This window comes from Acipenser ruthenus, chromosome 14 (genome assembly GCF_902713425.1).
Source record: "Acipenser ruthenus chromosome 14, fAciRut3.2 maternal haplotype, whole genome shotgun sequence".
In the NCBI taxonomy this organism is placed as follows: domain Eukaryota; kingdom Metazoa; phylum Chordata; class Actinopteri; order Acipenseriformes; family Acipenseridae; genus Acipenser; species Acipenser ruthenus.
Window position 1 is genome coordinate 6,537,214 of NC_081202.1, and position 124,177 is coordinate 6,661,390.

A 124,177-nucleotide genomic window follows, 5' to 3' on the forward strand; every position below is an offset into this window, starting at 1 on the left:
TCATACAGAACTTCCACTTTTAGTTTGTAAGGCTGCAATACAAATATTTCATTTCAAGTCAGTTGTGCCACAAACTATTATTTGAATTTAGCAATGAAATTGTATATACCAAAGTTATTTGGTATTATTTGTCTCCATATTAAATATCTAATACCCCTGACACAACGTCTGTAAAAGGTAATTCTGTGGCGCAAACTGTAAAATCATTTTCTGCAAGGGATAACTAGCTTTCCTAAGCTTTCCTTGCTATAATAATTTTGGGAACTCAGTCACTTTTTTAAAAATAAATTATGCATTTCCCCAATAAGCTATTGTTATCCCCCCAGTCCTCGAGGGCCGCAGGGTCTTCTGGTTTTCATTTCAACTTAAGCTCTCAATTAACATAATTGATCTAACTATTTGTTCAATTGGACATATTTCATATTTTTCAAAGTCGATGATTTAAAAAATGCACTTGATTCAAGCTACGCAACCTATGAAACATTTTGAGACCTGGAGACAAGTGTTAAATGTGTCCAATTAATCAAATCATTAGACCAATTAAGTAATTGAAAGCTCGGGAGGAACGAAAACCAGAAGACACTGCGGCCCTCCATGACCTGAGTTTGAGACCCCTGTCGTACACAGTGTTTGTTAATGTAACTTAAGCTAAGTGTTAGTTTGAAGCAGGGCTTCCCAACCCTGTCCAGGGGACTCCCTGTGTCGTCTGGTTTTCATTCCAACCAAGCTCTCAATTACTTAACTAGACCCTTAATTGAACTAATAATTTGCTTAATTAGACCTTTTTACTTGTTTTCAGCTCTTAAACAGTTGCAGATGCCAAGCTAACTACAACATTTTATAAGTAACTTGACCTCTGCAACTTTTTAGGAGCTGAGAACAATTAAAAAGGTCTAATTAAGCAAATTATTAGTTCAATTAAGGGTCCAGTTAAGTAATTGAGAGCTCAGTTGGAATGAAAACCAGAAGACACATGGGGTCCCCAGGACCAGGGTTGGAAAGGCTTGGATCTTTCACTCCCTGTGATGTCAATGAAGACCATCAAATTGACAAGCTATCTACTGACATCATGAAACCACAGCTTTTGGGATTAATTTAGAAAACTACAGACACAAACCTATGTTTACTATTGCATGCCCTGGGGGTTTAATATAAGCTCTCACTGTTTTTGTATACACATGCACCGTCCCTGGACGGCTCAATGTCTCAAGAGAACTAAACAACGATTGCAAACCCATATCAGCATTACAACAAGATTTTAAGTATGAAGCAATGTCCTGCTTCAAGTTAAGTGCTCCCGTTTCACACACAGTTCCTGGGAAGCTTCTTAATAAAGTCTTTAACCGTTAATTTAACATGAGGAACTGTCTACAGATACTGTATCACATGGAAAGAACTCATTAGAAAGGACTATTTTAACACCTCAGAGGGCCAGTTTAACACACGATTTCCACCATGTGGCTTCCTGTTTCTTTGTATATATTGTTTTTCCTCTGTTGATTTCATGAATAATGTTCAACTTCAATGCCCGTCGATGTGCCCAAAGTCTTTAGCCCTTGTTTTTCCATGATGTTCCACAGTTTGCGAAGGTTGGACTGAGTGATCGTGTCGTCTAGTTTGAGTTGAAGAGCTTGCAGGTAATGCACTTCTGCCTCTTCCAGTTTTCCATTGAGATGGAGGATGGCCCCAAGGTTCATCAAGGCAGCTGGATTCTGAAAGAAAATAAATCATGTATTGTAATTATTATTATTATTATTATTATTATTATTATTAGACAATATCTACAAAGCGATTTAAAGGTACGTATTGGCCATTTCTTGGGTCACCTAGTGTGGCGCTGTCTACATTTTGTCATGACTTAAAATAAATAAATAAATAAAATAAATCTTATTAGTTTATGGTTTTAAATCCTATATGAAGATAGCATATCAGCGCTTTTCCTGTTCTTTGACACAAAATGTTTTTTTAATTTCTTCATAAAGAAAGGACATTCATTTGCAATCCAATGGATTCTACATTTTAACAAAACAACCCACACAAGTTTCTTTATTCAGAGCTTTGAGTAAAGAGATAGATATACAGCCTCTGGTTTCCATGGATACCCTGCAGACCACAACACCGCAGCAACAGCACACTCATGGGAGTCAATTCATACAAAATAGTATGCAACTGACTACAATATTTGTGACACAGTATTCACTTTAAGATTTTGCACTTTGCTATTTGTACCTCCAGGTTGCTGGTAACAGTATCTAGCCCAAAAGAGACTTGGCCACATGATTCAGCAAACAAATTCCTCATCAAGAAGCAATTAAAAAAAAATTAAGACTTAAGGCAGAAACACAAGACTTCCACCACCAACACAACGATTTCGGTTTTGTAAACAAATGTGCAACTGAAAGATCTAATGCTAGTTCCGGATGTTAATTCAATCTAATAAAAGTTCCAGATGTTAATTCAAATAAACAAGACAGGCTCTGATGATACACTTTTAAACTTCCGGTTTGGGGATACTTAAAGGGCAACCAGCTATTCATAATTGTAATAAATCATTCAATCAACACAATACGGTGGACGTTTTCTTTGGATAACAGAAGGCAGACAAGTATACCATATATAGTAAGCAATGTTGGAGAAAATATTTTTTGTCCAAATAGTCATTCTTTCCATTTTTTGTTTAATGGGCCTCCCTGTCATAAAGGCCTCGCCATTGTGAGGTAATTTATTTTGAATTCCTTAATAAATGTTTCCTTTTCACAAAAAAGTTTCTTTTTGGCTACTCAACTATGATGGTCAGCAACCAACATGACTGAATACAAAAATAACCCTACACTTTGCACATATGCATTTTGCTGATCTTTCAAAATACGCATACTACATTTGTAAAATTTGAATGTTGATGAACTATAGTATAGTGCAGCAGTTTATGGTGTTTGATGTCAAAAGCATTCTTCAGATCATCCGAATCTCTTTGTAACTTCAGATTTCCCTTTGAAGTGAGCAGTCCACCTTGATGTCTTTTCCTGCAAAAGCCATTAGGAAAAAATGGTGTGCAACCTTTAAAGTGAATTCCATTTTTACGATGTGTAAAACCAGAATAAATGCATCTGCACCCTTCCCCTCTAAATTTGAGATATTTGCTGCTTAATTTTCAGGTTAGCAGCAATGAATGAAATGATAATGATCCGCAGTCACTGGACTTGCTCAGGCTAGACATACAGACGTGCTCAAATTTGTTGGTACCCCTCCACAAAAAACGAAGAATGCACAATTTTCTCTGAAATAACTTGAAACTGACAAAAGTAATTGGCATCCACCATTGTTTATTCCATATTTAATAGAAATCAGACTTTGCTTTTGATTTTTTATTCAACATAATATTGTAAATAATAAAACAAATGAAAATGGCATGGACAAAAATGATGGGACCGCTAACCTAATATTTTGTTGCACAACCTTTAGAGGCAATCACTGCAATCAAACGTTTTCTGTAGCTCTCAGTGAGACTTCTGCACCTGTTAACAGGTAGTTTGGCCCACTCTTCCTGAGCAAACTGCTCCAGTTGTCTCAGGTTTGATGGGTGCCTTCTCCAGACTGCAAGTTTCAGCTCTTTCCATAGATGTTCGATAGGATTCAGATCAGGACTCATAGAAGGCCACTTCAGAATAGTCCAATTTTTTGTTCTTATCCATTCTTGGGTGCTTTTAGCTGTGTGTTTTGGGTCATTATCCTGTTGGAGGACCCATGACCTGCAACTGAGACAGAGCTTTCTGACACTGGGCAGTACATTTCGCTCCAGAATGCCTTGATAGTCTTGAGATTTCATTCTGCCCTGCACAGATTTAAGGCACCCTGTGCCAGGCGCAGCAAAGCAGCCCCAAAACATAACCGAGCCTCCTCCATGTTTCACTGTAGGTATGGTGTTCTTTTCTTTGAAAGCTTCATTTTTTCGTCTGTGAACATAGAGCTGATGTGACTTGCCAAAAAGCTCCAGTTTTGACTAATCTGTCCAAAGGACATTCTCCCAGAAGGATTGTGGCTTGTCAATATGCATTTTAGCAAATTCCAGTCTGGCTTTTTAATGTTTTTCTTTCAAAAGTGGAGTCCTCCTGGGTCTTCTTCCATGGAGACTACTTTCGCTCAAAAAGCGACGGATGGTGCGATCAGAAACTGACGTACCTTCACCTTGGAGTTCAGCTTGTATCTCTTTGGCAGTTATCCTTGGTTCTTTTTCTACCATTCGCACTATCCTTCTGTTCAATCTGGGGTCGATTTTCCTCTTGCGGCCGCACCCAGGGAGGTTGGCTGCAGTTCCATGGACCTTAAACTTCTTAATTATATTTGCAACTGTTGTCACAGGAACATCAAGCTGCTTGGAGATGGTCTTGTAGCCTTTACCTTTACCATGCTTGTCTATTATTTTCTTTCTGATCTCCTCAGACAACTCTCTCCTTTGGTTTCTCTGGTCCATGTTCAGTGTGGTGCACACAATGATACCAAACAGCACAGTGACTACTTTTCTCCATTTAAATAGGCTGAATGACTGATTACAAGATTGGAGACATGTGTGATACTAATTAAAGAAACTAATTAGTTTGAAATATCACTATAATCCAATTATTTATTATCTTTTCTAAGGGGTACCAACAAATGTGTCCAGGCCATTTTAGAATATCTTTGTAGAATAAGCAATAATTCATCTCTTTTCCCAGCTTCTTTGCTTTATTCTATGACATACCAAAGGCATGCAAGTATACATGATAAAATAGCTTTTAATTTCACCACTTTTCAGGAGGAATGAAGCATTATTTCAATGAGCTGTAAGGGTACCAACAAATTTGAGCACGTCTGTAAATGTAATACAAGCTGTTTTGTCAAACAGGAATTATTGAACAGAGGACTGCACTGACAGCAGAGTAAGCACAAGAAAAAGCAACAACAGAAAATATTCTAAGGCCACATGCTGCTTAGTAGAACGAGGTAAACAGACACAAACTTTTACACAGAAGAAGCTACCAAAATCTAGATGAAACGGCTGCTTTGGCATTGCTCACAGCGATAGATTCAATCAAGAAATACTTTGCCACTTTGTGACCCACGACACTTTCTGTTATTCAATCAAGCTTCCAAAAACAGGATGCCAATCCCTGAAAAGTTTTTAGTTTGTCTACTTTACATACACACAACTAGATTCAATCACGCCAGGACAGCATAAAGAATCCACATATTGGTGTCACTGTCAAAAAATATGGTGTCATTCATGTTTGCTTTATCAGTATTTTTCTACCATGTTTGTGATCTTCATAGGTCACCCCCTAGTCTTTGTAAGTCGCTTTGGATAAAAGCGTCTGCTAAATGACTAATTAATAATATAAGCATGATTGAAGTACGGTAAGCTACTGGCAATCAAAACTATACAGGAAGGTTAATACATAGATTCCCAATGGTACCATATAATGTACCAATGGCAAATAGTGAGTCTTGTGTAGCCAGCCTAAAGCATTGATTGAAAAAGTAGCTTGAGTTTTAGTAACAATGCTATAAAGGGTGATGTTTGTTCATAATTTGCATCGGCAAAAACGTGTTTGCCCATAACTGCAAAATGTCAGAACACAGGTGGTATATGGCCATGTGTGTTCTTATGCATTAATTAAGAATGCATAATTAAAATGTGCCTGAGTTATCCATAGAAAACACCCATCCTCAAGATCAAAGTGAAATCATCAGAGAGCAGAAAATGATCATCGCCACGTTCAGCAGCAATCTTCTCCCTAAAGTAACACTGAAGGTAATGATCTGTACAGCAGTGTCTCAAAACAGCAAGTACAGTCTATTAGCATGCGTATTACATCAAAGAATAATAAGGATATTTTGTATTAGTTTTCAACGCAGTTAGGAAGCATACCAAATGGGTGCACTTAAAATATTTACTAAAATAACCGGTGCAATAGTTCCATGCAGTACAGTGCTTTAGTGTGTTGACAGTCAGCTCACGCACTTCAAGGACCTTAAATGTGGGAGTGAGAGGAGAATACTGAGCTAGGTTGCACTGGCACGACTTCTTTGGCAGTGGGGAAAGTGGATGCCCCTAAAGGCAGGAAATCTGGGACAACATCCAGCATATGGTGCTGAATTAAGAGGAAGTACTTGCCGGTTCTGGCTGTGTCTGACTGTCCCTAGAATGCTTAAGGAGTTGCATGATTGGTGTAAGTAATACAGTACTTTCTTACTCTTTGCCAAATGCAACATTTCCATTGGGGTTAATAGTATGGGGTTACAAAAAAACAAAGCATTACTGTTTGTGCAAAACGAATGTGTGCCTTCTACGACTCTAAACGCTTGTTCAAGTGTAGTGTAATTTGCCACATATACACAGCTGTATTCTTTGATTATCTTGGTGACACAGGATGAAGCTTCATTTTATTTTAGGGTTTGCCACAGTTCTCATCTGAACGTGTCTCCCTGGAGCCTGCATGGGCAGATAAGTTACAAGTGTGAGTATTACAAATGACACAACCTACAGCTTCACCGAGGACAAGCAGAAAGCACATGACTTCATTTCCTTCCCAGGACTGAGGTTTATATCATACGCATGATAAAATGTAACTCAATATTGACCACTCACTTCATTGAGGACCTGATATTTGAAATCTTTTCAGCAAAGTTACGAATGTGTGTTTTCAGGCAAATAAATAAATAAATAAATAAATAAATAAATAAATAATTATGTTGCTGCCATAATGTGTGATGAGGTAGCAGCAAAGGTGATATATTAAACCTGAATTAATGGGAATGTAATTGCTAGTAAATACGTCATGCAGTTTAGCATAATAAACATAGCAGTGTTTGGTAATGTATCATTAATGTAATGAATGTGCCCCCAGTTATTTTCAGTCATCATTTTGCAGTGCTTGAGTTACACCTTCAGCTCAAGACTCTCAGTACTTTATTTTACTAATCTGACCAAGTGTGTTATCAGACTTGCAACGCCTAATCCTTAACCTCCTAAATGCACATATGGTCAGTCTTAATACAAATGAAGCACTCCAATTAGGTAGAGGCAGTCCAGACATGCTTTTCTACAGTGCATGCTGTTCTGCTGCCACCAAACTCTTCTGCAGCAACTGCCCTGCTGATTATCTACTTAGCTCGCAGTTCAGACACAAGCTTGAATCCATCCATCATGGTTCAGTTTGACTGGGGCTCATTTGTTTGGCCTTTGGCAAGCTTTTTTGAAGTGCCAAAATGAAAAGACCTGGGGCTGACAATGTTTGATAGAGATCTTTAACCAATGAAAATGGTCTCCAGAAAGAACACAAACCCCCATGCAAACACGTCCGCTGTATAGTATAAATCCCTGAGGCAGAGATGGCTGACCCGGGAAATGAAACCACAACACAGGTGCTACGGGGAAAATCTGAGGCTCTACGGTGCTCAGTACTTTTATTAATAAACAAACAGGGACTGGAACCAACTCCCCAGTAATGTTGTTGAAGCTGACACCCTGGGATCCTTCAAGAAGCTGCTTGATGAGATTCTGGGATCAATAAGCTACTAACAACCAAACGAGCAAGATGGGCTGAATGGCCTCCTCTCGTTTGTAAACTTTCTTATGTTCTTATAAAGATTTAAACAAAACACAAAAGAAAAGGGCACACAGATCAAAGTAAAACAAACACAAACTATACTTGATGGTTTGCAAAAACGAGTACGTTTTGATCTTGTAATTGCTCTCTCTTTCTCTATAGTTCTCTTTCTCCTAAGCTCTTCCAAACAATGAGCCCAGAGTGAGTCTTTTATATTTTGTGCAAGCCACATTCCCACAGGCTTTATCGGAATGGGGATTTAACCCCATCCACGCCAGCTACTTTATAAGACCAGCTTTTCGCCGGTCTCACATAATACATAACAATGACGGACGCTTTCGTCCGCCCACACACAAACACAATATAATAATAATAATAATAATAATAATAATAATAATAATAATAATAATAATAATAATAATAATAATAATAATACAAAAGAAAACATAATCATACATAAAATAAATATACCCAAGGGTGGGCACCCTGTCACAATCCCTCACTGGGAGAACCCAAAAGAGAATGAAGCAGGAATGCCTGGCAATAAAATGATTCGATGCCACAGTAAATAAAAATGAGTTTAATTGCTTGCCAATTGTATGCACTACAAAAGCCATTCATAAATGGCAAGCCAGGAAAGACAAGTACTGCAAGTTATTTAAAAGGGGGGTTTTAGGTATAAGTTTCAAACAGAATTGTAGCTCCTGAGAATATGATAGCGTGGGCTGAGTGCTACTTGAAAGACTTGCTCTTAGGCAAACACTTTGCTAAAACGCTGAAATGTTGATGTCTCCATGTCTCCAGTGGCTTGTGTAAAAAATATACATGTTTTATTTAATTGGACATATTTAGATCTTAAGATACCAGTATCTTAAATTATTGCTAAACCTAAATTAAATTTGATGTTTTAAAATGTTACTCATATACAGTGCTCTCTCGTTATAAGGCTCTCGATTATAACGCACCTCTGATATAACGCTCCTACAGCATGTCCCCCAATTCCCTATACTAGTGATTCATGCAATATTTCTACAGTAAATACAGTACCAGTGTTCAAACTATAAACAACTTCTCAGTCTAAGTTCCGTTTCTGTCTCTCTCTTTTGATACAGTATCTGAACTGAAGAAAAGCCGCACTGGCACTTTATAACACATACATCTTATTCAGCATTCGTTTTATAACTAAATAAATATTAGGCCTATCACGTGGTTATGTATTTACTTTTTTTGCTGCGAGAGGAGCTGCAGCTTTCTCTGGGAGACGAGACGCTTCAGCCCCGCTCCGGCAGCCGAACCTGGGGCGAGCCCATTCCCACTTCCTCTTGTCTGACCAGCTCTCCTCCTCGTACTTGGTTTGCTTGTCTGTTGCTTCGAACTGAACTCCTGACCACCATTTAGCCCAGCTATTTATAGTTTAAAAACTGCTAATTAATATGATCCGGGATTGGGAACGTTACCTTTTTGTTTAGTTTTTTTTTTTTGTTGATTACATGGTGCTTTATGCATGGTTAATCCACGGAAAGTTACATTTTTGCCTCACTGTATATGCATTATAGAGAGGTAGTTATTTTATTTTGTATTTTAGTCAGATGTGTGTTGTTATGTACCCCGCGGCGCCCCCCACCCTCTCCCCCGTTTATAACGCTCTTCGGTTATAACGCTCATATTGTGTGCCCCCCGAGACCCACGTTATAGCGAGGGAGCGTTGTACATCCATAAAACATAAACAATCAACAATTCTACATTTAGAAATGCTTACAGAAACTTACATTTTATTAAATTGAACACATTGAGAACAACTTCTAATCAAAATGTTTGTCATTGAAATTTGTTTTAGTTCATTTAAAGATATTTATATAGAGTAAAAGCAGATCATTGAGTGAAATGCATTTTCTGGACAAGCCCGGAACACAGCAGAGAGCATGTGCATGGTTTATGTTCTATGTCACAGTTGTGAATAAATAAACAATCATTATAGTTAACAGCAAAAGTAATCTAACAAATGACTGGTTATACCCCAGTATATAAAGATGAAAGGACCTGGTAAGAAGACTGAGAAAAACAAACAAAGCATTTCTAAATAATACATTATCTTATTTTCTTTTCTTTGGTGTGGGCAAATCTAAAATTAGCCCTCCTTCAAAAAGTAAGCAGCAGGGTTCTGAAATATATAGTGTGATACATCCCCACGTGTTGCTACAACTGTTTAAATAACATACCTGTAAATTTACTGTTCATTGTTAACATCCTGACAACTTTTTACACTTATAACTTTAAAGTCTGTTTCAAAGCTCTTTTAAAAAATGGCCACTCTAGTGCCCTGGGGTTTGAGAGCTGTCCTCTAAATCACTGCAGGAAAAGTGATTAAAAAAAAAAACATAACAAGTGCTCTGGCTTTTCTCTTTTGTACCACATCATGGATAATTATTGCTGTGTTACCTGTTTGACAATGTGGGCAATAATCCTTGAAAAGAGCTTTGAAACAGACTTTAAAGTTATAAGTAATAAAAGTTGTCAGGATGTTAACAATGAAAAGAAAAATTACAGGTATGTTATTTAAACAGTTGAAGCAACACGTGGGATGTTTAACACTATCTCTTTCAGAACCCCGCTAATTAGTCATTAATGTTTGGATATTGCCCTTTGAAAGATTTGCGACTGGCAGTGCTTAACACTTAATGCGGCCCTGTGTATACACAGAACTGGTACAGCCTGGCTCATCCCAAAACAAACGTCCACTTGGCCTCAGCTGTGGCCTTTCTAATTATTCAGACGTCTCTTCAGATAATTTGACTGGTAAGAAAAGCCAATACTGACCTTTAGACTGAAAGGTTAAAGAGTCAGTCCCCTACAGTATATTTTATCAACTTAATGTCATTCCCGCTGCTTCCCTTGTCATTATGCACTTATTTATTTGCAATTCATTCTTTCTATAATCTCTGAAGATACAGCAGAATACCTGAGAACGGACCTCTTGTTCATGTAGACAGAATTCAGAACTGGGCAGACACATGGCAAATTACATTTAATAGAGAAAAGTGTAAGGTACTGCACGCAGGCAATAAAAATGTGCATTATAAATATCATATGGGAAATACTGAAATTGAAGAAGGAATCTATGAAAAAGACCTAGGAGTTTATGTTGACTCAGAAATGTCTTCATCTAGACAATGTGGGGAAGCTATAAAAAAGGCCAACAAGATGCTCGGATATATTGTGAAAAGTGTTGAATTTAAATCAAGGGAAGTAATGTTAAAACTTTGCAATGCATTAGTAAGACCTCATCTAGAATATTGTGTTCAGTTCTGGTCACCTTGTTACAAAAAGGATATTGCTGCTCTAGAAAGAGTGCAAAGAAGAGCGACCAGAATTATCCCGGGTTTAAAAGGCATGTTGTATGCAGACAGGCTAAAATAATTGAATCTATTCAGTCTTGAACAAAGAAGACTACGTAGTGATCTGATTCAAGCATTCAAAATTCTAAAAGGTATTGACAATGTCGACTCATGGGACCTTCTCCTGAAAAAAGAAACAAGGACCAGGGGTCACAAATGGAGATTAGATAAAGGGGCATTCAGAACAGAAAGTAGGAGGCACTTTTTTACACAGAGAATTATGAGGATCTGGAACCAACTCCCCAGTAATGTTGTTGAAGCTGACATCCTGGGATCCTTCAAGAAGCTGCTTGATGAGATTCTGGGATCAATAAGCTACTAACAACCAAATGAGCAAGATGGGTCGAATGGCCTCCTCTCGTTTGTAAACTGTCTTATGTTGTAAACTTTTTTATGTTGTTCCACAACTTAAAGTCCCCCATGCTTTCTTTGACAGACATAGACACAGAGAGAACTCCACTGAACCATTCTGCTTTACTGTAACTATGGGACAGGTGAATGGCACACAGTTCTATATATATGCACTTGTATATATCCTTGGTGTGCACTGGGAGATGAATACATGCAGACCAGCATGGAAAAGTGGGCTGTGTCATTTCTTCAGACGTGTCATAAATCGAAGGTTGAACTAAACACAAGGGAGGCAGTAAAGGATTCTCAGTCTTATCAGAGGAAGACAAACCTGAAATAGAGAGTGATAAACATCATTGCAGCTAACCACCAAGTGATGTTATGATGCAGCGTACGCATCACAAACATAATGTAAGGGATCTTTATTGTATTAACTACTGATTTGCAGTTCTTTAACATAATGGTCCATTATTATGCTAAGCCCATTTCAACCATAAGATCTGGTTTTACTTGGATCACAGTCTTCTTAAAATGGTATTTACATACTGACTCTGATAATTTGCACTTACATTCATTCAAATATACAGTGCATGAGTTTACATTTGTGCAACATATGCCTTAAGTGTATAGTAATTAAGCCAGTTTTAAAGCAGTGATAGAAACCAGTTTTCAATTACATTTAAAATGTAAGCCTAATGGCTAGTTTCACAGACTAGTCTTGGACTAACTAATGTTATTTTAGGTAAAGTACTACAATACTAGTGAAACCAGCTGTTTGAGTATTTAACAAACCTGTCATTTAAAAGGTGTTGAATCATTTCAGCACTCCCTGTGAATGTTAGCAACATGTTTTCACAGTTTAACTCCTTTTTAACCTTATCACCATGGCAAACAAAAGACTGAGGAGGTTTTAAATTCCATAGCTCCACTCATGGCAATGCACACAGTAGCCCCCCACTAACACTGCTTTTTGATGTCTCTCTACTGGTTGGCAACCATTTCTTTAAGTGGTATCATGTTTTATTGTGTTTAAAAGAGAGAAAATGATTCAGATATAAAAAGTTAAAACATTTACTTTAAAAGAGAGTTGCTTGAAATTTCTTCAATTACTAAAAGGACAATCATTCTTTTCACACATTTAGATTGCCTTACAAGGCTACACATTTCATGTTTTGACATCCTTTTTAATTAGCTGGATATTGTTTAAATGTATAATCACACCACCTAAGAGGCCCTGCTGTCATTTTTCTTAACGAAGAAATCATTGATGTACTGTACTAGCCCCATGAAAATATTTTCAAAAGAAATTCATGGATACCCAGGGAACTGAATTTCGAACACCTCACACAGTGCATGCTGAGCTCACCCTTGGATTAAATGTTAATTATGACAACCGCTATCCTTACAGCAGCTTTTAAAATACCACACTGCAAAAACAAACAACAACTGGGACAAACATAACTCAAGTTGGCACTTTTTGGTTTTTTTTAGCATTTTTGTAGTATAATATTTCAACGAGTTACACTCTTACACTCTAGTCTTAATGTCCTTCCTTGGCTTAAATGGCCCACATGCTTGCATACAATAATGACAGTTTCATGCCTGTGAAGTGTGGTTGGCCTTCATAGAAGTACTGGACCATGTAAACACAGATAGTTTAAAAGGCTATGCTAGAAATGCTAGACATTCACAGTATGGACAAAATAAGAACATTGACAGTGTTCCTTTTGGCATTTTGGGCAGCAGTGTGGAGTAGTGGTTAGGGCTCTGGACTCTTGACCGGAGGGTTGTGGGTTCAATCCCCAGTGGGGGACACTGCTGTTGTACCCTTGAGCAAGGTACTTTACCTAGATTGCTTCAGTAAAAACCCAACTGTATAAATGGGTAATTGTATGTAAAAATAATGTGATATCTTGTAACAATTGTAAGTCGCCCTGGATAAGGGCGTCTGCTAAGAAATAAATAATAATAATAATAATAATAATAATAATAATAATAATAATAATAATAATAATAATAATAATAATAATAATAATTTTGACATCTGGGCCTCCTTAGCCTGTGCACTTGATGTGCTGTGGCAGTGAACCACTAGAGTACAGAACTATTTAGTCAGCAGTAACATGAGCATTCTATGGTAGGAATAGACTGTTTAATAAATGTGAATACAGAGATCAACAGTATACTGTAGATTCATTTTGACTGCAATAAATTAAAGTAGCTTTGTCAAAATCACAAGAACAAAATTGCAGTGTAACAAGTTTTAAAGGAAAAGCAGACGTCCAGGTTTAGTTTCCTATCTATGCTATACTTTATACAGCATATATTTATTATTTCAAAGTCTTGGCAGGGCAACACTTCATACCACATATAGTTCACATACACATTTCTAAAGGTTAAATCTAACCCAATTTGACCAAAGGGTTTATAAAACTTCAAGGATATTTGTTTTTGTTTTATTGAAATGTTCTGGAGGACAAGAGCACAGTCCAAGCAGTACTTAACATAAGGAGAGGGTTCTAGTAGCCAGGGCTTGCCTGAGCTTCAATAATTCGTTGAAAAGAAAAGTTTATAGTAACAGACACTCAAGTAACTATTTCTATGGGAAAAGTTGGATTCTGAACTTTGATAACCTGAATCCCTCAGATAAATGCAATAGTGCATTATTTAATATATTGCACAGGTTTGGTTTTATTATCAAGTGGTTATCAGCCCTGACAGTCACAGTCTGTGTTGAGATACAAGACTCAGTTAGCTAGGCTGCAAGGTGACAAATAGAATCAACTATTCTAAATGGTAAAGTACATGGAAGATAACATCTCTGGCTTAGTGATGGTTTAGAGACGTGTTGACAGTTTGATTTCTTTAACATCTCAAGGGAAATACATCAGCACCCGTCTCAAAACTATTTGTCATTATCTGAACTTTTTCAAATATTGTACTCATTAAAATTGATAGCACCCGCATAGAAGCCTTTTGATTGATGACCTGCAAACAAAACTGGAATCTTTTAAGGGTCAGTCATTTTTTTATCTGATCCACAACTTATCTAGCAGTCAGGTGACCTCTTACAATGGAGCCCCTTGATCTACATTGTTGGCAATACGGTTACAATGGGTAATGATTGTACCACCCAGTCTGTAATGGCTGGGAATCCATCAGTTTGATTAATAGGTGATATTAGCCTGGTACTTACATCGGGTCGTAGGCCAGCTGCAAGTCGATAATATTTCTCAGCTGCTTCATTGAGACTGGCTTGTCTGGAAAAGCACAAACACAACACAAATTAATTTCCATGGCACCTTTGGAAACACACTTAAAAAAAAGCATCACATCACTTTTGAGGGCATGGGATAAGCTGTCAAGATCCTGTTTGATTAATAGGCACCTAGCTCTGCCTGGTTATTTTCACATTTCCTGGGATATGACTGTTGACCTGAAGTCGCTACTTAATATCCCCTAAAGAGGTAATATCTTTATGAATAACATTCCATGTCACATTTCCAAGTGGGGTAGTCTATTGAAAGAGGGTTTATAAACTTTTTTTTTTTTGAAAGGTGTGATAAGTAATAAATAAAACATAGATAAAATCCTCCTTTATAATCCTGTCTGCTTGAAGGCTTACTAAAAAATAAACTGCTGTAATCTGAAGCGTTTTTTTAGAACGAACATCCCTTTCCTGTTGTGTAGAGTTCTGTTTTATTTATTTAATTGTGTGAGGCAGCAACATGAGATGTCTCCCCTGGATCTTACCCAGGATCCCGGGGGTTAGCACACTCAGATAATAACAAGTTTTCAGCAACAAGTATGGTCTTTTCCTTAAACTAGAACTCCAGCTTGGTGAGAAAGTGCTTTCCCACATTGCATCAAAAGATATAGACATATAGACCCCTCTGGATTTAAAGGTTTAATGCCCCAAAATAGTTTTTACATTTTTTAAGAATGTTCAACTTAAAATGAGCTCTATTGGCGATTCTTTTGAAATGTTTTTAGTAAAACTAATGCATTCTGTAATTTCCTTTGGTTACATTATTATCTTGCTTCCCCGAATGACAGCGTAGTTTGCAGGTAACACACTGCAAATAACCAGCAGCTGTTGCAGTGGAGAGCAGGCCACTTTATCTAGAGTACAGTTTCCAAAGGGCAAATACAATATTGGAGGGGATCTGTCATATCTATCATTGTACAGATCTATTGTATTAAAACAGCCAATTTATAAACTACAGAAGACTGTAGTTTTAAAAAAAAGCCATTAAGGAACCATATTATTTTCTATATATACACAAGATGATCTTTCAAAAATACAATGTTTCTTTTTACTGCTTCTCACAGACTGGAAGGAACATGTCTATGTCTTTATTCATAGCAAAATCATGACACATTTTTTTTTTTTTTGTAAACGCTGTAATCCAATCTCCAACACCAAATAATGAACATACTGAGGATGTGGCTACCTGGAAATTGTCTTTATATTGTAAAATAAAATAATTGAAGAATTTATAAAACACTGGAGAGTAAAAGAAAGCATTGCACAATCGTTGCAAAAAAGGTTAATGGCAGACTTAACATTTCCAACTAAAGTCATTACAGCAGTGCACTACCTCATCGTAATCATGTAGTTTATGCATCCATTATTGCCAGAATATCAACAACCCATGTCACCATCACATATTTTGAGTGTTTAACTTTTTTCTTGGTATTCCAAATTTCACCTCTTCCTTAACAAATAGGATGTTGCACTACACAGAAGGAGGGACAAGATAATAGGAGTGTCGTGGATATGCTGGAATACTGCCTGTAATCAGAAGTGACTGGAGATTTTTACCCAATGAGGTAAGTTTCCTCTTGTTGTATGTTTTTGATTATACAGTACAATGGACATTAAAGGATGCCATACATTGATCTATTGTAGATGTTTTCGGGGGAGCTGTCAGGGCAGATCATATTCGAATGCAGCATTACTCCTGGGGATCCTGGGATTATCTGGTTTGACTATTAAATAACTGTAGCACATTAAGTGGTAACTAGCTGAATTGCATAAGTGTAACTTTCTGGTTCCCATCAGGGGTAAAGGAGAATACATGACAAAATTCCATGTGCAGACTTCACTGATCACAAATTAATGATAGACATTGCTGGTCCATGCTCATTGACCAGAGACAACCTTTGGAAATTATACACTTTTAAAATGAAAGCTGAAACACCTTCTTAGTTTTGAAGCCTTGCCAAAAAAAGCCTTTTTAGTTACAATCTGCACTGCAAACAATGAGATCTTGGTTCAGCTTTTAAAACTACAGCCAAATGTACTCCAGAATGTGCTTTTCAAAGACTAATGAACCAATATTGGTCAAAATGGAGGACACTCGGGTGAACATTGGAGTGCACTGAGACACATATATTCAACACTGCTGACGTGGAAGAATGGGTCTGTTACCATAATAAAAGCTTGTAAAGGGTGAAGCACAGAAGAAATCTGTAGGATACAAGCTTTCTTTATATTGTCTATTTGCCAATTTAAATAGTTTTCATGTCATCTCAAAATGCAGCAACTGTGTGTGAGAAAGGTATTTTAACCATTACAGTACAGAAGCTGGCTCTTCATAAATGTGTTTAAAAAAAAAAAAAAAAAACAGGGCAAAGAAATGTTTTTGGGTGCAACATCTTCAATGCAATACTGGAAATATGCAAAAAATATTTTTTTATTGTACATCACCATGACCTGGTTTCCCATAAAATATATATAAAACATCTGGAATGGAAAAGGGTCAGATCTACCTGCTAGTCATTTTCACCCCTCCCCCTGGTCTTTGAGCAGTTTAAGTTTTCATTACTGACTGATTTTAGAATATATTTAACATCACTTATTCAGGTCCAACCATTTAAGTAAGTGTGACAGGGCGACTGAGTGATGACATCCCCAGACCAGACAGCCGACAGAGACACACAGGTAGTTGTGGGTGAAAAAGTGCTGGTGAGCTGTTTTTATCTAAACAAAAATAAATAAAAAGTGTTGACAAAACACTGCACACAGAGCAAAATAAAAGTGTAAACAAATCTCGAACACAAAACTGACACCCAAACAAATACTGTGCTGTTCTGCCCAGCACGAGTAGCAATTGCTTACTTTTCTATTTACTTTAATTTCGATTTTCTTCCATCTCACTCTCGTTCCTCCTCTCAAACACCCATATGACCAGCAAAAGCTGCTGGTTTTTATACAGGTGCACAAGTTTTTAATATCTGCGTGGTCGACAGCAACTCTGTTAACTAATTTGCTGCCGACCACACAGTGTCACGAGCTGCCTGACAGAGACAAGCTGCTTTGTAACTAATTACCACATTCAGAGCAAGTGGGGTATATACAGTACTGTATTTATAAATGAATGGAAAACAAAATGGCCGTGATTCACAGTTGCTGCTACGCTGCTATGAACAAGGACCAGGGGATGCTCTTAGTTTTGACAGCACCCTGCTGTTTGGTGTTCTGCCATGGGTTGAAGTTGTGCAATAAGAAAAAATGGAGCTTGGAGAGTTCAACTCCATTGTTATGCTTTGGGGGAGGGCCTTGAAGGTTCAGGGTGTTGCAGCTTGCCCTAAAAAAACAGAAATTGTAGGCTTGGCAGCTCGTCATCCTAAATCAAAACTGCTCCAAAGCCGTAAGGTGGCCTTTAATGGTGATGGGAAAGAAATAAATTGGACAATGAAGAGAAGAAAATGAAAAAGGTGTTCCAGACTGAGGGATGTGCTGCAATATGACCTCTGTTAGGAGCTCAAGCCTTTTTTTGGTTAATGTAAACATTCCATATATTGTCTATATTTGTCAATTAATGTAATGTTTGTGCTGAGTACACATTTTCAACATTGGCTTGGTTTACACACAAAACAATTAAATAAGTCATGTTATTTTAGTAGTGCCTTTTGGGCAATGTATGGTATGGCTTTTTTGCATTAGAAGGAAATTTACCCACACTTTTTACTGTACCCAGACAATGTTTTGGTCACACATTTCCTATAGCATGAGAAATGTGCATGGTCCAGTATGTGTGTGCTACGTCGTATTCTCATGACAATGGAGAGAGAATTTGAAGTTTCTAAAACGCATGTTAATCTAAGCCATTGACAACTTTTCCCATCTGTATATCTCATGTGCATATCATTGAATTTTATGTTAGGAAATTTCCTATTACCACTTTTGAAGGGTCCATCATATAACTTACCAGTGGTTTCAAGAAGATGATAATAATTGCCCAGGAAACTATTGCCCAGAAGTGTTATCAGGTTATAAATCAATAGAGCACCAAATCTGTTAACCACAGCTATTGCATGCCTCACACTTGATGGGGTAGACATAACAAGATAAAGGTGGGTTGGGAAGCTGGGAAGAGCTGCATACATTATCTGTGGCTTCACTAACCATGATAGAATGATAAAGCTGGTCAATTTAATGGATTGGGGCTTGAACAGAGAAAATGAAAGTTTTCACAATAGAAAAGAAAAAAAAAATCACTCAGTCCAGCAGACAAAAGTGCAGACACCTGCCACCTTGCAGAATAAAAAAAAATAAACTTTAAATTAAAATCTCTCACCTCCTGCACAGATCTGAAAAAACCTCAGACTGCGGAAAACAAAACATTAGAGAATATCAGAAATTGGATTGCCAGTAGAGACCATTGATTAGAGTGGATGACTGAAAGGCCTGAGGGTATCTGTACTAATCATAGCTCAGCCACTGACTCTGTGTGGTCTTGGGAATGTCACTTAGCATTGCTGGGCCTCAGTACCACCCAGCATTGAAAACGACTACAAACAGGAGCACATAGCAAAATTATACTTTGCATCACTTGTGTTTTCCTGTGGACCAAATTAAGCAAAACTTGCACATTTTTTTATTTTTAATTCAAATCAATTTGATTGCTAATTTGCAATTATTATCGAAAACATTTATAGAGGATATAGCCTCTGAGATTAATATCACTTTTTCAGGGGTGTCATGTTTATACATATGGAGAGTTTGTGAAGTAAATCCTTTATGAATTAAATTAGTCAGGACACAGAATAATTTAGCCATGTTTGAAATGTAACCTGTATGGAGTGTGGCTGGGAACAGGGGTAACAACCATCAACACTCTCTCTTCTACAAAACACTGCCATGGTATTCAAACTTAACTGTTAAATATTTTAATCATCTGAGCAGTTATACACAAGTTTCAACAATATTGTGGCCTGTTTAGACTTTCACCTGACCAGCCAGAACACTACTTTGTGTCATCACTAACTAACATAGAGAAATATAGGGTGCAATTTCACTTTGAATAATACATGTTTTCAGAGAATGAGAGGTTTAATATGGCTTTATATTCCTTTAAAAAATATTCTACATAAATGCATTCTTATGTGAAGTACCTAGAAATCAATATGCAATGCATCATGCATCTCAATTGCACTGGAGTTAAATATAATTGCTTCTGAAATACAGATGGAATAAAAATATACATAGATACATGCATATCATCGGTGTCATGGCAAAAACCTCATTTTTTGGCACTTTTTTTTTTACATGAATAGAATGCTCTCATCTATTTCTATGTCCTGTTAATGTCTAATAACTCAACAAGTAATAAAGTTGATTCAAACACCATGTGACTTAACCTTGTATTTCAATTGGATAGTACACCGTCATGAATAAAGCTTGTATGTCAACATTGGATTTAAACTACCTAGCTGGATTCCAAATGTTCTCTGCAAGTTTATATTGAGATAAGAGGCTTTTCTTAAACAGTTTTTTGCCGTTCCTGAAAAATGTATTAATTTGACATACAAGATTTGTCACAACACAGATGATTTAATACATACATCATTTGCATAATTCATTCGTAATTACATCTACATTTTCTCGAGACTCCTTATAATAAAATTGTGATTGCCTGTAATAGCCAACTGCATTCAGTTCTGTTTATTCCAGACAGGAATGCTGTAGTAATATTGTAAACCAACCTGAGCATATGGGCTGCATTAAAGACCACATCAAACTCTGTGCTGTCAAGCTCTGCGGCTTTCCCTGCCATCTCAGCTGCTTCGAGTAAACGGGATTCTTCCAACAAAAACTGGCCTGTGGGGTCACAGGGAGAAAGAGAGATGTTTCAGGGCTCGGAAGGTAGTGTTCAGAGATAGATACCAGGGAAATTTTGGCACTGTGTGACAGAGACCTGCTTTAAGTCTGGGAACCGCAAGACAATTTTCTGAACCATTAGAAACAAAGCTTGCTTTTATTTTGGCTATCAGACTGATGTTTTATTTAAGTAAGAGATAAAGGCAAATGCAGTTTACCCCGAATGTGCCTTGATATGTTTTTTATTTTTTCTAACTCACATCTCTTACCTGACCACCCTAATTGTGCCTCCTATTGCAACCTCTGCATTAATCTGATACAGGGTTTAAGAGTTCAAACAGCCAACTGCAGAGCACTTTTTTATACTAACATATATTGGCTCCTTGCTGTTTCTGTACATTTTTCCACTTTATGAGGCAATGACCTAAAACCACAAGATGAAACCAAGTAATCTATCATAAACAACTAGAGGAACACAGACTTGGAATGTTCGTGTACTTTATCCATAACTACAAAACTCCCAATCATAAAATATGAATACAACTGAACACTTTTCTTATTTCTGTAGACATACGCCTTTACTGTGTATATTTGAAGGCTGAAATATACTTGATTAAGACGTATGGGCAGAAGGCTAATTTGGGAAATACAGTACATGTCTTTACTAGCTGCATACACTGTTTGGGTTAAGTTTAGTAAGTACACTTTGGTTATAAAGACTTGCACATATCGAAATGTTCCGAGGTGGCATTCTTCTTAAATACTAGTATTCAAATATCCAACATTTTCAGAGAATATTCTATATTCTTGATGTAACAATTGGAGATTTCTATGACTTTTCAGCATGTACAGAGATTGAAATCACAAATGCCTTTTCTGTTTCATTCTGCTTGTTCAAAGATTGCAAGGCTAATGCTATCCCTACAGTCAACAGCCTTCATCTACCGAATAAACTCCACCATCACAGCATGGATATATTAGCTTGAAATAGATCAAATGCAACCACAGCTGTCATTTGTGAAGAGCTTCTTTTATTTGCAAATGTCTTAAAATTATTTCACAAAGGCATTTGCAAATGTGGGATTAAAATGACAGTCACAAGGCATTTCATGGCTAATGGAAGAGTCATTAAGTACTGCTGGCTGCATATTGTATATATATTAAAAAAAAGACACGTTAGTTTTTAACGGTATATACAGAATATAACATAATTAATTAATAACTAAGACGCAATAAAGGACTGTGTAAAACTTGCTATTTCATACAGATCACTTTTGACCTGTCCAAGGGTTACTGTGGACCAAATTAAGCAAAACTTGCACATTTTTTAAATACATTTGAATATATACACACATACAGGTAACAGCCAGTCTATCACAAAGTTGATTACGACAAAGTACTTGCTAATGTGTCTCCTTGGACCTGATCTTGGATGCCATGGAAAAGTGGAAAATAGTCTGAACAACCTAGTTTGTTAAAACTGTTATTATCATGTTTGAAATGTACTGTTAGCCCATGTGAAGATGGGCTACATCTTGAAAAGGAGAAGTAACCACTACTAATAAACTAATACAGACAATAATATGTATATTATACATAAAATAGGTTTTATTTGATTGATTATAATTTCTTCTATATATAATTTTTTTCATAAAGGACATCATTTGAGCTGAGCCTAAAAATAACTGGACATTCTAAATTGGGTGAAAATAATAAAAATAATTGGCTACGACTAAATTTAAAAAAAAAAACTTGTTTAATGTCACAAACCGACAATTATTAATTTGTAATATTCCCCTTTTACAGCTCTGTTTATTTCCATATTGTGCTACTCAATTTTAATACAAATAAAATGATTAAAGACGTGTGTCCTGGCGACTGCGCTTATAATCACAGAGTTGCACGCCAGGGCTGCACACCTGGGGAATATTACATTTGAATATGTGAACAACATCCAATTTAAGTAATTTTGTTTTCAGTACATATACTGAATATCTTCCCTGCAGTGCCACTGAAAGGATTGCAGCACATAAAAGGCAGTAAAAAGGCATGCCAAACAATGAAGCCTAACATGTTTGCCTGCACTGACCATAGAGATACTACCTTTAGCCTGTGAGTCACATACATACATTGAATCATAAATTGAATCAATATAGACCTGCTACTCTTTCAATTTCCAAGACTGGCTCAAAGGACATTTTCTGCTGACCCAGACAAACCCAGCAAGGACATAAACCATGTTGTTAATGACCCCAGTAGACCTGGAACATAGACTGAGAGGCCAGTGCTGAGTCAACTAAATATATATACACAGTGCCACTTTATGTTCAATACAACTTTCAGACATAGGAGGACTTATGTCTTGGGTTAGCCAAAATACATGATTCTTCTTCTTCTTCTTCTTCTTCTTCTTCTTCTTCTTCTTCTTCTTCTTCTTCTTCTTCTTCTTCTTATACCACTGGGACTGTGAGGATTCAATCTGTTCAAAGAACTATAATTCACAATGGTTTGTCAATGAAGCATTCCAGGCCAAAAAATAAATACAAAAAAAAAAAAAGTGTGCACATGGTTTCTTTGATGAGGAAAAGAAAGAAAACAGACTTAAGACCCTATGGGCCGCAGGCGCCTGTAATATTTCTAATGACCCTTAGTAAAGGTCACCATTTTAGAGGCTTTCCAAGCACCCCATCTGTGTTCTAGGCTCCCATAATTGGATTATGTTATTCATACTTATATATAGTGCTATAAAGCATATCATTTCCATCCTCTGTTCTCTTACACGTGGCTCCCAGTCTTGTAATTATGATGATTTTTTTTTCTTTTATCGCTTGTAGTCTGTAAATGATTATTGCACCATTACAGGAGAAATGCATTCACACATGCTGCAAATTGATGACATCTGGCAAAGTGTTAATGAGAGCAATTCCTGGAAAAAGGTTGTCTTCGCAAGAAAGGTACTGTATGACAAGTACAATAAAACCCATTCCTAAATTCTGCAGAAGATTCAGGCTGTCAACCAAGATTCAGTGATTTTACATGTACAGGCTACTTAATCTCAAAGGCTGACTTTTAAACAAACTGTACAGTGAATCATAGCGAGACCTTTGCTGGTTAGAACACTGTATTTAACTTTGTGCTCCTGTGGGTTGGGAAGGAAAAAGGCTGAGGGCTGAAGTATTCCCCCTCACAGTGCTATTACAATAAACAATACTTCATATTCAAACAACCGGTTATTATTACACAGGAGTGTTTTCAGTGTGTTTAGCTCCTGCTGGAACAAACGTCTGTCCTGTCATGGGTATCCGGGGTTAGGGCAGACAGCCAGTGTGTCTTGTCTGTACCCTTATTACATCTCTGTGGTACTGTTTCGACCTTCGCCCTCTGGGATGTTGCTTATTTTCTCCACAGAAGTATTTGAATGAAATGACATACAGGTTAGCAAAAATGTACTCTGCCAGAAGGATGAATAGACTTTAAATAAGTTCCACATAGATGTGTCAGTTAAAACAAGTGATATCATACGCCCAAAGAATGTGTTTGACTTTAATCATCCAGCAATATTGTAGTTATTGAACTTGAGAACAACATCAACAAAAAAGTATCAGTCTGGTACTTACCGTAATGCATATAGCAATTTCCCTTTGTAGGGTCCAGCTGAATTGCCTTCAGAAAGTATTGTTCTGCTTCAAGCTTATGTCCCTTTTAAGTGAAAAAAAAAATAGGATTGATTTAGGATGGATTTTAAAAGCATTCCTATTCCTATTTAAAAAAAGACGTGTAATGATTTAAGAGGTCCAATTTCCCTTTCCGCAAGCTTTTCCCATGGCATAAATCAAGGTATTAAAAAGAAAAAAACACTTAGATGGTGTAGCGGGAGGTTTAGCAGTTTTAGTTTTGGTCATCATATTCATTAGCCAAAACTTACAAAAGCGTTGGTAAGAAATTGGAAAAAAAACAGGGATTTGCCCAACAGCACATTGTCTTTGCAGCCATGTATACAGAGGAAGTTGCTCGTTAAATAGCAGACCAAAAAAATGCATTACTAGCTTCTTATTAAAAACTTATTAGATCCTTCCCTACATTGAACAGCTTTTAAAATATATGCCACCATAGCTTTAACTAAAAATATCACATACTCTGAAGCCTTGCTAATGAACTCAGGCCCTGTTCACATTTAAACTGTGCCATTATTTTATTACCAAAGTTTAACTACAACAATTTGACTGTAAACATTTTATTGTTAATAATTTTACTGTTTTACACTGCAAGAGTAAATGTTTAACATTGCTCCAGGGCCTAGTCTTACTATACTGGTTTGTGTCTGCATTGCATTATTTTTATATGATTTTATGTTTTGGGCTGCCATATGGTAGCTAGGTCTCATTGTAAACTGGCTAAATTGTGTTTTCCTACTGTAAAATGTATTGAAACAGGAGCAGTCTGACCATTTAAAGTTTATTTTCCACAAGCTTAGATAAAATGTGGTCTCAAAATCTAAACTGCACTGAACTCTGTTTAAGGCAGTCTTGTAAACTGAAAGAGAAGCAGGTCTATACTGATTCAATTAATGTTAACGAAAGACAGGCACTCATTTGAGCATGTACAGTAAGTTGCAAGGCATCAGTTTTGGGTATTTTTCTTTTTCTATAGTTTGGATAGGGTAATAATTAATTAATTTTTAAAAGCGAGAAACCGTAAAAGACTACAGCATCCTTAATGGTCCTATTTCATCAACATCATACTTCCCCCTTCTCTTTCAGGAGTTTAAATGTTAATGCCCTGCTCTGATTCCCTGTATCAGTACAGTACATTCATATATTATGCATACCTGTACCAGTAGGTTCACATTTTGAGAATATAACAAACTAACTTTAGGACTGAAAGCATTTGCCCTGTAAATGTGTGAACTGCAGTACAACATGTGAGAAGTTTGTGCAGTTATTATAAACAATGGAACATGTTTGCAAGATCCAAACAAATCTAAATTAGAAGCAACAATATTTTAAACTTAACAGCTAGCTGTCCATAAGAATCAATTTGGTCTAGTTCTCCATTATTAATGTCATATTGCTTTCTCCTTCAAAAGAGTTTCTACTTTGAACCCGATGAAAGAGAAAAGGCTGGAACTGCTGCGAGTTTCCCCCCATATCAATGCCTGAGTGTACGCTGGCTAACCTAGCAACACAGGAATCAGAATCCCTGCTCATCTTCCACCCTCAGGGTGCAACTACAGTGCTGTCCTGATTGGGAGATATTTGCCCCCACCTAAATAACCAGAGCCCAGACCTGGAAACTGGACACATTCTCATCACAAGGCTCTCCTCCCCCTGCAGGGATCTGAACTGCCAGCACCGGAGTGCACAAGGATCCTGCACTGCAGGGTTACACTACACTTGTTATTTTTGATCAAGTGTAACAGAAGTCAGCTGTGAACACATCTCCTTTTATTTGACCTTTTTTTTCATTATTGTGGAATTGTGGTCTTTTTTGGAACAGACTGGCAAAATACAAAAAATCGCTACAGCAACCCACACACCCTCAAAATATTCTTCACACGCTAATGGCAAATCCTTAACCATTCTGCTTAAATTAACCTGCTGAGGTGCAGGAATTAGTATGTGTTCTTAATGAATTAGCCCGCTGGTAAGTCCTGTGAAGTCTAATCTACAGTATGTACCCGCTTTTAGAAGACTGTCACATATGTTTAAATTGCTGACAATGCTGAAATGAGTTCATTTAAGTCTCCTACTTCTAAGAGACAGATTTTCACCTGGAAAAGGTATGGTCACACTTGCTACACTAGAGCGGGCATTGAAGACAGTCAGCTGACCAGTCATTTAAATTTGCACTTTCAGTCCAGGTTTGTGTATGAGGTTTGTCCAGTTTTGAGAGCAAAGCCCTTTAAACCTTTAGCATTTTTACAGGTGCTGATTTAAAAAGCGCTTGCTTCCCTGAACAAGCATGTCAGTGACATACTTCCCCCTGACAGCTGCACATTCAAAGAGCTTTCATTTACATGAAAAAGTAGATAACAAATGTAAAGATGACCTATATTCACTTTATTCACGGTGGCAGAATGGCTTGGTGGTGATGTCAGACCAGGAAGAAGCATAGGCACCGGTACTATGGGTTGAAGCACTGCACGCATATTTATTAAATACAAATAAAAGGTTTACACAAAACAAGACACTGATACACAAAACAAATAAACAGACAGACAGACAGACACCAAACACTGAAGCAAACGACTATCGCATGGGTGTAGAGCCAGCACGAGTAGCAATTGTTATTATATTTTCAGTCCTTACTGTTAAGCTCCACCTCTGAACAATCCCCAACCCCGGTCAGCAAAAGCTGCTTGTTTTTATATCGTGGTCGAGGGATTAACTGGCAAGCAATTACCTAGTTTATCCCTCGACCACATTCTGCACAGGATTTCTTATATGCGCGGTCGACAGCCAATCTGTCATTAAAATCATTAGCTGCCGACCACACGTTCTCACGAGATTAGCTGGATGGGGAATTGAAACCCCATCCATGCTAAACATTGTTGAAAATAAACACAAACCAGTACATAATAATAATAATAATAATAATAATAATAATAATAATAATAATAATAATAATAATAATAATAATAATAATAATAATACATAAACACAGGGGGGTACCTCGTCACATGCATATGTAAAGAAAAAACCTGACAAACAGTACAGCGAGATGGACAGAAGCATTCATACACCCCCCAATTCTAATACTCCCTCCTAGTGCTTGTGCTAAAGTATGTCAACCATGTTACTGTAAATAAGCACATCTCACAACAGGGCAGCAGTGTGGAGTAGTGGTTAGGGCTCTGCTCTTGACCGGAGGGTTGTGGGTGCAAACTCAGGTGGGGGACACTGCTACTGTACCCTTGAGCAAGGTACTTTACCTAAATTGCTCCAGTAAAAACCCACCTGTATAAATGGATAATTGTATGTAAAAATAATGTGATATCTTGTAACAATTATAAGTCGCCCTGGATAAGGGTATTGGCTAAGAGATAAATTAATTAATTAATAAATAAATAAATAAATAAATAAATAATTCCAAAAAAACAACATACAAAACAGACAGGCAGATATACTCACAGATTGTGATACTTTCAATAACTTGACTTCAAGTTTCATCATAATAAAGCAGTTCTCCGGACACACAGTTTTTAAACAGAGTGACATACAGACAGACGGTCAGACAGATATACAGACAGTCTCCATACAACCCCTGATTATGACACACTCACTAACTTGCGCTCAAAATCCTTCACAAGTTTCATCACAATTGGACAAGCGGTTTTCTAGAAATCAGCAAAACTAAAAAAAAAAAAAAGACTTAACCATCTGAACGGCTGGGCATCAGTGATTTACAACAGCCTACCTACACATATTGAACTAATACGACATCAACCTTTTTTTCCAGATGAAAAAATCAATTAGAAGGAGAAGCCCAAAAAACTTCTAGAACTTGAGCCCAAGGAGTCCAGCTGCTAGTTCTCAAATGCTATCAATTTAAATTCCAATAATGACGTCCAATATAATACAAAATAAATAAATAACAATATAAGAATAGATATAGAAATTCCTAGGGAGTTTATTTATGTTTTCCCTTTAATTCAGCCAATAAACTAAAATCAGAAATGCACTACTGAGGGATGAACAATCAAACCTAGACATGCTTCAGTGGCCAGGGCACATTTAGGGACTATAAGGACTGCAGCTACATATCTGCTTTCTCCACATACTTTACTGACTGCACTAAACTTTGTATTCTCTACCATAACTGGGAAAGCAAACATAACTCCAGTAACATGTACATACTTAGAACACTGCGACAACAAAAGACAAATTAAACCTGATATTTACAGTCTTATTGAAAGTGTTCAAATGTCTTCACTTAATAGGTCCTTTTACAAAGATTTAACTGTAGAATTATTTAACCAATAAAATACAGTTTGATATTCAGGAAACAGTTCAAACTATTGATAAAGAAGCCAACTCATGATTTAAAGCTTTGGGAATAGGGCTACTCTTTTGGTGGAGACCAGTAGGCTATTCTAAACAGGAGGAATGAAAACTGGACAAAGACACTGTATGATCAATTGTGTTTATTCAAAATAAAAATCAGGGAGGATCAATGATGTGACTTAAGAAAAGAGAATGTCAGAAGTTATTAAAGCTGAAAAAACAACTGTCGAGCTTTTTAAAGGGGTAGGAGGCACTTACTGTGAGAGCCAGTAGCTTTCCATACGTGAGGTGAGCTGGGATATGGTCAGGCTTGGCTCGCAGTGACTCCAGGTAACAGTGTTCAGCTTCTGTCAGTTTATTCAGCCTCATGTAGGCCTCTCCTGTGGTATAGTGAAGGACAGGTCAGAGGTCAGGGAAGCACACATATCTTGTTGTTTTTACTGACATGTTCAGTGACAGAAAAAGGCATTCCCCCAAAATCCTGCTGCAGGTTACTTTGAAATACGATACCTGCTAGCAAATGAGAATTTTGTAAGTGTGACGAGAGTTTAACAGGGATCTGACTCTTGTGTTCATAAATTCTGTTGTAGACCATAAGTCTCCAACGGTACTGTATCTGGATGCTATTTGTGTTAGCTCACACATTACTCAAACATAAGCATAGACTACTCTCTACCTCTTTCCTTCTCTTTTCATACACCATTAGAAATGCGTACTATGATGCACTGTAATAAAAGCAAAGCAAAGCATGCCGAAAGTATGGTAAGTATTACCCGAGCTTGCTGGAAGTATGGTAAATCAGAGGGTAATCAAGGCATGCCGACTTAGATGAAACAGTTGCCGTCTTTTCTAGTTTTATGGGAGGCAGATCACGGCGGGGATTTGTAGAATGTCAAAGGAAAATCGAAAGAACAGACAACAGGTAGCGTAGCTTTGCTGCTCTGTTGCCGAGACATTACAAAATCATAGCCAATGGTGTGATCCCCTGCTGGGCAGAGAGCCAGTTAAGCTTCATGTTCATGGAACAATGATGTAAAAGTGGGAGAAGAATGCATGTACTGTAGAGGTTCAGCAGATGAAGATACAATACAGCAGACTGGCTGAATAAGATATGCGAAGATAGGCACACTGACTTTTTTAGATAGAAATATAGAAGTACATTGAAATAGTTCCAGGCGGCAAAAAAACAAACAAACAGATACGTGAATTAATTAGGAAACTTAAGCACAAGTATTTTCCATATGTCTAAAACATTAGCAAAGAGCCTTATAAAAGAGTCTGGCCACCCCAAGTGTACATCATGTCTACCTTAAAAAATGAATAAATAATAAATATAAGCCCACAGTGGGACCTCCCACTGAAGGCTCTCAGTTTCCTTTACAAAAACAATATTAGGCAGTGTGGACTAGTGGTCAGGGCTCTGGACTCTTGACAGGAGGGTTGTGGGTTCAATCCCAGGTGAGGGACACTGCTGCTATACCCTTGAGCAAGGTACTTTACCTAGGTTGCTCTAGTAAAAACCCAACTGTATAAATGTGTAATTGTATGTAAAAATAATGTGATATCTTGTAACAATTGTAAGTTGCCCTGGATAAGGGCATCTGCTAAGAAATAATGATATGCAGGTGGACACGTTAGATAAGGCAGCTGAGGGAAGCAGCGGTCCCTGGGGGGATGGATTTCAGTCCTGTGCTGTCGCTGACCTCAGCAGCATGCACATCGCAGCACTAATATACTGATACCGTGTTAAATACACAGGACAGTCCTTAAAACAGCATCTGATACCTTTCCCTCCTTAATGCTCTCCCCCACCTGAAAAAATACATTCTCATTTCCAGCATCAAGATGTGTTATTCCAAGTATGGTGATGAAAATGTTTTATTACAGAGTTAGGTATCAACTTGAACTTGAGGGAAAGTGCACTTTTTTTCTCAAATACAGTATCTTCATGGTTGTGTTAGGTCAGGGGCTTAGCTTTTAGAGGGCATCTACCGCAGGATAATGATGAATTGAAATGTAATTGGCTGAGACAATCCACGAGGTTTATAATTAGGTAGAACTTGAGGATTTCATTCATTTTCTTCTCCATTAATCTATTCCCTTTGGTTCTCAAGACTTTCAACTTGAAGCTGCAATGGAGAACTGAGATGACCTGGTGGCATTAAAGCATTATAACTGAATTATTAAGTATAAGGTAATGATACAGTTAAAAAATGTAGTTTAAATGAGTGGTGAATAACAGTCAATGGAATTGTAGGAAAACGCAATAAAAACAGGGATCTCTTTCTCACATCCACGTGACAGAAAGTATAAGAGCTGGTGTGAGTGCTATAATGTGATATATTTGATAACATCAGAGGAAAAGCAGATTAACTGCAGGAACTCAAAGTGGGGTAGAAGTGTTTAAAATTCATGGCGAAGCTGATAAACAGTGGTGCTCCAGAGCTGTGAAGCTGATATGAGCACCATTTCATTATTAAAACTCACCACATGTACCTGATTTATGAGGGCTCACAAAAACAAACATGTATAACATGTACATAGAAACATAACACTGCTCCTCTAGAAAGTAAAATATTTTGCTGTGTGATTGTTAAATATGATCTGCCTTCAAATGTTTTTCATCAGTGCTGGTAGCTGGAACACATTTCTCTTCACTAGAAAGTGAGAGAATTTACTTCAGACTGGGAGATTCTCAGATGACACCTGGGAGATTCTTTAGCAGGCACCTTTAGCCAAGGCAACTTACAGAGAAGGTATGAGAACTATGCATCAGCTGCGGAGTCACTTACAACAACATCTCACCAGAAAGACAAAACACAAGGAGATAAGGGACATGCTCAGGGTCACACAACAAATCAGTGACTGAGGCGGGATTTGAACCGAGGACTTCCTGGTTATAAGGCTGTGTCATTAACCACTGGACCACACAGCCTCCACATAAAACAGTTGGCTTCTAAATAATACTTACCCATCATGTTATATAGGCTCTGGCCTGCAAACTGTCTTGGCATCTTCTGTATTGCTTTTTTATATGCTGACAGGGCCTCCTAATGAGAAAACAAAGGCGCCAATAAGTTATACTAAACAGAAGCAGTAAATGGAATTGCTATGTTGTGGGGGTCAATGTTCAATACAACATAAAAAAAAGGGTGAGTATATGAATCTAGCACTGGGTCAGGTTTAATTAAAATCCTAATCTTGGTGAATAAAAGAATGATGAACAGTGAGGGATAACACCAGCTACAGTCAGGCACAGTGCCACCAAGTGCCATGAGAGCTACCCCTCTCAACTCTTCAAACTCTTGAATGCCTTTTCCATGCCTGTGATAAACTCAAGTTGTATACACTGAATAAGGCTATTTATGTTTTGCCCATACTATAATAAATTGTAAAAGGTGACCAAATACATTTCTGTACTTACTGTACCCCAATACTTGTTGGATGATAGTGTACAATTACAACATACAAGTATCTGTAAACCATTTATTTTAATTACATTATCAATAAACATTGCAGTTTGTGACAATATTTTGTCACCTGGTTCTATATTGTGCTGGTAAATTATATTACACCCCTTCTACTGTAAGTCCATGTTCTTTTGAATATAATTTATTACTGGGACTTTGTAGTTCTGTCTTTATTTAATCAGAGCTCTTCAGTTTCACTGTTCAGCCCAGCAGAACCAGGCACGTGACACCTGAGCATGAAGACAAGCCTAAGCCCTCTGAAGTCGTGTTAGGAGACTCATCGAGATGCGGCTCACCTCTATCTGCCCTCTCTCATAGAAGAGCTTCCCCAGGTTGTATAGGCAGCTGGTTACAGAGCTCTGGTGTGCGTGAGGGTCCTTCAGGTTTTCATCTGGGATTTCAGCGCACATCAGGAACGTTCGCTTGGCTTCGTCTAGCCTTCCCTCGTTCATCAGGATGATCCCTGTATTCAAGTATGCAGCTGTGTGCAACAAAATGCCACAGGAACTAATTAAACATGTGGGGCTGCAATGTATCACAAAGCCTTTCAGAATTAATGGCCCACCACTGATGACCAATTCATAGCTACATCTGCATGGTGCCCATACATACAGTATATAATTTTCATAAATGGCCATCTTAAATGGGTTTTAGAACCCACTTAAATGGGTCACCAGTTTTAAAATACATCAACTATAATTTACAACATATAACACTCTTTAACACACCTGTATATAAAGTACATGATACATTAGTAGTTTAAATCATTTGTGACATATTGATTATTATTTTCATTTAATTTTTTTTTTTTTTTTTTTTGTAAAATGTGCACCTTATGGTAGTTATACCTACAGCAAATCTCCTAATGTACAAAATGTAATTTTTTTTTTTTTTTTTTTTATCAGGTAGAGAATTTTAATGCACCGTTTGTGTGATATGCTTGGTGCTTCTAAAGAAAATGATGTTAAAAGCCTTCTTTTCAAATTTGAATATAAATATCCTAATCTAAAGAAGCAAAAATACATGTAAGTTGATGAAAAAATAAAAGTACTGTATGTAATTGCTCTATCAGTGTGTTACAGCTAACCCCTTTGTTACCTTGTTAACTTCAGCAATGCTCTGCTTTTTATAGCATTTTTTGTTCTTGTTTTGTACAGTCTTTGTGAGACAGAGCTTGTACTAGCCAAAACAAACAGGTGAAACGTACTCTGTGATGGATCTCTTCTGTGCTTTGAAGTATGATTCTGACATAAGCAAAGGGTTTGTGCAGATCATTGTAAAATACGCTCCCGCTGTGACTTTTATATGCAAACACTTTTTGCTCTGCTGTGTATATGATTTTTTTATTTAATCTTTTTTTAAATAACAAAGCAACATACGAAGTACTGAAATGAGCACCAAAGCAAAACGACATAATACAATTTCATCTCATTGATAAGAGGAACAAATTAAAGCCAGAAATAGAGAATGATTTAGAGAGGGACCTTAGTCGATGATAAATGCAAGTAAATGAATCAGTACTCTACAGGGCTTAACAGGGTTCTAAAATAATTCCAAAAGCTGTGCCACTCATTAACTGGATAATGGGACATTGTTCCTTTTCATTTCCAATCTGTAACAGTTGGTTGGCTACACCATTAGAATAAAGGGGGCATTACTTACAAGCTAATGTAGGCCTGCTACCAATTGCCAGCTTATAGTAGAGCAGTGCCTCAGAGAACTTGCTGTTTTCTTGCAGCAGCAAACCTCTGAAAAACAGGACAACAAAGGTTCAGCTGCAAACACAATCACAGGGATGATTAAAGATTAAAGCTGGAGGCACAAGCTGCTCTTACAGAAAGAGGTCACATAGTGTGCTAGATAAAAGTAGAATAAAAATGTGTTCTGATTCCTGAGGCTAAATGAAATTAAAGAAGAATGAATGTCTTTCTTTGGACAATAGAGAACGCTACCAGTGTATTAGAATGCAGGAAAGTTACAGCCTGGGCCCCAGGAGGTCCTGAGTATTCAGTCCACATTCAAACAAGTGTATTAAAATGAAGGTGTTGTGAAGTGAATGAAGGGTATTCATGTGTAACATGAATGCAATGCACATACAGTCTGCAATATATGCAATTTTTTGATAAAAGAACAGAAACACCCATCATATGCAGCACTGTCTTGTTTGTAAATGTACTTTCCCTCACTTCTGATAAAAAGCTGCATATTCTGGTAGCAAGTCAGTTTCACTCATGAAGGGCAAGGCAGCTAAGTATGTTTCACAAGGAACAATCTCAAAATAACTCTGAAGAACTTTACTGCATACTCCCTGAAGGAATTAAACCACCACTGAAATAATTTGCATCATTTCATTTCACAATGAATCTGTGCCTTCATGGCTGCCCATAGTGGCCCTATTTCCTATTGCAGATGCTTCATTCATTTTGCCCAACCTCTGTACTGTCTGACTATACAGATGCAGACACACAGTATATTCTAGTACACTCTGCCTTCGGGATTGCACTCTTTAAAAGGTCATAGAGTAAAAAGATTCAGATTACAACAAAATAAATAAAATGTATTATTTAGGATAAACAGGAAAGCATGATGGTTCTACAGGAGTAATGCTTGAACAAACAATTTGTGATACAGCCAAAACCTCACTGTTTATATGTATTCCCTTAGAACCATAATGTGCAGTATGCTCTATTTAACAGATTATCCTAAGCAATAGACAGGAACACAGGGCCTCAATAGGTTGAGGATGCTTATCAAAGTGTAACCATGCAGTGTATATGAAGAATACATCAATAAAAGTGAAGAAAAATAACTGTGAGAGGAAACTGAACTGAGAGGAGCTGAACTGATTTTAAAGAGCACAGGTTGCACGTCCTGATTAACTGACTAATGTATCGTGACAGCTATTCCCAGTAGTCATATCTCTAGGGTGACATGGCAAACATGGGGAGTATTTTCAAGCCCTCAGCTAATTTCCAGTCAGTATAACAGTGCTTAAAGAAGGCTGTGAACTCAGTGGTAGTAAATCAGTCTATATCAGTTTCCAGAATGAACACAATATGGGACAATTATTATATAATCCCATAACCCCAAACTACATGGGCTGCTTACTTTGCCATTTCGGGTTAATTTAAGCGTAACTAGTGCTGGATTTTAAGAGTGACTGCTGTACACCCCAGAGTTTAGAGAACATGATTAATGAAAACATTGTCTTGCGGAAAAGGCCCGGGGGGGGAGGGGGGGGGGGGGACAATGTCATTATTGCAGAGCATCAATAGCGTCATTCAATTCGCCATGCTCTAAATGAACTGAGATGAGTCATGCATACTTACAGATTATACAGCATGTCAGCCATGTTGCTGCGGTAGTACAAGGCGTTTCTATAGGCCTGTTCAGCCTCTGCCATCTTGCCATGGCTCTTGAGGACATTCCCAAGGTTACCCCATGCTGACAGGGAGACAGAAAGCATTATTCAGTAGGGCCCTGGAACACAAACCCAGACGACATGATATTTCTCAGCCGGAGCCCACAAGACTTCCAAGGCAGCTATAGTATTGGAAATAGCAGTAGCATACAGCCATTGAAGGCCAACCCCGGCTATAGAAAAGAGCTCCATTCAAGCTCTCAGCCTGCCTGAGAAGGACACAGGGCTTCAATCTTTCTCTTAAAAACTATGGTTGAGCTGCTTTTTGTAGCTGACGATAGCAGTCAGGGATAAAGGGGAAGGATGTCAGTATTCTACTTAATGTTCCCATATAATACATTGTTAATGTTATTACTGATGCTGTATTTATATTTATTCCACTTACATAATCAAACAAGGTCTACTTCATGTAACTGTTAACATGTCGGTTATTGCATTGGTCATTTTTAGTCAAATTTATATATTGTTATAAAATCATAAATACCAATAAACACAATAATATTTTGTCCTGTTACTCCAGCTCTGCCCTCAAACTTATTCAAGTGTAATATGAGAAAATAGAGGGAATTATGGGTTACCGCTATAAAAGGCACACTTTAATTCCAGTTTGTTGTTTTTCGATTAAGGTGACTGTTTTATCAAAGCACAGAATCAAGTCCACTGGTAGTATTAACATATTCAGAAAAAAACAGATACTGACAGAGTAGAATACAATAAACTTGGTTAAAATAAAATTATTTTCCAATCAAATATCCTCTCTATATTTGACTTCTTTACATGCTCACGGTTTGCTGGATGTACCATACAGTACACCATACAGTACTGTGAGAACAACCAATGTGAACAGAGGAATTGTTTCCTCGTTTCCCTCAGGAAACTACCGTAGAATTTATTAGGAAAACAGTACGAATCAATAATGCTACGGGCTCTTTTGTATTGAACTCTTCTTGTGTTGCTGGCTCAGAAGATGACAGCTTGGCTCTTGGCAAGAAGGTTACTGTCTAACATAATATTACAAATTTCTATTACAAACTTCCACACTAAAATTGCATGGGTCTCAACCCATCTGTGCGTGTCTATTAAATTCTGTGAAGATTTTGCAATAGAGTATTGAGTAGTTTGACTTCATTATAGTAATTCATTAGAGTTTAAATATGACTTATATTGGCATTATTGCTCACCATAGGGGACATACTGTACAGAAAAACACAACCATGAAATACTTTTTACATTTTTTTTCACCACTCTAGAGCATCCTATACCACGTGTTTCTCCAGGAGATCAACACAGTTGGGTGATCTAGTCAACTGATCAATCAGCTGGCCCTTCTGAATGGCTGGTTTCATAAATAAGGAGCATTTCGAGTAGAGGTATTGATTATGTAAAACTAATAAATTCTCTCTGGCCAGTTTAAAAAACAAACATGCAAAGCAAATACACTGTTACTTTCATTTGAAGTGTTTCTGAATTGAGCTCTTTTTTTATGTTTGTCTCGCTATTGAAAATAAGGTATTTTGCGAGGGCACGAAGCGTGGTTAATTGAAGCCGGGTGTATTTATTTGTATTTACTAGGCTCAGTGCAACCCACTGTTTTCAATGCACTGTTTTTTAAACTATTTGTAGCTGCTCTATTTCTCTATATTTAAACAACATGTCAAACAAAATTACAAGGTTGTTTTATTTTTGGAGGACAAAAAGCAGGGAGGAGGTATGAAATTTGCTGTATTCAATTATTTTGCCTTTGCCAAGTATTAAATGTAAAAGTAGAGAACATTTTCAAATTAATCTCCTGTTTATATATTGATTAGTTTGCCAAGATGCTTATTATAACAGTGATGCAATGTATGCCTTTGTAATAACCTGTTATTAAACAGTTTCCCTCTTATGGGCAACCCAGCATTACACTTTTGAGCCTACAAAAAAGCCAACAAAAATGTATTCAAAATGTTATGTAAATGTTACCATATGATATTCTATGGAAACCTTTTTATAATATACATTTCAAAGGGATATGTGTATGTGTATATTGTCTTGTATTCAGTATCATTTATGGCTAGAACTACTGAGCTGCAAAAAAATAAATGAAAAAATACATAAGAAATATGTTGATTTTAAATAAGTGATCCGGCTCTTATTACATTCCCAGTGTAGTAGAAGTGGTAGTCGTAGTATTTGAATGATCAAACTGTGTGTTGCTCTTTCAATACGTTGTTCAAATACAGCATATACATTATTCATGTAGAGCATACTGAGATAGTACCATTTGGAGTTTGTTTTTCACACCATGGGACAAAGGGGTGGTTTTAATCACAATTTTAGTTTTTTATGTTCTATTTTAATCTTTTTTTTTTTAATCTTCTCTGTTCATATACTTCCGCTGCTCATGTTTGAGTAGTTTCCTTTTCTTGTCGACCTGGCTCAGACTCTTTAGGGCCATTTTAACTTATTTTATGCAGGAATCAACCCACAATTACTACTTCTTACTCAGTCCCCCCACACCCTGCCAAAAGGACTTCTGAAGGCTCTTTGCAGTGCTTCCAGGAGAAACAGCTGCTACTTCTCTTTGTTGTAACACTTGTTGAAAAGGAAACTAGTTTAAAACAAGAGTTCCTTACACAGTCCCAGATTCTCCAGCTAACCTTTATCTCAGAGGGAACTCTGTACATGACAGGCTTATAATAAGGGTATAATATAATTCCAGCATCTTCCTCTAAATGTCTTTGTAAACCTCTCTAAGGCCATTCAACACAGTCTTTCAGTAGAAAGTTTGAAACAGCTGCTTATTTACTTCTGCTTATTTGAAAAGTTCATAGACAGATTTAACCTGAGCCCGGTGGCATCTGCATTGAATGCTTTAGGAAAGCGTGGTTGTGATTCGTAGTCTTTTGGTGCTTTATTGCTTATCTATTTTAAATTTAGATTTACAGATATGTTGTAAAAAAATTAAGTCAATGTCTATTTTCGGCTGCAACCTGCTCTTTGGACCAGGCTGAGCAATTTCCCTTACATTGTTCACACGTCCCATTTAACTGTTAAAGGATTCTTCATACTGTAGCATCTACATTGTTCATCATATTTTATTTCTTACCTGCTTTATATCCTATTATGTGTGTTCTAAAAAATGATTTGACTACTGGTTTCACTTGATTTGGCCCCAAGGATCATTCTGATCATATTTCAGTATGCCCATTCCAGTGAATATAAAGAACCATTGCAGGCAATATGAATATACATGCCATATGGTCCAGTTTTTGATACAGCAGGTGGGAAATTGCATGTTAAGTAGTGCATGACAACTGAATCGTATCTTGTAAACTTACATTGGTAATGATAATACCTGCATTCATGCTTTTGGTATAAGTGAGGGTTCAGATGTATTACAGTATACACATTTTCTTACAACTACTGGTAACAAGAGCTCCCGAGTGGCGCATCCGGTAAAGGCACTCATATTGCAGGATGCACCCTATAGCTTAGAGATCACCGGTTCAAATCCAAGCTATGCCACTGCTGACCATGGACGGGAGTTCCCAGGGGGAAGCGCACAATTGGCCAAGCTCTGCCCGGGCAGGGTAGGGGTTAGGTCGGAAGGGGAGGCCTTGGCTCACCGCACACCAGTGACCCCTGTGGCTGGCCAGGCACCTGCAGTTCAGAACTGTGTGGTTCTCCGACACTAAGTTCTGGATATGACTGATAGTTTGGGGGTTGCAGCGGTGTGCCAGGTTGAATAATAAATTCTTGAGGCCTCGATTGCATTTCTTTTCTGGGTTAGAGCTCGAAAAGGTGTTCAGGATGAGCACCAGGGAGCTATGAATCCGAAGTATACATATCAGGCTGTGTATAAGTAAAAGCAGCTAATACAATATTATTATGATATTATTATGTTCTGATATTTAAAACAGTAATTTCAGCACTTCCAAAGTATCAGTTTCTAGAAGTCCAGAAAATAAGATCAGTTTACATAACAGTAGAGAGGTTCCAATTTTTCCACAACTAACTAAAATGTTTAACAGCTGTTGCCAAATATGACAAAAAGAATGACCTGCTAGAAGCTGTGTCAAAGCTAGCTGTAGAATTCAAGTAAGGAAAGTGCATGAACAGAATGTTGTTGTCCAGAGGAAACAAACCCCAAAGTTCAGCAAATGAAATGTAAAAATAAAGACATATTCCTTTGGTATGATAGTTTAGTAAACATTGCTTTTTTTTAAATCTACAATTTTTACTGTTCTCTATCAGGAACAAAGCTGAATTATTTTCAACATTTCATGGGGCGCATTCCAAACTGTATAGGCACCCATCCATTATAAATACAGACTGACAGTGTGTCCATATTCCTATTGGTCCTCCATTGGTGTAATGGCAAAATGGATGAAGAAAGTAAGTTACTGGCTATTACATTAATAGTTAAATAATATGCCGATACCAACAATTCATCTGTGCAATCCAAATCAATGGCTTCGATTTTTGCTTGATAATACAACATTTGGCAGAAATGTTGTCACCACAGAATGAGGGAGGGGAGTATGCATTTACCTTTTGCCGGGTTTACATTTATCCCTGACTTGTATAACATCTCCTCATCCTGCCAGTCTTGGTTCCTCAACACTGTCTTTATCCCATACAAAAGGACTAAAGTGGCAGTGCAATACAACAGAAGGCTCTTCAAGAACCTTCTCCTGATTTTGATGTAAAGGGCCCTCATGCCCACCGTCACCAGCAAGCAGAAGCCCATGCTGGGTATGTAGAGGACACGCTCTGCTATTACAAAACCCACATAGAAAAACATATTAGTGGCAGGGAGAAAGGGCACCATCAATAGCCCCAAAGAGAAGACCACTACGTTTTCTGTAGTGGGCAGTGACGTCCTTGGAATAACATGATTCTTTACACCATTCTCAGTACTTTTCACAGTATGAGACCCTGAGTTTGGGAGCCCCATGTTTGTGTGACAACTGTGCCCGTTTGTGCCTGTATGCTTCCTGTTTGTGCCTGTATGTATCCCATTCACTACATATGCTTTCCCATTGGTCTTTTTGACCCTTGAGGGACTCCTGAGGCTGACCCAAGACAGGAGCAGCAATCCAACATAAAAGGCCACAGTGTGAAGGTTCCTCCAATCGCCAAAGTTCCTGAGTAGAGGCACGGCGTCCATGGACCAATCAAAGCTCAGGGTGTCCGGGCACAGCAGCAGCCACATGTTGACGGAAGGCAGGTAGAAGAATGTCAGCGTCTTTGTCAAGAGGCTATGTGAGTCAGCCGCTGGGTTATCTGAGTTGGAGAAGCTGGGTGGCTTGTTGCCCATCCAGTACAAGCGGGCAGCCAATAAGATGGCTCCCCAGGTGGCCAAGGAGCTCACACTGAGAAGCAGGGAAGTATTCTTTTTCTGTAATGAAACAAAAAAGAAAATTACTTTCAGGTGAAGATTTCAGTAAATTGAGATCATACACAGTTAGCTGAGAAAGTTTCATTTACTGTATGACTGCCAAACTAATTGCAAGATGGGTTGTCTCTCTCTCTCTCTCTCTCTCTCTCTCTCTCTCTCTCTCTCTCTCTCTCTCTCTCTCTCTCTCTCTCTCTCTCTCTCTCTCTCTCTCTCTCTCTCTCTCTCTCTCTCTCTCTATATATATATATATATATATATATAGTGCCTATAGAAAGTTTACACCACCTTTCAAAATTGCCTTATAGCCTGGAATTAAAATGCATTAAAAAAAAATTTTTTCATTTATCTACACATCCTACCGCACAACTTCCAAGTGAAAAAAATATTCTAGAAATTTGTAGAAAATTAATTAAAAATAAAAACTGAAATAGCTTGGTTGGATAAGTGTCCACCCCCATTGTAATAGCAATCCTAAATTAGCTCAGGTGTAACCAATCGCCTTCAAAATCACACACCAAGTTAAGTGGCCTGTGATAAATTGTAGTGATTCACATGATTTCAGGATGAATTCAGCAGTTCTTGTAGGTTCCCTCTGCTGGGTAGTGCATTTCAAAGCAAAGACTCAACCATGAGCACCAAGGCGCTTTCAAAAGAATTCTAGGACAAAGTTGTTGAAAAGCACAGATCAGGGGATGGGTATAAAGAAATATCAAAGGCCTTGAATATACCTTGGAGCACAGTCAAGACGATTATTAAGAAGTGGAAGGTGTATGGCACCACCAAGACCCTGCCTAGATCAGGCCGTCCCCAAACTGGATGACCGAGCAAGAGGGAGACTGTGCTGGCTTGTTTATTTCGTGACTACAGTAGCTTAGTTATTTGTCTGTTATGTTCTTAAACAATATCCCTCATCTTCACTGAGAAACCTCAGAGAAATGATTTCCAATAAAATAAAATTAAAAGTTTATTATGGTAAAAGCACTTCCACATATAGTTAAAGCACGGTGAAATCAGGGAACAGTGATGAAGTATGGTAAGAACAGAGGTAAGAGAATAAGCATGAAAATGCATGGGGAAAATGCATGGGGAAAATGCATGGGGAAAATGCATGGGGAAAATGCATGGGGAAAATGCATGGGGAAAATGCATGGGGAAAATGCAAAAATGAATTTACCACGGTAAATTGTTATATGGGTAGTAACATACATAGGGATACAGGTGCCTGAAAAAACATACCCAAATCATTATCCTCTAAATAAACTGTTCAAAACAATGACCTTAAAAGTTTCATCACAGTTGACTATGTGGTTCTCTACATACATGTAAAATGTAAGTGTAACACATGGACATAAGGAAGGATGTACAGCAGGCTACATCCATGCAGGGGATAATGAGTAAGCTGCCATCTATGTCTTATCTGCTTATCCTTGGAATTGAACGCTGGGCCATCAGTGTATTTATTATTTTCAGCCTCAAAAGAGCTGCCTGTGATTTGCCTGCTATGCACTGTTGTGTTTGATTACACTGGTTTTCATATTGGTCTTTCAGATGAGCTGTAAACTCAAGGCTCTTGCATTTTAATTACATGAGTGCAAGTGTTTTAAAGTGGCAGTTGTAAGTAGCATTATTTTTGCTCCCCTTGAGGTCTGTTTTCACACCTCTGATCATTGGGAGTTTTTCTTTTGTATGTGAGCAGTGTTCTGCAGCACTGAGTAGAAACACTTCTGCGTTTTGCTTTCTTATTATTTTCCAGTGTTTTTTCTCACATAACTCTGGAGGGTATGGTATTGACATCTGGTCTACTTTATTTACACAATCTAGTCCCATAATTAAATATTTCTTGTAAAATTTGCAGGAATAAAGGTGATCCAATTTAGTTATTTGTTTATATCCTTGAGCTACAGAAGAGGTGAGTTAACATTTAGGACTTTCTGATGCTGCAGGGAGTCTAGTTTCCAACTGAAACTGTACACAGAGGGGTAAACATTGAAAGAATGTTGTAAACAGTCATATTCACATTTAGTATAACATTGAACACAACAGTGGAACACTACATCGATACAACAGTGCATTCTCAAATCAGTGAAGCGATCATATGTCAGCAAATAACCTAACTGTCAGTCGTGATGTCAGTTAATTCAATTCCTTATATCCTACATAGCTATAAACATTGGGTTTAAAATGAGAATTATGGTTCATATAAGGTGTGGTATGTCAGCCAAGAAGCCTTGGTTGGCTTTATTTGTCTAATATTATGTATAGCGATCCACATCTAAACTTATTTAACTTTCACATGCCTAATTTCACAGTTCACGCTCTGTAAATGGACCGTATTTACATTTGCTTTGTGGTCATGTTTAACATCTTCCTCATAATCCTTTTGACACATCTTGACAGCTTTACAACATAAATAGGATCAGAGATTTGTCTGGAAAAGGGCTTAAAATAACAGGCAAGATAAGCAATACGGTTAATTTCTTGAGCAGGGTCTACCAGTAAATAAAACCCTCACATGTAGTTGGTTATGCATTATAAACCATCACGTCACTCTCAGACAATCAATTCATGAAGATTTCAGTTCACCAGCAGCATCTTAAAATGCTACGATAGGCCAAAAAAATTACTTGAAAACTAAGAGAAATGCCAACAGGAATGAAAAGGTAAATATTTTTGAAAGTAAGATACTTTAGAAGGAGTTTGATTTTAAATTATTATAAAATAAATGTTGTGGGTTTTGTTTTACATTTAAAATATGAAAGTCCTTTCTTTTTTCAGGAGCTGCTCTTTAGCCCTAGGCAATGCACAAATGTTTGCTAGTGGGTGCTGATGCTTACCTATATAAGGAGTTACTTATGTCTATAGCAGGCAACTGGAACTGATCAGCTCCTGAATTAATAGTCAAATAAACTAATCTAGATTTATAAAATTATATATATATATATATATATATATATATATATATATATATATATATATATATATATATATGAATAAGAACCACTCATAATGATTGCAAACATCATAAAAAGTCATTTGAAGCATCATAAAAATGTAATTTGAAGCTCTAAAAGTCTCTTTTGGTACAGAATTAGGCCATCTATGCATGTGCAGTTTGGGAGAGAGCAGCTCACCCAAAGCGCATTTGCATTCATGACCCTACATAAAGAAACATTCTGCCACTTCAGTTAAGTGTACAACTCCCTTTGCTGACCTAGCTGAAGTGTTTTGTTACACTCTTATTATTTCAACGTAAATGTACTGAAAATGTGTTTGACAAATATAATGACTCTTTATTAGTTAAACGTATATCAAATTATGTAGTTTACTCCTACAAGTTACTAGCCAGTTTAGTGCCCCCCCCCCCTCGCGCAATATTCAGTTTACAAGCATGTAGTTGGAAATCAAGCTGTTTCCATTATCTAAAAGCTGCTCTCTCTGAAGCAGATTTATTGGCCTAATTTAAAATAATGTGTCTTAGCGGCAAGCCTGCTGTTGGACAATGCAAGGTCAGGTTTCTATAAAAAATATCTGTGCAGCGAGAACTAGTTCAGCAACCATAGGTTATTATAAACCAAGGGTAGGCTAGTTTTATAGAAATGAAAAGGATAATACCATACTTGTGGAGCATGTCTCATAATAAAGAGTATATTAAATAATAGAAAAATATACTTTTAAAGGGATGCAGTCACATTAAAAAAAGCCAAAGAAAAAAAATGAAAAAAGAAACAAAGGTTACTCCTTGTTCAATTGCTGGTAGAAAAGCTGTTGGGTTTTATAAACCTAGCATTAGATTAAAAGTACAGCTGGCAATGAGAACGTTTGGTGAGGGAGCGAATGATGCAACAAGACCATTCTCACATTATCAATTTGGAGCATTACAAGTCAATTACAGTAGGGACTTAACATTGGTTCAATACACACAGTTCAACACACAGGATACTACTATACTATTACTATACAACCATTAATAACTGTTGGTGTTTGTTTTACATTCGGTATGCCAAGACTGAGACGTTCAAGGACATTAACAGGGACTGCATTGCTAAAGTGAGTGAACACCAAAAATGATATTGTCAACTGGACAGAAAACACAGGTTAACATCAAATTACGTATAGGAAGATCTGACAATATTTGGGGTTACTACAGTGTTTATTTACTTAAACAAGAGATCACTTGTTACTTGTTATCAATGTCGACATGCAGGACAAAGATTGACAAATTCCTATGAAGAGTAGTCTGGACTCTGGAATAACCAACCTGGGTAACAAAGCGAAAACCTCTAGACCCTTGTGTCCGGTGTTACTAGTGTTTGAAAATAGAGCCTTGATTTAAAACCTGTTAAAAATGCATGCTTTGATTGATTGCCTCTGGATTAGAGTATTGTCAAAGATGCTTAGAATCATTTATTTTGATGTTGACATTTTTACATTCATCCCAGTCCTTGGAAGTAAAAGGGGAAGGGGTAACTCTGACACACTACACTTTGAGAAGAGGAAACATGTGGAAAGAAAGAAACCATACATAAACATATGGGTGGATGAATGGACATGTATAGGGCATAACTAAATCAAATTGTCAATGATGTCACACACAACTCACAATAAGCAATGTATAATAAAAATGAGGTTTAATGGTTTTTGACATTAATTTGTTTATTTTGGAATTGGTTTTGCATTAAAAAGGTTTTTCCTTTTTAAATGCAAAGTCTGGAAAAAAACAGATTAAGGAGCAATTCTTATTGTTTTTATTACAGCAAACTGATTAAAAAAAAAAAAAAAAACTGGCCTAATTTAACCTAAGTTTACTCATAATTTAAACACAATGTACAGGCATATATGAAACTGTTTAAATCATTTCACACGAGGGACCATGGCGTTAATGAGGTTGGTCTTATTTCTAAATTTCTGTAAAGGAGTATTTTGTGTATTTTACAGCGGTATGTGTATGTTTAACGGGAATCAGAAACATGTGTCTTTTATCAATTCTCTGACCTTCTTTCAAAACACATTTTGGGGGCAGAAAAAATATAACTATTAACCTTGACATTGGTATGAAATTAACCATATTTTGTAATAATATTTAGACTGAAGTTTTCATGCCAGACTCATTCATTAGTGATCCATCCCCTTTATTCCATATACCTGAGGTAGATGTATGGTCCCTTGGAATACTATATGTTACAATGGAGTACATTTAGAACTTTAGGCATCGTTACACAAAGGGCAAATAGAATATTAAAGTTCATCTGGGAGAGGAAACATTGTACTTGGCCTTTAACTGGAAAGAATGTCTACTTTATAAAAATGCAGGAAACTCAGCTTCTTCAAGAACAGGGTACGATATGGAAATGAACAAGTATAGACTATGTGTTTTTTTCTTTATAGAGCTCATGATGAATCTGCCAGAATTAAGTAAAACAAGAAAAGCAAGAAAAATCAGCAGTGTGTTCAGTAATACACCTGACTGCTGTATTAGGAACAGTATTTCTGTTCACCACCTGAACAAAGTTTCACACAGGTACAGCTCAGATCGGGTATCATGCCAGGCTTCCCTACATAGCTCAGTCAAGGAGCCTCAGTCCAATTCAAAAGGAACCACCTTCCAACAGGGTGAAAGGGCAGCTAAACCGTCATGCTCTGATGCCAGAGGAAACTTGGCACACATCCATCCCAAGTGCTGTACCTGGCTTAGGGACAAACACAGTCTTTAGGCTTGAGTGTGCAGCTGAACTTCCACTCATATTTCACTTCCCCCCCACCCACTTCCCTAATTATATATACAAAAAAGTGTAACTCATTCCTCCATAGAAACTGCATCTACAAAATACAGACTTCCTCTGACAAATAACTGCAGTGTATTGACCGCAACAGGTGTGTTCTTTCTTGAGCCAGGAGTACAGGCGGAAGGTATATGCGGAAGCACATATCATGTGATCCATTGTTTATCGCTGACCACTGATCAGATGCACTAAATCTTCTTCTGTCTCCCCTGGATGTTAAATTCACTGGTTCATATCCTGCTTAAGGTCAATCTGGAAAACCTCCATCACATTGCGTGGGAGAGCTGAGCTGTTAAAAAGGTATCTGAGATGAGTCTCAGATCAGGCCTGCCTGCTTTTAATGTAAAATATCCAATAGCACTTGAAGATGACAACAGGGTTACTGCATTGTTCCACCCCTCCGTGCCAACAGAACCCAACTGAATCATATCTGCTTAGTATTAATGTATTTTAATAAGCAAATAAACATCTGCATACTCTAACTTGCTTCCAAGTCAAATGACCGGGAGCTAAACACATAAAGAGTTTAATTACTGAAACAGCAAGGGTTCTGTTAGCGCCCCCTTACTCCATTAGACTAAAAGCTGTGGAATGCAAGCTTCATCCATAATCCTGTTTAGCTTAAAATAAGAGCTTTAACACTTCCCAGTAGGCATCACTGTGGCTTGTTTCCATCTAAATCAGTTTAGCATTGAAACAAGTTATCCTTTATGAAGCAGGCATGTGAATAAAAAAAATCCTTTGAGATGAAATTCTAAATAGGCCCACTACGGGAATGCCCTTTTTTTTTCTTGACACATGGAGTGTAAAACTATTAGGAACGAAATGAAATAAAAGGGGGTTTGAAGTAATTGAATTGGTGAAAGGATCTGGTGGTTTTATTGATTTATCATCCAGCACTCTACTATGCTGCACTCTTTAGCTCCAAATGGCACCTCTTGCTGTGCTGTCTAAACTGAGGATAATGCTATATCCCCTTTCCTTTTTTTTAAAAAAGAATTTAGTCGTCGCCAATTATTTTACCCCGATTTTCACCCCAATTTAGCATGCCCAATTATTATCTGTATCCCCGGCTCACCGCTCACAGCCCCCGCGCCGACTCGGGAAACGGAGGCTGGAACACGTGTCCTCCGAAACGTGCTCCTGCCAAGCCGTCATTTTTCGCACTGCAGATCCACAGCAATGCCACCAGACCTATAGTGCCGGAGGACAACACAGATCTGGCGGCTCCGCTGCAGAGCCACAGGCGCCCTATCGGCCACAGGGGTCACTGATGCGCGGTGAGCCGTGGATTCCCCTGCCGACCTAGGCCCTCCCTACCCGGGCAGCGCTCAGCCAATTGTGCGCCGCCCCCTAGGAACTCCCGGTCACGGTCAGCTGTGACATAGCCTGGATTCGAACCTGCGATCTCCAGGCTATAGGGCACATCCTGCACTCAGCGCGGAGCGCCTTTACTGGATGCGCCACTCGGGAGCCCCCTCTATATCCCCTTTCCAATGCCTAGTGCACGGTAATCCCTCATGAACTTCAATTTCCACAGTGGCATATTGCACAAACCAACCCTTTTTAATTTCAGCCCGTAGACCATCCCTGGGACTACTGTGGAAGCTGAAAGCATTCTGAAACCATTTTAAAAGCGTGAGTCTCTCTCCACTTTCACAATACACATATGCTCTCAGTTAATTTCAGGTGCCCTTCCCACCCTGATTGCTGGACACATGCAAGACCTTAAAGACATCATTCTTATGCACAGTACAGACAACATGTTAACAAATTAACCAGACCCACATGGAGTGGGGTTGCAATGTGATTTACATCAATACATTTCTTAAACATTTCACAAAAATAATTTAACATCTAGTTTATATACTGTTAGATAGATTCAAATGTGATACAAAAAATGTAAATGTTACTGTCTTTGATCTATAGTGTTCTTTTTGACAGAGCAGACAAACAGAATCCAATAGCATAGGGTAGCATAGAAGAGAAAGATTAGCAATCTCATTCAGGGGACTCTTTATGGCCTAACAGCATGCTCTGAATTGAAAGGCTCATAATGACCTGTCTATGACCGGATTTGAGGCTTATTTATGTTTAGTATCTAAAATGTCCAAATTACATGCATACCCACTATCGGACCTGACTCTGCATATAATCCTTTGATAGTTTAAAATGTCTAAGGCCATGTTCATGGGGACGAAAAGTCATTTTTGTAAATTGCTACAAAAAGTAAAGATGTAGAGAAAGCAAACACTGTGGGCTGGCCCTTTATATTGATACACATGTGACTTTATTCTTGACACTGCTCAGGCAAGTTCAGAGGAAGTGCATGTCTTTCGAGACACACTCAGATTTTAACCATTTCTTTGTGAAACACACATTTATAAGAAACAACATAAAGCCTGCTTTTTTAATGCAATAATGACTCTTCTAAGCTGCAAAGGGACATATTATCTAGACTGATTTAGCCCTATACATAAATGTTATACCTTACAAACAACGTCATTGGGAAAGAGACTATATTTTAAAAGATATGAAGAAATAATAAGGATAATCTCCTGTGGTTGAAGTTTGTATTATGTAAATTCAAAGAGTAGTGTACATTTTAGCAAATGTATGAACTACATATTAGGAGAACAAAGCACTTGCACCACTGTAGTAAAGGGTCAGTTTGTTCGAAAACCTGTGGCCTTCTTAAAAGCATCAGAAAACCAGTTTTCTTGCTGTTTTTTTTTGTTTTTAAATTTAGAATCTCCAATTATTTTTTCCCGATTTTCTCCCAATTTGGAATGCCCAATTATTATTATTATTATTATTATTATTATTATTATTATTATTATTATTATTATTAGTAGTAGTAGTCGTCGTCGTCGTCGTAGTAGTAGTATTTCTCCTTCACTGCGGCGATTCCCCACACAGCTCAGGGACCCGAGGCTCAATGGGCATCCTCCAATCCCACGGGCCTCTGGAGGACAAAGACCAGCCCAGAAAATCTCCGCCCCCAAGCTCACTCGGCGTGCAGGGGTCGCCGCCGAGCGGTGAAGTGAAACAGTCTAAGCAGGATCCCACCTCCCCAACCCCGGGAGATCCAAAGCCAATGCAGCGCCGCCATGGAGTACCCAGCAAAGACCGTCTGTATCGCACAACCAGGATTCGAACTTGCAACCTCTGGTTGTATGACTCACCCGGCACACCGCATGGCGAGCCATTTGGGGACCCACTTTACTGTTTTTTCAACATGGGAACTTTGCTGTGCTGTACTGGTATCTTTCTGATGAAGAGAGCTTGTGCAAACCTTTTGCAGTCTCTATTACAGCAACAATATTTATCAACATTTATAAAACAAGAGGCATTTTTAAAACCCATCATTTATAATTAACAATATTTTCAAAGTCAAGCCACAGATTTAAGCCTTTTATAACCAACTTCACCAAAATGTATCATTCTTACGGCAGCCTGGTCATTTGAACTGCACATTACATCCCAAATCTGCTGGAAATAACTATGCAGTTTGGGAACAATCAGTTTGATTGTAATTTGACACAATATGAACTTGCTGTGTCTCTTCAATTTAAATCATTGTTCCATTCCCAATTTCCTACAAGCAATGTAGACATACTTCTGCACAGATCTGCTCTGATTAAGCCAAATTGAAAAGTAACGGAAATAACGGAAATATTTTTTGAACCGTAAAACCTGCAGTGGAACTGTCAGTGTCTTGCAGAGATGATGTCATCAAGATCATCAATCACCTCCCCCAATCCTGTAACTATAAGGGTTTGTTATTGTGTGGCTTGGCATTTACAATTGACCAGCTAGATTGTTCACCAGACTTCTACAGCACTGGAAATGTAATAAAACTATTATATTTCTGTATTAGAGGTGCCCTATGTTTAATGGAGCTGCTGAGTTAAAGTATGTGCAAAAATTATTTATTTGTAAATTAAATGGAGAAGGGGTACACCAGCCATAAATAACCAGTGTGTAAAGCTTTACAACAACAACAACAACAACAATAACAACAAAATAATGTACATTTTGTACATTATTTCTTTAACATGGAAAAAGTTCATTCTGAAGCAACAGCCTTTTATAGCAACTACTTTAAGATAACAAAATGGTTTATAAGACTTCCCTGGGAATTAGACATGCCTGTTGTGAAATATATCAGTCATTATACCATGAAAAGGATATTATTTCCTGTGGGGATTTACAGGATAAGACCAATTATACCAGTGGGTCTCTAGTGCAGAATGTAAGTACTGTGTATTGTTAATTAAAAATATTCTGCCTGGAAAAGAGGAGACTTTAATGTGTCCTCCTGGTAGACAATATGACTAAAGTGAACTTGTTTTAAGTTTGTTCAAATTTTGTTTAAAATTTTGGAGTTAAAAAAAAGGTTCTAAACAGAATAATTATAAACAGAATACAAAAAGGTATCAGAGAAATAGATGGGGGAGTTTGGAGACCTATGCAGGAAACAGATGAATAAATAACTCTCCAACATGTTTTTCTGAATTGCCCCCAGCCTTGGTGTTTAATCAGCACGTGACAGCGGGTTATTGGTTCACGCATCCTCTTCTTAATTAAATGCGAGTGGAAGGTATTACAGGGTGATCCAGATTCCAGATGCCCTGGCACATGGTTCTGAAGCTGGCAGGACTATCCACAAATTTTGGTTCCAGCAATATTGCACAGGGCTTATTGTAGTCTGTTATTTATTGAACAAGTATTTAACAAAGAAATGGGTTTACACTATATGTATGTGGCGCCATTTAAAACCTGCCTATTGTGTGTAGTTTTAGAAATCCTTTAAATTAATGTTATATTTTTTTATATATTACTGCCTTAAAATAAGCACATGCATTTGGTACCACCGCGTCATTTTGATTGATCTGTTTGGTGAGTGCTTGACAAAATGCCCTGACAGAAATAAAACGGTACAGCAAGGAAGATAAGAATGTAGAGTAAACTCAGATAGTGATCTGTTCCAGGTGGACTTCCACTCAACGTTTTCACATCTTTAGTGCTTTTGGTGATTTCTAAGAGATCATCAATCAATTTGGACATTAAGATGAATGATCACAATGGTCATTCACAATTCATTCATTATTTACTTATCCAAACTTGCAAACTTGGAGACTTCAACAGATTTTAATGGGATGGGTTCAATCAACAGCAATTTAATTACAAGCAATTTCTTTATACTTACCAGAATATATTGGCTCTCACTTTCTGTACATTTATTAACACTGAAATCCAATTACTGTCCCTGGAAGCAACGGGCCCCACAGAAAGGGCAATATATCTGAGACTCTGGGTCCATTCATACCACCACTAGTTAGAATTGAGAACCCTTACTTGCTGGCATCAGCCATATTAAAAGTATTTTAATACTCATTGCTGCAAACTTGGAGACATAACTGATGATGTTTTCAACACCCATCTCATGAAGAATATAACCCACTGTGAGCTCATTAATATAGCATATCCTTCCAGAATGTATTCATTTCTGTATCTGCCCATCTCTATTGGAAACACCCCTGTAATTTCAAATGGGGCTGGTTCATGTGTAATTTAAAGTAATTGAACTGTCAAAAAAAATGAATGCTCCGGTTTAAAATCCTAGACAGACAGCTTTTATATTTCTGTGGCTTATTTTTTCAAAATGTTAGATTTGTTAATTAACAAAAAAACAAAAAACTTTTGTTGGCAAACTATTTCATTTAATTAATTCCCTTAAATATTACCATTTATTAAATAAAAAGAGTGAGTTGGGAATGATGTGCAAAAAGTTCATTTGTTTCTCTTTGTTCATTTGAATCTAAATTTATTGTACAGCATGATAAAAAAGTGTGTTCATCAATAGCAAAATACAGAACAATTAGCAAACGTATACTGCTCATAATACAGAACTTCAGTTACAGCATTTGTTTCAATTTAACCCTGCAGCCTGTTCTGTACTTCCATCCAGACAGGCCTCTGACAAAGGCTCAAGGAAGTGATTCAGAATGTCAAGGTAAACAATAACACTATTTTACTAACCCACAAATACATGCTGCATCTAAATTTACCCCATACACATTAACACAGTGGAATTATTGCAACATATTGTTTCCTCTGTTCTTAGGTCACTGGGAAAATTTGCTTTGTTGGCTCTTCCCCCCCCCCCCCCCCCCCCAACGGTAAACACAGTTCTTTCCGCAAAACAAAGCACAAAACAGATAAACATGATACAAATAATAAGAAACAGTCCGAAAAAAAAAAAAATTCCTTAGACATGTTTTTGGGATATTCTAATTATGAACCAATGTAACCTTCAAGTCATTACAACATCAACTCATCTGAAAATGTTGTCTCTTGACAGACATGGTGGTGTGGAAAATGTACCATTACCTAACCTACCTAGTCAAACCTTTTATGTTTATAAGGATCACACCATGACTGGAGATGGATATATGGGTGCCTTGAAACAAGAATGTTTCATTGAGTATGGAGTCCATTTTCCAGGCTATAATTGTTTATTTGTGGACAAAATGCCAAGGTGTCTTATGTACTACCCTCCAGTGCACTAGCATGCAGTTTGGACTAGTTGTCTGGACTATCAATGATTCAATGTTTTTATACTAAAAATATGTTAAAATATAGGTCATGTAACAGTGGAAATGTCCTTGCTGGGGAGGGCACTAGCATTCACCACTTGGACATGGATAAAATCTAGTCAGGTGACTAAGTCCATTGAGTTCTGTTGGGCTCAGACCAATGTGGATACTGTTGCATATGAAATGTGACTGAGGCTGACGTACATATTTGTCTACCGTAGTCACTGTTCAAACTGAAGCATCTACATTATTTATTTAGTCAATGTGAAATGTAATATCCTTGTGAATAGCATACGTCCTAGCCTATTGGGCTGGTGTTCACAGGCTTAAATTTATGTCAATGAATAATCTGGGCATTATGGGAAGTATGGGCTACAAAAAATGTGTCTGTGTAGCATGTGTTTCTTTTCCTTGGAATAGTTATTCACAAACAAGCAGCCTAGAAAGTGTGCGTGTGTGGAGGGGGGAGGGGGTTGTACTTTAGACACATTTAGGAAGGAGCAAGTGAGCTGAAAAGACTAGCCCAAGTAAATAAAATAAAAACAAAACATCACCACTGTCTGGTAAAATTATTACTAAAAGTACCAATAAAAAAAAATGTCAAAAAGGGCACTGGTAGTAATTCCTTGGTTTTGGCCTCATTTTACCAAATAAACCATTTGCATGCATCTCCATTAACGGTTAGTGGAAAAGTTTGCTTAAAAACACATTAGCTGCTACATAAAGCTGTGTTCAAAATGTACTAAGAGGCAGGTGTGAGAGCGCAAGTATCCAGCCACTCGAACGCATGTGGTTTATCACTTGATGACAGGCACTATTATTAGACAACTAGAGCATACAACAACCACCTGGGTACAGTAGGGCTTTACAGTAACATATCACAGAACAAGGACATGTCAGATCTCCATACAGGCACCACAACTCAAGCTGTTGACGATTACAAATCCGTCTACGACAGATTGCACTCAGCAAGAAAACAACGGATTATTCCACCATGTTATAAAATATAGCTACACAAAACGGTGTCTTTTACAGTACTTGAAATCATTTAGGAACCCCCCAAATAAACAACATTTTATCTTGTGACTTCTTTAACCTCAAAAGCATTTTTAGGGTGCCACATTTAAAATAATTTGTTTAATCTTTGCAGCTGTACATTTTTAACAGCCCTAAACTTTGCAGATCCACCATGCATCATTATACTGTAGCTCGTGGAGCCTTGATATTCATAGAGTGAACAAATGTAAACTGCTCATTGAATAGCCATGATCTAGTCAGCTATGTCCTATTATTTCATTTTAGTACCCCATTCCATGGTCTGTTGATTTCTTCTGTGTAGAAAAGGATCTTTTGTCCGACAGTTCAGTAATCAGTCACTGTCCTCAGGTCTTAAAGTTAGGCTATACTAATAATAATATAAAAATAACTAACCCCTTTTCCCTCTCTCTAAAATTAAGGCCAAAAAATATACATATTCTTGTTTGTTCAGCTCTGATGTTAATAAGTAAAAAGATGGCCAAAGATATTAATGTCAGGCAAACAATGTAAAATTATACTCCAATAATGTTGCCGGAAATCGGCTTTGTTAGAAAAAAAAAATCTGATATCAGAGAATAAAACCATTGGAGTTCTGACCAACCGAAAAACATTGGGCAGTTGTGTATGACAGTTGTGGTGATATTTTTGGTTATTTGTTTTGGCTATTTCTTTTGACTTTTTTTACTGGCTTATCTTTTTCTTTAGTTACCTAATATTTTATATAACTAATGTCCATTGTCTGTTTTTGTACACAAGAAACAATGCCTTTTTTTCTTTTATTATTGTTTTGGAAAAGTGTGTAATATTTTATGGTTCATTATTATGGTTCTATTTTATGGTTCATTATTAAACAACATCTGTCTACAGCTTGTATAGCCAATGCCATGCCTGTCAAGATAGAACATAAGGAAAGCATAAGAAAGTTTACAAACGAGGGGTGGCCATTCTGCCCATCTTACTCGTTTGGTTGTTAGTAGCTTATTGATCCCACAATTTCATCAAGCAGCTTCTTGAAGGATCCCAGGGTATCAGCTTCAAAAATATTACTGAGGAGTTGATTCCAGACTCCCACAATTCTCTGTGTAAAAAAAGTGCATCCTATTTTCTGTTCTGAATGCCCCTTTATCTGATCTCCATTTGTGACCACTGGTCCTTGTTTCTTTTTTCAGGTCGAAAAAGTCCCCTAGGTCGACATTGTCAATACCTTTTAGAATTTTGAATGCTTGAATCAGATCGCTGTGTAGTCTTCTTTGTTCAAGACTGAATAGATTCAATTATTTTAGCCTGTCTGCATATGACATACCTTTTAAACCAGGAATAATTCTGGTTGCTCTTCTTTGCACTCTTTATAGAGCAGCAATATACTTTTAGTAGCGAGGTGACCAGAACTGAACACAATAATCTACATGAGGTGCTGCAATGGTGTTTGCCATTCCTCCTATTTTTGTGTCGTCTGCAAATTTAACAAGTTTGCTTACTATAATCAGAATCTAAGTCATTATTGTAGATTAGGAAGAGCAGAGGACCTAATACTGATCCCTGTGGTACTCCACTGGTTAATCAGTACTTTCTGTTTTCTATATGTTATCCACTCCCTAATCCATGTGCATGCATTTCCTTGAATCCCTACTGCATTGAGTTTGAGAACTAATCTTTTATGCGGGACTTTGTCAAAAGCTTTCTGGAAATCTGAATAAACCATGGCATATGCTTTTCAATTATCCATTGTCGATGTTGCATCTTCAAAAAAATAAAGCAGGTTAGTTAGACACGATGTCCCTTTCCTAAAACCATGCTGACTGTCTCCCAGGATACTGTTACCATATAGGTAATTTTCCATTTTGGATCTTATTATAGTTTCCATAAAAGTTTGCATATAATCAGTCAGGCTTACAGTATTGGTCTATAGTTACCTGGTTCGGGTTTGTCTCCCTTTTTGTGGATTAGTATTACGTTTGCAATTCTCCAGTCTATTGGTACAACCCCTGTCTCAAGAGACTGTTGCATGATCTTAGTTAGCAGTTTGTAAATAACTTCTTTCATTTCTTTGAGTACTATTGGGAGGATCTCATCCGACCCAGGGGATTTGTTTATTTTAAGAGCTCCTTGTCCCTTTAACACTTGGTAGAGTTATTTAAAACTGGACAGGAACAGGTCGACATGTGGGGCATGTTGTCTGTATCCTCCTTTGTAAAAACTTGTCAAAAGTAATAATTTAATATATTTGCTATTTTTTTCTTTTTAGCTAGGATGTTGCCATCTGTATCTCTTAGACATTTTACTTCCTCCTTGAATGTTCTTTTGCTGTTATAATACTGGAAAACATTTTTGGAATTGGTTTTAGCCCCCTTGTCAATGTTCATTTCTATCTCTCTCTTGGCCTCTCTAACTTTCTTTATTACTTGTGCTTGCAGTTTCAAGTACTCTTTCTGAGCATTTTGTTCATGGTCCCTTTTAAATGCTCTGTAAAGTGCCTTTTTTTCTCTGAATATTCTTTTTAATTGATCTATTAAACCATTTTGGCCATTTTGTTTTAGATTTTAATTTGGGATGTATTTGTTTTGCGCCTCTAGTACTAAATGTTTTAAAAATAGCCAGGTGTATTAATATAATCTTTTACTGAACATAGGCTTATTAGCTGAACCACACACTGAAATGGCCCATACAATGAATGTTTTTACCTCAGAATAAATTGTCTGAAATTACACTGTGTAGATTTATAAGCATTCAGCAATCTTGTATACAATTAAAACATTCTGTGAGGGTTTAGCAGGAGGTGAGTATGCCTGTAAGTAAAACTTGATCCTCCAATTTCAAAATCCTTATTGTAATAGTACATGGGTTTTACTCATTATTACTTAAATATATTTGAGGATTTCTATTAGAACTTGACTTGATTGAAACAAAGTCCTGGACTAGAACAGACCATGAGAGCCAGCGTTAGGAATTGCTGGGTTGGAGGATTTTGGCTGTACACATTTTCCTGGGATATGATAATCTTAATAAATCAGGAAACAAGAGGTAAGAGTGTTTGTCAGTAAGTATATAGCTGTAAATGTCTGGTCTATTCACAAAATCATTTTGAGGGAAATCATGAAGCGTGACGGACGTTTTTAAGAAGTTCAGATGGATGTCAAAATGATAACAAATGTTTACATGTCTGCCAGTGTCGATAATCTTATTCAAATCTCGCAGGAGGTTTCAAATTTTGATGACCACAGGATGGCTTGTGAAGACTGCCATTAGTCTTCTTTCCTCCAGGGGTAACACATTAATCTAAAAGCATACAGATCTGTATCAAGCACCTGAGTAACTTCATGTTCTGGTGGATAATTCATTACAGAACGATCAGATAAATATATTGACTATGAAAAAACTTGTACCACCAAAAATGATGTACCACTTTTTGCATTTTGCATCAACAGGGAATCACAAGTCATTTTTTTTTTTTGCATTATTATTGTTCCAATTTTATTTTATTTAAAATGTTGTAGGCAATTAAGATGCAACTTTTTTGTTAACAAAGATGTCCTGCGGTTATTAGCATTATAACATTATATGTACTGTAAAGCCTATTGTAAGGCATCATATATCACATGTGGCAGGCACACCAAAAAACATAATAAGCTTAACATAGGCATTTGCTGATATCATACAGCCACAGTCAATGTTCAATACAGAGTGAATCACATATGGTTGATTGTAAATGGCATGAGTCAACAGGGATTAATATAAATCAATGACTCTCATTTTCCAAGCCATTCTGTGAGCCCAGATGCACACAACTGAAAGCCACTGAGGCACGGAGAACCACACATTGCAATAATACTAGCATTACCTAAACTATGGCAGGTTTTCTCAAACAACACAGGTTCAGTAGTAACAACTGCCGTCACTCCCAGTTGCAGGGTGATCCACAGCATCTGATCACCAATTGCTGGCCAGCAGCAACCAGAAGGTTAACCATCCTTGGAAAGAAAATTGATTTCCATGGTAGTGGAGCTGATCTCTTAAAGCTTTTTCAACTCTAGGTGACTTCCCCAAAGGGGGTTTTAGACTAGTGAACTAGTGAACAGTACAGCAGGTCAGAACACCACAAAGATTGACACTGACAAAGTCAACCGCTCAAATACAGTGAGTTTACTTTCACCTTATTTTACAACCAAAGGGTATTACTGCAGTTCTCGGTTTGTCTTAGAAATCTGAACGCAGTCACTGGCTGAGGGTTCAGACTGATCATTTTAAACCAAGAGTTTGCTCTTTGGATGATTAATTCCGCTTGACCTATGAAGGAACATCCCTGGAAGCAAAAACTCAATCTATGAAAGGTGTGTAGATTTGCCCTTGCAGTTTTCACCATAAAAATAAGACATAACTGCATTGTATCCAGTTTATTTTTTTGGTTATATCACATCTGCATGTATTGGGAAAGTTAATGTACCATACCCAAGGAATGTCATGGAGCTTTTTTAAAATCAACACTAGGAGACCAATACACTCTTTCTTTTTTCCAATAAACTCTTTAAATGGATGCTTCGCCTACTTTAGAGTTGTTTTTTATTCCAATGCAAAACTTCAAAATCCATACTTTAAATAGGGTGAAATTCAATCACATTACTTGCTTAAATAGCCCACAATTGACAAAAAACAGTTACTCAGTCCAAAGCACCTTAGCACAGACTATATATAAAAAATATATACAACATATGAGTAACTACATTTTGAAGGATTGAAGATGTTCAAAGAGATACATACTATCTAAATTGCTTTTATATGTAAATGGTGATGACATACATTTTAGTTATGGTTGCAGGTATCTTTTTTTAAACAGAGGGTAATTATTGCTATTGATATCCCATGTCACTGCTGTCAAACACCCTAGCGCTCCCATTACAGTTCATCAGAAAAATCTATGAAAGCCATCTTGCAAAACTCATTCAAACAAGCAGATACTGGAATGTCCCTGATCTCTATAAAACATATTTAATTGAATATCCAAGAAAAATCTGTAAAAATTAAAACAATACTATTTTTAAAACTATGTATTAAGCTATCTAATACACCTGACCGATCATTTGGACTTGCTTTTCTTTGGTGGAAATGAAACACACCTAAATTGGGTTATTAAGAAGTATTCATCACTCTGATCTCACTACTTAATTGAAATCAGACCCATGCTGTAATTTAGGTTAAGAAATCGACTAAATGATTATTTACTGTAACTGGGTGATTAGGAATCTTCTGGTTTATTAAACACAGATGGCTTATCTTCTCAATAGATATAATTCTCAGTTCCCGTATCAGTTTTCCAAAATGATTTTTTGTGCACATCAAATAAAAATAAAAAGAATAGCAACCGCTGCATGAGTTTAAATAAAACCTCTGCCATTCCACTGCTTTAAAATACAGCAGCTAAAAACCATAGTCTTCGACTTCTTTTTCTATGATGTACTCTTTGTGAACAGTTTTGGTGTTCAGGAAAGATGCTGGACTGACATCACTGGAGATTGAGACTCCCTAACAATTGACACAGCAGGGAGAGCATAGGCAGGTTTGTGAGGGAGCCGTTTGGTCTCCCTCCGATTCTTGGCCTGTCTTTCAGAAATGCTTGCGAAAGGAACCCATTGGCTAAATGTTACTGTTGTTTTGTGATGTGGGCCACTGTCCTCAGAGAGCGAGTAGAACTAATTTCACTCCACGAGTAACCAGATTTCTGAAGTCTTTTCAATTTTTAGGGTCCTCATTCAAAAGGTGGATGGACCCTTATACACAAATTGTGTCAGTCTGTCTTTCTCTACTTGGTGAATACACTTTTTTTTAAATCAGGAATAAACAATCAAGGCTTGTTTTCTTCCTTAAATGGAGGTCTTGGCACAATGATAGGCATGGTTTGGTTAATTCTTCAAAGGCATATACAATTATCAGCCTCGAGAATACTGTGCGGGTTCCAATTTCTAAAATGAAGCAGATCAAGCCTTCTTAGTTTTGGCCTTCAACATTCATACATGAAGAACATCTGTAGGCATTAATGTTTGACAAAACCACTCAAGTATTAAAAATCTTTTTAATCCATGAAACCTCTGTCCACTGCTGATGTATATAGATAAAAAGAAACAAAAAGCTGGCAGCTACATAGGAAAAAACAGCATGAAAGCTGTATATCCATGAGAAAACTAGTAACAGTAAATTACAGGAAAATGGAATAGGATTTGAACAGAAAATGATTCCTCCTTATGGGCTTATATAAAAAACACTTTCAGGCAGATAAATTTGGTCAATTTAGACAAGTCTCACATAGGTAGCATGTGTCCTCAAAGTGAGGATAATCATATAAGTTACAACAGGAAGCGGTTGCCTTGGTGACTGGATAGGCCGGTCTCAGGATAGGGTACCGAGCCTGTGGGGTGGTAGGATGCATAACTAATAGATAACTAATTCTATTGGTTAAAGCCCAGTATGATGTTTGCAAAGGAATGACTGTACTGCAAGTCCCCATTTTGGAGATTAGCGGGTTGGATAGAAAGCATATAAGAAAAGGGAAAATAGTAGAGGCGTATGATATGGAGTCAGTCTGAGGGTTTAAATCGTTCTGTCCCTCTCGCACCAAGCTGATCTTTCTTAAGACCATTCATTTTCCACAGACTCCAACAAGTACTACTAAAATACAGTACTACATAGTAATACATTGAGACACACTGTGTCGACCCAATGTTATCCAATTAATAAAATAAAATAAATACATGCATTACCAAGTTTCTTTTCTGTACTACAGTGTTTGAATTTGATGGTTGAACTACAGTACTGTACCACAAGGGACTGAGAAACAGAATTAGCTAACTGCTGCTTGAAAGATGTACCATATCAATCGCAATTTACAAAATGGTTGGCATTGCAAGCTCCTTCCGTGGCCACAACATTTCCTGTCACCGCCATAAGCGGAACGAAAGTGCTTCAAAAGATAAAGTGAGTGCAAAGCCTCTGAATGAGCTGCTTAGTGATCTGCTAGGGGCACATGCGCACCAGTTCTGATTTATGTTTTTAAGTGTGAATACAGTATTCTATGTTTCATTCACATTCAATTTGGTGAATGTGAATGAAACACATTTTCATTTTTTACTCTTCAGAAATGCTGCTCAAAAACATTAATTTGGGCATTGCAATAGCAGGCCTAGACAAGCCGGGTAAAGGACTGATCCTTTAACTTCGTAATCCACAAAGCACTTATAATAACCAATGATGACTAGATGTACTCAACCCATCCAAGAGCAAACAAGATTAAAACAGGGAAAGCAAATCTGCTTACCTTAAAAATAAGTGAGATGACCTGATGAAATTTGAGCCCGTGGAACACAAAGACATCATAAACTGCTGAGACAGCCAAGACAGTCACCCCTTGTTCTTTCCATAGCATGCTGCAGGCCGCGCAGGCAAAGCTGCCCAGCAGCCAGGGCAGGCAGTGGGCAGATTGCCCCCTCAGGGAGCAGTGTCGCATGTAGCAAAGCAGTGAAAGCAGGAAGAAGAGGGCAGCGCCAACGTCCGCCCTGCCCACAATTCCTGCCACAGCTTCCGTATGCACAGGGTGCGAGGCAAAAAGCAGCCCCGCCATCAGGGTCCAGTGGCCGCCCCCGAGAAGGAGACGTGAGAGGCAGGTGAAGAGGCCTGTGACACTGCAATGCAGCAGAATATTAACAAGGTGGTAGCCCCAGGGCTCCAAGCCCCCCAGGGCATAGTTAAGGCGGAAGGAGAGAGTGCAGAGTGGGCGGTAGGATTTGTGGCTGCCACTGTGGGTAAGCAGGGTCCCCCAAAAGTCGTTGTAGAAAATGTGCGTCAAGGGGGTTTCCGGTAGCAGGTCCTGGTTAGTTTTGATAGCACGGCTAAAAAAAACAAAATAAAAAGAAAGAAAAGAGACATAAATAGATTGTCTTCCATGGAACAAATGTCCAGGAACCAAATGCGTAATAAATTACTCACAGAACCACAGTAACAATATTATTTAAAATATGTATTACAGTACCTCTTTCAATCACTGGCAAATGTTGTGCTAAGCAATGGAGCCACTTGGCTAGACATCCATCTTATGGTGATTAAGAAGCAAATTATGAATTGTTTTTAAGGGCTTGCTAAGCTGGAAGAAACACAATGATAAATTGTTTTTAAGGATTGCTAAGCTGGAAGAAACACAATCTAAACTAAACTAATTTTCTAAACACCCATAGAAAATCTGCTCCAGTGGTAATTTCAGGAAGAGTTACATAAAATCAGGAGTACTGCTGAGCTTGAATGGTCTTTCCATCACTGCAAACTGCATCTGTTCTGTTTGACCCTTTATCAGGACAGTATCCTGGAGGTATGCAGGCACCGAGATATCAACATTTAAGACAGTTCCCCTTGCCTTTGATGAAGGACTTTAATAGTAAGTTTATGTTACTCCCATATAGTTACAGAAAGTGATCATCCATGTCCTCAAAATGTGGTTAACTTTTTCTCTTGATCTATAGTTTCTTTTAGATCACAGCCAATAGATAAACCGGTTTGTTATTCCTATACTTGCCATGCATTTTTTCACAACAGCATTTTGAAACAAATTTGTATGTGTATATGTATAAGAACATGTAGAAAGTAAAGTATTTATGTAATGTACCTAACTTAATGAGATTCCTGGCCTTTGAATCTTCGTTACCAGTTCATCAAAGAATGTTGTCATTTTACGCATTGAAAGTTGCTGATGGCAAAGCTCCTGTTTCTTTTGTTTAAAAAAGTAATTTCTTTTCACATTCTGAATTAATAGGGATATTCCTATATTCCTGGCAACACTGTAGCATATATTTTATATTGTTGAAAATTATAAGTACTAAAACTGTGGTTTTAATGGTTCTTTTTTTGTTTGTTTGTTTTAATTTAGTCATTCCAACCAAGTTAGGAATATTCAATTCAATGAAAAAAAATAAGCCTAAAATTTTGACAAGACAAATGTCCCTTTATAATGTGTAAGTTATTTGTATGCACATAAGAAAACTGTTTCAGTTAATGGTGGCTTGGAAGGCAATGCTTGGTATTGCATTAAAGGGAGCTGTAATATATGTATGCAATAAGGCCCGACAGGCCGTCCGTATACGTCGAATATACGGACGCCTCGGGGGGTTGCGACCTTACAAAAAGTTTTGTTGAAAAATATTGATCCCAGGTTTCTTTCCATTGACTTCTATACTGACTAGTGATTATACCAATACAGTATTGTGAAATAAAAGTTTTAGTATTCGTGAGTGTGAGGTGGACTGTGGCGGGGTACCCCCGCCCGTGTGCATATTTTATGTTACATGTATGTATGTAGTGGTGCACAGACTGTGGGTTATGTAGCACTGATGATTTAAAATGTATATTTGTATGTAGGCATGGGGATTGCACAATCACTTCATGTGCAGAGTAAAGTGTGTATTTGTATGTGGGCATGGGGATTACACAAATTAGTTTACGTGCAGACTGTGCCAGGATTCAAGTGAATGATTGATTAGCCAGCGAGCCCCGGCACAGCTATAGATAAAAGGAGCACGAATAACTCACTCAGGGTTGGTGTGTTCACAGTGGAGAACAGGAGAGAGGAGAGGAAAGTTTAATATCAATTTAATAACAATTGCTACTTGTGCTGGAAGGACCTGCACGATAATTGTTTGGGGCTTTCCACTGTTTTGTTTGTCCATTTATTTAGGCCAACGTGCCGTTTTGTTTGTAAAAGTGTTTTGTGTTTTGTTTAAACCATTTGATTTATAGTAAATCTGTGCAGCAAATATGAAGTCATGGTTTCTGAGATATGAGGTCCTGAGACTGCACTACCGGGAGCTTTATACAATAACTGTCACAAACGAATAAGCACTTTTTAACAATGCCAAGGAGTGAGCTTGACCGAAGTGAATGTCACTATCAGAGGGTACCATTCGATTTCACCAGCAGCAGATTTGCAAACTCATACAAGCACCCTTAAGGGGATGCTAAATAAGTGAATACAAAGCAGCTTGAAAAAGAAAACAGATACTCAGCTCACCTGCAGAGGAGCCGTGTGAACTCAGCAAACAAAAAACTTAAATGTTTTAAATAAAAAGAAATACAAATGTTCTTTCCTTTCTGCTTCGGATGAGTAGAGCGTGGGCATTAAAGTGCCAAGAATTATTTTACTTGTTACTTAATGGATTCTTCGGTTCTAGATCTGTACTACTTTACACATAAATAACAATGAAGTATGATTGAATAATGAATACTAAAAAAAGTATATATATATATATATATATATATATATATATATATATATATATATATATATATATATATATATATATACATATACATGTGTGTGTGTGTGTGTGTGTGTTATAATGTTAGGATGCAGAGTAATGCCTCTTTCAATGGAGATCCAGCATCAGCATTGTAGCTGACTTGTGTTTAATTTATGAAATTATCACACGTGTAACACCCTCCCCTTTACTACAACAACTGAGGTCAATATTGAGTATAACTACTGAAGTGGAAGATGTTGTTACTGCGGTTAGAAGCTGCCCTGTGGATAGCTGGTACAGAATGTCCTCTAAATAACCCTTCATCAGTTTTAAATACATTCCTCTTGGAACCGCACTATTGTCTCCACTGCAGGCCCGCTATATCCAGTGACTGCTAACAATACAACGCAAAGGTCCTAATGTGTATTACTGGATCAGATTGATTTCTAATGTGTCAAAACTCACATCTTTCAGTGTAATTTATGACAAGCTTCTTTAAGTCAAACTTCTGTTCTGCAACGATTGATTGCAATTGAGAAAGGCCGTTTGTATAATATATACCCTGAAGGGCGTTTGAAGTGTTATGTCCAGAAATTCGAATCAACTGTGACAACTGCATTTAGTGTCACACTAAAGTCTAAATATAATAATAAACCTCAGGCGTTCCATATGTGAAATCCAACAGTACCAACTCCTAATGCTGTAGCCAAAGCCAATAGCATATATGGACTATGTTTTGGCTATTTATTAACAGTACATTTAAATAAGATTTTTTGTTTTGTTTTTTACTAGCACAAAGGAGGTAAATTACACTTTCTAAACTAAAATAAAGTAGAAACAATATGTAATTAAATATGAACCATGCAAAGCGCAGTGCAAAAACGTAAGCATTTTAATATGCCGTGTAAAGAAGTTCCAGTAAAATGTACTCCTCACAAAAGCAGCATGTTGTTTACATCCATATCTACCCTTTTACGATTGGAATATTCATTCAAGACTTCAATGTATCTCAGTCATATGCTATAATGCTAGATGTGGTTGATATGTTACACAATGTATCTATGACACATCCAGACCCTAGAGCAAAATATAACTTGCTGTAGTGCAGGTCAGCTTGGAGTAAAGCAATTAACAGCACTTCAAACCTTTTAAAAAGACCTAAAGTAGAGTACAAGGTATTCCAGGAGGAAATACAGTGCAGATTGGTTTCTAATGGTCTGAGGTGTTCAATTGGACTGCTATAAGTGAAGTATGGATTTCTAATGGAAGACAGTCTGTGAATTAGTTGCCATTAGAGATGTTGTATTATCTTACAAATGAAGTAATCCATGAATAAGTACATTATGTTATCAGAAACTGTTCATGATTCATTTTAAAATGGTTACACCCTTGTGTACCGAGCTACTTGCAGACATGATTCTGAGAGCTCTACTGAGGCCATGCGGGTGCTTTAAACATCAGATTTTTAAAAGTCATCAATATATCATGGATTAAGAAATGATACAACATAAATCTAAACAATAAGAAGAATATATTTAAGATAACTGATATTCCATCTCTACCAAGTTACCCTTTAACATGTTATTATTATTATTATTATTATTATTTATTTCTTAGCAGACGCCCTTATCCAGGGCAACTTACAATTGTTATCATTTCTACATATAATTACCCATTTATACAGCTGGGTTTTTACTGAAGCAATCTAGGTAAAGTACCTTGCTCAAGGGTACAGCAGCAGTGTCCCCTGCCTGGAACTGAACCCACAACCCTCCGGTCAAGAGTCCAGAGCCCCAACCACTACTCCACACTGCTGCCTACCACTTTGATAAAAAATGTTGCAATATAAGTTAACACATGCCTTTTATGGGCTTCAATTCCAAAACGAGTCTTATTTTCTACTATATATAAAAAAAAAGTGGCAAGAGTGTTCATAAAAATCTATAGAAATTACCTGGTTCTAAATGGAAAGAAAGCAGCCATTTTTAGCATTAAAAGCACACTTTTGATACAAGGCCATACACAGAACCCCTACTTAATAAGGACATCATAGCAGGAATGACTGATGAGGGCTCATTAAGAATTGTAAGTTAAGCAGTTCTATTTCTTTCCCTCGACAGATACTTCAATTTTGAGGCACATCTATGTGCTAATTCCTATAGAGGTAAAAACTGTAATCCTGAGGACTATGATATGTGCTAGACAAGTTCTGTGTTATTAAGTATGAACACAGGAGTGGGCAAAGTACAAACTTCCAAAGTCCTTAAAAAATGTAATGTATCTGCATATAATAAATCTTAACAAAACAGCCAAAAGCTCTGGATTACACTTACGTACTAATTGATTTTGTCAGGCTGCTAATTTATACAACAAAAGAATATACACACACACTTAAACTTTGGTTTTACAATCTGTCTTGTGATTTATTAAAACACCATCACATGACAAATTATAGTTTATATATAGTTTATTAAAGGGAACAGTATTACAAAGTTACAAGATCATGTTTTAGGCAAGCACGTTTTGCACATTGCCAATGATATGTCATCACCCGGCTGCAATATCTGACAATGCAACAAGAACACTGTATTTTGGCACCAAGTTCTGATATCCTTTAATAATCCTAGTTTACATCCAGCGTCCCATGCCTCTCATTTCTTTTTATGCCTGCCAACGGGTCAAAAATAAAATAAATAATAAAAAATGAAAAGAAGAATTTTTCTCAAAATGTATTTTATGGCTCATTGTGCCAGAGTTTTAAAGTTTCTCATGAATAATAAAATGAAAGCCCTTCTCTTTCATTTTCTGGCATTTTTACATGCAGTTCACCTAAGGTGGAAATCGCTGCTTGGCTATGTTAAAGAAGGCAGAGTCGTTTCTTTCTCTGTAAACATATTTCAAAGAACGTGATGAAATATCTCATTCTGAAATGAGAGCTAGCATGGAACGTGACCAATATAAAGCTTCCTTGGTTAAGTTATACAGATGCAGCTCCCCTCTTGCACATCTTCAACAGGCTATAGACTGCGCAACGTTTGCCAACAATTCACTGTCTTAAATGAATCGTTTAACCTTTATTCACAAACAACTGAGGGGCAACAAACCTAAAGGTTCAAATCACAGAGCTGTGGAAACTAAGATGCTGCATCTCAATTTGACTACTCTAAGAATATAATTTATAAAATAAAAAGAGAAAAAAAGTAACATTTTGAATTCCCAAGCAATGTATCTTATCACACAACCTCTGATGGCTCTACAGTCACTGTAGATGGATATGGGTCTCACTACTTAACAGATATAATTGATTTAACTGCAGCACCGACGAAAAAAAATCTATTTGTACGTTTTATTTATTTATACAGGAATTACAGTATCAACTGAGATGCAACTTCCTGTCACATGGACAGTCTCTCAGATGGAGCCACAAAACACAGTTAAATATGTTTAAATATATGTATTTATATAATCATCAGGAAATGAGTGACTAATAATATTAGCAGCTTCCTTAAGCAGTTACACGAAGCAGAGCCAGTCTCAAAAAATCCCCATTTCATATTGGAGGAAACAATCCTGGGAAATAACAAAGACTTTTGAATGATACAATATCACGCAAACTACAGTGTGCTAGCATGTGTAAGCCACATATTCAGATAAAAGAAGTACTGAGCTTTTAAAAACAATCTTTAACTAACATTAATTTTTTTGTACACTTATTCCATTACTCAATTGGCCACACTGGGTCTGCTTTTGAATGGTTAAAACCGTGACTGTGCCATAGGACAATTAGAGATTGTGCCACCAGGACAAGTGACATCACGCGGAGTCACAGAAAAAATGGATAACATGGTCTGCATGGTTTTTATAATCAATTGGACATACCGGGATATGTTTTATTATAATACTAAAAATAATTTGGGACAAATACAATTTTAATTTCCATTTAAAAAAAGAAAAAGATCGCGTTCCACTTATGCAAAGAAAGGCGTTTGCGATAAATTAGACATTTTACCTTATGGTAATTAGATATAAAATATCACAGCATATTGTAATACAGTATATGGTCCCCTAAAGAACTGCTAATAAGAGACAATTATATGTCTATAATTAATATATATATATATATATATATATATATATATATATATATATATATATATATATATATATATATATATATATAGAAATCAGAGGAATAATGAATGCTAACCTAATCAATTTCTAATAAGACTTTCCAGAGATGTTTTTGCCCATTCTTCAAAACATACAGCTTTGTGTTCTGCAATCAATTTTGGTTTCCTTTTTGCAACAGCAGCCTTCAAGTCAATCTACAACATCTCAGATCTTGTTAAGGTATCGCTGAATTATTCGCTCGTGAATTTCTTGACCATCTTCTCTTAATTCTGGTGTCAAATCTTTTGCAGTAATCCAAGGATTTTGCCAGGCTGCTCGAACGATCCTTCTTCCAGATTTTGCAGAAATCTTTCTTGGTCTTCCACGCTTGGAGCTAGTTGCAGTAGTTCCTGTTCTCCTGTGTTTGTCAATAATAGCTCACACAGTGCTTTTCGGTAAACCGAGTCTATCTGCTATTTTGCTGTACTCTTTAGTTTTAACCGTTTTTGTTGTTTTTTTGAATCACAAATTTGCAATTTATTTTTCAGCACTTGACGATTATGTATTTATTTATTCTATAATTATCATCAGGTGTTAGTTTTCAATCATGAAAATTAGCAATAATTAGCAATGAATGGGTTTCATACAAAATAATTTGATTGCCTAAATACTTTTGTCAAAGTATGAAATTAGTTTTTGCATGTTATTTTTCAATTTGTGATAGACTTTAGGTGTATTTCGGGGGACGAGATCTGGGGCTCCATCCTGCTTTCCCTGTCAATCTTCTCCTATTTCCTATTTAAGTCTGAATCTCACACAGCTCACTTGTCTAGCGTTTTCAGTTTGTTTTCACTTTCTAGCAATCGCTCGGACTCCGTCAAAAGTGCTTAAACTTTCTCTTTTTACTAATGTCTAAACTTCGTCTTCTCGTTCTCTTGTCCGACTCAGATGATTTAGAGCAATTTTCCTACCTGCTCCGAAGATTTTTTATCATCCTTTAGGTCTTTCTTTCTTTCTTGCTGCAGTAGCTGCATCGCCAGTTAAGTCTGCAACTATCTAATCTCCAGCCACGCCGTTCAAAGCGCAGCTCCATTATTCAACCTCCATTATAAGGATCGGCACTCCACCAAACTTTGTAAAGCTCTGTTGGACAAAGACATCAACATTCCCGTTGGCAGCAATTGCCTTGCCCTTAACATCTATTGTGAAGCTTTGTTTGCAGAACCTTTTTCCTCCACCTGCAAACAACTACAAGCAGGTACCCCTCCTCGACTTTTCTTTAAAGATTGGTACATCAACAAGATTCTGAAAGCTATGTTCATAAAGGTATTTTCTCATCCGTAGCAGTTCAGTGTTAAAGCAGCAATCCAATCACGTGGACTATTGATCACAATAATCAAATCTATTGTACCCTGTAGCATTTTCTAAAGCCAACGGTTTTATTCTAATCATAACGTCTAGATGGCAGTATAACACCACAAGTTCTTTATTTTAGCTGGTCCTTTCATTGCGAAAGTCATGTATTTTCAGATCGGGATCAATTTTACTTTGGAAGGTTAATATTTAATTCGATGTAAGCTGCCAGTCAGGTATGGAAACCATGTCCTTCGCTTTATCAGCGTTTCAGTCAAAGCAGCCTCCTACCTTGTATTTGACAACACACTCATAGACCACTCCTGATCAAATCAATAGGTTTTGCAGCGGCCTCAGAGCAATGCATTCTACAGCTCTCCCGAAAGCAGCCCCATCTTTGGCTCCATCTAAATCGCCTTAACACTTAAAGACCAACATCGACATCCTATCAAAATTCTGGTTGGCAGACAATTGTGCAACAACCTCCTGCAATCCCAAGGAGGCACTTCATGCAGCTTAAATTTGCTCATATCTCACAACTTTTCTCTGCTCTCTACAGCAGGCCACTGCCCACTTCTGATGGCAGTCCACCGCACACTGTTACGATCTCCGCTTTAGCAGATCTCTGCTCTCTACAGCAGGCCACTGCACACTACTGGCGGTAGTCCACCACACAATATTACACTATTAGCTCCATCAACAAGATCATCCTACTCTACAAACTGGTCTTCTTTCTCCTCCTTCTGCGTGAAAAAAAAAATCAGCCAGTTCCATTTAATCAAGACTGGATCTTAGCCTTTACCGTCCACGCATGTGACATTCAACACCTCTTCACTTCTACAATCAAGTCTTACATCTCCAGAATCCAGTACATCTCCGGAATCCAGTACATCTCCGGAATCCAGTTCCATTACCGTCTCACGTCAGTGTTCCCTCCGATTCTTCTGGCCATTCCAGCAATTCACCTGACTTTCTTTGTGGTTTTTCTAAAAAAAAAAATAACTGGCCAAATACTTTTGTCTGCAACTGTATATAAAAAAGATATCTACCTATATCTGTTAATATGTTGATTACGGCTACATCGTGCCCGCCATTACAGTTCTTGGTTGATAATGAAATATCTGCAATATATGTGTAGATGTGCAGTAGTTATGTACGTTTTGGAAGATTTGAGATTAATGCTATCTTTCTCAATCAGATGGTGAAGGCTTGGAGCACACCTTCAATGCTCTGACTCTCAGGGATTCCCATAATCTAGATTGCAGTTTGTTCAGATCTCTTGTTGTCAAACAGACAAAGCTAAAAAAAAAAAAAAAAAGCTCTGTCCTGGCTTCCAGCTGAATTAACAGAAACCTTTATCCAGTGGTAGTTATTTTTGGTAAAACACACTTCCGATTCACATGTCTTGGAAAACCCTGACTGTTTTCAGGAGTAAACACATACTTTTCCCATCCTTATACTTAATAGTTTGTAATATTGTCTAGCCTTTCAAAGTGCCTTTTCAGTGCTAAAACATATGCTATATAATTCTAAAACACACTCGACTGTCATTTTAGAAATAAAGGAACCCCCTCTTTTAAAAACAACATTTCTTTCCAAACTGCAATACATGTCACAAACACAGCAAAAAAAAACAAAAAAAAAAAACAAGATAGTTCAATGTTTAAGTCATTTAGCCACACTATTTCATGACATTATTTATCGCCCTGCTGAAACAAATGACTAATGTGTTACACTATACAAAGTACATTCAAAACGGATCACAGACCTCCCAGTTTGAGGGACAAAAAAAAAACAGCTATTGTCAAGATATGTGTTCTGATTAAATTTCAGTGAGGGAAGGAAGCTTCCAATGGAGTATGACTGAGCAGCAATGCAGGATCATTCAGTGTAGACTCACAGAGTCAAGAAATTGGTTTAATATAGGTCTTAAAGAGACCAGGCACAATGAATCTGCCTTGTGACGGACAATTGATTTACACAAAAGTATGAGCTGCAATCAATTTTGTTGGGTATGTGAAGCAGTGCGTGCATATTGTAAACAGGTGTCAGAAGACGTGCAGGGGAGTGTTAGGAGAGAAGCTGCAATGGTAATGCAATACGGTGGGAGGGGGACTCTTTGATGAGGTGTTAACAGGAAGATTAAGTGTGTAGCACTGAATAAACAAACAGGAGACAGCATATCAGATGAAAAGCATGATTCTGAGCTTTAACAGATGCACACTGTCAATAGTTAAAACAAAAAAGAGACATGAAAAAAAATAATTTGAAGCTATTTACTCTGCAAGTAACCAGGTGACTGCTGTAAAATGTTCTATTTGCAGTTATCCGTTTAACGACTATAAATACTCAGTCTGTGTGGTGGGATTAAACTGCGAAAATGTATTTTTCAAACCACTGTAGCAGCTTTGTTATAGCTTCCACTGAATTTTCTAGACAGCTTGACAGGCTAACAGGGTTACCTAATTAACACATAGGCCAAGTATTTGTAATGCTTATAATGATTACACTCTATTAAACACTGCTGCCTTTCTTGAGACAGTTGAGCGCCTTAATTGCACTAAACAGACATTGCGTATTTCAATTTATAAAATTGCAGTGTTAAAATGATAATTGCCTCATTAATGTTCTCATTTTAACAAAAAAACTAAACAAAAAAATGTTTTCAATTACATTTTCGTTATATAAAAAATAAATGGTTTATTTCAATCTCAAGTTACATGATGGGTCACGTATCAAGTGTTTGCGACGGCATTAAGGTAAAATTGCGACGTGCCAGTTAAAAACAGAAATGACTTCAGCTGCTGCAAGGCTGTTTAATTATTTGTTCTTCTTTTCAGCTTGCTGCCTTGAAACGGATGCCAGATTTCCAACACTGACAGACTGACAGATGCAGGTACATCATGAGCAAGAGATACAGTCTCAAATGTGCCTCAGCTCTGCCCTTAGAAAGCACATGTGAATAGAATGCATGACCCACCCTACCGTTGGCCTCGCCCTTCTATTTGGGACAACAACAACAACAACAACAACAACAACAACAACAACAACAAATTTGCATAAGGGCTTCTCAAACTGCTGCCATTAAAATGACTTGCAATCACTATCAATACAGAAAGGAAGGGAAACGCCAATCTAAATGCAAAAATCCTATGGTTTTTCCACTTCATCATACGTTCTCATCCAGACAACTGGTAGTTTGTCATCACCCAAATGACATATCACATGCAGCCTATGGAAATTCATTTGTGTTAGCTGCTACCAAGAAAGCAGTGATGGAATTGAAACAATGTTCTTCATTATGAGCCATCAATACCTCCAGTCTCTTTTTGATGTAGGTCATTTAAACTTTGGGTTTGATGATGTGTAATGCAGTTGCTTTCCAAATGTACAGATGTGCCAGAGAAAAGCATGAAAGCATCTGTATGATCTCATTAGATCTGCAAATCTGTAATTTGCACTCACAAGAAGGGTGCAAGTGCTGTATACAGGATGTTATTTATGTATTTATGTATTGATTTATTTCAACAAAAGGGTGTTTGTGTTTTAGAGATTTTCAGTTTGTTGCTTGTCATTACATTAATCATCAGTTCCATTAAGTTTTATTCTTGACTGCCATCAAATAGTTAACATTTTTGCTTCTTTGCTTCTTTGTGTATCTAACATTTGGCAACTCATAAGTATTTTTTGTTTTTACACAGCAATCTTCTTTTTCAATAAACTTGTGACTAACCAGTAGTGGAGAAGTTAAGCATCTGGCATTACCCAGGCATTTCATTCACTGTAACTTATAGTAAGGCACAAGGAAATAATTTTAAAAAATGATAACAACCTATTTTATATGTCAGACATTGTTGAGCTTGCGTGACACTACTTCTGCACATATAAACTAACCTAAAACCCCACGGAAGCACTTATTTACTGGGAGTTTTACACATGGTGTTAATTTTCATTTTGACGAAACTGCTCATTTGTGCTCTTTAAAATGTACAGATGCAGTATCCTCAAAACCACATTGCTCCATGCTGTTCAGCAGCAGTGTTTTACAATTATTTTTTAAATAACATTTTACATCAAAACACTATCCTTCTACAGTCAAAGATCAAAAGTATTTTCTCCATAGCTATGAATCAGAACTGGAGATGACACACAGCTCTCTCCACCTACAAGCTGGAGCTAAGGAAAACACTAAAGCTGTCAACTTAACCCCAAAACAATTGCCAGAAAACCCATTTTATAATTTATATCTGAAAAATTGTATTAGACCAAATTGGGACCAATCACAGCTATCCACTTTGATTGATCTGATTTTTCTCTTTATAAGAATTATGGTTAAAGACATTGTAAGATGTATTGTGCTTTCCATTATAACCGGAAGCACATCAATTAAAGCACCCCAGAGAGCATCTTCCCTCATATAATACTGTAGTACATAGTAGTACATAGTATGTCTTACATAGTATTGTGTTCCCAGAGTTCCAAGAAAGTTTAACAGTAGTTGCTTTATCCTTCTGTCCTATGTGCATATTCAGGTCTTGAGCAAGCGACTACAGGAAGTCAGTATTTCCCATTGTCAAAACATATTCTTTGATGTCCACACAAAGTATACTTCCTGATTAGTCACAGAACAACAGGGGAGCACAAGCCCAAGGCATATTAGAGAAACAACCAAAGATACAGTATATATCGCAAATGTTTTTCATCTACATTTTTAGGGGAACTCATGACAAAACTGATAAATGGCTGTCTTTACACATTCAAATAAAAGTCCCAAAAATCTACACTGCATAAACGAAACAACGGCGCTCATTTGCTAATCACACTAATAAACGCATCCATTTTTCTGTTATGGTTAGTTAATGCACCATTATTGCTTAATCTATTGAGTGTATAACAATTACACATTATGAATCATACGATTTACAATTAATAATCAAATGGTGAATGTTCATACCTGTAGAGCTTGATTGTACAAAAAGTATTTCAGAATGGTGCAACAGAGGAGAAAAAAACACTTGAGTGAATAATCAGTCAATAATGTCTTTCATATGTAAATTGATTTATGGGTGCAGTGTAATCCATAGGAAAAATAAAAGGTCTAGGAGTGTATGTTTGCAATACAGGAGACGTGTTTATTAGGGTGCAACAGGCTGTTGGCTTGTGGGTGCATGCGTTCGCTGCTGAGTGACAGGCAGGAGATCGAGACGGAGGCTGAAGTTAACACGCCCTGCAGGCGCACAGGTTTATTCACATGTACACGCACAGTGACAACAGCTCACGTGACACTACCAACAATACCAACACTGAGGACATACAACCAGCATACAAAATGCAAACTAAACACAGTGCAAAAAACTATCAAAATAAAGGTGCCGTGAAAATGGCGTGTGCTACTCCCTAAGGCTTGGAGGTCCCACTTTATACACCTCGCTCACTATACAGTAGTGAGATCTACAATCCCTGAAATAATCTTCTCTGTTCAATTATAAACAAACCCAGACTCCGACTAGTACAAGCAGGGACCTCGGCGGTTTCGCTGTCTTTATCTTCTGATCCCGGGTCACTCTCACGACGATCAGGATTACACAGCCAGGTTTCCATGTCTGGGTAGCGTGGACGATATTCAGCCCGTTGTCCTTGGTGAATAAATGGGACCTTTTATACTTGACGCCCTACTGGAACACACCTACCTGCTGATTATCCACAGCTGGCAATCACACACAGCAGACAGGCTCTCCCAGGAGTGTCAGGTACTTCACTAATTATTTACAACAAACACACACTATTTACAATATACATCCACACAAAAACCCCTCTTCATGTGCATGGCTGCTGCCCTGCTACATATGGCATCCAGACTTCAGAGGGATTTCTAGTCTATACAAGGCAATGAATGTGTTTCCAGATTTGTGACGTAAACTGTAATGACACGTCAATCCAAATCTCAACTGTTGGTATTGAAGTTTAATTACTCAACCCTGTTCTTTCACATATTTAGTACAGGATACTGCTATAGTTCTCAGATCAAAACGCTTTTAAGTAGAATTCTCTTTATACTCAGCCATTTCTATTGAACTAGCTATATCAAACCCATATGCCCTTTTTATTACTGTAGTTAATGACGCACTACAGTGGGTACAGCTAAGCATGTACAGTATATCACCCCTGCTAATAGGAATGAAAACAATAGCTGTGTCTTCATAGTTCTGGGACAAATATGCAACCAAACATTTATTGAAATTACCTTATTAACGTTCTCAAATATCAAACATTTGTGAAGTACACCTCCTGGCCACCTGGGTTTATCTGTAATGTACTTACAGAAGGCTGTAATAAATAACATTTTACTGTGCAGAAAAATGACAAATTCATGCTCCTCCAACACTGTTATCCACCAGTTTAAAAAAAGCATATTGTTTTATTAAATCAAATTCCAGATTAAAATGATTTGGCTTCATTTGAGAGAGTTACGCAGGTTTTTGACTTTTAACTAAGATTTACTGGCCAGGGTTATGAGGCCTGGGGTGTTCTGTCCCTCTGCAGTTCCCAATTTGTTCAGCACCCCAATGTATTCTTTTTATTAGCATCCGTCCATGCATTACAAAGCACAAAACCAAACAGCCATTGTCCAAAATGCCTTTTTTGTCTGTCTGTAAAATAAACAGAACAAAAGCAAAATGCCTTCATTACATTTTTTAAATACTTGCAGTGACAGATTGTAAGTAGAGGATACAGCTAAGGGTGGGGGTCTGGGATGTGACCCCCACACACCAAAGAAAAGCCTGGCTTGGTGAATGGAATAGACAAAAGGGGTAGCCATGGTTTTCCCATGTGAGCCAGCAAAGACCAGGATGGGAAGAGCCCATCCCTTGTCATATGCATCAAAACACCCTGATGTGCAGTCAGTGAGCAGAGCCATGTGTGGTCAATTATCACACCCCAGCAAGCAGAGTCCTGGTGCCATATTCCTGGGAGAACTGAAGCTTCCCCCTGCTTGGCTCTGACCAGTACAAAAAGAAGAGAAAGAAACAAAAGCTACATGTTTAGAAACAAAGAGCATTCTCGGATAAGTTGTGTTTATGTTATTACCCTATGGTTTTTATCTCACTTCATATTTATATGGTTTATGAAAAAGGCTGCATCAGGAATGGCCAAAAGTTACTGATAAATTATAATAATAAGAGGTTGTCACATTTAAGAATTCTTCCATAACACACATGATCTGGAAATACGTTCTTTAAAATTGCACTGAGCATACAGCACAGGTTGCTAGTGAATAAGATGGGATCTGCACAATAACTCTTAATTGTAAACTTGGCAGCTCCTTATGTTGAATTTCTTTACACAGGATTGAATGAATCTTAACAGCAGAAGAAGAACAAAGGAAGGGCATGTAAGATATTCAGTGAGTGTGAAGATAAACTGTAGCTGCAGGAAGTTTGGAATATTTCCGGGTGAGAGCTCCACTGCTCCTTTATATTACAGTAAATTAGCTGCTTTGAACAACAGCTTAGTTGAGAATTACAGAGCTGAGTGAAATCACACTTGTGCTGGTTTATGTCAGGATAGAAAATGACCGACAATGAGGCTACTCTGTATGCTTTTTCACAGTGATGCCAAGCAATGCAAATAAGGTGGTGGGGGAAAGTGTCAGAACTGAGGTTTTAGGCAGCTATAGCGACAGCAAGTCAATAACAGCTTACAATCTTTACTTAAATAATACATAACCAAACTCTTGCCAGAAATAGCAGAACTTTACTGCCCTACCAAAATCAATGTCAATTGGTAACACAGCTTCTATAAACTGTATGTATTCATTATCATTGTGTAGACTTGGCCACTAGACCTGTGGGCTTAACCTATTTGTTGTAAGAATAAGCCACTATCACAATTACTGCATCTTCACTGGGTAATACCCTATGCAACCCTTAAGGATTATGGATGTGCATTTTCAATTATAAAGAGAAATGGTAGCATATCTACATTGAAATATTTATGCAAATTAGGAACATGCATACATGTATTCTTCCCATCAAGGGTCAACACCCTTACTCCTCTTCAGAGTAATGTGTGTCTGTAACAATAAAGGAACAATCTTCTTCTAAATCCTAATGTAGTTCATGATTAACACCCTGTGGAAGGACGAGGAACCCCTGTGCAATTTATTATTTTGTATTTGTTTTGTTGTATTATTATTATTATTATTATTATTATTATTATTATTATTATTATTATTATTATTATTGTTACAATGTATTCATTTATAAATATGACAGCATAGCCGTGTTGTATTGTTATTGTTTTATAAATGTTTCTTAGTATCTGTTGAGGAACAATGGAATATCTATATATCTACTGTAAGCCACACACCATGAACTGAGAAATTTGTGTTATCTTTTTGAAAGCCACTGTAAAATGATTTGTCATTCTTTGTGAAGCTTTTAGAAAGACTGCCTGCAGGAACTTCTGAGCAACAATCAGCCCATCGAATTAAAAATAATAATAGTCATGAAACGATATGGGATTCAAGAACTTTCTCACTTCTGAGATTCCCTGTCAGGCATCAATAGAGCTCTGCATGATATTCGTCATTTCATACACTGTTAGCCCAAGATCCATGTGCAGTAAACAGTTAATATACATTGGTTTTAGTGATAGGTAGCTTCATTAACATGGTAAACCTATGTATATGGGTTGTTTTGCAATGTATAATGAGCAGAGACCTCTCAGTACTCTGCACCTTCACACATCCGCAGCCAGTTGTAGTACAAAGCTCATTCATGCATAACTTTAAACAATCACAAAATACTGTGATAAAGGACTACCTAGTTTCATAACAAAGATTCTAATTGGTATTACTAAAAACTCATTTATAACAAAACAAATACTGTAGCAGCAACCCAGTGCTGCATTTCGAAGATAATTTTAAGACACACTGTTATAGATTATCTGATAAATGTATCTCCATTTTAATGGTTTATATTGCTAAACTAATGGTAGATATTTTAATCCTAGACAAGAGACAAAAAGATCCTAAAAGGAAAATGTCAGCATCACACGTTGCCAAACAGTTGTTCACTGATCTCTCCCATTAATACATGGTACTCCATTTTGCACTAATCTTACCCATGGGGTAACTCCCTCCAAGCTTCACATAAAGCCTTAACAGAGCCACTGTAGAACAGGGCCGGTTTTAACATCTGGGGAACCAGGAGAAATGTTTTCCGTATAAAACCAACTTTAATATTAAAACACATGGGGTTTGGGGGGATTTGTAAAATGCATGATAAAATGTGTTCCCTGTTAAACAGACATAAACATTTTTTTTGGAAAAGTTGCATTTTAAGGGTGGTTGGTAGCACTAGCAAGCTATAAAATTAAAATCGTTCTCTGGTAAAATGGCCACCCATGTGAGCCAGATGGTACCCAAAGCGAGGCAGGTTTATAGAAAAGATGAAAGATATTTTAACAGTACATTACAATTATTTTTTTTTTTATGTGTGTGTGCGGTAATGGTGTAGCTGGCTTTCTAATTTGAAAACTGCACAGATGTCATTTCCTTACTGATTGGTGGAGAGAATAATTTAGAGCATGCCTAGGTTATCCGTAAACAGATACCAATTACTGGGGTTTACTAGGTTACAGCAGAAACTATTAAAAAAAGATTTCATAATTACAAAATCAGTTCATTTTTTTTCTACTGGAACCAATTAGAACCCCCACAAGGTACATAAGAAGGACAGATTCAAAGCTTTTTTAAAGCAGACCACCAAAGTTGTTGTCTCCTTTTTCAGACAATTGTCATCTTTAGGACCAAAACAGTTGTACACAACTGCCATTAAAGACCTAATTAGCATCAGACAGGCTTTAGTACAAATCACCCAAAAACAAAAAGTCAGCTACATGGAGATGAGGTCGGTCGTGAAGGAACCCCTTGGACGACCTCCCAAGCACAGCCCTGATCATCCACAGCTTAGAGAAATGAGCGACTCAAGTCCAAAGGGATTTTATACACTGCTTCCACATGCACCAGTCACTCTTTAGCAGAGTCACTTTCAATTAAACGACAATAGCAAAGACTGACAAATAAGTGGTGACAGAACGCAAACAAACTCAGGCAAAACAAAAAGAGAGAGAGAGAGCGAGAGGTTGTTAGCATTTCCTAAAGAGATAAACTGTGATTATACCCTCTGGCGCAATCACTTTTATGCCACGTTCCTGCAATGAGAAGGTGTTAAAAATGAATGCTAGCTTAATAAACGGTCATCTTCACTGGGCTGTTTCACAGGCGCGTCAGTGTTGCTGACCATCCCCCCGCCCCGCTTAGGCACAAGGAATAACCAAGATCCTTTCAGTCCTATTAAAGTCTGATGGGAGGCTGTCAAAGGCGTTCCTGAAAGGCTGTTGGTTAATTGCCACACTATATCATTAGTTTGCTGTGAAACACTGCTGTGCTTTTATAAGCATTAACTGTCCTAAATGCCTATTCCAGAGAATGCTAAAGTAATGGTGAAGAGGACATGAAACACAATTATTACTTTAAAAAAAAAATTAACTAGATACCAATATCTCAAAGTTATACAGTAGGGTTCAGGGCTGGCACATAATTGTAAATTCTAATGGTTTTACAAAATCGCGTCATATTTTGATTTAAATCTATTAAAGTACAATGCATGCTAAAAATGGAGGGGGGGGGGGGGGGTAATTTATTATTCAGACTACTCTAACAGATTGCTTATTTCTTTAGCACAGTGACCCATGTTATACAGGCACAGGAATGCCTTTCTCTAGGAATAATCAGTTGATGATGAGTTATGTAGTATGACACTTAAAATAGCTATCAGGCAAACCTGTTTTGTCGCTTTCCTGGTTTTATTGTTGCCATGTCAGAAAAGGAACCCATTGATGGAAATCAATAGAAAGCAAAGTCAAAATATGAATGTCACAAACAATGTGTCAATCTTTTGTGTGTGTATAACAGCTCTATATCTGTCTGCCTGTGTTTTTGGTACAGAATGTTACTTTTGTGCTGTGCCAACATTGCCTGGGTTACCCTTGGCAGGTGGTCCAAAGGACCAGCTGCCCAGCGTTATCTTTTGCCAAAAAGTCTAAATGTTTTCTATTTGGTTTTATATCCCCATCTGCATTATTAAACCAAACAAAAAAAAAAAAAGGTTTTTTTATTATTTAGATAGGAAGTTGAATTGTTCCGTTTTAAATGTAGAAACATACAGTTGGTCTTTATAAAATACAAATATTTCATTACCTCCTACTAGTGGAGGAAATGTACAGTAGGTTTAATAATATGGCTATGCCTCAGTGGCACCAAATAACTCAAATTAAAGATTTTCCTGTGAGATTGGTACAAAGGCTACAACTAAGGCAAATAGTGTGAAATTACAGAATTAACAATGACAGGGAATTGCAACAATATATAAATATAAAACTATAAAGAGAATCCAGAACTAGGAAAACAGGGCTTTTATGCTGGGTTGTTTTTTGGATAATAATAATAATAATAATAATAATAATAATAATAATAATAAATGAGATGGATGCAGTAATTGTATCAATTAAATATATGATTAAAACCAAGATGCTTGAAATGCTTGACAGCCCTAATATATCTACACACACACACACACACACAAACACCATGTGCTGGATGTTTTAACATAAAAACAACAGATCTACAAGAAAAAATAGCTTGATAATATATAAGATAAAATGCAATGAAAAGACATAGTGAGTTAATATGTTCTGCACGCTTTGGCTAATATATGTATTCCCCATCTGTACAGCTCAGCATCAATTGCTGATATGGTAATTCAACCATCACTTTATGATTGAAAAGCGTAGCGTAAGAAATGCTTAATACGATTGTGTTAAAATGCATACACACTTTCCTGACATGTACATTCTCAAGCGCTCAATATATATGTTAAATCAAAGGAAATGTGTAGGCAGTGATTGACCCCCAATCCCCCATGACCCCCCACTTACAGTGAGTGATAAAATCTGTACATTGTCAATAAAACTGCATACTGTAGCTAACCACACTGTCTCCAAAGTTATTTCTAAGACTAGCTGTGAAATATGGTTCTCAGATCTAGAGTTATGCAACATTAAACAACATTAAATATGTTGTTGTCACGAAAGCCTGCCACAGTAACAGGATGCTGCCAAACAACTGTATAAAGTATCGTCGTAATGAAAAAACAGAGTCAGTTTTTTTGGAAAAAGGCCAGTGTTACCAAGAAACTGATTTTCATGCAATCTGTCATTCACACGTACTATGAGCTCAATAAGCAACTACTGGAAACAATTAATAAGATTTTACTGCTGTTTTTTTTCTCTTGCAGTATCTCAACTTGGAACATAAAACTTTATCATCTATGCATGCTATCACCACAAAAAAATCCACTAACAAGCATAGTGGCTTACTATTAAAAAGAAAAAATACAGCAGTGCATGCAAAAGTACTGCCTGTTAGTTAAATGTAGCCAAGTCCACAAGACCCATCGCCAGCTGGACTGGACTCTCCGTCAACCACAAACCATCTATGAAGTGGGAACAGGAGGCGTGGTGCACCTTTAAGACAAGTGTGGTTAGAAAAAGTGTTTGAAACGGAATTGAAATTGGAAAAGGAGTCCTAATCCAGGAAACTGTGTCTAGTGTACAATACTATGATTGTTATTATTATTATCATTTATTTCTTAGCAGACGCCCTTATCCAGGGCGACTTACAATTGTAACAAGATATCACATTATTTTTACCTACAATTACCCATTTATACAGTTGGGTTTTTACTGGAGTAATCTAGGTAAAGTACCTTGCTCAAGGGTACAGCAGCAGTGTCCCCCACCGGTGATTGAACCCACGACCCTCCAGTCAAGAGTCCAGAGTCCAAACCACTACTCCACACTGAAATACAGAAGCAGCCTCCTGAGTACCACGTCATCATGAGTTTTTTTTTTCCCTAGGAGTTTTCTGAATTCAAATGAGCCATCAAAATTACTAAACACAAAATTGAGCATAATGAACCCAATAATACTTCTTCCTTTTCTAATTGAATGAACCAGATTGCTACAAATGATTGCTGCTTGAGTAAAGTTCAGCATTTGGCCTGCTGCAAGATCAGTAAGATAATCTCGTGCTTTTGGCAATCCTCCCTCTGCTTATCAGGTTCCGCTTATAACTGTGCACATGAATGAATGCAACCCCCTCAGAGTAACCCTGCAGAACCTGAATCCTGTGTCCCAGAGTGTCTGAGGTAAGTCAGTTTTGAGGGATATTTTTGCAAAACCAAGTGCGCCATATTTCTGTCAACTCTGGCTGGCCGTGCCTTCACATGCTTCATGGACATGGTTTACTGTTCTCATTTCAAATAAAAATCCTTTTAAATGTATCTTTAAGCTTGGTGATTATTATTATTATTATTATTATTATTATTATTATTATTATTATTATTATTATTATTATTATTATTATTATATACATGGGGAATGATAAGGTTTTTTACAGTCTTATTATACATGGTGGTGGCGCAAGACCCCTGTTAAATAAGATTGCTTATAGTAAGGTTGATGATAAAACTGCTAACCTCCATTTTTTAAAACAAACACTGCCACCAGTTTTAAAGTTTTGTCCGCAGAAGACAGGGAAGAGCAGAATGATGCAAGTAGTCTAAGCAACATAAATCTTGTAAGAGAATTTAGTAAGAAATGACCTCAGCCACTTGCTCTCCATGGGATGTAGACTGATGACCCTCAGAAAGCAGAGACTCTTCAGCAACAAGGAAATCATTCACCCTCTAAAAAGCTACTTTTCGACTCTGATTCTTAGTAATAATACATTTAGTTTTCTCACGACGCGCACCCCTCAAAATGTAAATAAAATATACAAATTAATAAAACAACAACAGTCCAGAACAATTGTATAAATAGCAAACATTATTCAATAAACATACTTTCAAAAACAAATGTCTTACAAGACAAAAAATCAGCCAAAATAACAGACAACCACACATGCATAACATTAGAAATGTTAAACTTAACTACAAGAGGTGCAATTATATTTGAAAGAGAAAGAAACCCAGCAGTGCAAATCAAAGCTGTACAGCATACAATTCACTATTAAATCAACACACCCCTGACGTGTTGGGTTTTTTACAGGACATTACATGTATGCAGGCAACATGACGATTAAACAGCATAATTAGAGAAGAAGTATTTATTTGATTAGGAAGTAAAGTCATAAAAAACAGGAATTTTGAGTCTCAGTAAATTATGCTTTAGTTTTGAGCCAGTACCAAATTAATATTTCCTGCTCAAAACTGACTTTTGAATGACTAACATGCACACCCAAGATCAAGAGGTAATGTAAATTGTATACTGTATGCAATTTCAATATCAAATAATGCTGTTTTCCATTTACTATCCTAGTGTTCACTGAAAACAAAGTTTGATGGGCTGTTCAGTTTAAACAAACAGATATGGTCCAACTACAGTGTAAACACAAAAACAGGCTGCCAATTTACTGTACTTACATAGAACATCAACAAAGCCAATCAACCAAAAAGACTGAAACTGAAAAGTAAAACTAAAAACCACAAGGCCAACTGCCAACTAAAACTTGCTGTACATTTAGCTTTTTGAATGTTCCAGGGAGTTAATACCTCAACCTCTTAAGTCTTTCAACTCCAGTAAAGAACAGGTGCACAAACCTTAAACTGAGGGAACACAACGTCACTTTGTGGCTAGGAACTTGATTTCAGGAGACTAGGGCCCAGACCAAATCAAAACTTTGACAACCCACGAATCACACTTAACAAAACTGTATTTAATAATGTTTTCTTTTATTTGTAAGTATCTTATTTCTTCTACTCGTAAAAAGAAAACACTATTAAATACAGTTTTGTTAAGTGTGATTAGTGGGTTGTCAAAGTTTTGATTTGATCCCAGCCTAGGTGTCAGAGTAGGAACCAGGTTTCAAGCCACTGCACCTGAAAAAGTGGCTTTGTGTTCCCTCAGCTTAACACAAACTTGAAACGGTATACTCAGAGATATGGAAACAACATTGTCTTGAATATAAAACTTTATAGAGTAAGTTGTGGGGTTCCAAAAATATATAGCATGTCTCCACATGTTGCTACAACTGTTTAAATACCACACCTGTCATTTTTTTCTTTTCATTGTTAACATACTGACAACTTTTTAAACTAAAACTTTAGTCTGTTTCAAAGCTCTTTTCAAAATGGCTGCTCTAGTGCACTGATAGTGTAAGGTTGACCACATTGTCAAACAGCTAACACAGCAATAATGATCCATGATGTAGTATGGAACTGAAAAGCCAGAGCACTTTTATGTTATGTTTTTTTTTTTTGTATGTTTTTTTTTCTTCCTGCAGTGATTTAGAGGACAGATCTCAAACCCCAGTGCACTAGAGCGGCCATTTAAAATGTTGTCAGGATGTTAACAATGAAAAGAAAAATCACAGGTGCATTCTGTAGCTACACATGGGGATGTATAACACTCTATTTTTTGGAATCCAGCATTGTACTTTAGACACAGTAGGGCCTTACAAGTGGTGGGGTGAGTCAAACGACTTTCTCCTACTGATCGGCTTCCCAGGACATCAGAATAAAACTCCCAAACAATCCCAGGAGGCAACAGCAGCAAGCAGGGCAATGTGGTAAAAGCCACAGTGTATTCTTTACTGTTTAAGGTCTCTTTCCAGCGCTGTCTACATGGATTTCAGTATTTGTAATTACATACCTTATCAGACCAGACTTAATCCCTGTTTTGGTCGACAAGATATTAGGCCTCTTGTCAACAGGGATTAAACAGGCCCCGTTTTGGTGACTTTCCAAAAAGTAAGTAGCTAGAAGGCTGGTGATATTTTTTTTTTTTAAACTCTTCATAAAAAGTAGCTCTCTCTGAAAACTCAAATACAGTGCCGTATTTCTGACAATTATCACACCTATTTTGATAACCATGCAAAAACAAACGCACACATGTGAATGAAGTGTATTTTAGAATAAAATATAAATATAACATTTCAATCTGTAATTAAACACAAAAGGGATAAACAAATGTCCGCCATTGCAGTAGCAATGACTTTTAAATAGGCCAGCTCAGAATTAAAGACTTCTTCCTTCAGCAGTCAAACAAATTATTAACTTCTCACATTACCATACTAAAACCTGGTTAGTATATGACACATACAGTAGGGTATTTTAACCACCCGTCCTCCATAATCTCCACACCCATTTATGAACTGCATCTTCACAGAATTCCCTCTTTCCTTTGAAGGATTCAAACCGCACTCACAGTGTCTGTGCAGAGAGGTGGTACCTCTGCAGACTGCCTAACAGCCACTGGATCAGTTGGGGCTGCTGCTTAACTTTTATAAATAAACAGTAAAAAATGTTTTTTAATGTGTAAGATAAGTAAGCCTGTGTATGAGAGAATGAGATAATATATGTGTGTCACTAAATGTGTGAGATAAGATATATAATGTGCAGTGTAGGACTGTTTCCCAAATAAACATTCGGCTCTTAGGTTTCAAACAACACTCAAAATGGTTCAGCTGACTCATTCAATTCTGAATATATGCACACAACTGTGATACAAAAATGGCAAGATGCAATGGGATTTTACTGCACTGGAAATCAAATTTAACTATAAGGGTAACAGAAAAAATGCAATGTACGAAGAAAAAAATATATAGAAACTAGCAGATCCAAAAAGAATTCAAAGCATGTATTATTATATAATTTAGTAAAACAGATCATTCTGAGCTTCATCTGCTGCTGCATTTTCTTTTTCTCCTTTTCTTAGGTGATTCATAAAAGAGGGCTATTAACTCAATTGCAAGCCACTGACTTTGTGAGATACTCTAGCAATACGCTACTCAAGCACTGGTCAGAAGGATTTTTGGAATTGGCTTCTTCATTAAACCTGTAAAAACACAGCCTAACTAAAGAAGAACGAACCCTGCTGCTTGTGGCTTTTCACATGTGATAACAAGCTGTGTGTCTGCCTATATACAGTGCCTTGCATAAGTATTCACCCTCCTTGGACTTTTCCACATTTTGTAGTGTTACAGCCTGGTATTAAAATGGATTTAATTAGGATTTTTTGTCACTGATCTACACAAAATAGTCCATAATATCGAAGTAGGGAAACATATTTTTCAAAATTATTTACAAATAAAAAATCTTGATTGCATAAGTATTCACCCCCTTTGCTGTGACACCCCTAAATAAGCTCTGGTGCAATCAATTGCCTTCAGAAGTCACATAATTAGTTGAATGGAGTCCACCTGTGTGCAATTAAAGTGTCACATGATCTCAGATTAAATACACCTGTTTCTGGAAGGCCCCAGAGTTTGTTAGAGAGCATATCTAAACAAACAGCATCATGAAGACCAAGGAGCTATCAAAACAAGTCTGGGATAAAGTTCTGCAGAAGCACCAATCAGGGTTGGGTTTTAAAAAAATATCCCAAACTTTGAACATCCCCCAGAGCACCGTTAAATCCATTATTAAAAAATGGAAAGAATATGGCACAACCGCGACTCTGCCTAGAGAAGGCCGTCCACCAAAACTCAGTGACCAGGTAAGGAGGGCATTAGTCAGAGAAGCAACCAAGAGGCCAATGGTAACTCTGAAGGAGCTGGAGAGATCCACAGCTGAGATGGGAGAAACCGTCCATGGGACAACTATAACCCGGACGCTCCACAAAGCTGGGCTTTATGGAAGAGTGGCAAGAAGAAAGCCATTGCTGACAAAAACCCATATCAAATCCTGTTTGGATTTTGCCAAAAGGCATGTGGGAGACTGTCACAAAGACGGCAATTATACATTTTAAATAACTCGTGCTGCACACACCCATTTATATCCTGTGCAGCCATCTCTATACACCAACATTAACACACACACGCAACATACAACACAGAACACACAAATGCACACAGGGGTGGGGCACATTTCCACAGAGACACAGCAAACATGTGGAAAAAGGTTCTCTGGTCTGATGAGACCAAAACTGAACTTTTTGGCCTTAGCGCAAAACGCTATGTGTGGCGCAAAGCCAACACTGCTCATCACCCTGAGAACACCATCCCCGCGGTGAAGCATGGTGGTGGCAGCATCATGTTATGGGGATGCTTTTCATCAGCAGGGACTGGGAAACTGGTCAGGATTGAGGGCAAGATGGATGGAGCCAAATACAGGGAAATTCTAGAGGAAAACCTGTTTCAGTCTGCAAGAGACCTGGGATTGGGGCGGAGGTTCACCTTCCAGCAGGACAATGACCCTAAACACACAGCCAAAGCTACACTGGAGTGGTTTAAAAACAAGAACCTGAATGTCTTAGAATGGCCCAGTCAAAGGCCAGACCTCAATCCGATTGAGAATCCCCATCCAACTTGACAGAGTTTGAGCAATTTTGCCAAGAAGAATGGGCAAAAATTGCAGGATCCAGATGTGCTTCTACCAAGTACTGACTCGGGGGTGAATACTTATGCAACCAACAAATGTATTTTTTTTTGTTTAATTAACTTTTGTGTCACAATAAAAAATATTTTGCACGTGTTAAGTATGTTGTGTAAATCAAATGGTAAAAATTATTATTATTTATTATTATTTATTTCTTAGCAGACGCCCTTATCCAGGGCGACTTACAATTGTTACAAGATATCACATTATACATTATTTCACATTATACAGATATCACATTATTTTTTACATACAATTACCCATTTATACAGTTGGGTTTTTACTGGAGCAATCTAGGTAAAGTACCTTGCTCAAGGGTACAACAGCAGTGTCCTCCACTGGGGATTGAACCAACAACCCTCCGGTCAAGAGTCCAGAGCCCTAACCACTACTCCACACTGCTGCCCTGAGTTTGAAATAAAATCCATTTTAATTCCAGGTTGTAACACTACAAAATGTGGAAAAGCCCAAGGGGGGTGAATACTTATGCAAGGCACTATAAGGCCAGCTTCATCATATTTCTTCACACTCTACCAGGATTGATGAAACCAATATTACATTCCTGTCATAAACATCATCAAGCTGGGCATTAAACCTAATAAAAAGCAACATCAGCGATTACAGACTCCCTACTTAATGTCAGCGCTTACCAGCCCCTATTCGGCACGTAATTCAGAGCATTTTCTGATGAATTAAAAGAGCATCACATCACAGCTAACTAGCAGCTGACATTTGAAGTAAACAATCCAGCTTCCTAGAGATGTTTTATGAGGCGCACAGCTAGTAGCTTGAAAGTAGCAGCGTGGAAGTGATGGGAGATATTTGTATGCATTTCAGCAGCTGGGAATGGTTGTGGGCATGTCCAGTGAAGAATACTGTCTCTGTCCCCATACTGGAAAATGTTGCTTGGTTCTTGAATTGCAGTCGGCAAGGCTTCACTCAGAGAGACCAGACACTAAGGAATTTGCTGGAAGGCCAGGGTGAAGGGAGTCCTTGTGAGACAGCACATGCTAAATGAGATCTGCAACAGCTTTCGACAACGTGCTTCCTTTAATAGAAGTCAGGCGTCCCTCTACAAACAGCAACCCACTATAATACTCTCATTTTGCAGGGCTTGAAATTAAAACATAAATTCTCCAGTGTGATACAGAGATTAACCTTGACGATGTTAGCGGTAATCCATAACATAACTTTTTCTTTCTTAGATTGTTCATTAAAAATTAACTTAGTTTGGGGGGGGGGGGGGGGGGGGGGGGTATATTTTATTTAAACTGTATTTTTAAGTTTCAGTAAAACATGCAAAAACGTATAAAAGATTATGTTAAACCACATTGCCAAACCAATATGCATTGCTGTGTCATTAAGGTACAGCAAAGACACAATTCCCTGCTTGTTCTTCCCCAGATTCGGTACCCATACTGGAGGTAGTTTACAAGAAACGGCTAAGCCCACTTTTATCCCTGAGGCAGGCCTACCTCTATTTAGCTAGCTCACTCAAAGCCATCAATCAAACTGACTGACAAGCTATTCTCATTAGCAGCACAATAAAGTAAAACTAATTAAGCTCTGATAACATGAGAGGTTCTGAAGTGTAATAACAATTTGTTGGAATTCATCTGCTTACAGCAGAAGAGAGATTCTCAACCTTTCAGCAGCCACTTGCAGCTTGATAAACAAAGCCCGGAGTGATACTGTAACACGCTCACTATAGAGCATGCAATGGGATTACACCATTACACAGCTTTGATAAATATACACATGGGGTTACAAATCCTGTGTTTAAATTATTGTTAACAATGCATACATTCATTTATGGCCAGTTCATACACCCTTTTAAATGGTATAGAAATTCACTGGTCTGCCTTTGAAGAAATAGGCTTTGATAAAATGATATGAGAGTAGGCAGGATGAGGAGAAGGTGACAACTCTTCACCTAACCTAACAATGCTGTACCTGCTTTTACAGAAGTGCCAAGTAAAGCGCTATGAAAGGGATATGTACTGATTGGTAAAATCATCCAGATCAAGCTTCAAGCCACTTGTGGAGTATATGATGAAGCTGTCTGTCAGTGAATTATAGCTATTGTGTTTAGTTGTATTTCTTTATTAAACATGTTTGTGTAGGTTTATGTTAGATGGTGTATACAGCAGCTGAGGTAACCCATCTTGTTTTGTGTTCCCTTTACCTTGCTTTGCAGCTGGGATAGGACTGAATTAAAGCCAATTGCCCCCAGGGGACTCCAGCTGCACCATCAAATCTCACTTCAGCATCCTGTTTAAAGCTACATTTATAGCAACAGGAGCGTGGCCGAGTGAGGTGGCTTATGCCAAGACCACTGCTGAGAAGGGATTTGAAATCAGGATCTCACGACTTACAGATTTCAGCCAAGAAGGTGACAATGCAGTTTATTTTGCCATGTTTCAAGTTGACTGATACAAAGCCCTTCAAGGGAAATTAACCAAACATTATAAAGCCATCTCCTGCAAGTTATAGCATGGACACTGTAGGAAAGACCTGTGATGTGTAGTAAACGTTACTTCCATCTAAACAGATTTACCATCTCATTGCTAGAAGAAAAAGAACCATTGCTTTCCAGACTACCACTGTAAGGGAAGTGCTAATCCATTTGGAAACTGTGTGGTTTGGTTAATTCACATTTTAAAAGTGTGTTGGTCTGAAGGAGTCAAACTCAGCAATGCAAGCTCGATGTGTCTCAGGTGCATTCTGTTCAGTGTTTTCACAGCTGGGGCGGGAGCAGTGGTTCTCACTTCAAGGCAATGTAGAAGACAGTGTTGCAAGTCTGAATGAAAGACTAGCAGTACAGCAATGCTTATACAGTATAGCGATTGCCTTGTTGGAGTTCTTGAAATTAATGGAAATGCTAAACAAACTTATTGTGATTTTGGTGGGATTGATCATGTGATAGGCAGTCTGCATAAATATATATATATTTTTTTAATGTGAAGGACAATCGCTATACATGTTGATTACGCAATATTTAGGTAGTGTAATTAGTGTACTGTATCATTCAGAAAGCAGTAAATTCTCATCATTAGCTTAAGTGTCCTTTTATCTAGCCGTAGTAGAGAGTGTAGAGGCCTAGCGCACCTCTGGCACTTTGCTTTCTAGTGTACATTAGAACCACAGCTTTCAAAATACCTAACCTATTCCACTGCATTCTCCAGCAATAAGGAAATCTCAAACCCAAGATGTGTTACTTGTAACAGGAAAAGCCAGCAGCCATTGTGCAGTCCAAGAAACTACCTGTCAGCTAAAAAGTTAATGTTTTGCAATAAAACTGGAATAGAGACAAACATTTTACATACAGCAACTGGATACATTCTTTTATTTTTTATTTTTTTACATAAACTGGAAAACATTGACATAAAGTACCCAACATGTAAATTATCTTTTAAAAAAGCACAATAAAATGCTATTGCAAACACACAATTTTAAAATGCAAGACATGTCACTTTGTTCTCTCTAAATAAAATATGCAAGTTCAATAAATACAAAGGTTAGGTAATGAATAAACTGCATAGGCCCAGTCAGGGACCTATGACAGGGCCATGTATTATTGTTTAGTGACAGCCCGTGACAGACTACTGAGGCCAGCTTTCTCCTACACTTTTTATTCGCTGTAATCTGTGTCACTGGAATATTCCACAAATGCCTTACAGCTCAATCAATCAGCCAGTCTGCCTCCCTGTATCTTTTCCCAAAGCACACTTGGATGGGGAAAGCGCTTCAGACCCAAGCAGGAGCAGTCTGTGGTGTATTGGGGAGACCTGACATTCCACCACCACGTTCCACTTCATAAGTGGCAGCTCTATTGTGTTATCCACAGGGAACAGGTTTTTCAACCTCCATTTTTGTATCATCACTTTGTGACCTCCTAATTGAGCTCCTGAGCTTTCTTATGAACCCAGCCACTGGTGGCTCATGAGTCACAAGAACTAACAAATCACATGGAGTATATTTATTTGGGTTTTTGGAGTGTACAAGTTACAAATATAATTTGCAAACAGAGTAACACTCCTGAGGACTTCCCTATATGTATGATGCATATGTACATAACAAAGGTATCAATTCATATGGGGACTCTCTAATATAAAAATATCTGGTAAAGCAAGGTAAAGTAAAGGCATGAGTCAGTTAATATCCCTTACTAAATATTTTGGATCTTGGCAGGAAAGAAAATAAATACAAATTTAAAACTCACCTCTTCGCGGGAAGGGAACATGCAATCATTAGGCGTGTATGTCACACTTCAAGGTTTTACATTATGTCTAGAGAACTAGTTCTCATGAAAATTGCACAGGTCCTTTTTTAGTTTACATTTTTAGATTTGCATCTCTGACCTACAGCACAGCTTTGAGGAGGGAGGTTAACTGCAGGCCTTGGAAATGTAAATAAACTGCATAAGGTGAGGTTTTCAATGAAACAGAGTGCGTTGAATGATACGATCAAGAAATATAAATAAATGTAAACAGTCACCAAATAATCTGTTTAATATTACACCAAAACAGGTTTGGTAATACTATAATCCTCAACACTTTGGAGGTTATAAAAGGATAAGACACAATTTCATACTGAAGTATTAAAATGCTATTTCAGTTTACATCAGCTCATCCAGGCATACATCTACATCTATCTATCTATCTGCTCACAGAAAACATGACACGACCTTCATGGAAAATGAAACACTGCAGCCTTCTCTGATGATCTGAATGCTTGTTTGTCATTTCCGTTAATTCAAGCGTGCAAGCAAGGTCACAAAAGAGTGACTGGATGGGTTTTGACAACTTGGTATACACCAATGCAGAATCTTCCCATTCAAACACATTGGGCTGCTTTTTTTTAAAAACAACTGGTGTCACCTCGTTCTATTTCCCACCACAAATACAGGCTCTCTTTCATAGACAAAAAGGGGGGGGGGTGCATTAGACCATCTATTCCTCCACAATGGACAAAGACAAAACTGTAGACAGCTAATGTCATCATTTTATCAAATGACCATGTACCTTGAGCCAAAAGTGCTGAACGAGCCCCTTCATAATTCATACATTACAAAGTGGCTGATCTGTGAGGGATCCATTTTTCACCAGCTATCTCATGCATACTAACTAATACCATTAATATCAAAGTGCTAGAACAATATATTAGACATCTGAATTTATATTTCAGTTGTCTACTAAAATATAAACACTTTATAGTCATTATACTTTAATCATACAAAATGCTTGCTCTTCCCCATTTCAAATAGTAACAGTATAGTACCCAGCTGCACATTAATACAAATGAGTGCTAGCAGAGTTTCTCTGAGCACAGACTCATGTTAATAAATTCCAGAATGCTAGTCATTTCCACTAATTTATAGCCCCATTGCTAATTAATGTTCATACTGCATATTAGCATTTACCCTTCAGTTTTATTATTTCTAATCTTTTGCACTAATTCTTGCCCTAAAATAGGACAAGATAACAATTGTACATGTTGTCAAATGGCAAAGCTTAACTCCTCAATACGAATCTTTACTGACAGCGTCTTTTTGAAATTGTTGGCTCTTACTAAGGGTATGCATCCCTCAGCCCACCTCCTAGTGGACGAAACATCTATAAGACATAACTACAAGAACAAAGTACAGCTTATGTCAGACAAAAATGATAAAAGTAAACACAAACAGAAAGGATGTGAGTGGAATAAAGCAACCAAGGAGGCCCTACTCCTAAAATATACAGTGGGAGCTAGTGATAAGAGTTCATTTTTAATCTTCGTGGCTTAAAACACTACAATAGACATTTTAATCAGTTAAATATGAGCACAATTATTGTATTCTGCAAAGGATGAACAAACCCCCTAAGTATGGAATATTTTTTTATCTCTTTGATCACCAATGGAACATTTTTTATGTGGTGTCGCTTACAAGTGCTGCCTGATTGAAGGCTACATAGAACAAGCCTTTTCATGAAATGGTGGGTAAGCAGTCATCACTGCAACCACAAATTCCCTGCCCACAATGCATCCATAACAGTATTCATATACTCCAGCAATCAAAGCAGCAATTTCCTTCCAGCACGCACAGAAGGAAACAGGGATATCCAATATCCTACCTCTGATACCAGCAACTTCAAGCAATCAAAGTGTTCATAAGTAAGGTCCTCTGACCTCCATGCCTAGTCCCACAAACAGTAGGGGACTTCCTGAGGTGGTATAACCTCCCCTTTAGGCAACAGACAGAATGTATAAAAACTTTATGCATTTTCCTATCTTAAGACTCCTGTCTAGACAGCATCTGGCCAATGGCAGCTAGTGGCATCGTTAGAGTTTAATACAATCAGAGACATCCACATTGACATACATTTTTTTATGAGGACCATCCATCATTTTCTAGAAAAGTTTTACTTCTTTGGTGTGCAAACTAGCATTTTGTGAGCATTGGCACTAAATATGAACAGCAAGAACTGTAGAGTTATTTAGTTCAGTTATTACACTGCTATCAAAGTCATTAAGTATACCATTAATAATAATGTGGTCAGTCATATTTATATGAAACAGCTATGCTACAGTGCTAGACATTACTTTTTTAGGTTATTTTTTAAGCCTATTTTGAATATATGCACTGCAGAGAAGTACATCTTCCATAGCCATAAGATAGCATGAAGATGTCATTTTACATTTCCAACTGCTGTACCAGTTGTAGCATTTAGCTGAAAATCTGCTTTCTGATTATTATTATTATTTATTTCTTAGCAAACGCCCTTATCTAGGGCGACTTACAATTGTTACAAGATATCACATTATTTTTACATACAATTACATTATTATTATTATTTATTTTTTTACATTATTTTTACATACAATTACCCATTTATACAGTTGGGTTTTTACTGGAGCAATCTAGATAAAGTACCTTGCTCAAGGGTACAGCAGCAGTGTCCCCCACCTGGGATTGAACCCACAACCCTCCGGTCCAGAGTCCAGAGCCCTAACCACTACTCCACACTCCATTCAGGAGACATGTGATCCGCCTTATTTATATTTGTTTTCAGTCTGAAGTTCAATGGTATCAAAGTGAATAAAGATAGGATAGTGTGGAGGTAGACATTCAAATATCCAATCCAACTGCTCATAATGCAAGCCTATGCAAAGTGAAATACTTTCCAGCAATCTGACGTTTGGTCCGACATCTGGGGTTAAGTTTAGATACATGTGAAGTATACGTGCCTACAGTTTTATACCCTATATATTATGTAAATGTGAATGCATCCTTAAAAAGAATAACTAATATATTAATTCAATTTCTGCACAGAACAAGTACTGTTTATTTTAAGTTGTAATCTGCCAGCATGATGAAAGAGTTATATCTAGAAAGAGATATATCTCTGTTTGCCTGCCTTTATAGAAACAGATCCATCTTTTGAGGGATTCTAATATATCAATTTTATTACATATCGGATTTCTCTGACCATGTCAAGCAACATTGGTTAGTTTAATTATGAGAAATAAAAGAAACGCCAGCTGTAGTAATAAAAGGATGCAATATATATTTTGGAGTGCATTACACAATATTCTGCCTGTAGGTGAACACAATTGTTTGCTCGGAATAACTGCACTCAAGGGCAGAAATAGGAATGGGTTTTCATTAAATCGATAGGAAATTATCAAGATGCAATGATACTAAAGGAATGTTTTGACAGGCGTCATTTCATAAAATAGAAACAAGGCTTTAGTTCCTGGCACATGTTCATCCATGACCTCACCAGCTACATAGATTTTACTTATTCAACCACACAGATTCTCAAATTTCAAGGACAGAACTAAGTATATATTCTGATTTGTACTGATGAGAATTATTATACAATACAATTGTAATTATTATAATTTATAGTCTTCAAAAGAATCAAATGCTATATTATTATTATTTGTTTATTTAGCAGACGCCTTTATCCAAGGCGATTTACAGAGACTAGGGTGTGTGAACTATGCATCAGCTGCAGAGTCACTTACAATTACATCTCACCCGAAAGACGGAACACAAGGAGGTTAAGTGACTTGCTCAGGGTCACACCATGAGTCAGTGGCTGAGGTGGGATTTGAACCGGGGACCTCCTGGTTACAAGCCCTTTTCTTTAACCACTGGACCACACAGCCTCCTATACTGCAATGAAGCCTGGAATTAAACTTTGCCAGCATGGCTGGCTTACAGCTTATCCCTGTAATGCCCCTGTGCAATAGCAGACCCATTTCCATTATATATTACAGCTTCAACTAAGCCAAGAAAATCCCAGAATGGTACTTTAACTGATACTATTCAACACTATATGAGGCATTGGAACAGTACAGAGTTGGCCTATAAATAGCAAGGCTAAATTGTTTATAGCCGTTATTCACATAAAAACAACAATAGAAACACCTACACTATGTAGCAAAACTAATTAGTTTCTTATGCAAATGGAATGTAATAGATAGATAGATAGATAGATAGATAGATAGATAGATAGATAGATAGACAGATAGATAGACAGATAGATAGACAGATAGATATAAGTTGCCTCTCCCTGTTCCATGCCAGTTTCAGTCAGGGCAAGACTGCAGATCTAACAGACTGTGAGAGAGAGCCAATATGCTTCTGTATTGAAACAAAACATACTGATGTGCTGTAAGTTTTTCACACTAATGATGGATTTCCATGAAATGTACCCATTGCCATTTAATATGTAGTTCCCTGTAACAACTCCAACTTCTGAAAGAACAGTGTTAATAATATACTGTTTTTATATTACTTAAAAATAAAGACAGCCAACATTGCTTATTGACACACTTTCTGTTACACTGCATTTAGGAACCTGGCAGTCAGTTTAGTTTACTCTGCATTGAGCTGCATGATCTCTTTAAAATGTCTTCCAACAAAAAAGACACCAGCTGCATCATAGATCGGAAATATTTCTGCTAAACATCGCTCTGTCGAGCACAAAACGGGGACCTTTCACATGTCTGTTGTCATTTTTACAATGAATTGTTTGTATTTTGTTTGATAATTCGCTGATGGTGAAAGTAGAATGTCTTTAAAAGGTGGACATAAAAAAACGAAATAGTCTACATTACACCATTTACTGTTTTTCAGGTAAGCCTTTAAATATTTAGGATCATTTGTTGCATAATAACTCTAGAGAAAATGATCAATTCTGAATGTGACAACACTATTGTTTTCTGCTTAAATACATTTTATGTTTAGTATCTTGAAATACCTATTTTTAGACCATGAAATGCCATGAAATAAGCCATTTTTTACAGCGTACAAAATACAGCCCTAGTCAATTCTGATGCACAGGCTTTGCTGCAGATTCCTGCTCCCTATTGCGCTGAGGGTATTAAAGGCAGTAACTACTGAGGAATGGTCACCTACCCCAAAAGAACTATTTCAAACATGTCAAAGATCCGTCATGTTGAATTAGCGCCATCCTGGCTGCCCATGACTAGCCCTCTAAATATGATAAACTTCTGCAGATCAGTAAGCTCCTTGGCAAATGAAAAATCATGTAAACACATTTGGCATGACAAAGAAGAATAAAAACGATACTGTACATTTTGCAGTTTTTTTTTATTTCACCTATCCCTTGTTTCATGTTCCATGTTACTAAATAGAATGCATTATTAGGATTTACAAAACCATAAATATTGTTCAGAGTTCCGCACTTGTAAGATATAAGGAAGTGGAGAAGCCTGGGAAGATTAATCATAAAACATCAGAACAATAAAGATGGAAGCCAAGAATATAAACCTTTCAGGATTGGAAAGAAGGGTTCCTCTTTCGAATAAAACTAGAGCAAGTATTTGTGTAAGATGCTTATGAATGCCACAGCAAGTTTTATTATATCATTTTTGAAGCATTCTGAGTTTAACAGTCACGGTAGCAGGAAAGCGTCTTTAACTGCTGGAAAAAAGAATATTCCGGATTTCATTCTGTAATGAATTCAACATTGCAAATCAATTTAGTAAACCTATTACTAACATTTTAACAAGGGGAGTATGAACAGCAATGCAGCTTTTTAACAACTACAAAGACCAACCCACAGAAACTACCTAGACTTGCACAAACCTGAACAAAGCTGAACACATGATCCACAAATTCTTTAAAAAGAACTATGACTGCTGTTACGATTACTGGTTAAAAATGACTTTCCCTTTGTTATGATTTATTAAAACATATTCTGTTTCAGTACTGTGCTACCGGTATACAATACAATGAAGATATATACAGTCTAAAGCGTTATATTGAAATGGTGCTGACAAGAGTACATTACATTTGAAATTCACTTTGAAGAACTTTCCAAAAAAAAGTTTATTTTCAATATGATCCATTTTACTGAGTAGTTAAAACATATCACCTCCTTTACTTGAATACAAATCAAAAGAATGAAAAAGGCTTAAAAGCACCCAGATCCCAAGATCTCCTAGTTTAACTGGAGAAAGATTCACAGATGTTTTCCCTCAGTGCAGTCAGGGTGATGTCTGTTTTACCTGGAATCAGGATAATAAATTGAAATGCTTAATGATTTATGATTGCCTGTTTTGTCCAATTCTGTTCTCCGTTGACTTTCCCTTTTAAAAACTGCAGTAAAAACCACAGGTGACTCTTTAAAAGACATAGCCCTCAGCAACTATGTAGCAGAGCTCAATCAGAAGCAGTAACTGAAATTCGATTTGGAGATCGGGAAGCAACATGGGATCTTTACTGGTAATTTGGAAAAGTATTTGTCCATAACTTCAAACATTCAATTGTGAATTAAGAGGTAAAACTTATAATGCCGGATAAAGTTTTGGTGAATGCCTTCATCAGCGTATGTGACCATGTGTGAAAGGTTTGTCTATTAGTTTCTTGTACACTTTACCTCACAATGTTTAAAATAGTTAAAAACAAGTTAAATTGACATTTACATACATACATGCATACATACATACATACATACATACATACCCACATATCACCCACAGTATTCTACATAAACTACAACATTCCACCAGCTGAGCTGTATTATTGTGCTAGGGTTGGTAGTGGGAGCTTATTTTTCAAACCTGTGGAAGAGCTCAAAGCCCAGTAGTCATTAGCCAAGATATATGTGTATGTGAATGTGACATACAGCCCTTTGCCACCCTGAATCTTCTCTCTGCAAATGCACCCTGTCAGCTATCTTATCTTTTTCAGGAAGACTTAATACCAGCGCAGTACTTGAACAAACTGTGCAAAGTGTTCAATTGCAGACAGGGAAGCTGATCTGCATTGATAAACACGATGGATAATCTAACAGGGAAAACTCTACAGCTATCATCACTGACAAATGTGGATTTAGATTAATATATGAGACATAGGCCCATATTCTGAAGAGAAAGCATCCACTGGCATGAATCCACAAACATTTGTAACAGTATCCTTTATCACTGTTTTTTCTGTAAATATCTAAAATACCAACTTGTTTGTTTGTTGTTTTACATTTAATATTGTTTAGCTTGTATAATTGAGTGTTGCTAGTATACTATACTGAACATCTGGCATTGACTGGCATCATCCAGAACTCTGCTGCCCGCCTGGTGTTCTCTCTGCCTCGCTTCGCCCACGCTACTCCACTCGCTCCACTGGCTCCCGATCACCGCTCGCATCCAGTTCAAGACTCTTGTACTAGCCTACAGATGCCTTGACCAGACTGCACCCAGCTACCTCCAGACCCTCATCTCTCCCTACACCCCCACTCGACCTCTCCGCTCCGCCTGCACTAGAAGACTAATCGCCTGGATAAGCGCGTCTGCTAAGAAATAAATAATAATAATAATAATTGAGGCTTCCTCCACGTTTCCAACACTGACCAGACAGATCAATACTTACACAGAATGTAAACTATCAGAGGAAGAATGAACTAACAGCACCATATGTTAAATTATCACATAATCCCAAGCACAACAGAAACATTGAATTAAGGTTCACAATCTAGTGTGATGGCTGAGGTAATATCATGTAGGGAACATGTACCTACCCCACACTTCAACTACACAAAAGAATAGTTCACATGTGAGGTATACTGTTAAAAAACTGTGTGCAGTTTAACATAAAGACTACATACCCGTGTATACGCATGGAACACTTCAAGTTTGATTGCACGTGTTTTGCTATAAAACTGTAGACCATACGGTTCCTAATTGCAGGTGAATTGAGTAAATTAAGATGTATTTGTCAAAAATGTAATGGTGCCTCGGTTTTCACCCATGGAGAATAAAGGTATTAATTTGAAACTCACTAGGATTTGCTAATACGATTAGGCAGGCTGCTGTAGTCTTCCAATATATTTTAATTATGCATCTACAAGAATTGTAATCAGATTAAGTCACCGGAAAACAAAGGGCACCGTTCCGAAGGTTTTAAACAGAAAAGAAGCGCATTTCATCATCGCTTCACAATGCGCACTGGATTCGAAAAAAGACCAAGGGACACCAGTCTTAACTATGACATTTCTTAAGAATCGTTGGCAGTTTCTCAGACAACAAGAAGACCAGTCGAATCAGTCGCGTAGATTTAAAATGTAACACAAATTAATGCCAAAGCAACACGTTTTCCTGCAACGATGTGTTTAATCATCCAGAGATGACAAATACACAAAGAACAGAATTACCGTGAAGCCTGGTTTGTGAGCGCCTCTGGGAAAACTAACGTGATAATTCCCTCAAGACCAAGCGCAGCATTGTTTATAAATCAAACAGCGAGTCTCCCGCGGTCGTTGTGCATACATGTAACTAGTACGAGCATTCGTACAATTCTGTGACTCTTGTTTTCATTGTGACACCCCTAGTTTGACTCTAGATAGTCCACTGTTTGAAAACTTAACAATGCTACAAACTACAATGCCAAACGTCTGATACATTGTAGCCCAGTGTATTGCAAATGCATAAAATAAATACGGCGAGCTGCATCTCAGCAAACAGCCTCGGGCTGAAGTCCGACTCAATGAATGTATTAAATGCATTGCCAAGCCGTTTTTTTTTTTTTTTTAATCACTCTCCTAGTTGCCAAAAGGGATTAGGGAATGCTGACAGTTTGATTATCACAGTGCCCCTACCTGTCATCGTAGCAGAAATCAGCACCCAGAGTATTGAAATAGAGGACCACAGCCACAGCGCTGCACACCAACTCTGCAATCATTTCTCAAAAAAAAAGAAAGAAAAAAAGGGGGGGGGGGGACGACACAAAAAGCAATTCCAGTCTTTTATCCTGTTTCTTCTGCTTTAATGTTTTCTGCATTAACATTGAAAACCCAGCTCCCCATCCTTTCAAAGTGGTGTACGCGAATGAACAATCCGGCCATCTCCTCCCTCTAACCCATTTTCGGTCTGCAGTGCTTTGGTGTCGATCTGATTCGAGAGGGAGAGCAAGATCTTTGGTATTTATTGTGATGCTGGCTGCATTTGGAAGAATGCTTGAGCGCAGGACTTGCTGCACTGTAGAGCCGCTGTGTCTGAGACTCTGGAGTGCTTGAGTCGCATGCGGTTAAATGTCTCTACGCGCCCCGCCTCCCTGCTTGCGCTGTGTCTCTTGTAATCAAGGGGGTAACCCTGCGAGCGAGAAAGCAGTCGGAAGGGTGAAATTGAAGTGGTATTTTAACTGGTCCTCCTGTTTAATGGAAATGTAATCGCACTGCCTGACTCAACATCTAAATGCACTAAATATGGCAGGTTGCACACAAGGAAATATTTATTTCACATTTCACTTTAAAAAACTGAATGAAATTGCCGATGTTGTGTTAGAAAGTGGTAGATAGTCAGAATGTGACACTTGACCCGTGTAATGTTTTTTTTTTTCAAACTTAAACTGGAAACAGACAACCAATTTCTCTTAAAAGAAAAAAAAAAATCACGACGAACATGACAAAATGAGAAGTCACCGCTCGTTGCACAAGTAAAAAAGTTTGCATACTATGTTCTTAATGGTGAAAAATATTATAAATTATATTACAAATCCATGTAAAAGACCGAAAACAGCATAACGTACCAGATTTGAACGGGCGTTTTCCTGCTTTCTAGCATAGGTGGTTTAGGCATGCGCGAGCAAGCACAGTGCGTGCCCTGAGTGCTTTTTAACGCGAACCTGAAAATAACACTATACTGGTACTACAAGTGCTTACATAGTCTAATACAGTACACGCTATTCATTCTACCATGTAAACATTATAACCATGTATTTGTTTTTCATCTGAGTACTGCATACAGTACATACAATAGTATATTGTACAAGGACAAAGCCAGTATGTACTGTATAATAAATAAAGTGACTTTGTGTCATTAAATGTAACATACGCTGTTTAAAAAGACTGCTTTATAAACATATGGTAATCATTTTAAATCTGTTGGTTCTTAATGAATGAAAAATGGAAATAGACACCAGATTTATATTTAATATATACAAAATTATAGTCTCTAAAGCTGACCTGTGAAAATCATGTTCCTATTCGCTATTGATAATTACAGAAAATAAACGTTTGTCTACTGCATACTATCCCCAGTGTACCTTGGCAAGTTGCAAGTCAACCGACCAATGTGTCAAACAGCATTAAACCATTCCGCATTTCTATTTTTAAAACAATAAACAAGTGAGGGTTTTTTTTTTTTTGACATCCAGGCTAGCCTGAATACGATTCCCTTACAGAAATATCCTATAGGAGTACTATTAAAAATAATAATAATAATTATATATATATATATATATATATATATATATATATATATATATATATATATATATATATATATACACACGAAATCCTATAGAAAGTCCTATAGTAAATTTTGCACAGGTCCTATAGAATATCCTATAGGACTGACTTCTGCAATGTCCTATAGGACCATTTTAAAAAGATACCAACATGCATTGCGCTGTACACTAATCATAAAAAGCCAAACCAAGCTCACTTGCAAAATGTAATGTGAACACAAATTAAACTAGTCCCGAAAAAAACATGGAAATTAACCAAAAAAACGAACTTCATTTCACAGCCAAACAAACTCAATACACCTGGAAAGTGTGGATTTAAAGCGTAATAAACCTTTCTGAAAAAGAGACTTTACAATAAAAATAATAATACAGTGCGGCGAATTACTAATTGCTTACAGCAATGTCAGAGGTGACGGAAGGATTAATTTATTAACAGAACAAGTAAGAATGTTCTGCAAGGATTGTTAGGGGATGTAATCAGCCCACAGCAAAAACAAAGAAGTACCTTACACAGCTTTGCACTTTAGAACATAAGAACATAAGAACGTTTACAAACGAGAGGAGGCCACTCGGCCCATCTTGCTCGTCTGGTTGTTAATAGCTTATTGATCCCAGAATCGCATCAAGCAGCTTCTTGAAGGATCCCAGGGTGTCAGCTTCAAAAACATTACTGGGGAGGTGGTTCCAGACCCTCACAATTCTCTGTGTAATAAAGTGCCTCCTATTTTCTGCTCTGAATGCCCCTTTATCTAATCTCCATTTGTGACCCCTGGTCCTTATTTCTTTTTTCAGGTTGAAAAAATCCCTTGGGTCGACATTGTCAATACCTTTTAGAATTTTAAATGCTTGAATCAGATTGCAGCGTAGTCTTCTATGTTCAAGACTGAATAGATTCAATTCTTTCAGTCTGTCTGCATACGACATGCCTTTTAACCCCAGGATAATTCTGGTCGCTCCTATATATATATATATAGTCCCAAAACTATATATATATATATAAAAAGTAATATCCATATTTATTTTATATCAAATTGAAAACAAACTTCTACCTAATTGCTAATTTTAATTTAAAGGTGGAAATAAAAGTCAACTGTTCTATCAAACTAAATATATACAATATATACCTTGCAATAGAGGTGCCAAGTGTGTAGGTATTATATTTATTAAACGTAATAGAGTGGTTGCACTGTGTGTAAATTGCCAACTTAAGACATTTACATTAGAGATATTTTAAAAAGTTCAGGTCCCTGTTTCCCACAACATTTCAATAAAATACCCATATTTTTGGTCTAAAGGACCTTTCAGGGCATATGAAACGTATAGTGGGATAAGATTTTAAAATATTTCTAAAGTGTTTCTGCAAAGTGAGCTTAGTGTTGCAGTGTTGCAACAAGGCCAACAGAGGGCTCACTCAGCATCGGCATAAGCACTGTTTTTAGAGTAATCAGTAACTAAATTGGTCCCCAGTTCTCCTGTGTTTTTGTTTTATTCATGCGATGCTGTGAGGATGGACTTGTGGTCCATGTACAGACACATGATTGTCTACACCTGGCAGCTCAAAGGAACTTTCAAAGACTGTGTAGACTTTCCTGTTAGCATCTAATCTCTGAAGCTGTTCAAAATAGAAACCTTTTCCTTATTGTCCAAAATGGCACTGTTAGACAGCACATGCAGCTTGTGCTTATACATCATAACCTAGACAAACGATAAGCAGTTAACATTCAGAGGATTCTGCAGGTCCACGGTCTTAAATACTTTTTCAGTAACATATTGTGTAAAAGTATCTTAAAACAGCAATAAGCATACATTTATAAGCTACAAGTATTTGATCGTCCGTCAAATATGAATTTACAGTATCATAGTCAATGTCTAGTGCAGCAGTGCTGACCAGTCTATCAAGGCAAATACTGGATGGCAATCCTATATGATGCACTGCATACATGTAACATCAGGAGGTCATTCTGGGTTTGAGTCCCAGTCAACTCACTCTATATGTGATTCCAATATAGCTATCTGAAAGCAAGGCAGAAATATGCATATATACTGTACATGCCAGAGTGAGCTACTGTCATAGAACATTTTTGACATGATTTTGACATGCATATTGCAGCTCAGCCCACTGTGCCACTAAGTGTGGCAGATAAATTAGCTGAAATTACTATTTAAATCCACTATTTAGCAATTCTTAACACTTCAGTGCCCTATCCTATTCAATGCACTGTAGTGGTTATTAAACAACCAACAGGCACAGCTGTTCTTGAAAAGATGCAGGCCCCAGCAGTGTTCTAAGAATGTTGATAAGGGGTGCCCACCAGTGTTCTAGGATTGTAAGCGTTGCTATAAGATGTGAAATTCCACTGATGTATTAGGGTAAACCTCAAATTGAATGTGTTGTTTGAAAAGAAAAGAACACTTAACAGCAAGGTTTAGAACTGAGTGCAAACCAGTTGTAGTATTACAATCTCCCAGATTATCAGACTCTCAGTATGTATTGAAAAGCCTGGTGTTTTAGGAAAAGTTGTTTTAGATGTATTTACTTAGTCAAAACTTTTTGATCTAAAAAACGATTCAATCGATATAAATCATACCACCAAAATGAACATGCAAAAAATGTGTAAAATGATTAAATAGCAATATATTTAAAATATTGCACAGTAAAAAAGAAGTGGGAACGAAGTCCTACAAACACATTATGGCCTTTGATTATTTACTGTTAGTCGGCTGTAAGTAGATTTGGCTGGAGCAGGGGTGAACAACCTGAGCTAAGAGCCACAGGTGCACCCCCTCAAACATAGTTGCCTAAAACGTTTTTGTGAAATATGTGAAAAAAAATGTTTGGTAAAAAAAAAAAAAAAACAATCTCTGCTTTTAGTTGGAGATATATTTTTCTGTGAAATGCATGCGTAAGAAACATATATCAATGATGCTAAGAAAGCCCAGGTACATTTTAAAGAGGCAAACGCGACCATGACTTTACATTGCAGTTCCTGCAGCTGCACACAATCCAAAACACCAGAGAATGCAGCAGGATTCAAAGCTGTGAACTTTCAAGCTACCAAGAAACAACATCAAGGTGCTCTTAAGTTGTCTCATTATAGTTTACTGAACATAACAGAGGAACCAATCTATGAAAGTGGTGCCAGATGTCTTCAGAAAGACTTCATATTAAAACTATAAGTTCATTTTGTTATAGTACATTGATAAGCATGCATGGGGCTGGATCTCTCTCTGTTTTATCAGTTCAGTCTTCAACTTTTATTTTTTTCTCAGGAGTTCTTCATCTGTCAACAATCCTGCTGTCCACATCCCACTGGTCTGTTTCCTGTGCATCTGGTGCTTGTGTCTCCTGGTAATAAACTATATATCTTTCATCACAACAGACAAAATAATCAGTTCCTTTTCACAGTTTAGAAGACAAAAATATAATCTAAGTGTTTTCTGAGGCACACTTGCTTGGAAAAGAAATCTAAACAGTTCAATGAATGGTCTACCAGCTACAAAGACAAAAAAGAACATGCTGGTGATGTACTAATAATTATTAGAAATAGTATACGTTTCATGTACACATTTTGTAATCAAATTACATATGCGACAGCAATAGACCGTTTTCCTTGAAGCCTTTGTGAAAACAGACTTTTAATCTTCACTGGAAAAAATATGAAAGTATAATTTTCAGAAAAAATGTAGCTCTGTGAAAATCACAGCTGCTTATTTGATGCATGGAAGACAGATGACAGGGAATGTGTGGTTTCTGGAAAAAATAAACTTCCCATTTCTTGTCATAGCTAATAACGAGGGTCAGAAGAAATCAGCAGGGGGCAGGTGCCCAGTGGGATTCTTCCCACCATCAGTACAAAAATTTCCCCCAGCCTTTGCTACCCCTCTCAGTACAGTGTTCGAAAGTTCAGAACACAGTTATTATCCCGTTCTGAACGATTTCCCATAGCCAGGTTATTTAAGTTTTCTGAATGGTCAGCATTCATCTTCCATTTGAACTAAGAAATCAAATACACACAACTCACATCAGCCTGCAAAATCGAACCTATATCCCAGTGTTCAATACACCATGTGTGTTTGTCAGTTGCTTCTATTCCCCTATTCCCCTTGTCATTTATTTCCCCACCAATGGTTTCAATCACATATGAAATGAGTTTCGTTTTAGCCCAGCGGCACATATGTACAATAGCACAAAACCATCTGGTACAAGTGGCTGTGCTTACACTAGAAATCCCTGGAAGCCACTGACTTGGATTTTGCCATTCTTCTTGGCTTGCCCCACAGATATGGATGAGCTTTGAGCTTTGCGTTTCACTGAAACTGTATGTTGCTTGTGATGTGCTTACAATAATTAATTATGCCTGTGTATGCACACTCTGATATGCTTTAGCAGTATTAAAGGATTTATATAACATAAATTGTTACAGGTACTTATGAATGCGTACATTAACTAGCATATGTATTTTTTGTCAGTTAAGATCCATCAAAACCTATGAATATTGCCCCATTTGTTCATTGACGTACTGGTAATATAATTATTTAAAAAATGCATAGATACATGTTTGCTAACCACTGTGCTACAAAGGAAAATATCACACTTTTACCATAAATGCCTAACAACTTAAAATGGTCTTGCAAGATGCCATTATACTGCTGAGTACCCCCCCCCCCCCCCCCCCCCCGCCCTTTATTTAATGGGTGTTACTGTGTATCTGTGATGAATTGTGAGAAATAGGATTACTGCTTGCATTATTCTCAAGCAATTCACCTGCGACTTAAATGCATTTGCCAGAAGGTGCAGAGCAACCTTAAGGATGGATACTGAACATATGGGGTATGAATACAAAAACGTCTTCTTCATTTTCCCATTGAACAAAGAGAGAGACAGATTTCAATTTCACAAGGGTTCTATTTTAAACACCAATCCAGACCACTGCCCGCACAGAGATGGCTTGATTCTTTCTGAAATGAAGTGTGCCAGTTTGCTTTGAGGTAGCGTTACTGCAATCAGTTTGTATTGAACTTCATTAATAAGTAAAACATGATGTTCAGCTAGAACCTATCTACAAGATTGATTAGGTAGAAAGAGGTCTAATATTATGAAAGCACATGTTGCATATAATTACTATATGCTTGTCCTCATATCAAGAGCTGTATTACGGAGTCATGGTGTGAGTAATCTATATGAAATACAATAAATCACACAGGTTACAGTAATGACCACTTCACATTCATGTGTAGCTCTGTGATGAAGAGGCACAACCCCATTTATTTCACTTGGATATCTTAATTAGATACATGTGTGCTCATTATCAATCAGATAAAGCTGCAGAGAAACTACATTCTTACCTACAGTATACAGAGTCTAAACAGTTTGATGGTTTATGGTTTTAAGGTACAGTAGACCTGCATTTGCCAAACAAAATAAATGATGCAATTAACCTACCAGTAAAACAATGCAGTCAAAATATAACACAACTACATACTCATAGAATGTTACTCCATGCATACTCACAGTATGTTAATCCATCCATGTAGAAACGCTCAAACAAATATTATATTGTAAAATAAAGACAATTTTAAACTGGTCATCACACACACAAAAAAAAACCTTTTTTTATTAATCTGGGTTTTGAACTGAAGCTGCCCTATTTATTTCACATGTGATTCATAAGAACTGCTAATACATTAAATAATATGCATACAGTATTCATACTCCTTAATGAAGTGTCTAATGTAGAATTTATTTATGTAAGTAATTTGGCCTGCTAATCATTTGCTTCCCCAAAAGTCAAGGAAGTGAATGCAGACCAAGGTGAAGTTGCAGTCTTTTTAAATAAAATAAATATATCTTTTCCCTTTGTATGATTAACATTGTGTATTGGGATTTGGTTTACACAGAGCTGTAACTGGAAATAATGAAACACAAGCCAAACTCAGACCTACTATTATAAATCACCCAGCTCGTCTGCAGGGGACTCCTGCTGTGAAACATGTTTTATTCCAAATTAAAAACAAGTGGTATTTGGCCCTGGTTAGACATTTCTATCTGATTACAGTATACTGTACTGATGGGATGTTTATTTAGGTTCATTTTAAATAAGAAGCATAACCATAAAGAAGATATGAAAGGCCCATTAGTCACTATGGAAGTTTGAGTATTTTAGTCTTATATCACTTTTAGTTTTTGGTTTTGTCAATTATGCACACAACAAATATATATACATTTTCCATTGAAAAAAAGTCCATCTATAAAATGAATTAGACATTTCTGCAAAGTTTAAAATGTCTTATCATTGTATAACCAAATGTATAAGAATTAAATATACATCTTATGTGTGCCATTTAAAACGCATATTACTGTTTATTTGAACTATTTTAGGGTATACGTTCCACACACAGTGTAGAGTTGGAGTTGGAAATGTAGATTCAAATTTAAAGTACCATTGTAGTGTAGCAGGACAGAACTGAATAGCTCCTACATTGGAATCACAATTGAAATGCAACACTAACATTTTACACTTTGCTATGCTTTCACCATGTTTATACCATGAAAGACAAATAATAAATGATCTGAAAAACGTTTTATGCCGGGTGTTGAACACATTTAGAAAGACTTCCAGTCATTTTTAATATAATTGTATAGGTTTCTTATAGATACTAGATTGATCATGCTTTAGTTACAGTGCTTGATCATATATATCTGTGTTTGCCCTGCTAACCCATGGGTTACCGTGATTTCATATAAAGTAAAAAAGAAACATTTTCAGAGATTATTTTCAGCTGCATTCTCTCAATGCAATACATTTTCAAAGCAAATAGAATGAATAAAATCTGTAAATCTTGAAAAGATTTTTTTTTTTTTTAATGGAAATGTACAGTTTTACAATTAGCATACGGGTTGGGAATGGCATTTCTGTTCAGTTTACATGTTGACCATGAAAACAGGATGTAAAGTGATGATTTTCAGATGGATGTCATGAAAAAGCATTCAACAGGTTTCGTAAGATGCTGATGCCAGACTTGGTGATTTCCAAGATCTGACATCCTGTCTGGCTGAGATCTTAAGAGTATTAAATAACTTGGGTACTCATTTATTTCACTTTTTTGATGTTTTGTATATATAGTTTCTCAATATCATTTTATGCTCTCTTCATCAGGTCACAGTGGATGAGGATAACATTTGATTTTTAAAGTAAAAAAGGTTTTTCTTTGATTCTAAAATTAATAAAAATGTAATGAACGTCACTGGGGTCCACAGTTTTGATTGTAATTTTATGTGTGGATTGTGTGAATGTTTAATTTTTAATTTTTTTAATACTCTTAGTTATTACCAGTTGCCATTTAAAGACAGCAAGCATATACTGGACCAGCTCAAACATATTCCATACTAAAGTAAATACATATGCAGCCATCTCCACAAATAATGTGTCATTCTGCAACTATGAGGACTGTCTGATTGTTACACATATATAAGGACAAGGCACTAGTATGCTATCTTCCTCATCCTTTTGAGGTATATTATGTTTACATGAAATATGTTCACCCCTGGTATATTGCCATCTAGTGAGAGTAACGAGAAGTATATCAGATACCTTTGTGTACAACGGGTATCAGTCAGGATACATTGTGGGGCTACTACTACTAAAACTAGCACTATTGTAACATGGCTTAATACATGCACACAAGTCTATGATTGGGAAAGTAATTACTTTGTACAGTACTTTAATGTACCCTATGCGAACAACATTCCATCTCCTTGGGTATGTCTGCACATGTACGCAAGTGAAAAAAAAAACAATTTCTAAGCTACCTTTTAACAGTTGTAAGTCATTAGAATGCTAACATGCTGCACGTTGTGGCTGATAAAATGGAAAGCTTTTACGAGGTAACATAATGTGTGAAAGCTAAAATGTTGATGGCCGCAAAACGGCACATTTTCTCCTTGTTCCTGTGTACATATTTCCATTTAGTTGCTTGCCAATGTTACAATTCTGCACCTATATAGCTGAGTATTACATTTCTAGTGTTCGCACCAGAGAAAGCTATTTCAGTTGCACCACTGTCTTCAACTGCATCTTGAACAATATCCTTTCTCCCTGTTCCTTTTCTGAAGAGATGACCGCTCAGGAAACTCAAGTGTTTGTTATCGGCTAATGCGCCCATGATGACACGCTGCAATTGTGTGACTAAAAAAACACTGGGACAAAACAACAGGAAATGATAAAGGAAGGGGTGTCATGGCAAATTACCCCCCCCCCCCCCCCCCCCCCATAAAAGTATATTAACAAACGTTATTAATACACATCTCAACAACAACACAACCATTGGTGTGTCTGTATGAGACAAAATGAGTTCATAAAATGTTACTGTAAAGGTTGTATTTAATCACACGCAGGTCAATGTAATGTAAAGCATCCAGAGATGATAAATAACAAAAGCAATAAAATATCAGCATTAAATACCAATAAAAATCGCACAGATATACAGTAGTGTTGTTTTTCCTCTGTTCACTCTGAATCGCGAAACGAAATCGCCACGTGACTCGTTTAGGACTAACGGGGGGGGGGGGGGGGGGGGGGGTAAATTTGGCCGGGGGGGCCAAATTTGCCATGACAGATGATTTTCTTAGATGTGTTTATTTTCAATGAAATGCTAAACATCTTGAAGTAGTTATTTCCTCAAGCCTATTTTTATTTGTGCTGAGCTCTCCCAGAAGTGACATCTTTATGGAATGCCTAAAGGACATGGTGTGAATTAAACAAGTTTAGCGTCTCGTGACCACGACTTATTATCATGTGCGCACAGAACATAATATCTCGTGAGCACGACATGTATTACCCTGAAGCTGAGCCCAGGCCTGTAGTCCACGGATACAGTGAATCACCTCGTCAACATCACTGAAACCCTTTATGCAAAATAATCCCATAGTCCTCAAAATACGTTTTAAATGTCTTTAACTTATCACTTATCATAACGGGTGTGAAGTACAAAGATAATATCTTTATATTTTAGCCCGAGATCAATCCATTGCTTACCACAATCTCTTACAAAGGATACACTCAAGCTCACAATATATGTTTAGCTGTCTGTTGGAAGTATCCCTTTTACTAATTTTGTGTTTTAATGGGATACATTGGAAACTAAGTTTGACTTGATGTGACAGGGAAAATAATAATTTTAAAAAATGTTCTAATGAGTATTTGAAATTAATCAATTTTCCAACTTTGAAAGCAGCAAACAGGTGCCATTTTAGGAACAATGCCAAAACATACAATCTACAGGTTCCCTCCATGTTACAGATATAGGGAGCAGTCCTGGTCTCCTTAGAACATGTCAGGGCTGAAATGAAATCAAATACATTGTGTATCAAAATAGCACAACCTAATGAAAACAGAGTTATGATTACAGATGACATGTCTGCTGCTATGATGATAAATGAATGTGGTGAAAGTTAGAAAGTGCTAAGGAATTATTAGTTCAGGACAGGCCCAAAAAACAAGAAAAAGTAGTCAGTCTTTGTCTTTATTTTTCATGCCACTCATCAGAAACTTTATTCTATATACTGTCATGCATTTATACCTCTTAATCTAGTTTTTAGTTTGTATGTTAAATACCAGAAAAGCATCAATAAGCAAGGAGAAAATCTGACAGATATTCATAAAGCAGAAAGAGCTAATATTTTTTTTTTGCACCAGAACATACATTTGCATTGCATTAAACACCATTTATTATTTAGGATTACTTAAGAACATAAGAACATAAGAAAGTTTACAAACAAGAGGAGGCCACTTGGCCCATCTTGCTCGTTTGGTTGTTAGTAGCTTATTGATTCCAGAATCTCATCAAGCAGCTTCTTGAAGGATCCCAGGGTGTCAACTTAAACAACATTACTTGGGAGCTGGTTCCAGACTCCCACAATTCTCTATGTAAAAAAGTGCCTCCTATTTTCTGTTCTGAATGCCCCTTTATCTAATCTCCATTTGTGACCCCTGGTCCTTGTTTCTTTTTTCAGGTCGAAAAAGTCCTTTCGGTCGACATTGTCAATACCTTTTAGAATTTTGATGCTTGAATCAGATCGCTGCGTAGTCTTCTTTGTTCAAGACTGAATAGATTCAATAATTTGAGCCTGTCTGCATATGACATGCCTTTTAAACTCTGAATAATTCTGGTGGTTCTTCTTTGCACTCTTTCTACAGCAGCAATATCCTTTTTGCAGTGAGGTGACCAGAACTGAACACAATATTCTAGATGAGGATAATTTTTATCCAATGAATTCCATATGACTTTCTTGATATAAATACACACTTACATTTGAGTGGACCAGATTAAGGTTGAGTGAAAAATGATTTGGTGATGAACAGGTAAGAGGCATTGACAAAGTGACTGTTTGTGGCAATTACTCTTTCAAGTGAACAGCACTATTCAGAACAGATAGTTCCTTGTCAGGCTATCAATAGAATGTAGCAAAATAGATATTGCCACAATCACTTGTCAATAGGACACAGTGAAGGAGTCCTTGTCATGTCACAAAAGTGTTCCCCAGGGCAACCTTTCCATTGAAACTTAGAAACACAGAAAGAAATCACAGTAAACATCATGTCGCTAAGAATTCTGAAAGAGTGAATTGAGTAGGACGATTTTCAATAGAACTTGGATTACTGCCATATTAAGCAAATGTGTGTTTGTTTGTTCCAAATCCAAACAATGACTCTGGCAAGCTTTGTTGAAGAGGCCCTCTTAGTTGAAATACATACAGTACATCTCTCATGGGTGGAGTTTAGAGGCAGTTTATCTGGGGTGCAGTGAAGGGCTGTTTGTTTTTGGGATATCTACATGTGACACGAGGCCCAAGGAATGCGTATGAAAATTAGACCTCTCGTTCCGGTTCTTAGGCCTGAAAGAAAATCCCAGACTGAGAGGTTCAGGACTTGAATGAGCGTTATGTGTGAGTTGTGTTTAACCCCTTTTGCTGCTAAAACCACTCAGAGAAGATCAGGTGTCCTGCCAGTCAAACTCAGAGAAGAACATTGATTCAGGTGTCCTGCCAGTCAAACTCAGAGAAGAACATTGACTCAGGTGTCCTGTCAGTCAAACTCAGAGAAGAACATTGAAGATGTAGGTAGCTCTCTGGAGGCTTGGTGGTCCAGTGATTAAAGAAAGGGGCTTTTTACCATGAAGTTGCCAGTTTAATCCCAGCCACTGGCTCACTGTGTGTGACCCTGAACAAGTCACTTAATCTCCTTGTGCTCCGTCATTTGGATGAGAAGTAAAACCGAGGTCCTATTGCAAGTGACTCTGCAGCAGTTGTGATGCATAGTTCACCCCATAGTCTCTAAGACACTTTGGATAAAAGCGCCTGCTAAATAAAAATAAAAACATATAGGCATTAACACAAATCTAAATAACCTCAGTGAATGAAGGAGCTCTTAAAGGCACAGTACACAGTACACTTTTAACACGTTGTGTCCAAAAGCAAAGCAAAACATCTGAATTAATCTCACAAATCCTGACTAATTTAACTATCATACTAAATTCAGCTTCTTTTATATAATATTGCCATATAATTCAAACACAACATGCTTTGAAACGAAAGAAGGTAATCGGTAGATTTAATAGATTTAAAACAAAAACAAAAACAAACAAAAAAAAAATGAATGGCCTGATTTGGCTTGTCCAAAGTGTGTATCCTAGCAATGCGGTACTCTACTGTACTAGCACTAAAATAAGTGCACTCTCACACACTCAAGGTTTTGATGCTAATCGGCAACAGGAGACTTCAAACTGCGTTATAATTTGATTACTCGATTCACCAATATGTAGTTGAAGCTTGGGAAATTTAAGGACAGATGATCAATAATCGATGCATCGATTAATTGTTACACCTCTATACGAAACGTATACCATTATATTAAAGATGACTGAGTCTTTCTAAATATCTTCAATAACTGGCACAAAACATTTCTCAAATAATTTAAAATGTGTCTTTCATGGTATAAACATGGTGAAAGCATAGCAAAGTGTAAAATGTTAGTGTTGCATTTCAATTGTGATTCCAATGTAGGACTGTGGCAAAGTGCCCCGCCCCTGTGTGCATTTCTGTGTTGTGTATATGCGTGCGTATGTAAATGTTGGTGTATAGATTGGTACACGGGATATAAACGGGTCTGTGTTTCACGTGTATTTAAAAAGTGTAGATTTGTATTTAGGCACGAGGAGAGCACAAATCACTTCACGTGCTGGTTAAATGTAATATGTGAGCACGGGGTTGCACAGAATTAATTCACGTGCTGGGATTCAAGTGAATAATTAATTAGTAATTGAATCCCAGCACAACAGTATATATAGATGCACATTTTCACTCGGTCGTGGTTGGTGTTCGGTGAGTGGAGAACGGGATTGGAGACGGAGGTAAAGATAATAATAATAATAGTAATAGTTAAATCTGCTCACCGTGTTTTGTCTGTCTAGTCCGTTTTTGTTTGTCCTTTTATTTTGGCTACAAGTGCCGTGTCCTGTGTTTTGTTGTTTCAAACCTTTTATTTTCTGTCTGTTTATTAAATGCTGAACGCGATCACGCGTTCAGCCTCACCAAAACCCCATCTCTCTGTTTATTGTGTTCCTGTTTCTGGTCTGACGCCACCCACTCCGGCCGTCTTTGTGACACGTGGTGTCCTGCGTGGGATCGACAGCGCCTCCAGGACTCAGGCCAGAGCAGGAACCGCAGTTTGGATTTAAAAAAAAGAGGGAAAAAAAAAAAAAAAATGGCAGAAGACGCCATCAAAGTGCGGGACTGGATGCTGGAGAATGCTGGGCTGGAGGCCCAGTCTCTGCCCATAGTCGTCCAGGCCCTGTGGATGATGGACTGTGAGAGATGGGAGGCCTATCAGGAGGAACACACCCCAAACACCTTGGAGGAAGGTGTGGAGTTTGTCCTCAGCTACCTGGAGGCAACCATAAATGGAACAGCAGCCCAGGTAGCAGGACCACCAGCAGAGGAGTACCTGCTGTCCCCATCTCCACCAGCAGAGGGTGAGTACCTGCTGTCCCCATCTCCACCAGCAGAGGGTGAGTACCTGCTGTCCCCATCTCCACCAGCAGAGGGTGAGTGGGAGGAGCCCGAACGTCCTACGCCTGAGTGGGAGGAGCCCGAACGTCCTACGCCTGAGTGGGAGGAGCCCGAACGTCCTACGCCTGAGTGGGAGGAGCCCGAACGTCCTACGCCTGAGTGGGAGGAGCCCGAACGTCCTACGCCTGAGTGGGAGGAGCCCGAACGTCCTACGCCTGAGTGGGAGGAGCCCGAACGTCCTACGCCTGAGTGGGGGGAGCCCGAACGTCCACAGCCCAACAGGGAGGAGTCGGGGCGTCCACAGCCCAACAGGGAGGAGTCGGGGCGTCCACAGCCCAACAGGGAGGAGTCGGGGCGTCCACAGCCCAACAGGGAGGAGTCGGGGCGTCCACAGCCCAAAGGGAGGCAAGTCGGGGCGTCCACAGCCCTGGGACCCAAGCCACCAGCAGAGGGAAAATGCCTGCTGGTTCAGCCCCAGGAGCCAGAAGGGGAGGAGTTACAGGCTCAACCCCCTGAAAATTTTTGGGGGGGAGAAGGGCAGGATGCTGGTGTCCCCCAGCAGCCTCTCGCTATGCTGCTGAAGGCAGCACGGCGTGCACATGCCCAGCCGCCACAGCAGAGGGAGCCAGCACCGCCAGGAGCAGAGGAGCTGGAGCTGCCTCTGCCTCCACCACCTCCAGGAGCAGAGGAGCAGGAGCTGCCTCTGCCTCCACCACCTCCAGGAGCAGAGGAGCAGGAGCTGCCTCTGCCTCCGCCACCACCACCGCAAGGAGCAGAGGAGCAGGAGCTGCCTCTGCCTCCACCACCTCCAGGAGCAGAGGAGCAGGAGCTGCCTCTGCCTCCGCCACCACCACCGCAAGGAGCAGAGGAGCAGGAGCTGCCTCTGCCTCCGCCACCACCACCGCAAGGAGCAGAGGAGCAGGAGCTGCCTCTGCCTCCACCACCTCCAGGAGCAGAGGAGCAGGAGCTGCCTCTGCCTCCGCCACCACCACCGCCAGGAGCAGAGGAGCTGGAGCTGCCTCTGCCTCCGCCACCGCCCGGAGCAGAGGAGCAGGAGCTGCCTCTGCTGCCCGTACCTCCGCAGGGAATACGGTGGCCGGAGCCCCAGAAAGGGGAGCTGCCGGCCACGAAGGGGGACGAGGTCTGGAGACCACTTTCCCCAGCAGCAGTTTCGCTGCAGGAGTTCTTGTGGCCGGAGCCCCACAGGAGGGAGCTGCCGGCTACGAAGAAGGGGGAGGTCGGGGGACCACCTGCCCCCGCAGCTTTTTCGCTGCAGGACAGGACCAACAGGCTGTCAGCCGTGCCACTACCGGCAGGGGTGCTGACAGCATGGCCAGCCATGGGCCCACTGGAGCCTCCCTTCCCAGCCCGAGACTTTGTCCTGGACTGCTGGATTTTTAAGGGGGGAGGTGGCCGTTGAGGCCATGTGTGCTGCGCACAAGGGGGGGTATATGTGGCAAAGTGCCCCGCCCCTGTGTGCATTTCTGTGTTGTGTATATGCGTGCGTATGTAAATGTTGGTGTATAGATTGGTACACGGGATATAAACGGGTCTGTGTTTCACGTGTATTTAAAAAGTGTAGATTTGTATTTAGGCACGAGGAGAGCACAAATCACTTCACGTGCTGGTTAAATGTAATATGTGAGCACGGGGTTGCACAGAATTAATTCACGTGCTGGGATTCAAGTGAATAATTAATTAGTAATTGAATCCCAGCACAACAGTATATATAGATGCACATTTTCACTCGGTCGTGGTTGGTGTTCGGTGAGTGGAGAACGGGATTGGAGACGGAGGTAAAGATAATAATAATAATAGTAATAGTTAAATCTGCTCACCGTGTTTTGTCTGTCTAGTCCGTTTTTGTTTGTCCTTTTATTTTGGCTACAAGTGCCGTGTCCTGTGTTTTGTTGTTTCAAACCTTTTATTTTCTGTCTGTTTATTAAATGCTGAACGCGATCACGCGTTCAGCCTCACCAAAACCCCATCTCTCTGTTTATTGTGTTCCTGTTTCTGGTCTGACGCCACCCACTCCGGCCGTCTTTGTGACAAGGACCTATTCAGTTCTGTCCCGCTACACTACAATGGTGCTTTAAATTTGAATATAAAGATGGGTGGTGCTCGCATGATGACCAGTTTAAAGTTACAAGAAACGTATCAATTTTACTACAATATTTGTTCGAACTTTTTTAACTTATGGATGGATTAAAGTGCAACATACTATGGATAGGAAATAGCAGAGTTCTATTAACCAATGTATTCTCCTTTTTTTGGATTATCAATTTCTGTTTCAGTCATCATGCCCTGCTGACTTTTAAAACTTCATGTGTCCTCCAGAGCTCTCAGAATTATAACTAGATGTGGATGATTAACTGCTTGGGTGTTTTCTGGGTTGCTGGCACAGTAAGTATTGCCTTGTGTTTGGAGTGAGATGGCCAGCAACATGGAGTGTAAAGAGGCAACTGACTTGGTCATGGGATTGGAGGACACCCAGTGACCTTTAACAAATTCCTTTATAATGCATTATTATTTTAGCAATTACTCTTTATTGCTAAGGAATAGACATGAAAAGAAAATCTAATAGGCCCTTTCCTGAAAAAAACAATAGGTTGAATAGAATTTTATTTCGAAAGTAAACCTTAAATGGAGGTCCCAATAGAGTCTCGTTAGAATGATGATCTTACCAGAAGAGTTTAGGAGTCCTGCCCAAAATAAATCCAGTAAAGGGCTCTTTTAATGGTGTAAACACCTACCCATTTACACACCATTATGACTACAATCTTCTCAAGAAATTCAGCTGTTTTAAATCTGAGACATTCCACATTTTACGTTGCCAGCATTGCCCTGCAGTCACATATAATTTGTAAAATGTGAATGTACCAGTTTTTTCCATTATCTTAATAACATTCTGTTGGTAAGCTGCTCTCACATTGAAATTTTCCACTGAATTCCAAAGTATGTGGGGAACACCCAAGGCATAAATATTTATCATTGTTGTAACGTTATCAGTACTGTAAAGATGGCATATGATGCCCATTTACAATGTGGTAATGTTTCTACTTATTCATTTATTTATTCACTTTTGTAACTGTACTTGATTCTTCATAACAGCAACCATAGACATATTTTTTGCTCATCTTCCATTTCTACACAACTTCTCAACAAGCCAGAAACCCAAGAGTGACATTACTGCATGCCAATCAAAATACAGTTTATAATCATTATTGACTACCAATAATATTGTATTGCAAAAATATTAGCTACCCTCTCCATAATATGCAGATTTGAATTACGTTGTGACTTTGTGTCCTATTCACAAGGCCTTTATCTTTATCTTTATTATAACAAACACTGATCACATCTCTCACCTCTTTAAATAATGTGTTGAAATACCTGTCAAATAGTTAAACTGTTCCTTTCTGCAACTGTACTGTGTCTCCCTCGCTATAGGCTCCCTCACTATAAGGCTCTCGATTATAACGCACCTCGGATATAACGCTCCTACAGCATGTCCCCCAATTCCGGCTATACTAAGTGATTCAGGCAATATTTCTACAACAAATACAGTACCGGTGTTGTTCAAACTGTAAACAACTTCTCAGTCTAACTTCCGTTTCTGTCTCTACCTATCTGAACTGAAGAAAAGCTAAAGTCAGCATTCGTTTTATAACTAAATACATTTTAGGCCTTTTCCGTGGTTATCTTTCGTAATGTATTCACTTTTTTTTTTCTTTTGCTGCGAGCGGAGCTGCGGCTTTCTCCGGGGACAAAACGCTTCATCCCCGCCCGTAGCGATCTCGGTCAACACAGGCAGGCGCATCACACAGGGCGAGGTAATCCACACACAGATGTAGAGCGAGCGCGAACCCGGGACCTCTCGCACTAAATCATAGAGCCGATACCGCTGTACAAAAGAGCCGGCTCCTTTGCAAGTTAATTATATAGGGTGATACAAAACTTTTGGCAAGAGCTATAGGTAGTTGGTGCATGAAGGCACAGTTTATGTAAGGCGGTTAATATGGTAGCTTGCACGGGGGAAGGCAGCAGCAGGGCTGGTAGGTGACGTAATCACGAATGAGCCCGATATACATTCCTTCCAAAGGAGCCGGCCCCTTTATACAGCAGTATCGGGGTTATGCTTTAGCACAAAAGGTCCTGGGTTCACGCCTACCCTCCGCCTGTGTGTGGATTGCCTCGCCCTGTGTGATGCGCCTGCCTGCGTTACACAAGATCTCTACTATATATATATATATATATATATATATATATATATATTATAACACATTTATTTTCGCCAAAAAAAACAACAAAAACATTCATCCTTGACCATGACACGCTTGAGTGACTATGACTGAAGCATATGCACTTAATAACCTAATTAGTGAGACAGTTGATTTGACACTGGATATGGAGTGATTTAGCTGTTGAATTGCTAGCTTGAATAAAAGCAATAAAGAAAATCACAGAAAAGAAAAGATATATATATATATATATATATATATATATGACACCTCTGTCAAGAGAGCAGCGCTTCGTGTAATCGGCATGTTGGAGGCTGGACTAGGGCAGCATACTGTGGCTCGCCATTTTGGGTGCTCACAGCCAGCAATTTCAAACCTGGCAAGACGTTATAACCAGACACACACTGTCAATGACAGGCCACGAACTGGGAGACCAAGAGTTACGACACCTGCCCAAGATCGACAGATCATTTTGCAGCATCTTTGTGATGTTAGTTGTTAATCAGTACAATAAACAGTCACTGTAAATGCTCTAAAACAGAGTCTGTAATTTTTCGATAACATCTAGTGAATTTTATCCAAATATAAGTGATAGGTTTCTTTTGATGCTCAGTATATGAGTCAACCTTGTTAAACATCGCCCTCTACTGGGCACACTGCAATAATGAATCTGTAGGGCTGCTGAAGAAGCGTTAAAGACAGCAGTGGGTCCCAACCCTGGTACTGGGGACCCCCTGTGTCTGCTGGTTTTCATTCCAACTGAGCTCTCAATTACTCTTAATTTAAATGGTAATTTGCTTAAATAGACCTTTGTAATTGTTTCCAGCTCTTAAACAAATAACTTGAACTCTGCAACTGTTTAAGAGCTGAAAACAATTACAAATTCAGTTAAATTAAGGGCATAGTTAAGTAATTGAGAGCTCAGTTGGAATGAAAACCAGCAGAGACATGGTGTCTCCAGTACCAGGGTTGGGAACCACTTAAAAAGAGGATAAAAAGTAACACAAAGGAAAAATCTTATGGAATGTATATCCTATACATTATTATAGGGAAGGGGACTTTGTTTCTGCTCTCCCTGGTGGGAAAGATCAAAGGTGTGATAGATGACTAAGGGCTTTCTACATGGAAACAGATAGCAATTATTGTGTTTAAAGACTAGGATCATAAATTGGAATAGAAAATGATCTTTTACCTCTTAGAGGATTTTCATTTTTTTTCTCTAACAAATGGTTCCTTTATAACAGCTACTGAGACTAATTTTCAGTTTCATACCTGCATCATTAATCCTAATTTTAAAAGTATAGTTAGGAGGAGGAAAATCAAGGTAACACAAGGTTCTGATGGTAATTTATTGCTATGTTAATTGCTGTAACTGTCATAGTATATCATGCAAATTTAGAAAACTGGGATACAGATTCGATTTTGTTATGTCATTTGATTTCCTGGATCAAATAAAAGAAGACTGCTGGCCGTTCAAAAAGCTTAAATAACTTGGTTATGGGAAATCGTGTAGCATGGGATAACATCTGTGTTCTGAACTTTCGAACACTGCACTGAGAGGGGTAGCAAAGGCTGGGGGAAATGATTGTATTGATGGTGGGAAGAATCCCACTGGGCACCTGCCCCCTGCTGATTTCACCTGACCCTCGTTATTAGCTCTGACAAGAAAAGTTTATTTTTTCCAGAAACCACACATTCCCTGTCATCTGTCCTCCATGCATTAAATAAGCAGCTGTGATTTTCCAACAGTTACATTTTGTCTGAAAATTATACTTTCATATTATTTCCAGAGAAGATTAAAAGACTCTGCACTGTTTTCATAAAGATTTCAGAGAAAACCATCCATTGCTGTCGCATATGTAATTTGATTAAAATATGTGTACATGAAACTTACACTATTTCTAATAATTATTAATACTGTAATACCGCCAGTGTGTCTTTGTAGCTGGCAGACCATTCATTGAACCGTTTGGATTTATTTTCCAAGCAAGTGTGCCTTAAAAAACACAAACAAATGTATTTGTTTCTTCTTTACTGTGAAAAGGAACTGATTATTGTGTCTGTTGTGATGAAGGATATATAGTTTCTTACCAGGAGACACAAGCACCAGATGCACAGGACACAGACCAGTGGGATATGGACAGCAGGATTGTTGACAGATGAAGAACTGAGAAAAAAAGCTGAACACTGAACTGATAAAATAGAGAGATCCAGTCCCATGCATGCTTATCAATATAACAACATTGTTGAACTTATAGTTCTAATATGAAGTCTTTATGAAGACATCTGGCACCACTTTCATAGATTGGTTCCTCTGTTATGTTCAGTAAACTATAAGAGCACCTTGACGTTGTTTCTTGTAGCTTGAAAGTTCACAGCTTTGAATCCTGCTGCCTTCTTTGGTGTTTTGGATTGTGTGCAGCTGCAGGAATGCAATGTAAAGTCATGGCCACATTTGCCTCTTTACATTATTTATTTATTTATTTATTAGCAGACGCTCTTATCCAGGGTGACTTACAATTGTTCCAAATTATCAGATTATAAAATACCACATTACAGAATATCATAATACAGATAAGAGCAGATATGAAGGTACAATAAGATCAAATTCAAGTAAGAGCAAAATAAAGAGTACAACTAGTCTGCCGGAGGTGGAGGAGCAGAAAGGTCAAGACAGCGATAGGCGAGTCGAGTACAAGAGTTTTGAATTGGATGCGAGCAGCAATAGAGAGTCAGTGCAAAGAGCGGAGCAGCAGTGTAGTGTGGGAGAAATGAAGAAGGGAAAAGACAAGGCAAACAGCAGAGTTTTGGATGAGCTGGAGCATACGGGTAGCAGAGGCAGGAAGGCCGGCCAGGAGGGAGTTGCAGTAGTCAATAATCTATGTTCGCATCTTGATTGCTTCACGTTTCCGTATGTGTTGAGGCATCTGAATCCTTTTTGCAGCATTGTATCTCTATAAATGTACTATATATTAAATCCAGCACGGTACATTTTTTATTGGTGATCTGTGGGATGCTGTCTTGTTGAAAGGGTCATTATAGGAAATGTAGTATCTGGGGCATATCCCTGCAGCTTCTGCTTTTTGATTGGAAACAGCATGCGTGCATATGACAGCAAATGATACCTCATCATATACTTTTATCCTTGAGGGAAATCAGTAACCAAATCATGGTGTATGAACTATAATTACTGTAATGCTGGACTGTGTATTTCTGATTGTGTAATTTAGTGCAATCCCTGTTTGAACTACTCATATGTTCTCATTAAGCAAAAATGAAATATGAATCTGGGAGAGAAAGTTACTTTACTTTCATAAATACTGGAATGCATAACACTTACTGATGCTACAGTATTAAAACATCTACCAGTACAAATTTTACTATTTAATCTTTTTATAGTGGTATGATTTATGTTAATAGATTACATTTTTATAGATCAAAAATCTTTGACTAAGTAAACAAACCTAAAACAACGATGCAATTGTAAACTCTTTTGCTTTTTTCTCCAAATTTTTTAAAACATAATGGGAGTCTGATAATCTGGGAGGAATGTCATACTGCAACCAGTTTGCACTCAGTCTAAACCTCGCTGTTAGTGGATGAATTGAGTGTTCTTTCCTTTTCAATGACAGTTACACAAGTTTTTTTTTAGTTTTTTTTTATGATATTTTATTGAAGAATCACACTGTTATTTGACAGAGAAAACATTGACAATACGCAAATGATCATAAAAATACAAT

The 124,177-nt window shown here is 37.7% G+C and overlaps 1 protein-coding gene across 2 annotated transcripts; it reads right to left on the reverse strand.

The window, feature by feature from the left end:
• Positions 1–782: 782 nt before the first annotated feature.
• Positions 783–101,993, reverse strand: LOC117419600 (protein O-mannosyl-transferase TMTC2-like). Of its 2 annotated transcripts, XM_034032496.3 has the most exons (12): positions 101,482–101,993; positions 61,442–62,012; positions 39,869–40,718; positions 35,244–35,358; positions 33,577–33,662; positions 32,211–32,395; positions 31,416–31,494; positions 28,703–28,824; positions 24,059–24,140; positions 20,327–20,441; positions 14,529–14,592; positions 783–1,712 (listed from the first exon to the last, which is right to left on the reverse strand). In XM_034032496.3, exons 1-12 carry the CDS (start codon positions 101,562–101,564, stop codon positions 1,503–1,505), a joined length of 2,562 nt encoding a protein of 853 aa, XP_033888387.2. In that variant the 5' UTR covers positions 101,565–101,993; the 3' UTR covers positions 783–1,502. The 2 variants fall into 2 exon arrangements, with proteins under 2 accessions (XP_033888387.2, XP_033888388.2); XM_034032497.3 differs by lacking the exon at positions 61,442–62,012 and having other exon boundaries at positions 101,482–101,593.
• Between the last annotated feature and the right edge of the window lie 22,184 nt (positions 101,994–124,177).

What these genes read in the sequence shown, in the direction of transcription:
- LOC117419600 (XM_034032496.3), bottom strand. Translation starts at nt 101,564, where the DNA reads ATGATTGCAGAGTTGGTGTGCAGCGCTGTGGCTGTGGTCCTCTATTTC. An exon ending in GATTTCTGCTACGATGACAG is followed by an intron (nt 62,013 to 101,481) that starts GTAGGGGCACTG and finishes TGTTTTTTTTAG; the next exon opens with CCGTGCTATCAAAACTAACC. An exon ending in GAAAGCTACTGGCTCTCACA is followed by an intron (nt 24,141 to 28,702) that starts GTAAGTGCCTCC and finishes TTCACTTAAAAG; the next exon opens with GGACATAAGCTTGAAGCAGA.